The sequence below is a fragment of the Phocoena sinus genome, chromosome 2 (assembly GCF_008692025.1).
Source record: "Phocoena sinus isolate mPhoSin1 chromosome 2, mPhoSin1.pri, whole genome shotgun sequence".
Lineage (NCBI taxonomy): Eukaryota > Metazoa > Chordata > Mammalia > Artiodactyla > Phocoenidae > Phocoena > Phocoena sinus.
The window spans coordinates 172617269-172739873 of record NC_045764.1 but is presented as its reverse complement, the minus strand read 5'-3'; the positions used below and the strand labels follow the sequence as shown (position 1 = coordinate 172739873).

The 122605-nt window shown below is 51.2% G+C and overlaps 1 protein-coding gene across 5 annotated transcripts; it reads left to right on the top strand.

Annotated features, from left to right (window-relative positions):
* Positions 1-4562: 4562 nt before the first annotated feature.
* On the top strand, positions 4563-96680 carry BCL11B (BAF chromatin remodeling complex subunit BCL11B). Of its 5 annotated transcripts, none has more exons than XM_032622906.1 (4): positions 4563-4791; positions 18160-18525; positions 44207-44422; positions 93388-96680. In XM_032622906.1, exons 1-4 carry the CDS (start codon positions 4734-4736, stop codon positions 95460-95462), a joined length of 2715 nt encoding a protein of 904 aa, XP_032478797.1. In that variant the 5' UTR covers positions 4563-4733; the 3' UTR covers positions 95463-96680. The 5 variants fall into 5 exon arrangements, with proteins under 5 accessions (XP_032478797.1, XP_032478796.1, XP_032478799.1 ...); XM_032622905.1 differs by having other exon boundaries at positions 18157-18525; XM_032622908.1 differs by lacking the exon at positions 44207-44422.
* Positions 96681-122605: the final 25925 nt, after the last annotated feature.

Sequence of the window (122605 nt, the reverse complement as noted above, 5' to 3'; positions counted from 1 at the left end):
AAAACCAAACAAACAAATGAAACGACGATTTTCTTTCTGCAGAAATATTGAGTTCCCATTTTTACTGACACTACACATCTCGATTCGTTCCAATTTTCTGTAAAGACATAATATAAAATATAACAGCTCAGAAGGCAAAGATAACATTGCAGAATCTCGAATAGAGCCCCACCTTAGCTAAGCGTTAAGCACTGAGAATTGTTCAAAGAATTTTAAACAAGAAGCTCGGCTGGGGGTCACGTGACTGTTTAATCTGCCCCCATTGCATGGCGTGGTCCACGCAGCACACACTGGGAATCAGAGCCCCACACAAGGTTAATAAAAAGACGCTCTGATTTGATAAATGATTTATGATTTCCGAACTAGTCCTCAATAAAGAAATTTAAAGAAACTGAAAAATATTAAGGATTATCTGCTGGAACGCACTGTGAAGCTAGAAATATTTGTGAGTTCAAAAAGCTTTCTGACCTCTCCTTTTTTTTGAAAGATGGTGCAGAAAATGTGGCATTTCTTTCTGTCTGATTGCAGTCTGCACAAAGCCCCAGCTCTGGGCGGAGCACACAGTAGGTCTACAGCAGGTTCTGAAGAAGAGTCGGAAGTTGTGGTATTACTTTAGGACCACATTTGTGCTTGCACTTTTCCCATTTATATTTTCATATGTTAAGCACCTGCCTCCCCCCCCCCCACACCCCCATTTTGGGGATGGGAGTGACTTTTACTCTAAACAAAGGCTTGATAGGTCAGGGAGTGGTTTTGCGTGTGTGTGTGTGTGTGTGTGTGTGTGTGTGTGTGTGTGTGTGCGTGCAGTAACCTTCTCAGAAGGGTCTTGCTGCCTGCCAGGGGTCCTGAGGACGGGGTAGGGACGGGGCTGTGACCCGAGCTCCGCCACCCCACTTTCGCTCCGCCCGCCTGTTGTCTGGGCATCGAGAGAGTGGGGAAACTGGGGGCCAGCTGCCGTAGCCGGGCGGGGTCGAGGGAGAGGTCAAGGTCGGCGGAGAGGCAGCTATTGATCCTACTTGGAACGCGAGACAGGGAGCAGAGCAAGACTAAAGGGGGAGCTGTGAGACCAGACATTAACAGCTTTCAGCGCTAATGATGCCCGTGCCAGACGGGCAGAGGGAAAAAAAGGAGACTGGAGCTGCAGCTGGGATCGCTCGCTGCATGCGCCCGGCCGCCTCTCCCGAGAGGAGGAGAAGTAGGAGGAGGGGGAGGAGGGCGAAGGGGCCAGCACAGGGCTGGGCAGGGGCAGGGCAGCCTCTCCCTGGCCGCCGCGAGGTGGAGCGCGCCGGCGGGCTGCGGCGTGTCCAGCCCTGCGCCGGCCCGCCCGCGCGTCCCTCTTCCCGCCGTCGGGGCAGCGTGGGGCCAATGAGGAAGTGCTCCCCGGGTCAGTCGCGGCCCGCGCCGCCCCCTGCCCGCTACTTCCTGCTGGAGGTGGGGCGGGGGTGCCCCATCCCTGGACCCAGCCGCCCGAGCGCGCGCGATTAGGCAGCTGCAGCCGGGGCCCCCGGGCACCCTGCACAGTCCGCGGAGGGGCCCCCTTCCTAGGAGGGGGCTGCCCCATTCCCCCAGGCCACAGACCGGGTCCCCCATCCTTGTAATCGGCCCCGGGAGGGTGAGGGTCGCGTGCTGCGATTTCGGGCGCCGGAGCGCCGGCGGCGCGGAGAGGCGGGCCAGCAGCGGCGATTTGAGTCCAGACCTGCCCCCGTGCGCTGTGTGACCTTGGGCAAAGCGCTGTCCCTCTCTGGACTTCACACCACCAGTGCTCAGAGAGCTCTCCCAAATTTAAGAATGTGGGCAAGTTGGGATGGCCGGTTTATGGTTTTCTTAAGAAGTTTATTTAAGGTGCGTGTGGGCATTTTTTTCTTACTTAGGCCACTTTCCTGGAAAGATTTTCGTGGTAGGGCTGCATGGGAGGAGGTGCTTCCAGACTTTGGACCACGTGGAGGTGGGGTGTAGGTGGTGGGTGATGGGCTGCAGCGTGCAGCCCCGGGTGGGTAGCTAGTGCGGACTGGCTCGCCACCCGCGCCCCTTCGCCCCCCACGCCGCCCCCTCCGCCCAGTCCCCACCCACTCGTCCGCCGACCCTGCCGCCCGGTCCGCAGAGCTGCACGCTAGGGCACATTTTATTGTTATTAGTTTTTAGGTGGGGGTGGCTTGGGCTGAGAGGTCTTTCTGTCCTCGCTAATGGGCGCTGCGCTCTGTTAAGTTGTTGGTGCCGTCGCCCGACCCACGACCTTGGGGGCGAACGCCCCCAGCCCCGTATCCTCCCCAGAGGAAAAGGCCCTGAGGGAGGCGGCGCGCCCGGAGGCGTCACGGCCCAGCCTTTCGCTCCGGTGAGGCCGCCAGGGCCCGGCCTGGGGGCGGGGTGGGGTGGGTGCAGCTGGGCTCGCCCGCGAAGCCCAGTCCGGAGCCAGGCCCGGACCCGCCCTCGCCGCCTCCCGGCCCAGACCCGAGATGCCCTGGGAACGGTGAGGGGGCCGGCCGCGTGGCACGCCCAGCCGGGAGGGCAAGTCGCGAAGTAGATGAAGTTGGCTGCGGCCTGGGGAGGGACGAGGAGGTTGGAGTGGGGGTGGAGGTCCACGCGGACTGCGGCCTGGCCTTGTCCCCGGGCCACGGACAGGCGCCCACAACTCCTCTTGTCCTCGCCGGCTGCAGATCAAACGGCTGACAAGGCAGCTGTGTCCTTCCCAGTCTGACGGGCGATTTCCAGTCCTGCCCTGGGCGGAGGAGCCCTGGGGGATGGGGGCGTTACTTCCAGGCTGCTGTAATTGTCAGGGGGTGGGAGGGAACTGGGGGACCTGAGGGGGTCACCCACACGAGTGGGTCCAGAGATCCGGCCACACCTACTTCTGGGTCAGCAGGTACGAGGACCTCTCCCACGTGGAGCAGCCCTGCCCTTCACCCCCACGCTTCCCACAGATCTCGACGTTGGGGCCGGGGTGTCCGTGTACACCCTAAGGAGTTAATGGGATGAGGTGGAGGGAGCGCACAGATTGGGGTGAACATTCCTTCCGGAATGCGACTCAGACAAGGTCTCACGTTTCCCCTCCCCCAAATGTGCTCTTAATTCTCTCCTCTTAGCATCTTTTATTTCGTCCGCTTCGCTCTCGCCGAGTTTGGAATATCAGGATTTATATGGAGACACTTTTTGGAAGTTTAACCCCGACCCCTCGATAAAACAAAAGTGAAAACAACCAAGCTACTTTTCTAGGGACATGAAGCAATTGGCCATCTGCCTCCAGTCCCCGTGTCGACCCCAACCCTCTTTCACAGCCATCCCCACGCCCCCCCCCCCAAGAGCTTTCGGATGAGTGGGTGGGGACTCGGGTTGATTCAACTTACTTCCACGCACAGCGCACTCCGCCCCTCTTCTCTCGGGGTCCAGCTCCCTGGAGGGGAGGAGGGATGGAGGATTTTCTTTTATTTAAAAATATCCTGCCCAGCGTCCTCCCCCCCCCCTCCCCCAGGCGTTTTGCGCTGGCAGTGCAAGGGGAGGAGAGGAGCGCTCTAAAACGCTGCACGTGTGGCCGGCCTGGACTGCGGGTGTGCGCACGGGCGAATGTGTGTGTGAGTGTGTGTGAGTGTGTGAGTGTGTGTGTGTGTGCGCTTTCTTGTTCTCTTACAGGGTACAATGTTAAAAAGCCACCGCTAGTCGCCCCCAGTGCTCCGACTCTCTGGGTCTTTTTGTCTCTAGTGCAGATTAAACGTCACGTCCGCACTTGAACTTGAATTTTATCCCATTGTACAGAGGCAGCCCCAGCCATAGAGAGACCGAGAGCTCCCAGAGAACCCGGACTCCGCCATCTTCACGTTGCAATCTATAGCTCCCAGTCCGCGCCCGCACCGACCCAGGCGCACTGGGCGAGCCGCCCCTCGGCCCAGCTCCCCTCGGGCCCGCGGCGCCAGGGGAGCGCTGGGGAGCGCTCGCGGGGACCCGGCAGCCTCTCCGGCCGGCGCCAGCCTGCCAGGTGAACTGGGAAGGAGCCGCTCCTGGAGTCCCCCCAGAGCCTCGGAAGGGTCAGTCTCCGAGAAAAAAACAGGCAGCCCGCAGAAAACCCAGAAACAACCGAACCGGGGCAGTTTTACATTGCTTTGGGTTTCTGGAGGGGGCGGGGTGAGGGGGTACGAGACAAGTCCCCAAGTTTTCTTTGCTTTTTCTTCTTTTCTTTTTCTTCTATTTTTTATTTGTTTGCATTTTTTTTCCTTTTCCCCCCTCCTGGTAGAAGTGCGCTTTCCACCTACCAGACCCTGAAAGAAAGTGTCAGGAGCCGGTGCAAAATCCGGTTTAAGTTCAAGAAGACATTTGCAAGTCCAGGAGGCCAAGCAGTTTGAAGAAGTGTAAGCAGTTTTTTTCCTTGAAAAGAATATATTTTTGAAGAAACCAGCCAGTCCGCGGCAAGCAAGAGCAGATTTTTTTTTTTTTTGCCTTTCTCCTATTTTAGATCGAGAGGCTTTTCTTTTTCCTTCTCTTTTTCTTTTTTTTTGCAAACAAAACAAAAAACAGCATAGAAGAAAGCGCAAAATAAAGAAGAAGAAGAGGAGGAAGAGAGGGCAAGAGGGGAAGGAAAAAAAAAAAACCAAAACACCAACCCGGGCAGAGGAGGAGGCGCGGCGGCGGCGGCGGCAGCGGCGGCAGCGGCGCGGCGCGGCGGCAGCGGCGGTGGCTCGGACCCCTCCCCCGGCTCCCCCCATCGGTGCAGCTCTCCGGGCGATGCCAGAATAGATGCCGGGGCAATGTCCCGCCGCAAACAGGGCAACCCGCAGCACTTGTCCCAGAGGGAGCTCATCACCCGTAAGTGTCTGCGGCGTGCGCGCGAGGGGCCGGAGGATGGGGCTCCGGGCGCCCGGGGCTGGGAACACCGAGCCAGGCGCAGCCGGGCCGGGCGCCGGGGAGGCCCGCGGGCTCGCAGAGGCAGCAGCGTCGGCCCAGAGCATGGTAGGGGGCGGGGGGCCTTGGGAAAGTTTCTTTGCAGCCCGGAGAGTCCGGGCTCTGCGCACTCAGACGCGCCTCGGGCTCGGGGGCCTGCGGAGCGGGGCTCCGGGCCGGGGAGGGGGCGCGCGGGCTGGAGGAGGTGTGTGTGTGCGCGCGGATCCCGGCTGGACGCTCGCCCCTCCGAGCGGCGTGTGTGGCGGCGGCGGCGCTGGTGGCGGGGTTTGGAGAGGAGGGGGAGGGGGCTGGGGGAGCGGAGGGGGAGGGGAGCCGGGAAGTGGGGAAAAGTTGGCTAGCGCGTGGGTCCGCGCTGACGGCGCGGGCGGAGGAGAGCGGGGTGCGCTCGGGCCTGGGGGAGATGCGGGGCGAGGGGCGGCCGCCGGCTCCGAGTCCCCCAGGCGCTGCACCCGGCCGGGCAGGGCGCCGGCCACGCCGGTCCTAGGATTCCGCAGCCGCCTTTCTCTCCCCTCCTCTTGCTATTTGCAAAAGAATCCAGCTGCGTGGCTGTTTGCCGGGCTCCTGCACCCCAACCCCCATTTCCCCACCTCCGTCTGTCTCCTGGGATGATCTTGTCTTCTTTCCCCCACTCCAAAAGAAGGTGGGGGCATCGGGGGCTGGTGAAAAATCCCCGCCACGGGGGGAAAAAAAGCGTTGTTAGCTAGGAGTGGGATGTGCTTGTACAATAGTGATGGGGGGGAAGAAAAAAAGAAAAAAGGAAAGAGATCTATCAATCTCTCACCCATCTTCCTATCTCGGATCTTTCATCTCCCGTATCTAAATAAACAAGGCAGGTCGCAGTGGAAATCCACCGGCTGAAATCGTGTGGATTTCAAGCAAGTGGCGGGGCGGGCAAAGTCAGGCAGCGGGGCAGAGACGCAGCAGCTTCCAGCGCCCCAGTCGGGTTTATTTAGCAAAGGGAAGAAGCGTGCGGGAGCGGGCCAGGTACGGGGTTTGCAGGGGAGCTCGCCCGGCCGCCTGCACGCTTGCACCCCCGGAAGGTCGGCTCGCAGCGCTCCCCGCCCGCCGCAGCCCGCGGGGCCGCTGCTCCGCGGCGCGCAAACCTTTCCCCGCGGTCCTTTCTCTCGCGGTGCCTGGGTCGCCTTTGCTTTTTTTTTTTTTTTTTTTTAAATTGTTTTGAAACTGCAATAGAAAGAAAACGTCCTCTGGGTGCCATCGAAACAGCGGGCAGGTTGTGTTCCTGCAATCCTTGGAGCACCTCGTCAGGCTGGGGCCGGGCTGCCGGCGCGGAGCTGGAGAGGGCTGCGCGCCCAGCCGCCGCCGAGGACCGGCTGCGGGGCGGCCGAGAGCCGAATATTTATGTTATATTTTTAAAAATTTAAATAAATAAATAAATATATAAAGGGGTTCTCCCCTCCCCTGAAAACCCAGCATAGGCGCCATCTGCTCGGAGCATTTGCTGCTGCCATCTCTCCTTTGTTACAGCAGATACATTAGTAAGAATTTGTGGATTTATTATTATTTTGGGGGGAAGGGAATAGATATTAAAGTGGGCTTGCTTTGGGAGAGGGATACCTTTCTGGAGGGAGGGAAGAGGACTTCTATTTTTCATCATTGTAACATCAAAGGAGACTCGCTGGTTGCATTTAAAACAAAATGTTTTGCAACCATATTTGAACCTGGTTTGATCAAGGTCCTCATCACCAGTTGACATTTCATCCTTTACCAATCCTTTAGCAGTCGCTTATTCTACCCCCCTCCCCCGTTTAGATGGTGGAGTGGCTGTTAGAATGTCTGTACTTGCAGACGCCTAATTTCTCCAGGAGGCAATTTGCCCCACAGAGCCTCTGTATAATTGCAAGGGTTGTTTTTGAGGAGGGGGAAGTTGGGGGGGGGGAGTCCGGGAAGGGGGAGTTGTCTGGGGTGCATTGCCAAGCTGGCAGCAGCGAAGGAGCCAGGAGTGTTTGCAGTTGTGTGTAAAGGGGGAAAGAAGCAGGTAGGTTCGCTTTGCTTTTGCTCTCTCCTCTCTGGTGTTCCTGGGACCTCAGGAGCAAGCCCTGGCCAGGAGGACTGGTGGCAGCTGGGCATGGGGGGCGAGGGGTGCCTAGTGCAACATCCTTCCATCCTTCATTTGTTTCACAGCTGTTTCAGTCTTGCTCAGAGCAGTGCTGGGGAAAGCCGGCTGACACTGGAGCAGTGGCAGGGAAGGAGAGGTGGGGAGGAGACCAGGGGGCAAAGGACATCCCACCTGCCTTCCTGGAGCGCACGGAGCCCAGTGCATATGCGGGGGTTTAAGCAGGGAGAGTGGTCCAGCCAGTTTTCAGACAAGGCTATTTATTATCCAAAAGCAGCTGGCTTTTCTGTCTGTCCTATGTCACCCGGAAGGTGGGAGTGCAGGCAGGGGAAAGGCAAGAATTGGATACAGTTTAGGCTGTAGGGCCTGTGCAAGTGTGCCTTTCCACAATGATGCAGGAGTTGTGGGTCTCGGGTGCTCTGGAGCCCTGGCCAGCAAAATGGGTGCTGCCACAGCCCCTTTCCGGTGTCCACATTTTAGATTTCAAGTGTGAAAGAAACAGCCTAAAACGTGGTGCATCTTCAGTTGGGTGGCAGCCCGCCGGCCTCAGGTTATTTAGAGATGATGCAACTCAGTATAACTGATGGTTTGAGAAACAGAAGAGCACACAAACAGCATCGATCATCTTGCAGGGGGGTTGGCAAGTGGGAGAAGGGCTCCATAATGAGCTGGTTAAATTTACAGACAGGGCCAGTGAGAAGAGGAGTGAGGTAGAAAAGAGAGAGTGGGAGACAGCTGGGGATGAAGACTGAGGCTTCTGGTTTGTTTCAAAATGTTTGACCCAGATGGATGTGGCTTTTAAAACCGGAGGACAGACACAGCTTTCAAGAAAAACAAACACAAAACAACACAGTGACAGTGGTGGACAGGGTAGGATGAGGACCAGTGACCGGCCAGGCAGAGGGAAGGGCCGTGAGCCCACTGTGCCAGGCCGGGTGAGTGGGGAGGCAGATGAACCCCAGGCCGTGCAGGAGCTCTGAGGCTTCCCGAAGGAAATAAGGCCAGGGTAGATTACACAGCCCCAGAGAAGGTGATTTTTTCAACAACTCACCAACAGGTTTCCTTGGAAGGTTAGTAATTTTCCGTATGAATTCACAATTTTGCAGAATAACTAGAGACCCAAGATTTGACACGGAAGTTAGGGTGTGTTAATTCCATGGTTGCCTTTTAGGCTTTGCTGTGGCTGTGTGTTTTGAAGGCCGCTGTGCTTACAATTATCTTAACTCCCCAGGGTAGAGTATATCTCCAGGTGTCCACATATCTTTCAAAACTGGGCCTCTGATAAATTTCATAAGACCTGGGTCCCTCTTCTTTTTTGGTAGTTGGTGGGGGGAGTGAAGCTTGTCTCCCTTCTGCACAGAAGGGAACCCCATATCGTTAGAAGTGTGATATAAGTCAGCTGCTCTGATTCTAAGGGAGAATGGAAATGTGTTCATCCAAGGTGTTATGCCAGGCGGACTTTATTCATTTGTAATTCACACCTGAGAGAAAAAATAGCCATGAGCATATTTTAACAACCCATAATATTTTTAAAGGGTAGTCTTTCCGTCCCTGAAAATTATGCACGGGGGCATATTTCCTTTTTTTTATGAGGGTGGGAGGTGGCTCTCTGTGCTTTGGCCTTGGCGATTTTTGTCTGGCCTTCAAAATATTTCGTAACAGAAAACGAGTCATTTCTCAAGTGCTGGAGTGAATGCAGTTGCTTTGGTGAAGGCGGCCTTAGGAACATGGAGGGAGGCTGAGTCAGATGCTGGGGTGTGATGCTTTGCTGACCACTGTGCAGGGCCAGATGGGTCTTATTGACCCAAGGGGAGGCCAATTTTGGGTGCACCGGACAGTAATTAGCATCTGTCTCAGGTGAGATGGAAGCGCGCAAAGCAATCGATCCGTTTCCCACTGTAGAGGACACCGGTTTCTAGCGCCTTATCAGAATCGAGCTCTTGGCACTGTCTTTGGGCTTAGAACACGGCTTGCACCCGCCTTCTCTTTTTCCTTTTCATCTCCTTTCAACGATCGCTTTACATTCTCTGTTGCTTGTTGTGATAAAATACTTTCCAAAATAAACTTTCAGTTGAATTGGCTTTTAGTTGATGGCAAGGCTGCAACGCCCAGCAGCGTCTGGCGCCTCTTGGCAGCTAGGGGGAGCTCGGTGCCCGTGTCATGCGTGGAGCCGTCGCTGCGAGGGGCCGGGACCCGGCTTCCATCAGCTGCGAAAGCAGTTTACGTTGCTGCAAAATGTCCTAAGTGTGAAGTTGTAATATTGATTTTCCTGCAGAGAGTCGAGCAGGACAAAATGAGAATATAAGTTTGAGAAATCTATTTTCAAGCCATCGGCATTGATTTACAAGCCCTCACTAGGCAGATGGGGGCAATTTTCTTTTTTTTAATTTTTTTTTTTTAAACAGTTACAATTGTTAGCTTTGAATGGGCGTGTTTCCTCCGGTTACTCTGTGGTCTTGACTTTCTGAATTGCGTTAGGTCGTTGAGGCATGCCTGATGGGGTGAGGGGGTCTGGGAAGAGTGAACCTCGTTTTGTCCCTTCCTGTGTTGCATGTCACAGACCTGGGGATCTGCCACTGCTCTCGGGAGTCATGCGTCTAAAACAGCTTGATGAGCGGAGATCTTTTCAGCTCAGATTTTATAACACTTGGATCCTCAATTCCATTTGTTAGGTAATGTTCCCACTGTACTAAGTGAGACAGCACCGTTCCCCAAAGAGATAAAATGCCAACTCAATGTGTAAACCTTTGTCTGGAAGGAGTATGTGCTTGCTAGACCCAGCGTTGCTAATACCTTTCACCCCAAACGGTGCCCTTAATGGATGGCTTTTAACGACACGATTTCTCCCCTAACCGTGTAATTTCGTGCTGGGGAATACGTGTGCTTTTGATCACGGAATTTGTGGATCTATAATGTCTTCTTCTCCAAGTTCAAGAAACCTGCAGAGGGCTTCCCTGGTGGCGCAGTGGTTGAGGGTCCGCCTGCCGATGCAGGGGACGCGGGTTCGTGCCCCGGTCCGGGAAGATCCCACGTGCCGCGGAGCGGTTGGGCCCGTGAGCCATGGCCGCTGAGCCTGCGCGTCCGGAGCCTGTGCTCCGCAACGGGAGAGGCCACAGCACTGAGAGGCCCGCGTACCGCAAAAAAAAAAAAAGAAATCTGCAGACAGCACAGTTAACCCAGAGTCTTCTACTTGAGTTCAATATATGGGCAGAAGAGGTTACGTGGCGACAGGAAAGGAGTGCTTTATTCTAACCTGAAAGAGAAATAAATTAGGTCAGACAAAAGCCTAGCGCTGTCATCAGGCAGAGCAAGAGCCTTCACTCTCCAGTACAGAGGGCCAGCAATTTCTCTGATGATTTCTCTACTTCATTTAATGTTTGAATCGAGCCTGCTGTAAGCATATTGTGGCAGCGAGCTCATTTGACAACTCAGAGATGAGGCGTCACTGTCACCTCGAAGCCTTGGGCTGGGACAGTTGCCTCTGGCCTGCAGAAAACCGTTAAAAAAATTCATTTCAGAAATCCCCAATCCTTTGCCTTGGAACTTGGGGGAGTTTCACAAGCTGTAACTAAACACAGACTACAGATACCACAATGTGTGAAGAAAAATATTTTATGGGGGAGGGTAAAGATGGGGTCCTTGACCTTTGGGGACTATCTCCTCCATCTCCTATGGCTTAAGGAAGGACCTTCTGGCTGTCCAGTTAGGTCTTACCGTTAGCTGAAACTCTCCAGGTACTTTGGACTAAGTTTAATGCTGTTGTCACATCTGGGAAGACAAGGGACAGTAAATGCTCCTTGGGGACCATGCCCACGGTCAAGTTGTTGATGCCGGCCACGCGTCTGCAGGTGGTGTTAGCTGTGGGCCCACTGGGGTATTTTTTTCATGGGGAGAGGGCACATCAGAAGACCAGGGATGAATGTCTGTGTCACCCGGCTGCTCTGAGCATGGCTTTGTCACTTTCCAGCTCTATTTACTCACACGATCGGGCCTGGGGGCCTGTGTGTCCTTTTCCCTACCCCCGGCTCCCAATCCCACACATCTTCCTTCCTTCCCAGAGAGCCAAACCTCAGTGAGATCTACCCGAGCTGTCGTCCCCTCCCCAAGAAAAGCCATTTGTTGACCGCCTCCCTGGAGCAGTAGTTTTCCCCAGGCGTGTATAAAAAGTGCCGAGAGCAGGCTATTTGGAGACACATGAAAAGCAGAGGGACACACTTCGTGTGTCTTCTGCACGAGCCTGCGAGCGGGGTGAGGGGAACAGCATCGTTTTTACTGGCAAAAGTGACACCAGATTGCGCTTTGATTAATGGTGCTACATTCACGGGGACTGTCGTCCGGCATTTTGACATATGCAAGTCTTTTGTGTAGTTGCTGAAATTCAAGAAATTCATTCTTTATTTCTTTTTCGAGGCAGCTCATCTGCTTGGGTGTTGAATCAGACAGACTGAGCTCTGGTACTATAATGAAATCCCAGACCACACAAAATTAGGTAACTTCAAAGTAAAAAAAAAAAAATCCTCTGTTTTACACAACTTTTTTATGACCCCCTTCAATTGAACTGCTGAAATGCAAATACACTTGAGAATGTTCTAACAACTTCTGTGCTAAAACAACACACAAAAATGACTCAAGGAAGTTGAATGCCAATGTTACTGTGATGAACGTGGACCTCAGAAATGGATGCCCTGCTAAGAATTAAAAAAGTGGTGGAGGATCCTGTTTAAATTTCTACCTTGGAAATGAGATGCTGAAAGCAGCTTCCACTCTTGCTAGTTTGCTGTCAGCCTCAGAATCTCCTCCAGTTAAGGGCTTGTAGCTCAGCGTCCTGTATGGATGTTCCTTTTCTTCTGCATAGCACCTTTGAAAAAGCACAGCGTTAAATAAAACAAATCTCTTCGTTGGGACCCGAAGAATGCTTTTATATCGCATCGTTATGAGCTCTGTTGTGTCTCTGAAGATTTAAGGCGTTTGCAATTTTATGGAATCTTCTGAATGTGTTTAGAAGTATTTCTGTACCTTTCCTTTTTTTTTTTTTTTTTTTCTTTAAAGAACTATTTTATTTCTCAAATCATAGGTCACTCCATTCTTTGGTCTCATGGACTTGACTTTTTTCTTAGTAACCTTTTAGTAGTGGACGGGCTGTGTGAATACACCTGAACGCTGCTTTCCTTAATGGGCTCTTTTTCCTGCTTTTGAATGTGTGAGACCCGGCCTCCGGAGCTCAGTTTTGCGGGATGCATTGCGGGAGGGGGGAGAGGTTGGACTGAGTCCGTGGAGCAAGTTAGGGTGTGTTGCAGCGAGCTGATTTTAACACGCTAAAGTATTCTGAAACCAGGCAGGGGGCATGGAGGACAATGTGTGTATGTATATGGGGGTGCCCCTCACACCCTCGGAGCTCCCCACCTGGAGTCTACCGGCTGGGTTCTTCCTGCACCCCAAACCTCTCCTCGGATCAGGAACCCCCGCCTTCCTGAAATGCAGGCCAAGCCTTCCCCATGATGGGCCCAGTCAGCCAGACCCTGGGTCATTTTCGCGGGAAGGGAAATCCACGTTACAGATAAGGCTGTGCCCTGGCATCCTTCTCTCTGCCCAGATGTCAGAAATCTTGAACATTTCACTTTGAGGCGTGTGCTGTGTCTGGCATGGAGCAGATGGGGCCTTGTGGGGTGGTGGCCGGCCCTGGTGCGTGCCCGTCCCTGCAGCGGATTTGAGGGCGCTGGGGAGGTGGCCTTTGAGGGTCTCAAGGAGGCTCGGGGTCTGGGTGACACCTGGAACAGGCTGGAGTCCTCAGCCCTTCTCCCTGGAGGGCAGGTGGTCCGGGAAGAGAGAGCTCATCTCTCTGTGGAACCTGTCTCTCACCAGTCTGGCTGCACCCTCCCTGGGTCGGGTCCTTGCTTGGAGGCGAGAGTTTGGTGGGCAGACGGGGGGTCAGGGACCCGGCTGCGTCCTGACCCTTCGTGGCCCCTTGAGGAACCTCCTCGGAACACGTGCCTGGCTCGCCTGAGGCTCCCCGCTTATCTGCGACTCCTCTGCTGGGCACTGCGCGATTCCCTCTGTGCGGAGAACTTCATAAATGTCTTGTCGAGCCTTTAAGCGTCATCTAGTCATAGATTATTTTCTCCACCAAGAATTGATTCCTTCTCTCTCCCATCCACCCCTCCCCCCGCCACACACGGTTGTTATTTTCTCTTGGAGCCAATAAATTAAACATTGATGGAAGCTCAGAAAGTGTCGTGCTCCGTCGAGTTCGCGTTTTAGTGGCGTTTAGGTGTCGCCTGGGGTCTCGGCCCCTCCCTGAATGTTCGCGGGGAGGAGAGTGAAAAGATCCGTTTGCAGATTACTGGTGAGCACGGGCTGGTTGGCAAAGGCTCCGTCTTCGTAGGAAGCAGGTGTAACGTCTCCAGTCAGAGGCAGGGCTCCGGCAGGCGGATGGATGCTCAACATTTCTTGTAAACACTCGTGCAAATAGGATGGCGGCTGTGACGTTGGTGGCCCAAGATTTTGAGAGCCTGGCACCCCTCCTCCCCACATCCTTCCCTTATCCACCCACGCCCCCATCACTGAATCGATAATTCTATGTAGGTGTCTCCTGGTCTGTGGCTTAGCCATTAAGGACAGCGATTTGGATTTGAATCAGTGCAGGGGTAAGGGGACACGGGCCTGTGCGCTGTGTGTGCAGCAGGGCACACACGCTGTGCTCTGGGGACAGCAGGAGGCCCGCCCCTTGGCTGGAATTCCCCGAAGGGCAGGTGCAGGGGCAGTTGTTAGGGCAGACCCAGGGTGGGCGGGGCCCTTGGAGCCCAGCGTGTGTATAGGGCAGTCACTGACCAGGTAAGGCTCGCTAGGCCTTTGCAGCTGCCGGGGGCCTGTGGGCTGCTTGGCTGGGCCGGTGTTAATGATGTCTTTCCATCTGTCTTCTGCCCACATTCCTTCCCAGCCAAGCATGGGGGAGCGAGTCTTAGGACCAAGTGCTTCCTCGTCCACTTAACAACAACGTCCATAATTATCTGCGAACCCTGATTTCATTGCTTCTGAACGCATTTATCAGCTGGGAGGAGGCCTCGCCTTGTGAATTAAATGTGGTTTTGTTGTAAAGGAAAATTACAACAAATGTGTAAGTGTGTGCGTGTAAATACACGTTTGTCCATGTGCTTTCGGACGTCACATTTCAGGACCCACCCCAATCTGATACCCGACGTTTAAACAGGTCGTCTGCTGCATTCATTCATTTTTCCTTCTAATGAGTCAAACATTTTAGCGATCCCTCTACTTTATTCAGCTCGTACTAGTGAGGGCAGCAGTATTTTCCAGCGCTGCCTGACACTCGGGGAGCTTTGCGTGAAAGCAAAAATCCTCTCAGGGGAAAAGACCTCATCTTCGCCTTCTTTTTTTGAAGAAGTTTGCCGGACAGGGCAGCCTGAGGGACTGGTCTGTAGGGTCTGGGAATTTGAAAGGCTGTTTCGTTTGTATGTGGCTTTTCACTTTCCTGGTGCTTTCTGGTCGCTGGGTGCCTGTCCCAGCAGGGGCCGGGTTCTCTGAGGCTATGTGGGCTCCGTCGAGGTGCCCACAGGTCAGAGGAAGGAAGGTTCTGGGGTGGGGGCCAGGCCCGTCTCACTTTGCCCTCCTCTGAGCTTGGGCAAGTGGTTCTTTCTCCTTTTATTTCTTCTGTGAGGGACAGGGTTCTAAGAAGGGACACACACACAGACACACACACGCACACACATGCACCCCACACGCCCAGCTCGGTATCCGCCTGCCAGCGGAAGTGAAACCACAGCCCTTTGGGGGTGTCTCCGAAGGCCTTGAACATGAGATTCAGCAAGCTGTCTTGGTCCACCTGCTCTGGCCTAGAAATTTGACAGTTTTGGGGTTCGGGGTGACGTCGCTGCCTTCCTGGGAAGTGCCTCCTGCAGAGTCAAAGCCCAGAGCTCCACGTGCCAGGGGCTGGGCAGAGGGAACCCCATTCTTGGAGTTGGGTGAAAACCCCTGTCATCCTAAGGAGTTTTACTTTCAGCACTGCGAGTGGGGAGCGGGGGAAGGGGATGTTTTTGTGTTTCTTTTTCTCCTGCACGCCCTTGGAGGAGGCAGTGAGCTGGACCCGGGGTCTGGAGACCCGAGTTCAGAGCCGTCTGCAGGATGGGACGCCAGCAGCGCCTGGCTGCTCAGGCTGGTTGGCTGGAGGGAGAAATTAGACCTGCAGCCCAGTGAACGGCTTCGGCTATTTTCAAACTCAATTACTGGGACTCACAAGGGCTTGCTGCGTGAGGAAAGTGAAAGGCAGAGGCCGCCAAATAAAGGAAAGAATACCAGATGTTACCCAAAACAGCAAAACAAAAAAAAAAGGAGAAAAAGGAAAAAGTTCTGGTACAGAGTCCTTAGCAAAAGATGGAGGGGCGAGGGAGGGACACTTATGAACAGGTGACCTTTGCTCATTTTTAAATTCGTCTGTGTTTCTTTTAAAAGAGAAAAGAAATTTGAAATTATGTAGCTTAAAACCTCCCAACAGAGAGGAGATATTCATGCTTCTTCCCAAAACTCCCACCAGGAGTACGGATGGATGGACTTGGCTGAAAAAGTTAATGAAAAGCAAAACCAAAACAAGGAAACCAAAGATGAAATTAGACGGCAGAAAACACCTCCCCATCCTCAGAAAGGATGATCAAGTTGGGATTTGGATGGATGAGCTGTTGTCTTTGTTTATTTTTATCAAATGCCCTTATGGAGGCAGCCGGCTGCCAGGCCCGCTCAGGAGGGCCCGGGTACCTCCACAGAACTCACCCCTGTTTCATTTGAATTCTCAATTTCATTTTGTCCTTTTTCTTTTGCATTTTAGCGCATTTCCTTTGTGCCTCTCTCTCTCTCTCTTTTTAACAAAACAATATTTTGACATTCTCCCCCCATTTATTAGAGCTCCTTTTCTAGAAATGGCCTACAATACGTCCTTATATTTCTAAAGAACTGTTTTCACAGCCCTCTCCTTTGGCTCTGAAATTATGTATATGTAATTGGTAATTAAAGGTGCGAGCTTTTCAATATAAACAGTATTGCTCAATGTTAGATCATTAAAGGGGAAAGAGGCACTGAATAATTACCTTTTACATTCTGGCAAACCGTTCACAGGAACCTGGAACCCAGTCCCCCCTAGAACCACTGTTCAGCGTGAGGGTTGTGATTACATTTTAACCATAGCAAAGCGTCTTTTCATAAAATAAATTGGTAAATGAATCATGTAGCATTGTCTTCCAACTCTTTTTAAAATAAACCCCGATTTCTTTTTAAAGTGTAATCAGTGGTTTCTGGGGCTGCCTTTGTGCACACTGTTTCTCATACCTTATAGGTTCTTTTTGTTAGAGGTATTGCAGACGAGAGATTTCGGATTTCCTCATCTGCGGGGTGTTTCTGTGCGGTCACATTTCCAGTGCGTTTCTACGTGTAATTCATCGAGGGTTCTGTCTGCTTTTCTTTAAGCACAGGCGGGATCTCAAATTGTCACTTCCCTTCTCAGCAATACCTGTGCACTGACCCGTGCATGCCTAGTTCATACATGTTACATGTGCCGTCTATCCGGTCTTACACATGGACTCTCACAGGCCCTGGAGAAGCTTGTATTCAGAAAATACAGAGCAGTGATTTATATGTAGGATGGAAGATGCCACAGAATTTTTTCCTTAAATTGTCTGTTCTTTGGCTCTGACCCGTCAATAACTTCACTGCCACGGAATGTGTTTTCCCCCATTCCATTTCTTCCCTCTGTTCTGTGGTTTTCATTATCCTTTCCTAAATACCGTACAACAGAAAATGTACCTGCCTCCTCGGGTTTCAGACCTCTGGCTGCCCTCTTGCTTCTCTGAAGACCCTGCCGCTTGTGCTATCTACATGACGACTGACATTTGCTCTCGAAAAATTCCACCCCGAATTTGCTCAGACCCCGAGGAAGGATGCAACCTCACCGTCCGCTTCCCTTATTTATGACAGTTTCAGCTGCCAGTGTCTCCCAGTTTTCCCTGAGGGGGTTGCTGCTTTTTGAGGCATTTACTAGCTTCAAAATATTTGGGTCCCGTGCCCCCTACAAAAAAGAATGAAAGGAGATATATCGGCTGCTAAAGAAATATGAAAATGTACAGCCCGTTGAAAGTGTGGTTTGTCATCTGCCAAGAAATGCTTTTGTAGTCTGAAGAATTATTTTTTTTTTCTTTTCTTTTTTCTGGGAGTGACAATAAAACCAACAAATAAAAAAGGACAGTGGGGAGTTGGTGAGTGTCGGGAAATCTACAAAGCAATGGAAGGCTGACCGGGAGCAGAGTGTTTGGCAGGAAAGCCGGCTCCCGCTTTCAGCCAGCCAACTCCCAGCGTCTCTTCCCTGCATTTTTTTTTTTTTTCTTTCAATATTTCTTTTTGAACCAACGCTCACTTGTTGCTTTCTGAGCCCGTGGGTTCCTTTCTCTCGTAAGGACTGGCCCTGGGACGCCCGTCTGGGTTTCTGTTTTCTTGTCTGGTGTGCAGCCAGGTCTCAGGTAGAGGAATGCATGCAGGACTCTTATGAATGGGGAGGACGTGAATGAAAGGTGGGAGGGAAGGGAGGGAGCAGCTTGAGCCTAAGCGGGGAGAGACAGCTCTGGCTCCCGGTTCTCAGCCTTGGCCGCCCATCGGAATCACCTGGGAATCTTACAAAAAAAAAAAAAAAAGGAAAAGACAGCTTGATGTTTGGCTCTCAGTGTAGTTGGTCTGGGGTGCAGCCTGGGTGTCGGGGGTTTTCAAAGCTCCCAGGTGATTCTTAGATGTTGCAGAGTTTGAGAGACACCTCTCTAGACGGCCCAGTCTCTGGTGAAACCAAGATGTGTGTGGATGTGCGGGTGGTCATGTGTGTGTGTCCCTATGCTGAGTTGGTGGTGGGGGGAGAGGCGGAATTGGCAGGAAATAAACTAGAAAGCAGTAAGATCAGTACCACTTAAGCAGCAACCTCTGGGAGCTGCAGCGCTGCTCCGGGAGCCTCAGTTTGCCCATCTGTTGCACGCAGGATGGTGAACCCCCTGCCTCCAGGAGTTGTGGGGAGGACGTGGTGACGTCTAGCATCCTGCAGCGGAGGGGCCTGCCTCTTGGTGGGGAAGGGTTGGAATGAGCGATGGGTGCCTGTGATTGCCTAAGCCCATCTTGTCTTCTCTGCCCCCCCCCTCCCTTCTCCTTTCTCTCTCCAGCAGAGCCTGAGCATGTGGAGGCCACCATCCTCGAGGAAGATGAGGGTCTGGAGATAGAGGAGCCCAGCAGCCTGGGGCTGATGGTGGGGGGCCCCGACCCTGACCTGCTCACCTGTGGACAGTGTCAGATGAACTTCCCCCTGGGGGACATCCTGGTTTTTATAGAGCACAAGAAGAAGCAGTGTGGCGGCAGCCTGGGTGGCTGCTATGACAAAGGCCTGGACAAGGGCAGCCCGCCGCCCTCCTCACGCTCTGAGCTCAGGAAAGTGTCCGAGCCGGTGGAGATCGGGATCCAGGTCACCCCCGACGAAGATGACCACCTGCTCTCACCCACGAAAGGCATCTGCCCCAAGCAGGAGAACATTGCAGGTATGGAACGTTGCACTCGTCTGGCCGCTGCCGAAGCCACCTCTCGGGTCCCAGGCCTGCCCTCGCCCCTCGCACTGCTGGGGGGGGGGGGGGAGGCTCGCCCTCTGTCTGAGGGTGCTGGTGCTGGGAGGGCCCGGGGGCTACCAGGATGGGGCCACAGGTGGGCTCGCCCTGGCCGAGGGCCCACCGTCCAGTGACCCTCAGGAGGAGACGGGCCTGGAGCTCGGAGAGGCCCGGTGGGCTGATGATGGTCGCTGTGCTTTTGGCAACAGGCTCCATTGTGGGGCCTGATCCGTAGGCGGCCAGGAGGACAGGATGGACATTCGGAAGGCTAGCTGGCCCTCCCTTTGCAGGCGTTCTTGGCTTAGTCTCTGGCTTTGGAACCAGATAGTCTTGGGTGGAATTCGTTCTTCACAACTTGGACAAGTCAGTTTCCACATCTGTGCAGTGGAGTGAATGAGACCCATCTCGTCGGGGTGGTTGTGAGGCTTTACGAGATGTTGCATGTGGGTGGGGCCTTCATTTCTCCTCTGCTCTCTGGCCTCAGTTTCCCATCTGTCAAAAGAGGCTCCTTCTGATGTTGCCTGATCCTAGGCGTAGGTCTGGGGAGGGGCCTGTGAGAGCTTGCTGGAGCATGTACCCCTTGGGGGAGGTTGGCCGTACCTTCTGCCGTGCCCACTTGGCCGGTCATCCGGACAGCTGGCTTTTAACACCTGTAGGACAGGTGTAGAGGCTTGCGTCCCCTGGCAGGTCGGCTTATGCATCAGGTCCTCTCCGGGTCAAGGTCATGGCGCACCAGAGCCTCTTCCAGGGAGCCTGTGCTCCGTGCAGCCCAGAGTGTTTGCTTCCGGTTCATACTTCTGAGCTCAGGGCCCTGGCTGGCCTGTGTTTCCTAGAAACAGCAGTCTGTCCTGCAGCAAGACGGTATCAGAGTTCGTGCGGGTGAGGGTTTAGACCCTGCCGATAGACTTTGGACTACCTTCAGGGTCAGCCTCAGTTTCTCCACATGTCACCGGGAGGGACAGTCCTGGCAGGCCTGGTGTGTGGGTTAAAGGAGCAGAGGCTCCACAAATGCTTTGCTAGTGGAACTTTTCTCCCGGGGGTCCCTTCTGGTGTGGCGGTACACGAGCAGGTGCTTGGCTGGGAGGTTTGTGTATCCATCTCCACCGTGTCTTGGTCCAAAACAGACTGGATGGACTGAGGCTTTGGGTGGTCCTTGTGGGGTGAGCCTGATGGAAGTGGGGCACTCTGCTCCCACAGGTGAGATGGATGGGCATGGCCAGGAACCCCCCATCACCCAGCAGGCAGTTCGGGCGATGCAGCGAGCCCAGCTGCTCTGCGGCAACCACCTGGCAGCTCTGTGACCTTGGGCCTCCCTTTGCCCATCTGTACAGTGGGATTAATGGACTCTCTCTCCTGTGAAGAGACTGCGGTGGTGTGCAGATCCCTGCAGGCACCGGCTGGGCCCTGGGGAGACCCCGTCTAACCAGACTGGCCTGTGCGGCTGGCCTTCTTGTGGGTGTCCTAGCACGAAGTCTCCCACACTCTTAAGTTGCCAAGGGCCTCGAGGAAAGTGTCTGACATGTTCAGGCCAAAGTCCTGTAAACCCTGGTTTCTCAGAGCACCGTGTAGATCTGAGTGATCCTTCCTTAGGGCCGGAGCCGTGATCCACAAAGGTGTTGGGCCCCTTTTGTCTGTGTTTCTTTTCTTTGTCTGACGCTAGAGGGATAGTTCTCACCAGTGGTATAAACACCTGGCATCAGTGCACACAGAGCTTTCAGGGTGGCTTCTGCCGATGAGACGGTCCCCTATTCATGTTTCAGTGGAAGGGCTTTCTTCCTGCTTTCTCCAGAACCCATCCGAATCCTCATTTCGCATTGCAGGTATTTTCCAATGAGAGGCTGCCAATCATCGTGGGTAGGTTTGTTTATGATTTCATAAAAGGCAAAGTTAATCTTCAGGGCAGCTTTGTCCTCACCCCCCTGTCCCCCCGTCCCCTGCCATCCCCCCCCCCTTTTTGGGTTGTAATACTGCAGTGGCCTACAGCATTTTTATTCTATGTGTGACGAAAGATATTCTTGGCCCTTTCTGTTCAGCAACAGGACGAATGGATTTCTTCATTCTTGAAGAAATATGTAAAATAATCCCTTAGAAGTCTAAAGAGATATGTTTGTTCAAAGCATTTAAAATGTTATTTTAATCGAAAGCACAAGACAGTCTCCATGCTGTGTCAGCTGAAGACGACCATTCCATTTTAACAGCCCATCATGCTCTCTCCTTCCCAGTTTCCCTTTTTGCTTTTTCCCCTCCCTACTTTGGCACCAACTTTTCTTTTCTTTTTTTTTTTAATAAAAAGGAAAGATTAAAGAACAAAACTTCAGTGGCTCAAATGTATAGTCATTTAATATGGTGGGAGCGTTAATTATTTTAGCTTAATTGAATTCTGAGGACTGCAGTAGTTGCATTTTTGTAGACAAGCCCTGTTTATTATTTCTCTGTGTAGATTAACAGTAAAGGAAACACAGATAACTTTCAGCTATTTATTGTAAAATAAATGTGTCAATTCATGTGTAAAGCAAGCTGCTCAGAGATAATTGAGTCTTTATATTTTAAGAGGGGGACTAAGAATTATAGGCGCTTCTCCACCCGGGCTTCCGGAAATCCACACAGCTGCTGCCCCAGCCACTGGCACCGCTGGCCTCGCCCAGGCCTCTCCTGTCCCTGCTTCCCGGCCGTGGCAGGGGCATGCTCCGGCCAGTCCATGCTCCGCTCTTGTCCCCAGAGCTGGCCCCGGTCGGTAGCTGGTCAGGGCGGGGAGGGCTGATCCTTGGGACTCCGCCTCTGGCTTGGCTGTCTGAGGCGAGGTGCCCAGGTGGTCGTGAGGGTCCCGCTTTTCCTGGAGCCCACAGTCTGAGCGTGGTCCAGACAGGCAGGTCCCAACTCTCCTCCTGCCAGGTGCTTCTAGAGGCAGGGCTCCAGAGATGGATGGGCAGGGCTGGCCTGTAAATATGTGGGATCCCTTCCACCGTTAAGGGCATCCCCAGGGTGAGAACTGTGTTGGAATTCCGTAGATCATTACACCAGGGTTGGACCCTTCCTTTGAGATGGTATTCTGGAGACGGGTATAAAAGAAATAGTTACTTCTTCCTTTTTTACTTTTCTTTAATGATAGAGAAGTAGGAGAGTAGAAGGAGGACGTTTCTGAAGCCTTGTCTCCTGGAGGATATTCATTCATTCATTCATTCATTCACCTACTGCCGTCCCCCCGCCCCGGACATCCCCACCTGAAAGAACATCCAGGGGGTGGGAGCATGTGGGAGGATGGCCATCTGGGCCGCTGCTCTGTCCTGCTTGGGGGACATGGCCGGAGTGTGAGCGGCCCTGCCCTTGATGTGTGCGGTCGAGGCCCGGGGTGCTCGAGCTGCATGAGCTGCGGGTGGAGGAGGTCCCTGGAGCTTGTGTCCAAGGTGCATCTGCAGACAGAGGGCTGGCACTGGTCAGAGGTCAGAGGTCAGAGGTGAGGGCTTTGGCTGGAGATCTGACTCAGGGGCAAGCATCGGATACACGTCTGCCTGTATAGGAGTTCTTTACGTTTCTCAAGATCCCTTCATGCTGCATTCTCCCTGCCTCCGTGGAGGGTTCTGATGGAGCTGGGGGGCCCATCCATCAAGGGGAGCAGGAATAGTAAAGCCTGGGAGGGGAGATGAGTGGCCCCCAGGCTTTGCCAAGAGCATGAGTCTCTGAGCTGTTATCTGGGATGGGCATCCTGGGAAGGGGCGAGGAGAAGGGGGTATTGGGGTGTCCAGGTTTGCGGCCTCCGCTGGAGAGCCCAAGTCTGCGCCCCACCCTGCTGCTTGGCGGCCCCTCGCATTGTGAGTTGACCTTCTGAGCTTCAGCTTCCTCATCTGGGAACCTAGCTAACAACACTCGTGGCGTTTAAATGACATGTGCCTGGTGCACGGTGCACATACTGCAAATATGAACACCCTCCCCCTTCCCTTACGGATGCTCTGCTCTCCCCCTGGCTCTGTCATCTCCTGGTGTTAGTACTGTAGGTCTCCCTGGGATCAGGGAGAAATTTCCGTGGGGTTCTGAGGATGCCATCATCAGAAACAACCTCAGGACGACTGTCCCGTCTGGTGCGTCACCCCTCCTTCCTGTCTTCAGTCACATCACTGTCATATGGTAACAGCTCTGAGGGCGGGTCACCCTGGGGGTAGGGTCCGGGGCGGGGGTGGGGGGGGTGTTGAAGGAGCACAGGCTCTGCTACCAGTCGGCCAGGGTGGGATTTACGCGCCCGCCCAGGCAAGTCACTTTACTTTTCTGGGCCTCAGTTTCCTTGTCTGCACTTACTTTTTTGGCTTCATGCTCAGAATTCAATGAGGTGAGGGTGTTAAGCGCCCACCTAGCACAGGGTCTGGCCTTGGATAGACCACTGAGAAGTGGAAGCATCTAGAAATCTTTTAAAAGAGCATGGACCCTGCCTGGTGGCACGAGGTGATTGCTTTTCTAAGTCAGAAGCTTGAAAACTTCCTTTGGATATCTCTCTCAGCCATTCTCTCCAGATTCCTCCTTAGAATTCCTATTTTATAGCCCCCGATCACAGGTATTTTAGTTTTGCATGTTATCACCCCTTCCGTAACCAAAAGAAGCTATCACGGAAGGAGCGAGCTATCAGCTGTCAGAAACACGTTTGCCTTTTGCCGTTTTTTTTTTTTTTTTTTTGCTCCTCCTCCAAAACCCCAAATGTCAGATTTCTGGAGAAATGCAGGAGACAGGCAGTGGGTGACAGGACGTGGCAGGTCCCCCTGGGCTGGAGGTGGCGGGCAGGTCATTGGTGTGACGGCTCCACCCGCTCTGTCTTTATTGGGAACCCGGGAAGGGCCGGGGGTGTGTCTGCGGGTAGGGGGTGGGGTTCACGTAGCAGGCAGGGCACAGACCAGAGCTTTGGTTTGGGGTCCCAGTGACAAAATGCGTTGCAGAAAAGGGCTTCTGCTCAGCTGGAGGATTTACATGCTGCTCTGAGAACGTTTGTTTCAGACTGTAAAAAATAAATAAGTGTGAAAAAAAGAATATTAGCTTGGCCAGTGGGAGAAACTAAATAACTTGCTTGTGCTGGAAACTGGAGATAAACCCCACTTGCAGGTTGTCTTAAAAAACTTGCATTTGATATATTTAGAGTTGTTATTTTCCCTTCAAATTAAGATTAGTTAAATCCATGTGTGCTGTGGCATGGATTATCTTTTTTATTATTAAATCGTGACAGCTAATTACTAGTTCTGTCTGCACCAAGGAGTCATGGAGTGTTCTAGACATGGCCCTGGGCTCCGGCTGGGGTGCTGGGCATTGCAGGGCTGACCTCAGAGCTTGGGCAGGGCCTGTGGGTTGTGGGGAAGAGGGGGCCAACTTGGTCACCCACACCGTGCCGGGTGCTTTTCTTAGGTTATCTCACCTTGAAATTGACGTCAGTCTTGAAACAGATACCATTAACCCCACTCTGAAATATAGATATTTCTAATCCCACTTTGAGCTGGGGCTCAGAGAGGTTAAAGGACTTTCCCGAGGTCACACAGCAAAGTGGAATCAGATTCAGGTCTGCCTGGCTTCCTTGGATAGCACAGGGTGTGGAGGCCTTGAGGGAGAAGAGGTATTCTAACTCTGCCTGGCTGGTGGAGCCACTGGTGGCAGGCACTATCTCTAGACCCCATTCAAGGAGGTCTTTGAAGACTGTCCCGGGTATGACACTTGGAGATACTGCCAGGAGGCCTCAGGCCCCCAGAAACCTTGATGCACAGTCCCAGGCATCTTCATACAGTTGCCCATACTTCCTGGTGAAGGTGGCAGAAAAGCGAGTAATAAAATGTGAATTCAGATGGACCAGGGCTGGAATTTGGGTTTTGCCAGTGACTTGTATGACCTACAGCCAAATGTTCACTTCTCCAAATCTGTTTGCTGTACAATGGAGATAATCTTTCTTACCATTCAGGCTTGTTATAAGGTTTGGTTTAGACAATGTATGCATATAATAGGTCCCTGTAGATTCTTAACTGTTAATAACAGACCTGCCAGTGGGGTGCATGGGGGTTCTGGCCTCCTGGCCTGAGCTGAAAGGATCTCTTTGCTGATTCCCCGTTCTTGCCTATTACGAGACTTGTCTGAGCTTGTGTAACTGGTTGCTGGCGGGGCTGAGTCCAGACCCCGTTTATCTTGAATAGGGACAGGTGACCTTTGGCCACACCAGGCTGCCCAGCCCTGCGGCTTGAGGCAAGCCATTTCCCCTCACGGAGTCCTGGTTTCCTCACCTGTAAACGGGGGGTGAGTGGTCCCTGTCCTGCTGGCCTCCCAGGGAGGCAGGAGATGGCAGGTACCTTGGTAAACTGTCCAAACCATGGCAAAGAGTGTCAGCGGCTACACAACATGACTGTAGCACTGAGTCGTAGTTGGAAGTTGTATTGAATTAAGAAGACATGAAATACCGGTCAGCTAGAGGGTCGTTGTTTTCTCCCCTTTTTAGGTCTTGGACCTTATTATCTGTGATTTATATAGGTGGATCCCTGCTTCCAGCAGTAGGGCAGGAAGGGAGAAGGAACGTAAAGCAAGAGAGTGAGAGAAAAAGGCACTAGGCTCCCAAGCGGAGAACCTAACCAGCATTCAGCCTCAGTTATTATTATTATTATTAGGGTTTTTATTTGACAGTAAATAGTTAGTAGTTGACTTAAGTTTTTTATTAGGCATTTGACAGCTTTCCCCCCCCTAATTTTCGTGCCTGACTAATGCATAACCAGCAGCTGTAGAATCTCTTTGGAGTGGGCTCTACGTCAGTAAGTTATATAAATAAGGCAGCCTGGCTGTCACCCCCTGTGCCCTTGGATTTCTCTTTTCACCGAGGAGACAAAAATACTGAGTTTTTCATATTTGGATTTTTAATTTAACACATCCTTATTAGAACTTACAGCATGCCAGTCACTGAAGGGTTTTGCACATATTAACTGATTTAATCCTCCTAGCAACCTCACTTTACAGAAGAGGAAGCTGAAGCACAGAGCCGTTAAGTCATTTGCCCAAGGTCACACAGCCAGTGAACAGGGGCCCATGGTGTAAACTCCGGCAGTCATGCTCTTTCCTGTGGTGAGGCATGGGCTGCCGGTGGTCATATTTCATCCCACGTTCCCATCCACTGTCTCTGCCTCACCAAGGCGGTAAATCAGATATTACTTTCATTTTGTAGACGAGGAAACTGAGTCCTAGAGACGTTAGGCGCCTTGCACAGCCACCCTGTGAGTCAGTGGCACGGTTGTGTCTAGAAACTAGGCTACTGACTTCCAGCCAGTGACCTTCGCAGGGTGGCATGGGGTCCTCACCGGGTCATCTCCAGGGAGCCCAGGCCGCCCGGGGTTCACGTGGATCTTTGTGGCTGGCAGGGGCCCCTTCTGCTCCCGATTTCCACCCTAAGGGTGAAGCTCCGTGATGGCACCTGGGGTCTAGTGTGGGGTGCAGGAATCAGGACAGTGGACCCCCCAGCCCTGTCTTAGGCATGTCTGTGGATTGTGTGCCTACAGCCGTCTGTGCAAAGAAACTGTCTTGTTAGGAGCTGACCCCCACCCAGGGTAGGGTTAGTAACAGGCAGGTGAGCTTATTGGATGCAGGCCCCAAACCTGTGGCCCGCATGCTGTGTGACCTTGAGCAGACCCTACCCCTCTCTGGTCCTGAACTTCCTTAGCCAAAATATGAGAAGGAGCCCCCAGCGGTTTCTGACAGCTGCCGGAGCCTGGCAGCAGGGTAGGGGGTGGACTCCAACTTTCCACCTAAATTCCCTTCCTTTTTTTTTTTTTTTTTCCTAAAGAAGCCAAAAAGTTTAATTTTATTGAATAAAACAAGTTTATTCGGGCACTTTCCTCATTTGTTACATATTGGGCTTGGAAGTAGGTTTTCTTTGAAGAAATTGGTGGCTGAAAATGAAAACTGTTACACTACAGAATAAACAGGGTCCCCTTCTGCCCCTCGCTGTGGAGATTCTTCTGGGAGGACCTGGTGCACGCACTGTGAGACTGATGGAATTTAGGCTCGGGGTACCTTGAGCGCCCAGGCTCCTTCTGGGCACTGTCCCCAGTGTTGTAGATGTGGCTTGGTATTTGTTTTCTTGTTAAGAGGACCGCCCCGCATTGTATAAACCTCAGGTCCCACAGAATCTGGACCCATCCTGGCCCAGGCACTGCTAGGTGGCAGCCAGTGACCTAAGGGGCAGGAGTGTCAGCTTTGCTGGAATTGAGCCCAGGGAGGAGCTCCAGATGGCAGGGTGGGGTGGTTCAGGACTTGGAGGCCCTAAGCTGGACTCAGGGGTAGGGAGGCCTTTTTGGAGAAGGCAAGGCTTCGTTTGTTTTTTGTTTTTTGTTTTTTTGGCGGTATGCAGGCCTCTCACTGCTGTGGCCTCTCCCGTTGCGGAGCACAGGCTCCGGACGCAAAGGCTCATTGGCCATGGCTCACGGGCCCAGCTGCTCCGTGGCATGTGGGGTCTTCCCGGACCGGGGCACGAACCCGCGTCCCCTGCATCGGCAGGCGGACTCTCAACCACTGCGCCACCAGGGAAGCCCAAGGCTTCGTTTTATTTTGTTTTTAAGTGGGTGTCCTTAGGGCTGTCTTCCTGGTCTGCTGGTTTTGCTCTGCAGGCTCCCCTGCGTGGGGGGCGCTCAGGAAGGAGGAGTCTGTGCTGAGGCTAGGTGGGTGTGTGAGGGGAGGCCTGGGAGGGAGAGGTGGGACCACTTGAATGAGAGACAGGTCTGGGAGAAGGGCTGCCTGCCGCTGCTCAGACAGCATGGAAACTGGGACCCCAGGCTCCTTTGGGTGGCAAAACAGCTACAAAAGGGCCTTTCGTTGGACGTGAGAAGTCAGAATCCCCCCCTCCTGGTGTGGAGAGGAGAAGGCAGTTACTTGGCTGTACCACCAAGGGCAGGGTGCATCCCCCAGCCTGAGACAGCAAGCTGGTTCTCTAAGCCGAGGCAGTATTTGATCAGGGCTGCTGACCCTGGCTGAATACCCTGGGCAGCTTCCACCGCCTTCATGTTCCAAGTGTGGACACAGCCTTAGGTGTAGGCAGATGAGTCCAGGCTCAAAGGTGCCAACAGGTGCGTGGGTCCTCGCCCACCCAAGAAGAACCCTCAGTGCCTGGGCTGTGATGGAGCACGAGGGAGGATGCCTGTCTAACCCAGCAGTGTCCAGAAAACAGGCTTCTTCTCCTGACACCAGGTACCAAGGGGATCCTTGAAAGTAGTGGAGGAAACGCTGGCTTTATTTCAAAGGCTTTTCTGGGCCAGAGCATGGCATCTGGAGAGCATAGCCCCCAGCTGGGTTCTAGGGGTCCTCCCCTGGGGCTGGGGGCCAGCGACTGCCTGTCCTGGGCTCAGTGTGACCACAGTCGTCTAGGGTTCTTCCTCTCCCTTAAGGAGAAACAGGACAGAGCTTTGATGACCCCCTCCCACCCCAGCAACTGGCTAAAACGTTTGAGGTTGGTAGACCCCACAAAACTAAGTTCTCCAAGGGAGCCAGAGTGGATTCTTTCCCCCTCCCACCCCGAGTTCAAAGCCAGCCAATTAAGAAATCTAAACAGTGTGGTCTTCTCCCTGCATCACTGACATCATTGGCTTGTAAAACTTTCCTTGCAAAGGAGGCGAGGTGACTTTATTCGCTGGGAAAAAGAAGTATGTAATTTTCCTGACCTGTCCTGTGCTTCGGAGGGAAGGGGAGAGGAAACAAATGGGGCCTAAGACAGCAAAAAAGGTCCACACTCTGGCGTCGGGGTCGTGCTGCCCGCCCAGAGCACAGCGGTTCCAGACACCGAAAGCAGCACCGATTGCCCGACTCCGAGGGGTTACGAGGCTGCCCTGCGCTTTGGGGCCTGGGTCGTTGGCGCGTTACGGGGGAGGGTGGGAAGATGGACACCTAAATCCTCCCAACTCTGAGACTGAATCCCTTTCTCCTGCTTCCATGAAACCAGCCGGCACCTGCCTCACCACGAACGCAATTTCCCATGTGTCCTGACGGTTACAAAGTGTAAGACTCCTCTGGCCGCCTCTCCGGGGCTCCAGCGACTCCCCCACCCGCAACCTAGTCCCCTCCCCTCCCCCCGACGGTGCCCACCACCTGCAAACCATCCCTTCCCCCTTGGGAGGGGGCGGGGAGGGAGCGCCTCCTGCCACACCGGCGGGGGACTTTAGGCCCCGCCCCCCGGGGCGGCCTCCAAGGTTGGGGTCCATTAGTCTCCCTTCCCTGCCAAGACCGGGCACACAATGGCCTTCCCCACGGCGGGTGGTGCAGAGCTCAGGCAGGGGCGAGGGGGCGGCCGGAACCCTCCCCCCCGCCCCTCCCCCCCCCGACCTCGTACGGGAAATGGGCGGACACTCTGGCAACTTCGTGACCGCTCCGGGGGCCTCCCCTGCGGTCGGTGCCCCTCTCCCGGCCGGTCCTGGTCCCGCCGGGGGTGCAGAGGCTCTGCTCGAGGGCCTATGGGCGCGTCTGGCCCCCGCGGGGCAGCCGGGCTCGCCGACTCTCCAGCGGCCTCTCCGGTCTGCGCCCCGGGCGCGCGGTTGTGCGACCATCAGCCACTCCTTCCTGCCCTCCCGGCCCCCGGCCGCCGCCCACGTAGATTGCGTCTTCCAGGGGCGGGAGTGCCGAGGGGGCTTCGGGTCCATGCATAATTCGGGGGCTTAATGGGCCAGCTGCCCGAGCTGGGCGGCGAGGGGCGGGCGGAGGCGCAGCTGACCCAGCCCGCGTCTGGCCTGGCCGGGAAGGCGCGCTCCTTTCTTCCTCCCGTGACAGCTCCCCTCCCCCTCTCGGCCCGGGTCCGTGGAAGGCGGGTGGCGGGCGAGTCGTAGGGTTAGGCAAGGGGAGGGGGCTTCCTTCGCTCCTCCGTGCAACTTTTCCTCGGGGGCGGAGGCGTGCAGTGAATCGGAGACGCCCCAAGACCCGGCTCGGCTCCCGAAGGAGCCGGGGGAGTTGGAATGCAGGTTTCTTCGGAGCACTTTGCTGCCCTTGAGTCTTTCTTTCCGATATCCTCCCCCCTGGTCCCCGGCTCCGAAGCCGTCCGGCTAGCTGGCCCCTGGCCCCGGGCCAGCCCTCTTCCCTGGCAGCGCCCGGAGATGGATGGAGGCGGAGACCCAAGGTCAAGGGCGGGGAGGCCGCGGGCCCGGGGCCCCTTTGTGCGCGCAGGGCCGCCTTTCCTCCACCCGCCGCCGCCGCCGCCCCCTCCCCAGACCCCCGGCGTGCGCCCGCGCTGGCGACCTTTCCGTGCGTGGGGAATTGCATTTCAGGACTCCTGAAAACTCCTGCCAGTGTACCCCTCTTTCCCTCAGCCGCCGCGCGCAAGGGGCGGGCCTCCTAGGCTGGGGTGGCATTCCTTCCCTGGCGTTGGTCCCGGGTCTTGGGGGCGCCTGGGGATCCCCTCTCCTCCTGCCGCCAGTGCTCTAAGGGTCGTGCCGCCCTCATCAACCCGCCTTGGCCCGGCCCGACAGAGTCCCACAGTTCCCTAGATCCAGGTGAGGCCCGGTTGGAAGGTGCCTCAAAGAGTTCCCTTGTGCCTTTTATGTCCATCCCGGGCCAAAAGCCCTGTCCCAGAGTGGTTTTCTTTGGAGTTTTGTTTTGTTTTTGTGGGAGAGGAGAGGGAGTCTGCTTTCCTGGAGGGAATTCCTGGGGCTGGGATTTTAAAGCACTCAGGAACAAAAGTGTTTTCCCAATTGTGTGGGAATGGAACCCTCCACTAGAATGGGGCACAAAGCCTCCTGGAATTACAGGGAATTAATGTCCGTCCTTCTTCCAGCCTGACCTCTTACAATAACCCCCCCAAAGAGAATTTGAATGCAAATGGTCACCGTCTTAGGAGTCGCTCTTTATTTTTGCTTCCTAAAAATTGGCCTCCAATTGTTTAAAGCACTCCAACAGGCCCTTAATGACCCAGAAAAGCATTGGTTGGACGCCCAATGTATTTACCACAAAGCTCTTAAGAGAATGTTCAAACATTTCCCCAAAGCTGTTGCTCTGGAAATAAAAATGTATGCTGTTTGCCTATAGAAGATTAAAAGTTTACCTTCACCATGACAGCTTTTCTAGCTAGAATTGGAGCCATGTCTCTATTTTCCATTATTTAGAAGTAGGTCTGAACCAAGCAGAATATATTTGCTGTAACAAGAGTCAAGGTAATTAAAAAAAAATGTATATACATATATATTTATGATGTGGGCTGACACAGATCATAACAGAATATTAATATGGCACTTTCTGTGCTCTCAAAGGCTAAAGTGTTTTGTAAACAATGCTTTCATGGCATTTTGAGCAACAGTTGATCTCAAAAAATCTCAGATTTAGCTCACCCGAACTTCCAGCAGCTTTTCTGCTGAAGGCATTTGTCTATTTTTTTTTTTTTTGAAAGGCCTATGGAAAAGGTAACAAATTCAACACTTGGGAACTCAAAGCTGCTGCCAGTCCTGGACAGGAAGGTTTTCATATCTGCCCGAACTTGCTCGTTGATTTCTCGGACGTCCATTTATAACAGTTCTAACAAGATAGAATCTGCCTTTGAATATCTGTAAATACCGGTGGAAGATCACAGTCCGACACTCATAATGGTCCAAGACTGAAGAGGCAGATTCTCATGTTTGATTAATATTTATGTTACCGGATTCCTTTACAGAAAGAAACATGAAACACTAGTTATGGGTGTGTATTCGAGGGGCCTCCTCTTGGGTCTCTGCAGTTCCTTTAGAGGGATGGATGTCCATTGCAGGATTTTTGGAGACCAGGTGTGTGTGTGTGTGCGGGTGTGGTGGTTCGTGTTTGGCCTGCAAGACAGGTAAACGTGTGATTGGCTGATTTAATGGCCATCGCGGGGAGGAGGAGGCCACCTTCTTTCTGTTTTCCTTATTTTGACGGCTCAACAATGATAAAAATTACGAGTCATTTCCCCTGCTAGTTTTTTGGTTAAGGCTTGGGGCAGAGTGGTGGAAGGTTCTCGTTCAGGATCCTCGAAGAGAGCTCGCAGCCCCTCTGGGTCCTCTCCCTCCTCTGGAGGACACACACCTTTCAGTGTTGGAGTGGCAGGTGGGCTGCTTTTGCGGCATGTGGTTTTGAGCCGTGGGGCAGGTCTGCAGGGCACAGGTGACTAGCCTTGCTTTGATCAGGAGCCATGTTCTGGAGATTCGCTTGCGAACGGGGGATTTTGTCGGCGGGATCGCGTGGAAATACCCATGGAATTGGTAGCCAGAGGGATCCCGGGGAGGCCTCCTCCAGAGGTGCAGTTAAGCATCTTCAATGTTACTGCTGTGAGCAATCTGGATTTTCTTAGAGGATTTTCTATGAGCATGGCCTCCCAGGCAGCCCCTGAGTCTGGGTTAGACTTGTGATCAGTATCAGCTGTTACTGTTGTGCTGGGGGCCGTGTTGGAGCATCCTAGGTGTAGGCAAGGACCTGCAAGTCTGAAATGGGTTTGTTCCTAAAAAGCGCAGGGCAAACCAGTTCATCTCTTCCTTTCTTCATCTGTAAAATGGGGCTATCCAATTGTTTATGCGCCTGCCGCCATCCAGATATGAAAACAAATCATTCTGGAGGAGTGAAGTAATTGCTGATTGCAAAGACATCATAAAAGTGTAAACTGTTCTTGTTTATTAGTCCATGGGGGCAGGGTGACTAATTTGCAAAGGAAAGGAATCAAATAGCTGCTTGTCTAGGCTTGTCATTTTCAATGGGAGGGGGAAGAATTGGGAGATTTAGGAGGGGTGTGAGGGGCAGGACTTGAATTTCCAATTTAGGAACCTAATGCCAATAGGAAACACCTCTCCCCGTCCCCATTCATTTTAGGGAGCTGCCCCCTCTCCCTCAGCTCCTTGTTATTGTTGGGGACTGTCATGTGATTCAGAATCCTAACACAGAGTTTGTTGTCTTTGGCCTGAATACACCAGAAAAGGTATCTTTCCTGACATTTGGTGTCTGGCCCCAAGAGAAGAGTGGAGCAAAGGGAGTGTAGATTTGTGTTGGGGAAGAGTGCATACAGCAGGCAGCCTTTAAGTGCACAGTCTTGCTGAATGCAGGTGAGGAAGGAACTCAGTGCAGACTGGTGAGGAAATCCTCGGTTTGCTATACCACCACGTCACAAAGCTAACAAAAATTGGCATTTATGCCCACTGAGCACACAGCTGGCTGCACTGAAATGGTACCTTCACAGGGGAAATGGGAGGCCCCAAGTGTCCTGTTGGGGCTTCGTCTTACATTTTTGTTGCCGTCTTTCTTTTGAAGAGGCTTGGATTCTTTTTCCAGCAAATGCTGAATGACTTGAATTCGACTTTTAATAGGAATCACTTTTGGCAAAGGCCCCAAACCTCTGGCTTAGTTTTGCTAGTTGGAAAATACGGATGCTTTCTTTACGTATGTGGTCGGTTCACCCCAGGAGGGCTGAGACCCCAGGCTTGAGGGTTGGGGTCGGGGTGGGGGAGTGTGGCACTCCGCCTTCTCCACGGGGGATGCGATGGAGCCCTAGTTCCCTGGCATGGGCGTGGGAGCTGGAGGGGGCTGGAGGAGGCACGGCAGATCCCGTAGCCTGTGTTGGTGCAGGCTTGGAGCCAGAAGCTGTCTGGTGCTCCTTAATTGAATACAGAGCTCGGTCAATTCCACGTGGGCATGCAAGGGTGGGCAGGGAAGGCAGTGAGATTTCTCCCTGGACTTGGAAGCTCGGAACCCCCCAACCCGGAGGGCCTCCTTGCTGTTCCCTGTACCCAGCCCAAGTGGTTTGCAAAAGAGGAAGGCAACTGTGGGGGGCTGGGGACAGGATCTCGCAGCTCCCATGTAAATATTGTTTGTATGAACTGGGTTTTCCATCTTTTGTTAGTGGCAGCTCGTTAATTAACCAGCAGATTACTGCTGCCTTCTTTTGACACATGCATGTATTTTGGGGCTAAAGATTCTTGTTCTCCTAAAACTCTGAACGGAGCCGTTCAGGAAGTCCTCGTCCAGGGCCGCCCCCCACTCCACGGTCCCCTGCTGTCCCCCCAGCTACCCGCAACCTCCGATTCTGTCTCATCCTCCCCACCCTTCCTTCAACCCGAGCCGTCTCGTAGCTGTGTGGAGGACAGACGTTAAACACAGCTAAATAAATCATGTTTACGCTTGGCGCTCTTGGTAGTGAAAAATCTGTTGGCTGTTTTTACTTCCTTATTTCTCAGCATTTGCTTCCTACCTGTTTTTGAGCACATGCCCAGAAATAGTAGTTTTGTCAAATGAGGGGATAATGCCAGCCAGCCTCTCTTGCTGCCAAGGAAGCTGCTGGATTTTGCAAAACAGAGTGACGTTTTTTAAGTGACACTAATTTTTTTTTTCTCCCCAAAGAAATTAGGATGTATTGTAGAATAAGGGTATTAAAATGCACTTAGGGAAGGGGAAAAAAAAACCCCACTCAGTCACCTGTGCAGCACAGGGACCTGTGGCGAGCAGGCTTAGAAATCGTCTCACTTTTGTTTGCTCGGCCCGGAGAGCTGAGTCGGGTTCATTTCTGCCCCAGGACTTAATTTTCTCTGCCATTTTGGACGATGTGGTACAAAGATTTTTTTTTTTTTTTTTTCTGTTTTCGGGTTGGTGTTGTGTCTGTTTAGTTTCGGAGGCCTCCTGAGCAAGTGCTTTGCTGTAATCATCCTCTGAGATGATAGCTCAATTCTTGTCCAGGTTCGGGGTTTGGAGCTTGTTGGAATTCTAGCTACACTATCGTTGTTTATATATAAGAACAGCTAGGGAGGCCTCCCTTCCTTTGGGTTTTTATCCATAATGTTGTTTGGGGGGTATCTGAAAAGTCATTTTCACGATGTGATGCTGTTTGCTGGGCAGAGAATTACAGCCGAATATAGACTAGAGATTAAAAACAATTTTTTTTTAATAGTTTCAAATTCAAAACAATGGCACATAAATGTTGGGTGCTGCTTCCAGGAGTCTAGGCGGGTCTTATCAGGGAATCTTTGCAGTGCATTCAGTCTGAGGTCCAGGACATCAGCTCTGTTTCAGAGAGAGCCAGGGGAAAAGAAAATTACAACAAAATCAAAGTCAGCGTGCTCTGATTTCCCCCAATTTCTAATGGGAATACTCCGCCATAGAAATGATATTTCCATTGAGGACTGTACTGTCGGTTTCTTTAATTACATTAAATGGCGGTGTAAACCTCAGCTGAACGTAAACCCCTGTTACAGCGACACCGGGAACGCGGCTAGATTGAGTCGCAAGGAGCAATGTTATTGGTGTGAATGGGCTAACTATCTTTATTAAATTAATCTGGTGAAGTGTTAATTTTTACGAATTTTGTTGTAAACACACTGTACGTCACTGTTGGTGTGTTAGGAAAGGAAAATGATTTCACGTCGAAAAAGAAGAAGGTGGCTGTCAGACGGCTCCCTGAGAAGAAACATTTGTGATTTTCGCCATCAAATGCTACCTGCCGCTGAAAGGAAGGCTCACAATATGTATATGAAATGCCATCTACATACAGAAAACTCAGTTAAAGGAAGTATTTTGTTGAAAGTAATTATAGGCCTGTTCAGTGTGTTTTAGTCAGTGACATTTCAGACTTGGCTTAGAAACATAAAGAGGCCATAGAAAGATTTTGTTCTTACGTGATGCAAAGCATTGAACCTCAGTGTTTTATATGTCCATTAGCAAAAGGGGAAAAGAAATGAAGGGTGAAAAAGAAGATTCAATCAACAACAAAATGCAGGGGAGAGCTGGGTTTTTTTATTACAATAGTAGAGATCAATTGCACGTAACTCTAATAAATGCAACTAAAACCAAAAAATGCATTTACACTGTAGCAGGGTTTACTTTTGTTTTAATACAATTGGATTTTTTTCTTCTTTTTCTTTCTCTTCCTCCCTCCCTGTCTCCCTTTATTATTTTTTGAAACATCCTTGTAATCGGGTTAAATTTCTAGTCCATGTAAAGCAAGGACCTCCACTGGCCCTTGTGGTTGCATGTTCCCTTATTGCCCAGGTAGAATTTTATGGTCTAAAAAAAAAAAAAAAAAGGCAGAGCTGAAAAAAAGGTTGGTGACACCTACAACCTACATTCCTCAAATCCACAACTCCATCAACACCTGGAATCGTAATCCCTTTTCCTGCCCGCTCCTCTCAGACTGAGTCATCAGGGTAACCTCCTTGCTGGGCACCTTGCTGGGCATTCCAGTGGCGTGATGTTCTTTTCATTGGCTGTGCTGCCTTATTTTCGTTCTTAATTCTCTGGGATTCTCATAGTTCAGACTTTGTCCTGTGGTTCCATTGTGCGCTCTGCACATGGCAAAGCCAGTGTTGGAGTTGGTGGGACCTGCAAACCACAACAACTTATGAACTCACCAGTTTGTAAACAAATGTGGGATTCAGTGTTCCCAGGCATCCCTCCGATACCAGGCCCAGTGGATGCTGATGCGAAACAAAAATACGCCCTTAGTTTAAAACTCACTGTAGGCGCCAAATCTGAAGAATCACCTCCTGGCTTATTTCCCTTCATGTGACACGTGACTTCTGTCTTGACTGTGGATTTCCCGCTCCCTCCTACCCCCAGGCTGAAATGAATGGGGACATGTCTAAGGCCTGCCTGGCCAAGCTGGTCATTGGAGCTTGGCCATCTGGGAAAGGGCTGCAGGGTCCTGACCCCAAGTCCCAAAGTCTTCCTGCTTGAAATCCAAACGATTTAACCAGCTTCTGACTTCCACGTATAGACTGAGCTTCTTGCCCAGGGGTGTTTCATGCAGATACGTGCTTATACCGCTTGTGGCTCCTGATACAGCCCAAGAGAAGATTCCTTGAGGATCTTGCAGACATTGTGTTTTAGGGCAGAAACTACTGAAGATTGAAGCCTCTACCCAGCTTCTGATCAGAAGGCCCAAATCAGGGGGAAAGGGGAAATTCCTCTGCTAGGTATTGGTCGGCTGTTTTTGCTGGTGAGATTCACAGAATCTGTCAGCTCTGGTTTGTCCTTGGCCTCTATAGATTGCGTGGAATGCATGCAGACATTTTAACATGCCCACATTGCTGATGTATGCGTGCCTGTGTGTGTGTGTGTGTGTGTGTGTGTGTGTATGCATATATGTACAATCTCTCTATAATAGATGTGCATGCAAACATTTTTCTAGCTAGTGAGACACATGGTTTCACCTTCTGTTGTCCCCAGGCCTGCCCATTCCAGGATCGTGGGCTCCAATTTGGCCGACCCTTCCTGCTGAGGTCATCCCAGAGGACTCATACCTGTTTATCTGTGTGTGTCTCGAAGCCACGGTGCCTAGGCCTTACCTCCCGGCTGGAGAACAAGTGATTGTGTTTACTGGCATCCCAGCAGTTCAGAGAGCTCCAGGGATTTCCCCGAAAGACAGCAGAAGGAGAGTTGAAGCTGTGCACTTTCTCCTGCAGGTGCCCACTAGGGGTTGGCATGGTCAGCCCGAGTACTTGCCCAGCTGCCTCCATCTTACCCCGAAATGGTTCCCAGAATATGGTTCAGCCACACCCTGCCTCCCCAGCAGTGCCTGAGATTTCCTCTGATCCCTTACTGGACCTTTTGGAAGGGCCAGGGAAGGTTTTGGAATTTGTGATGTAGCCTCACCGATCCTTGGCTCAGGGCGCAGGAAAGGGGATCTGCTGCCCTGGCGTATTTCAGCTGCTTGCATCTTGAGGAAATTGTGGTTGGTAGTCATTGGAACAGGTGCTTTTGGACCTGGCCAGGGGGTGTGCGTGTATGCCTGCTTCTAACTGCAAGATGCAGCTGCTGGGGAGGGTGTTCCCTTTTCGAGCTCCGGTGGAAGGAGGAAAGCGGGTGTGGTGGTGTTTTTGGGGGGCAAGGTTGTTCCTGGGCCTCGCCTCTCCCTTTTCTGGGATGCATTAAATGTGCCGCGTACTGCAGAGCAAAAATAGTTGAAGTGGTGATTCACCGTGACAGATCTCAGGAGCACAGGAGGTGGGAGGCGCACCAGGGGGAGGTGGCCAGGCTTGGGGTGTCGGGAGGGCTGTGCTTCTGGCCTCCTCTCGGTGGCCAAGCCTTCTGGAGAATGTGGGTGCAGGAAGATGCCCTGGTGTTAACCCAGGGCTCTGGGCGGTCTCTGGATGTTCACTGGGGGAGTGGCAGTGGACCTGGCCTTAGGCCCAGAGATGTTCTTGCAGGCTCCTCCTTCCTGCTGCCCGGCACTGGGTACCCACGGTGTTCCTAAGCCCGGCCAGGCCCAGGCTGCAGGGAGGGAAGCCTAGCAGCCCCTTCCACCTGCATCGGAACCTCCACTCTCCCAGGCAGGCGAGAGGGCTGCTGTTGGCAGCATGCAGCCTCAGTAAAGGCCGGACGTGGATTGGAGCTATGTGTTTTGTCTCTCCTGTAATGACCGTAAAGGAAGGCTTGAAACACAGCTGTGCAAACCCCGTGAGACCTCATTTCTCCTCTTCCTTGCTTCCCTTCTAAAGGACCTTACACATGCACCCCCACGCCCAAACCTATGAGCTGTCTTGTACCTGCCAGCACCCACCCTGGTGGGTGCTCAGACTTGCCTGACTAAATGTGAATCTGGTAGTGGGAAGTGGGACTTGGGGAGCCGCAGCTCCCCATAGAGGATTTTTAGGTCCCCCAAACGCTCTGGCGCAGTGACCAGCCATGCCCCACACGCACTCACCCTCGGGGCCTGCCCTGGGGACCTGACCTTGGGCTTGTGGGTTCTCACGGTGACTTACTGCGTTCACTTAAAGCCTTGGATTCCCTTTCTGCTTTGTCTTATTTTATATATCTATATCTATATCTATATCTATATCTATATCTATATCTATATCTATATATAGAATGAAATGAAAAACAACTTCTAGTCTCCGCTGGTCCCCAGAGCTTGGTTATGAAAAACTAAGAAAAAAACATGAACTAATACCTGTGGAGCGAAGGACTTTAGTTTTTGAGTACCCCTCCCCCAGGACGCTTGTAGCTCAGAAACTGAGTAACAAAGAAGCCTCCTTAGAATCTTTCTTCCCTATTCCCACTGTCTCAACCACTCCCTACTCTCTACCCACCCCTCCCCAGTCCCCGCAAAAGAGGGAGAGAGAGAAAGAGACAGATGATGGAAAGGCCTGGGTTTATTGGGTAAGTATCCACTGCCTGTCTCTAAGGTAGCGCTCTGCTTCTTTCAAATAGGAAATCGCCAAAATGGATGTCATCGGCTGCTAATTAGATGTATTTTAACCGCAGGGTCGTTTTACTAGCTAATACTGTTATTATGTGCTTCACCGTGAACCCGTGGTGGAGCTGTTAAAATAGGAGCCCTAGCAGACAGCTCATGGAGGCTGCTGGATTGATGGAGCCCTTTCCCTCGATGGCCCTGCAGAGGCCCAGGCCGGACCCCGTGCTAGAGTCTGAGTCTGCTCACCTTCTCAAGATGTACCTGTTATTCCCTATGACTACTTTCCTTAGGTGTTTTGACCAGGGTCTGAGTCCAGAGGAGGCCCTGAGCTCTCCAGGTTGGAGACCCCAAGAATCACACCCCCTCCACCTCTAGATGTCATGGTCTCCTGCCTTTGAGCCTCTGGACCAGCCTCGAAGCAACAAATGACCACTTGCCGCGGACATGCCAACCCCAGGCCATATCCCCACTACGCAGTGCCCCCGACAGGCAGGCCAGAACCTCCGTCACTGGGTTTTCAAGTCTAAGGTGGCTTCCCTCCATCTTCTCTCTCTAGCAAACCAGAAAGAGTCCCAGTTTCCCATTGGGGTGCGGGGAGGTGGGCTAGGATGAGAATTCTTCAGTGTGAGCAGAGCGTTTGACTTCACGCGATTTCTCTCTCTTTCTCCCTCCCTGCTACCCCCTCCTGCTTAATACGTAATATTTTTATCATCCTTAAGACAAAGTAGCTGGCAAAATATTTAAGCGATCGAAAGAAATGTTTTTATTTGCCCGCGTGCGAATTGGGTTATCTGCCTATCTTGTTTATGAAATTTGGGGCTGCCTTTCCTGCAGTCTGTTCGCCTCTCAAATCTTTCCCGGCTCCCATTTCCATATTTCTGCGTGCACGTTCTTTGTTAATCACTTGGCAAGTGCTTATTTGAATATTAAAAATTTCTTTAATCATCAAAGGCAGGAACACAGTCTCATGAATATTCATATTTTCCCCCTCCTCAGACTGGAGTCTAGTTCATTACCCTGCAGTAAAAGCCAAACAGCCATCAATCGCCCTCATTACAGGCTCTGGCGTTTTGATTGGCTGCCTGCTGCCCAGAGCTTTTTTTTTAATTTTTTTACTTTTTCCTCTTCTCCTCTGAGCTGTCTTGTACCTGCCAGCAGCACTCCCCCGCAAAAAAAGAAAAAAAAAAAAAAAAAACCAACAATGCAAGAATAAATTTCTCTGGTTGAAAAACAACTCTGCAGACTTGTCAAACAGACCTCGTGGTTTGCTGCCACCGAAGTGGCCACCAGCCCTACCTGCCCCCCAACCTGCAAAAAAAAAAAAAAAAAAAAATCGAAAAACCAAACCAAACCACCAGGGAAAAAAAAAGGTGGGGGGGTGGGGAGAGAAATTAAATAAATAAATAAAAAGGAAGAAACTTGAGCCTCAGAGATGAATATTTGTCAAGAGAGTTGACGTAAGTCTCATTTGCATAATGACTTTGTACTTCTGCATTAATAAAATTTGCATATGAAGCCATGTTAATTACTCCTGATCATGCTTTTTGCATTCATGCATAGTAATTTTCTCCGACTTGTGAGAATTAATGTCTTGGCATGGGGGGAGGGGGCGCAGGGACTGTCAGGTTTCCTTGCCAGTGGCCCTCACTCACATGCACTCGCTCCCTGTCTGTCTCCCTCCTTGATCTATGACTCATTTTTGCACCATCAGTAGGAGTTCTTGGCTTATAAAATGTATCCATTGAAAGGCATCAGTAGGGAGAAAAATATACATCTCCTACACAGTGTATTCTAGAACTCCTCTTGCTAGCTAGGAATCTGTAACCCTCCCATGTGGGAGGGGACACCGAGGATGCAGCGTTGGGAAAGGCTCGCCTTCCCCTCGAAACCAGGCTGGGGCTTTTCCAGGGAGTTTTTTGTGTCTGCATCAGTCGGTGTGGGCGTGTTTGCTGGGTAGTGCGCATGTGTGCAGAGTGAGGCAGGACCATCTGCAGGGCCCCTCTAGAAGGGAGATGGGTGGTTACAGACTCCCGCAGAATGGAGGCATTCAAAAATCACCCGGATTTGGAGCTTAGGAAATATTTTAGGGGTCTTAATTTTGGTCATTTTGTACCTTTCTGTATGGATTGCATAGAGCTAGAGTCTCAGCCCTCTGAGCCTTGTGGTGTTGGACACCCAGCCTCAGTTTCCTTGTCTGTGAGAGGAGGGTCCTAATAGCTATCTGACGGGAAGGCTGCTGGGCTTCAATGAGATGACATATGTAGCCATTGTTTATTTCTTTTTCCTTTAGCCAAAGTGAACTTCCATGATAAGGAATCGAGCCAGCCGGGATTTTATCTTTAAGCCACCTGGATCCCACGTAAGGCTGAGGTGGCGTCTTGGCGTCCCTCTGCCACATACCTCGGTACACGTGTGTCTGTTCCAGTTCCAGAGGGGAGCCGGCCTAGATCTCAAAAGAAAGTGCCTTTTTAAAGGAGTGCCTTTCAGGGCTTTGTGGGGACGGGTGGTGGTGGCCTTTGCTGCCATGCTGTGGGGAGGACCCATAGGGAGTTAGAGAAAGTTCCGGAATGGAAAATAAATGAAGGATAGTGACGATTATTGGGTGTTTACTAGAAGCCTGGCTCTGGCCAGGCGTGTCCTGACCTTCCTTTAAAGGCGAGGCTCTGAGACAGTGACTCAAACCGGGTCATGCGGCCAGGAGATGGCAGAGGAGGAGACGGACGTGGGCCTCTCTCCGAGGCAGTGCAGCCTCTGTGCTCTGGGCTTCCCCCGCCTGTGCTTAGGTGCACAGTCTCATCACAGATTCCCTGGCAGCCACCCCCAGGGCTGGGAGGTGGCCTGGGACAGGTGCTGCAGCCAGAGACAGTCTTCACGTCTCTGGCGGCCACTTCTCTGCTTTCCGTCTCAGTCTCAGTCTCCGTGGATGTGCTCTTCCGGACACTTCCTGTCCTCGTACAATAGGCGGCTCCTGGCGTCACCTTGGGCTTTTGCAGCTTCAGGAGAGTGTTTTTGGAGTTCCACCTTTGGGCAGGATTCCGGTTTAAGCTGCTCCGGCTGGCATGAGGGGACCTCCCCCAGGGCAGAGGTTCCCTCTGAGAGCACCCTGAGGGTCCTCCGTGGGCAGCTTACGATTGGAAGCCCCTGACCCTTGCTTCCCTCTCCCCTGCGTCCACTGAGCCAGTCCCTGGAGCAGGTGGGCTTCATGGAGGCCAGAAGTCTAATGAGGCCACTCAGAAGCCCCTCCAGGGGGCGGCCCAGCCCCCCAGCCCTACCTGAGTTGGAGGATGACGTTTTGCCTTTACAGACTCTGGCCCTAACTCAGCCCGACCTTTCCAGAAGGAGAGGGGTGCGGCCAGACACGCCCTTTGGTCCTTCCTCCCAAGCATGGACACACAAGTTCTGCACCCTTCCTACCTGGGACAGCAGTTAACCTGGGCATCCTGCTGGTTTTCTCAGCCATGGTAAATGGTGGTGGCTGTGCTGTGGCCTCACCCAGAACCTGGGGGCCCGGAGTTGTTTTTTGTAACCTCCAGCGGCCCGACTCAGCCCAAGGACCCTCAGGCTCCCTCCCACCCTTCCTCTCAAGATTCTGGGGTTCCCTGGTTACTCCACCCCAGCTGCAGCCCCAGGCGGAGGCAGGGCACATCCAGGCTTTGGAGACACACTGGATTCGAGTCCAGACCTCCCCGAGCCTCAGGTTCCCCCCTGTGGAATGGGGGGTGGTCTTCCCTGCCGAGTGAGGTGTTTGAGGTGAAGTGAGCCCAGCTCCTTGTGGTAGGGACCCAGCACAAAGCTGCTGTCACAGTTACGATGACCCGGAGCTTTCCATGGTGTGAAGTGGGGCTGGCGTGGTTGACAAGGACGGACATGCTGTGTCCACTGCTGGGGAGTTTCAGGCAAGGACCAGCCAGGGCAGGCTTCCGGGAGGAGGTGGCTGACATTGGTCTCAGGTGCTGACCTTTCTTGAGGGCCTGCACCAAATCTGGGACTCGGCCTTGCGCTCAGTGTCTGTGGCTGGAACAGCTCATGAGGTCTTGGCCACACCTTCCAGGGCTGTGTCATGGGCACAGAAATGGCCTGGGCCCTGAGCCTAGCCTAGCACAAGGTCTTCATTGGCCCAGAGGGGCCAGGTGCTGGTGGTGGTGTTAGTGTTGGCCTCTTGGCAGGACATGTGCAAGTGGTCCTCAAATGCTCTAATGCCCCCGGTCCTGCATAATACCTGCTTTGGAGAGACAGGGGGCACAGAGAAAGAGCCCTGCTTCTGGAGCCAGGCAGCCAGCCGGGGTTTTGGTGGGGCTGTCTGCTGCTGTCTGCAGTTTTCTGCAGTCACGTCGTCAGTTTCCTGGTCTGTGCAGTGGGTCTGCTGAGCCCTGCCCCCAAGGGCATGCCGGGAAGCTCACTCACGATCAAGATTGATAGGCTGCTGGCTCACGGTGGGCTTGCAGGGCCCTGTGGCTCTTCCGGACGGGGTACTCCCTCATGGGGGCCGTAGAGTGGGCAGATCCCCGTCCCTGTAGACCTGTGCGGGGCACTGACAGCCTGGGGGTGCAGGGTGGCATCCCTGGCAGGGCCGGCCCGGGGCCCAGCTGCCCGTCATCTTCTTGATGTTTTCCTTTTGTCTGATGCCTCTCCGCTCAATTATTTACCCAGGGAATTTGGGCTTCTTCACTTGTGGTTTTGGCAAGGGCTTCACACAAATGTTTTGCCCTGGTGGTCTCTTAGCCATTTAAGATAAACGGCCAAATCAAACGCAGGCCTTGCCGGGGAGCCCGGGCGAGCTGTAGGGCTGGTGGAGACAGGCAGGTCCCTGGCCCTGCGCTGTGGCTGTCAGACCCGGGGAGGTGTGAAGAGGGGTGCTGGGCGGTGCCGGGGCTTTCTCGGGGAGGAGGTTCAGAGCCGTCCCACAGGCCCTGGGGCTTGGGTGCTGCGTGTAGGTGTTGGTTGCTGAGGACTGTGGGCCGGAGGGGGCACCGGCTGGCGGTCCTCTGGGCTGGAGGCTCATCCAGTGCCCAGGCGCTGGGAGGTGGCCTGGAGGTGTCCGAGGCCTACACCAGCAGCCCGTCCTGATGGAGCGAACAGCGGTGGCCTGGAACTTACTGGGTCTTCCAGAGGGGGGTGGCCCAGATTTGGGGAAACAGATCCCCAAATGGAGTCTGCTCCAGAACACTCCAGAAGTCCCTACCTGGGGAGACCTTCCTGGGATCAGGGGCCCCCAACAGCTCCTATCTGCCCCAGCCCCGGCATTAGGCCTCCCTGGGATGGAAGTCTGGTCCCAAGACAGCCCAACCTGGCAGCTGAGGACGTAGGAGCCCCTCAGGCCCCACCCGCTTCCCTGCCCCCTGCCCCCACCCGAGTCCCAGCTGCATCCCCCTTCTCCACCCCCGCCAAGCCCCCCACAGGGGCTGGCACCCTGAGCCTCCCACCCTGGAAGGGCAGCCTGCAGCCCTCTGCCCCGGGCCCCGTTCCACACCCTGAAGCCCTTGCCCAGTCCAGGGTCCGACTGACCAGCCTTTTCTATTGTTTTCTCTCCAGGGCCGTGCAGGCCTGCCCAGCTGCCAGCGATGGCCCCCATAGCTGCTTCCTCCTCCCACCCTCACACATCTGTGATTACTTCACCTCTTCGTGCCCTGGGCGCTCTACCGCCCTGCTTCCCCCTGCCGTGCTGCAGCGCGCGCCCTGTCTCGGGTGACGGGACTCAGGGTGAGGGTCAGACGGAGGCTCCCTTTGGATGCCAGTGTCAGTTGTCAGGTAACCGACGGCCGCGGTGGGGGTGGGCTCCCGGGGATGGCGGGTGTGCCCTGGGCAGGGCTGGCGGCTGCCTCTCCCAGGTGGGCTGGGGCAAGGTGGGGACCCAGGGGAGACGTGCAACTTGTACCCCAGAAGGCACTTTTGGGGAGGTGCCGGGGAAATGGCGAAGGATGTCAGCAGAGCTGTACCCGGGTGCCCTGGTCCCCATTGGTCAGGAGATACCCCCGTGCCTCCACCCATTCTGAGGTCTCACTCCCAGAACGCCTTCCCCCAGCCTCCAAATTTCATCTCTTTGGGCTGTTTAGCTAAAGTTTAATTGGATAACGCTTAACATCTGAGGTTTTCTTCTGCCCTCGCCACTGCCGCCCCCCCTCCCCAACCCCAACCCCTCAGCTCACCCCCAGCTCATGGCTAGGAGAAGATTCTTTGGTTGTCTGTGTACATCCCTGGAGCCGTCCAAAATGCTGAGTTTCTCTTTGCGAGAATGTGTTGCCCATTAACTTTTAGAAAAAAGTTTTCTCTGAAGGAGCCTGTTAGCTTCGGCTCTGGGAGGGAGTGAAACATTGTGGGGTGTGTCGGGGGTGGGGGTAGGGGTAGGGGGCGGGGCTGAGCGCCCAGCTCCGGTTCGGCGTGGCTGCCCATTATACAGATGGGCAGACAACGCAGTGTGGCGACCCGACCTGCTCTCTGTTACATCCCTTCTCCCTCCCCAAGCAAAACCCAAACTCCTGCTCTGGCCTGGGGTCCCTGGAATTTGCAGGCAGGAACCTCTCATTCCAGCCTCTCCTGACCAGTATCTTTGCGGAGCCTGATGCAAAAAGCACTGAGGCCACGGGAGCCGGGATGCCGACACAGACACCGGTGGTGGCGAATGTCCTGCAGGGGCCGGGAAAGGAGAAGGGTGGGTGCCGAGCTGGGGCGGATTCTTTGTGTCCCTGCTTTCTCACCGGGTATGTTGCAGGCTTCCTCTTGACTCGAGTGGTAAAAGGAAAACTGTTTATTGGGCAGGTTTTGCTTTTAATTGAAGCTGTCCCAAGGGATGGTCCCTGTTAGAGCCACAGCTCTGCAGAGGGCCACAGGTGGCCCAGCTCCAGGGTCAAGAGCTCCCCGGGCCTTCCTGCTGGTGGGGTGGCCTGCAGCCTTCAGCACCCCTTGCTGTGACAGATCGTGACATCATAGGTACTGGGCTTGTGTCTTGGACGCACAAAGCAAAGACTGAATCACCTGGGAAGGAGTCCGCACAGCTTACAAAGAAGCCGGCTCCCTGCCCCGGGCTGCCTGGGTGCCCACGGTGATTGGGGCTCCGGTCCCAGCTCCGCAGGTCTGTGCTGTGATCCCTGCTTGCTGAGTGTGGGATGCCTACTCCGTCTGGGTGGCTGCCCTGCTCTAATGGCTTCCTGTAATCAGTGCTGCAGCCCTGCAACCACTCGGGGGGCCGTACTGTCAAAGATCAGCCTGAGCGTTCATGACTGGACTTGGTTAAGTTCTGTGGTGCGGGAACACGCTCTCCCTGGCAGTGGAGTGCCTGGGGCTTTGCTTAACTTTCCACTTTGCTTAACTTCTGGCTCTGCTTAGAAGCTGTGGTGCCGAGCAGGAGCTGTTACACCCCTGTTTTACAGATGGGGAAACAGAGGCTTGGGGAGGGTGAGGGGCCGGGCCCAGGTTGCAGAACTGGGATTTGTGGTCAGGGTGCCTCCCGAAAAGGCCACCCCCCTTCCCGCTGAGCCCCATGCCTCTGCCTACATCCTGGGGATGTTCTCACCCAGTCACTCTCTCAGCCACAGTGCCACCCGCTTCCTTGTAGGGACAGTGAATTGAGGGCCGACTGTGTGCTGCTTTGTGCTAGGCATTTTGTGTGAGTTCTTGAATTTAATGCTCACAGCCACCTTAGGAGGTGGGTTTACTGTCCCCACTTTACAGACGAGAAAATGAGGCTCACCTTCATTTGTTCACTCACTCATTCATTCATTCATTTTTTTTTTGGCCACACTGCGCGTCTTGTGGGATCTTAGTTTCCCGACCAGGGATCGAACCTTGGCCCCCAGCACTGGACGTGTGGAGTCCTAACACTGGACCGCCGGGGAACCCCCCCGTTCATTCGTTCTTGTGCAGACCACAGGGCGGTCCATCATGGCAGGTCCCAGCCCTCCTGTAGCTTGCAGTCTGCTGGGCCGGGTGGTGGAGTGGGAATGGGGACCTGTAGGGAGGGGGTGGAAGGGCAGAGGTGGGGTTTGAGCCTGGGTCACTCATCCCGCACCTGCTTCACCTTTGGCGTTGGCTCACCTGGCTTAGAGCCTTCTTCGATTTTAGAATTTGATGCCGTGAGGGCTCAGGGCCCGTGAACAGCCCCTATGCTTACTGGCAGTGCTGGGGAGGGGAGTGAGGTGGGGCTGTGTCTGTTCCTGGGGTCCCCGGGACCTCTCCTCCTGACCTGCTAAGGGGCCGACCCTCAGCTTCCGACGCTCTACCCTGATCGCCGGCACTGATCTTTCATCGATGGGTCTGCGGTAATTAGCCTGCTCCAGGTTGTGCCATCGTCTCTTCAGATCAGTTTCAGTACCTGAAAATATACTATTCCAGTGGTTTTGGTCCCTTTGTGGCCTCTGTCCCTGGCACTGGGCTGTTTGCTAAAGTGTTTTTAGTGCCTGTTTAATTAGTAGTTTGAATGGAGCCATTAAATTCCCAGTAACCCGTTAGGAAGAAGCGGTCCTCTGTAAAGATGGAAAGGGGCCGCCGTCCTTACTTTGTTCTGTCCCTTTTCAGATCAGGATACACTGAACCTATCTCTTCAAATTAATATGGAAAACCCTGATGTAACTGTGTTTCACACAGGTTAATTGCATGCCTGTGAATGCATTTGAGGTTATTTATAGAAGGATGTGATATTATGGGGGAGAAAACCACACAGGTATGTGTGTTTGTGTACCTTTCGGGCTGGCGGCATCCCAAACAGCCCCGCCTCCCAGGACCCCAACCCCAGATCTCCTTCTGATGGTCACAGTGGGAAGGAGGGGTCCCCTTTGCTTTTTTTTTTTTTTTTTTTTTGCGGTACGCGGGCCTCTCACTGCTGTGGCCTCTCCCGTGGCAGAGCACAGGCTCTGGACGCGCAGGCTCAGCGGCCGTGGCTCACGGGCCCAGCCGCTCCGCGGCATGTGGGATCTTCCCAGACCGGGTCACGAACCCGCGTCCCCTGCATCGGCAGGCGGACTCTCAACCACTGCGCCATCAGGGGAGCCCCTTTTGCTTTTTGACTCTGTTGAGTTGCGGTGTTCCTGGAAACTGAAATTTCTACCCTGAGAAATTCCACGTAGGAACTTCTCCAAGGTGCCCGGGGAATCAAAGGTCTAAGGCTGTGGTCTTGGCCTTTACTCCACCTGGCCAGTGACCTTGAGTAAGTCATTTCCCCTCTCTGGGCCTCAGTTTCCCCTTGTGTAAATATATATATGTATACACACACACACATACACACGTGTGTGCGGTACATATGTAGCATTTAAAAACGAGGCTCCTTGGGCTTCCCTGGTGGCCCAGTGGTTGAGAGTCCGCCTGCCGATGCGGGGGACATGGGTTCGTGCCCCGGTCCGGGAGGATCCCACATGCCGCGGAGCGGCTGGGCCCGTGAGCCATGGCCGCTGAGCCTGCGCGTCCGGAGCCTGTGCTCTGCAACGGGGGAGGCCACAGCAGTGAGAGGCCCGCGTACCGCAAAACAAAACAAAACAAAACAAAACAAACAAAAAAACGAGGCTCCTCATATTGAGAACATATTGATCAGTGTCTATTACTGAGATGCTAGGGATGCCTGGGTATGGGACTTGGCGGGGGTTCCCAAGGCAGGGGTGGGGTGTTCAGAGAACCACTGGGCTTTGGACCCCTGAACCCTTCCCTATTCTGAGGTTTCTACCATTGGGAGGCAGTCATCAGAGTACCAGACTGCAGGGTGAAGGCTGCTCAGTCCTGTATGGCTCTGTGACCTTGGACAAGTCATTTCCACCCTCTGCCTCAGTTTCCCCACCTGTAAAATGGGGGTCACTGAAGACTCGTTCTGAGGACTGGCTGAGGTCATACATGCCAGGTGCTGAGAACAATGCCTCTTGCTGAGTGAGCCCTCCAGACATTCTGACTCATGCGTGAGCAGGATGGATTTCACATCATTATATCATTACCTGCTCGGCTCTGTTTGGAATCAAGCTGGATCCCTAGTTTCCATTCTTAAAGGCATTTAGCCTCTTGGCTGGCTCAGATCATGTACCAGCATTGGGAAGTGGAAAAGGAACTGAGAAACTTCATTGCATATTTAAAAGCCACAAATGGTCATCAGCCATAATGATTAATACATGCGCTTGGTGAAGTTCAAGGTCTTCAGCAAGAACGCACAGGATCCCGGCTCGGGGAAGTGAAGTGTTTGGATTTAATAGAAGGAGTCAGTTGCAGTCATTAGTATATGCTGAAATCACAGGGCAATCTTGTAAAGTTAAATTCAATTTACTTTTCTACTGAAATTGTGCTTGCTGTGTTATTTAACTAGTCTGGGGTGTCTTGGCGTGGGTTAAAGGGACAATAAAGATAAAAGAATACCTGTAAGTAAATAGTAGGGTTTCACAGTAGAATCTGTCGTTTTCTCCTCTTTCAGTTATATCCCAGTGTTCATTTTGCGTTGTTCTTTATAACCGAATCCTTCCAATGGGATGCCGTAGCTTAGACCACCCTAGCTGTGGAAGCTTGATGCAATTAATACAGTCTGTCTGGAAAGTGGTCTTATTTCTGGAAGTTTTATGTTAATGATATGGTCTGTGCTTTGCACATTTCATACCAGAACAAGAAGCAAGCCGTAGTTTCATTTCGGTCTGGGTTTGATTGACACGGGAGGATCGGTGGGCAGCCGCAGGGCGATGTGGCCCAAGATGGCAACGCTCTCCAGGCCCCTGCTGGTGCATATGCCTCCAGTCTGGGGCAGGGGGTGCAGAGGCGTTCCGGTGGGGCGTGGGGGCCTCCATGGAGACCTTGGAGGGAGGGGTGAGTATGGGGTGAAGAAGAGAAGTGAGTGTGGGTGAGTGTGGGTGGACAGAAGCACTCTTTCGGGGAAGGTTCCAGACACTCCCTTGCCTTTCTCCTGATTCTGCAAAGTCCCATTCCTTGTGGGGTCTTTCTGGGCTCACCAGGTCCCAGGGGCCATGGTGGTTGGATCGCTGTGGAGGAAGGGCTTTCAGGGGAGTTATTAAAAATTTAAAGAGTCGTCTGTACGCCCTGCGCCGGTGTCTGCATCGTGCAAGGGGCTGTTGGTCCAGCTTATCAGTGGTTCCTGGAGTCTGCTCTGGTGTCTGCTGGCTTCTTGGGATCACGCTGCTGCAGAGGCTGCCCTTGACCACCTGCCTTTAGAACCCAGGCACCTCCTTCAGTAATTGGAGGAAGTGCCGGGAGAGGCCATGGAGAGCTGCAAGGCTCCCGGGACGGAGGGTGGCAGGGCTTGGGTGGACTCCAGAAAAGTCCCCTGTCCGCCAGAGCTGCAGACTCACATCTCCTCCAGCACCACCGGGCGCCAGACGGGGAGTGGGGGCCAGAAGGAGTGCGATGCTGCCTAGTGGGGGGCAGGGGCACCTACCCGCGTGACTGTCCTTAGATAAAAGGGGGGGTCCCAGCAACATCCCGGAGTGGAGACTGGTGCAGCCTCACCGGATTTCGTTTCCCTCTCCAAGCCGGCCCTTCAGACGTTCTGAAGGCAGAGCTAAATCAAAGAGTTCTGTTCAAATCCGCACAAGATGTTGCTGTTTTTCTGCTCTGACAGGAGAGGCCTTTGGAAGTGCAGTTTCTTTCTTTCTTTCTTTTTTTATTATAGCTGTCTTAAAAAGGAGTTTGGCTGTTTAGCACAGCTGGTGCTCATTACATTATGCACTGGCAGTAAAGTAGCATGTGTAGTTAATTTTTAATGCAGCGCTGGGTGCAGCGCTTTAAAGCGGTTAGTGGATGTGAAGAAGCAGCATCGGCCACCGACATCAGAGATCTCAGAGCAAGGCGGCCACGTTCTGCAGCTTGAAAGGGAATCCGAAAGGGGCAGAGGAGGCCGTGCGCCCTCTGCTTGGATGGAATGGTCCAGAAATGGGTCCGCCTCTGGTGACCTGAAGGCTTGAGTTAATTTTAAACGATCTAGGATCAGGGGTCCCGAGAGATCATCTCACCCAACCCCTTCATTGTCTAGATGGGGACACCGAGACAGAGAGTGGGGAAGAGACCACAAGATGTGTGGGGCAGAGCCGGCTTGGACCGAGTCCCCCGGGCTCTGCCCACTAGGCTATACTGCCTCTCTTGAGTTCATATTGAAAACTGGAGAAGGAAATTCATCGTCTAGCTGAAGCCATGTGAAACGTGCAGTTAGATTTGGCAACGGAGAGAAATTTTGCTTTGGGGAGCCCTGTACCTAGCCTCTCGGGCCCCCAGTTTTGCCATCTGCAGTGGGGACCTGCCTCTGTGCGTCCCAGGTTTGAGACATTCTGTGGTTGTGCTTTAATCGCTGGCAGCTCCATCTCTTCTTGGGCATCTCTTCTGTGGCATGGATTTATGCTTGAACTTAAATGCCATAGTGGACACATGTTGGCGGAAGAGCTGCAGGCATTGTGGGAAGCTCCAGAGATGGGACCGTGCTCAGTCCTTGTTCTCAAGGTGCATGGGTGTCAATATGTGACCCTGGGCCAGCTGCTTTCTTTCTCCAAGCCTCAGTTTCCCCGTGTGGGAAATGGGGACACTAGAAGTATCCACTCTTGATCCCTGCCTTGGAGGGTCCCCTGATGGGCTTCCACTCTGGGGTGGCCACTGCTGATCACCAGCACGTGGGGAAGCAGAGGCAAAGGGAAGTGTGGGGGGCAGGAAGGAGAAGGCTGGGCTGTCGAAAAGCCTTGGGTAACCCCGTACCTCGATGATGACTTGGTTGCCATCTGTTTGAAAGTCCTGCCTGGGAGGTTTTCTTAGCATGAATGAAAGAGGAGGACGGCCCACCGCCATCACTGCTCCTAAGACTTGCCGCTGTGTCTAAAGGGCCTGCTAGTTCCCAGTACTGTCCTGGGCACTTTGCATACCTCACTCAGTCACCTGTCGTCATAACACCTGTAAGGAAAGGCAGCTCCATCCTTTTGCTCATGAGGATACTGGAGCTCAGAGAGGCCAAGCAATGCCCCGGGGGTCACACAGCACACAAACAGCAGAACTGAGATCGGAACTCAGGTCTGGCCAGCTGTGAAGTCGTGTTCTCGGCTCTCCCTTCTGGCTTCACGTTGGGCTGCTTGGTGGCTCAGACGTGGGCAACAGAAAAGCAGCTCACCCGTGAGAGGCAAGACCACATTCGGACACGATCCTGGGAGAGTCCCCTGCGTCTTCCTTCCTTCACCGATCATGCTGGTGCCTGATCTGGGCTGGACTCCAGGGATCCAGGAATGAGCTCCCTGGGGTCTCTGCCCTAGAGGAGCTCACGGCAGTGGGGGAGCACAGAGTGCGAGGTACACGCTCCGTGATGCCTTTCTCTGCTTAAAGGAGGATAAACAACTGGGCTTGTGGGAGCTGGGAGGGCCCCCGAGGACCACTGGGATTTTCCTGATGGAGAAGGTGAGGCTGGCGAAGGGGACAGGCTTCTTCCAAGGCGTGGGTCAGTGACAGATGTGGGTGTGGGTACCTGCCAGGAGGGGTCCTGCTGACCCAGTGAGCCTTCTGTAGCCCCGGCTGGCCCCTTAGGGGTCTGAGTTGTTAGTGACTTGCAGGGACACAGAGTGTTTCTGGACCCTCAGACCACCAGAGGGAAGTTGTGACACTGATGAAGAGGCCTGGAGCATGGGAAAAGCTTTTCTCATCAAATCAACCTCAGATTCCTTCACACACCAGGTTGACTTATATCCCTATTTTGGTCTTCCCAGCGCTTGGGCTGGCCGAGCCCTCTAGGTGCTGGTGGATGACAAAGACCCAGGAAAGGTGTGTTCATGTTTGTGAGAGCAAGCCGAAGAAATACAGGCCATGCTGTTCCCATCTCATTTTCACACACAGTTCCCTAGAAGCAATTTCTCCTCCTTCAGGAGAAACCAACTTTTCATCGTCCTTACAGCTGGAGGTGTTCTTTGTTGCTTTTTTGGTGGGAGGAACAAGATGTACTTGACTTTTCAAACCCCAGGGCCGGTCAGGGAGAGGGGCTGCGTACTGTGCATGTTTCACACCCAAATAGTCTAAACCATGAAATACAGTTTATCCAAACGTAATCAAGGCTGGCCAATGTAATCCAAAAAGCGACGGGAAGACACCCTTGGCGGGCAGGGGCCCGCTGTGTGGGGTTTAGCAGCTCGGAGCTGCCCGGCGTTATACCTGCGGGGAATTATAGCCTGCCCCTCACTCCCACCCCCTCCTTGGGTGTTAGTTAATAATAACCGAGAGCCTGGGGTGTGGGTGGGGTGTGGGTGTGACCACGGTGTGTGGTCAGGGTGGGTGATGCATCCACCGTGATTTCCTCTCCCATCAGCGTCCTTACACTCAGCAGGGGGCCACCGGGTCACGGCCTGGTCATCATTTTTGTGTCCCCACTGTGCCTCAGGCTCTCTGCAGGGGCCTTCCCACACGTGGAAGCTTCTCCCTTAGGAAGGCAGCCTATTCTGTAGCTCACAGGTGACGAGACTGTGACCAGAGAGGTGATGCCACTTGCCCGAAGTTGCACAGCTGGCAGACGGCAGAGGTGGGATTTGAACCCGGGTCTCCTTTGGGTCTGGGAACCACAGCCCGCTCCTTTTCTTGCTTTCTGGCTCCCAGACCGCCCCACCTGCTGGCCTTGTACCTGGCAGGTGTGAGGGAGAGGAGCAGGTTATGAATCACAGAGCAGCTCGGGGTGATAAGAATGCCTGTGTTTTATGATTTCAGCGGAAGGGATCAGAGGTCTCGGGACTTCTCCAGGGAGGTTAATGCAAAAACGGAGTCACCACCTGCAGAGACAGGGGCAGTTGGAGTCTTTCCATAAGTCCAGACATTTTTAATGGTTGCCTTTGTTCGTAAGAGGTGAGGAGCGGCTGGCGGGACCAGGCCCCCGGGTGCCTGAGTCGCCCTTGGAGCTGTATGTGAGCAGCGCTGACGCAGGCACCCTCGTCTTGAATTTCCTTGTGCTTTATTAACCAGCGCCTTGTTTTATTCTTGCTTTACTAGTAAAGGGAACCACTGCTTGAGGGCCCACTGTGTGCACGGGCTGCATACGATCATCTGCACCGATTCTTTCTCGTTTTTTTCGTTTTTTTTTTTTTTTGCGGTACGCGGGCCTCTCACTGCTGTGGCCTCTCCCGTTGCGGAGCACAGGCTCCAGACGCGCAGGCTCAGCGGCCATGGCTCACGGGCCCAGCCGCTCCGCGGCACATGGGATCTTCCCGGTCCGGGGCACGAACTCTCGCTCCCTGCATCGGCAGGCGGACTCTCAACCACTGTGCCACCAGGGAAGCCCTCTCGCAACGGTTTGAGCCTATGTGTGATGGAATTTTTTTTTTTTTTATCTTGGTAAACTATGCAAAACATGAAATGTACCATTTTAACCCTTTTTAGTCAAGTCGCATTAAGTACAGTCACATTGTCCTGCTACCATCACCACCATCCATCACCAGCACTTTTTTGTCATCCCAAATGGAAGCTCTGTCCCCATTAAACACTCACCTCCCCCCCCCCCCCCCCCCGCCCAACTCCACCCCACAACCATCATTCCACTTCCTGTCTCTATGAGTCTGACCACTCTGGGGCTCTCCTATGAGTGGAATCACGGTCTTTTTGGTGTCTGGCTGGTGTCACTCAGTATTAGGTCCTCAAGGTTACAGCGTGTGTCAGAATCACCTTCCTTTTTCTTTCTTCCTTTCATTAAATATAATTGTTATTTCTTGTTGGAGTAGAGTTGATTTACAATGTTGTGTTAGTTTCAGGTATACAGCTAAGTGATGCAGTTATACATATACATATATTCATTCTTTTTCAGGTTCTTTTCCCATAGAGGTTACACCTTCCTTTTGAAGGCTGAGTAATATTCGTTGTGTGGCTGGACCAGAGTTGGTGCATTCGTCCTGTGATGGGCACTGGTTATTTCCACCTTCTGGCTACTGTGTATAGTGCTGTTGGGAGTGTGGGTGTATGCGTAATGGTGGGAGACCCTGCCTTCAGTTATTTGGGTGAATACCCAGGGTGGAATTGCTGGACCATATGGTAATCTGAGTCTCAGGGATGTGGACACCAGCTGGCCCAGGTTGTGTGGTTAATAGGCCTGAGTGTCCAGCATGGAACCGGCCCCCACTGGACTCAGGCTTGGTGCTTGTGGCCCTGGTCATGGACCAGTGTCTTCAGTTCCTTTCAGGGTCTCTAACATCAGTCTCTCTTGTAAATGCTTCCCCACCGTGGCCCCGTCTCCCAGATGCTGGTTTTTGCCTGTCAGCTAAACATTTCACTAGCTTGAGAGTTGAGGGGAAGAAAATTTTGCAAATGGACAGTTTTCACTTTCCTTCCTGCTGTGTCCTCAGGGTGTTGATTTGGGTTCAGTTCAGCAGAAAGTGTATTTAGAGTGGGGACACCTGGGGGCAAGGTTAAGGCTGGCTGATGTCCCGGGGCCTGTGCTGCCCCTCTCTGAGCCTCTCCTATCTGCCTCTGCTTGGGGGTCATCATGCCAACCTTGCTGAGATGTCAGCAGGGCTGTGCTCCCTCTGAAGGGGAGAATCTGCCCCTGGCCTCTTCCAGCTTCTGGTGGCTCTGGGCATTCCTTGGCTTGTGGCCGCATCCTTCCCGTCTCTGCCTCCATGGTCACGTGGCCTCCTCCTTGGGGGTCTGTTTTCTCTCCTGGATAATTAAAAGGACAACTGTCATTGGATTTAGAGCCCACCCGGGTAATCTAGGGCGACATCTCAGATTCTGAACTTAATTATGTCTGCAATGACCCTTTTTCCAAATAAGGTCATATTCACAGATTCTAAGGATTTGGTTATGGGTGTTTCATTTCGGGGGGCCGCCATTCAACCCACGACATACCCCTTCCTGGATTGTGAGCCCCTCCAGGCCAGGAACCCCAGTTCGGTGCCCTCTGTGAACTCCTGAGGTCTGGGACAGACTCAGGTGCATGCGGGGAGTCCCCCAGATGCGTGGTGGGTTGAACTTGGAGCTGGTCTCCGAAGGAATGGCCACATGTTCCTTTCCCCAGGAATTCGGTGATTCTCAGACGCTGTCACCTCTGGGCAGCACTCAGACCTGCATGGTTTACGGAAGGTTGTGTGCCCTCCCTCCCAATCCCCCGTGCCAAGTCAGAACACAGTTATTAACAGAGAGGCGGGTGGCTTAAAAAAAAAAAAAAAGTCTGCAGTGATTATTATGAGAAAAAATTAGTAGAGTTGAATAGAAGCTAAAAATAGCCGGACACATACTTGCCTATAATCTACTTTTTTTTAAGAAAATATAATTAGTTTTGTAAACCGGCTCTGAGAAGCCAGGGGTATTTTTAGTCTGCATTTTCTAAGACGTCGAGCATCTTTTCAGGAAGATGCACATGTATGATGTCACCAAGTCAGGATGCAGTAGCCTGTGGAACAGGGGGGTGGGGTGGGTCAGAGGGTCAGGAACCCCCATTTGGCCACGCATATCTTTGCTGGGAGGGTAGTCCCTGAGCGGCCTGACTGTGGCCACACCTGGTCCACTGGGAGGATTGAAGCTGGTTTAACTCCGGGACCAGGAGGGTCAGGGCTTCCCTCTGGGCGAGGCTGTGATGAGCTGGGTCTGAGTGGACCTGCAAGAAATAACCAAGACTTGAGGGAAAACATTCCATGGCTTTTTCATTTGGAGCAAAACATCGCCTCATGTAATATTCTCCCTGGTTTTTCCCATTGCCTCTGCCAGGTCCTTGGGCCTGGCACAGACCCCGTAATAGGAGGCCCTGTGTGTTAATATCTGAGTGTATATTTGTGTGTGTGAATGTGTGTATTTGTGCATGCATGTGTATGTATACGCATGTGCATGTATTTTGTATGTATATGTGAGTGCATGTGTTTATGTCTGTACATGCATACGTGTGTGTGTATATGTGAGTGTGTGTATGCATGCGTGTGTGTGTGTGCGCGGTGTGTGTGTGTGTGGTGGTGTGGAAGCACTGTCAGCACAGAACAGGGCCCTCCCCGACCTGCACCTCCGCCCAGTGCCGGGTGTTTATGGTGGACGCACTTCTGATTATTTTTCTCCCCTGAACTTTGCAGTTCTTCCTGGATTGCGGTGTACGCGATCATGTTTCAGCGCTAAGGTCCGCTGAAGCCTTTGAGGGCAAGTCTCTCTCTGGGGATGAACTGGCCTTCTCAGTACCTTCTGGGGGAGACTGCGGCCCCTGCCCCACCCCAATCTCAGAGGGAGCCCGCAGTTCCCAGTCCGGAAAATCTGGCCAGTCCCGTGGGTGCCCTGCCCAGGAGAGTGTGGCAGGGGGCTGCCAGCTTTGCCTTAGGACGGCTGAGTTCAAGTCCCGACTCTGACAGGGGTGCTTTGCTAAATGCTTACCATGGGCTGCATCCTCAGCATCCCTCACCCCAGTTCTGTGAGGAAGGCACTGTTACCCCATTTTACACATTTGGAAACTGAGGCAAGTCTGACTTCAGAGCCCTTAACCAGTTTGTTAGACTTTAGAACTGTCCCTGTTATACTATACCACCTTCAGCCACAGCTGGTATATGAAAGGTGGTGCATAGTAGCAGGTATTACTATACTATTTTTATTGTTGCTATAATTATTATCAAAATCCTTACCATTGCTGTTTCCCTGGGTGGGGGTATTCCAGCATCCACGTGGCTTTCCCCCTGTGGCCGAGTCCCGCCCCCTGATGCTTCTGGTTTCCGGGGCTGAGGGGGGACCGTTTTCACCTTCCCAGTGCGATGGGCATTCCTACCTTGCATCCCTCGGGCCCTCCCTCACCTTCCCCTCCCTTTTGGGTTTGTGTGTATTTGAGGTCTGACAGTCTTTCTCCTCTAATTGAGATAATGAACACAGTATTTCCAGAACGGCTGCACTAAAAGTCAAGTGCAAAATGATGGTTTTCATTTCTCCTTCTCTCTTTCTCTCTCTCCTAATATGCATCTCTTTAAGGAGGGATTGGCTGAAAGCAAACAGCTAATAACCTATGGATTTATGGAGCCAGTGTGAGCCGGCTTAATAAGCTTTTATACCTGGAACCAGCGTTCTGTCCCTTTAAGTTGAAACTCCAACTTGCTTGGTATTTTACAGTGCCTGGTTTCATTTATGCTGGAGCCAGACTTACTATGTGAGAGCCGTCCGCATGCTGGAATTAGTCTTAAGCTTGCTTCTGTGGCGTTGCCAAATTCCATGTTTGTGTTTTATTTAGAATTCTTTTCACGGCCAGCCGATTCTGTTCCGGCACACACAGGCGCTGTCGCGCCCCACAGAGAAAATAAGCAAGCTTGCGTTTTCTTTGGCAGAGGCCATGGCCACAATAGACTGTGGTCTCCGAAACATTTTTTAAAAGCTATTTTAACCCATAACAGATGCATAAAGTCGGCACAGGCATGCCAGTTTTCTTAGTTTTAATTAAAAAATAATTACTGTCTAATGGGATGTAACTGACACATTTGGATGAATGGTGGGCGACATTATCTGCGACTTATAAATGAGCGCCTCTCCCTTGGCCGGAGCAGAGGTGGGGAAGAGTTGGGGAGGGGATCTGGATATCTGTTCTCCATTGCAGGGTTGGGGTAGGGGTGGCACCGTCGGGTCCTGCGGAAGCCTTGATGAATGGTGCGCAGCACAGAGAAGGGACTCCTGCTGCGGCCGGTCAGGTAACAGAGCTGCCGGGATGCGGTGATGAGCACCTGAGGATTGGTGGTGTCTTGGAGCATCCTCTGTCCGGGCGTGCTTGATGGGAAATTCTCACCTGTGGGGCTCTTCCGTGGTGTGACGGTGGTACTCGGGTGCTGCGGCCTCAAGCCGGCCCCCATGATCCCTACTCCCCTTCAGGAACCGTCCATCAGCTAGGTGCTATGGGCGCTAGGGACCTGCCGGGGGCAATGTAAATAAGAAAATACGGCTGGGAAGGTCGAGAGGCAGAAAAGCAGAGGCTTGCCAGGTACTGCTGGTGGCAAGAAATCTGCACCCCAGATGCTCATCGTGGGTTCAGTTTTTAGGTAAAACTCAACACTTGTTGGAATCCGGAGTGGGGTGGGGTGTCTGGAGGGTCCCTGGGAGGCAGGGTCTCTGTGGGGCTCAGGGCAGGGACACGGACGTGGGCGCACGGGTGGTGCGAGGAGGGCGGGGTCTGGGAAGGGATGGGTGTTTCTGGAGCTTCTGTGATGTCTCATCACGGAGGTAGGGAATCTTGCCTCCACTAATTAGGCCGCTGGTGGGTGGTGACAGGTTGTCCTGACCTCTGAGCCCTGGTTCCATCGGCCCCTGCTGGGCGTGAGGGCCAGGCTCAGGCAGGGGCAGGAGTCAGTGTCCTGGGGCGCAACCTCCTGGGAGCCACCGCTGCTGGGCGGAGGATCCCAGAGGGTCGGGATGTGGAGACCGTCCCTCTTCAGGAGGCTCACATCCTGCCCACACAGCGTACCATGCCGGGGGCTGCTGTGCAGTGTTGCCAGGTGCCTCTGGGTAGGCCCGGCCTGAGCAGTGCCTTCGAGACGGGAAGGGCCACCACGCCAAGTTAGGACCTGCCTGGTTGACCTCAGACCCCACCCTCTCCCCTGAGACCTCGTGCTCTGTCCCAGCGTGTGGAGGCTCCACCCGGTGGATGACAGTGGATTCTGGGAGACGGGACAGGCTGGGGGACCTTTATTTTTACTTTCGGGGTGGCGGTACTTCTCGTCGGTGGAGCAAAACGAGTGTTTCTTAGACGATGTTTCCCGGAGCCCAAATTCCTCAGAAGTGAAAATTAAGTTCCTCTATTAAAACATGAGTCATACCAGGCCAGATGAGAGTCGTTTCGGCGTTCCTCGAATTTTTGGAAGGGAAACATCGCCTTCATGTTAATCCTTTCGATTATACCTTACTGCAGAATAATCCACCGAGCGTTTCGCAGCGCAGCCCTCTGCCATCTGATCACAGTTGGGGCTTTGCACGCGGCAGGTGAGAGAGAGCAACCCGGGGCCTTTATCTCCCTCTGTGTCGGCACACTTAGGTTGGCACAGCCACGCTGCTTAGCGCTTCGGGGCTTCCTTCCTTCCTGGGCTCGTCGCACTCCCTCTGCGAGGTCTTGGGGATCTAATTGCTGTGAATGATTAATGTCCAGTTGAAAGGGTTCCATATCTGTCTGCTCATGTGAATTGGAAGCAGATGGGCGTGGGGTACGGTGAGCTCTCCGCTCCGTGCCCGGCCCTGGCACAGAATCCCAGGGTCCCCTCTGCTGGTGGGTGTCCTGCTCAGGTGAGGGTGCAGAAGACAGACTAGGTTTTGTTCCCTCAAAGAAACTGGTCTTGAGAATTCCCCGGTGGTCCAGTGGTTAGGACTCGGGGCTTTCACTGCCCGGCCCCAAGTCCAATCCCTGGTTATGCAACTAAGATCCTGCAAGCTGTGCAACACGGAAAAAAAGAAAGGAAGGGAGGGAGGGAGGGAGGGAGGGAGGGAGGGGCGAGGGAGGAAGGAAGGAAGGAAGGAAGAAGAAGAAAAACTGGTCTCTAGATTTGGGATATCTTTCCCAGGAGCCCCCGATGCCCAAGTCCTAAACCAAGGCAGGGAGGTGTCACTGGAGGGGAGGGGCCAGACCCAGAGACTTCTTCTCTGAAGGCCGTGCATCCTGCTTTGGGGGAAAGCAACCAAGGCAGGCGTGGAGGTTGAAGAGTGCAGTGAGGCTGGGGTCAGCCCCTGGGGCTGTTGTCTCCTGTGCCTCCCACCCTCTCATCCTCTCACCACGGGCCTGGGCAACAGGTAAGCTGACCTTCGGCCCCAGATGCAGCTTGCAGGGGGGCAGGGAGGGAGGGAGTGTCGTCTGGGAAGTCTCTGCTGGGCCAGGGGAAACAGCAGCTTTGCATATTGAAGAAATACGAGACTTGAGTCCTGTAAGATGTAGCCGTCAGGCCAACCTGGAGTTGCGTCTCTCTGGCTTTGGGTGCGTCACTTGATGTTTGGAAATCTAGCCTTTTTTGGGGGGTCCATTTTGCTTTTGCTTCTCTTTATTCCACAAGATGCTCCAGCCCGCCCACCGCTCAGGTGAATCCTCAGGTAGGAGGACAGGGCTTAGGGACACATCTGAGAAAGACAGAGACGGAAGGCGTGTGGGGAGGACGGACCCGTGAAGTCAGCAGTCAGGATAGGGGAAGGCTCTGGGTTTGGGATGGGATACAGAGTTTGGTTTCTTGAGTTTGGCACCATCACATCTTTTGGGGGATGCGTGTGGGGCAGTAGGAGTGGGTAGGGGTTCAAGTTCATTTACCTTTATTAAGTTGAAGTTTTCTCTTTTTATGAGTAAGAAGAAAAAGCCCGTGTAGACCATGAGAAGCGCAGCCTGGAAAAGCAGTTTGTTTACCCATTAAATTTCCCATGAAATAAACAAAGGTTTAGATCGGAGGAACCCATGATGGAGGACTCTGAAGGGTGGGTAAACATTTCAAGTGAACCTCTGGGCGAGAGATGGGCCAGCATGTCAGAGCCTTGGACCCTACAGCAGCAGGTTCATTTATGTTAAGGAGGTCACCCTGGGGAGTAAGGGCAATGGACTCGAGTATCCAGAAGGAGGCATGTGTGTGTGCATACACGCATGTACATGTATATGTATGTGTGTCCCCATGTGTGCACGCCTACGTGTGTATGCGTGTGTGTGTTTGCGTGCATGGACGCATGTGCATGTGTGTGCATGAACGGTGCTTCCGCCCTCCATCCTGAAGACGAGGCTCCACGGTCAGCTGCTCTGTTGCTTTGTGAAGGGCCAGGGAGCAGTGAAACACGCACAGGACCAAGAGGGAGTGAGACCCAAATGATGCCCTAGTGTGTGAATGCAGGCTTTCCTGGGGACCCCGGCTCTTACTCTCCGGGCGCATATTGGTCACCGTGCTGGTGCTTTCAGGGGCAGAGATGGGCGGGCAGAGAACCCTGCCGGGGAGTTGCCAGGCCTGGGCTTGCCCTGGCTCTGCCCCTTCCTGACTGGGTGACCGTGGCCTTTCGCCTCCGTCTTGGAGCCTGGGTTTCCTCACTTACTAGGAGGAGATGATGGTGTTACCTAGTTTCCAGTGTGTGCACGGGGCCTGGCACGTGGAAGGCCCCAGCAAGGGCTCCTTTGCTGACTATCCTATCATGATCATTGTGATTGTCGGTAGAGAGGAAGGTGTCTTCTCCATGATGACCCATGCTGGGGACAGCTGAGCAGAGGGGGTGATGATGAGGGCTGGGCCTCTGCCTCAGGGTCCTCTCGTGTCCTATGTGTGGAGGCCCCAGGCTTTGGAGTACCCAGGTGTCCCCTGCTAGACCAGTGTGAGCTGCTCTTTGGGGCTCGCCTGGCCCTCCTTGTCCCCTGTGGGAAGCCGTGCCCTGTCCCGGCTTTCCGATTTTGCTGCCTGTGTCTCCTCTTTGAATGGCCCTCCGCACCTCGCCACGAACCCAGACCTCAGGATGGCGGTTTCCTGGTCCTTGGGCACGAGCTGCTTGGGTGCCTTTGGGAGCCTGTTCCAGACCCAGAGCAGAGGGGCCAGAACCAGGGAGGTGGCTAGCTGAGCGGAGAGATCTATTCTCAGTTATCTCTCCCTGGAGAAAACCTTCTCAGTAAACACCTCTGTAGAAAACCCATGGCGTTGTGTTTATTGTTGCTGGTAAAATTCAGAGGTTTATGGAAATTCTAGGCAACTCTTCTTCCTCCTTTCCCTGGTCTTGGCCATCCTTTCGGACCAGCTGTCCCAGCTTTCCGATTTTCTACAATCCGTGTTCTGCCTGTGTTCGTTTGTTTCTTCCCGAAGAAGTGGCGTGCTGTTGTCCAGAGATGTGTTGGGGTCAGGTGTGTGTAGCACGTGTGCCTCCGTTGCCCCTCCTGTACCTATGGCAGCCATTACTAGTCCATCACGGTACCTCTGTCCTTTGGGCCTGGGCGCCTTAAGTGGCTAAGCGAGGCTGCCACTACTAACTGATCACACCAGCCCAGAAGTTGAAATTTCATTTCCATCCTGGCATGGCTTTGCTGTGAGGGAATTGATAGGAGAGGAGACGCCACCTTGCACTGTGTCCTCAGCCCTTGAGGGGAATGTCTGCGTCTTGTGGGTCTTTCCAAGTCATTGGACAATTGGGGGGAGGTAGTTGGGAGGCCTCGGCTTAAGTGTAGCCGTTGTAAAAATGATGCTGTCTCGCTGAGGGCTGGTGTGTGCCGGAGCCAGTCTGACCCTCTGGAGCAGACCGCGTTGCCCGGTGTTGCGGTGAGGATGCAGAGAAGGAAAGGCCTGACGTGAGGTCACAGACTTAGAGGCAGAGAGGATGGTTGACCCGGCCAGTTCAACCCCAGGCCTCTCACCTCTCACCTGAGCTACGGGTGCCTCACCCTCCCAGATCTTGCCTCTGGCCTGGCTGCCTGGAGTGGTGGGCGCTGGCCCACCCGAGGCTGAGGTTTGCCCGCCCGGCCCCCGGGCACCCGTGTTCTCTGGTACCTGGTTGAGATCACTGTGAGCCCTAGAGGGCGGGTGCGGAACTGTGGCCGCCGGTTCTCTTCTCTGCTTGTCCCAGCTGCCGCGGGCTGGGGAGGCCCTTGCGCTGACCTGGTCCTGGCTCGGGACTCGGCTTGTTCCGTCACATGGTCTCTGTGGTCTCTAGGGGTTTGCACCCCAGAGACGAGCCTGCTCTTCGGTCACCTGAGAATTCCCGGCTGATGTCAGCTGAGGCTGTATGTTTTGATCAACAAAAAGAGTTTTGGGGTCCAGTAGGAATGTGAGCTGAGAGAGACTGGGGACCCATGGGCCCCGTCTTTCCAATCCTTTACCTCCTGAATCCTCATCACAGTGGCCACTCCCATCTTACAGATGCGGAGACTGAGGCTTGTAAAGGTCAAGCTCTTCTATAGAACCGCACGGCTACGAAGCAGCAGAGGGAAGCTCATCCCAGGTCTCCGAGGCCACAGCCTTTCTTTTCCTCCCTCTAGATGTGGTTTGAATTTGCCTCCCTCCTGTGCAGCCGTCTCTGTGCTCTGCTCCCCCCGGGACGTGCTCCCTGCCGGGAGCCTTCCCTCCCTCCTCTTGGGTGCCCTGGCCTGGCTGCAGTGTAGGTGCCTGCCTGCATGTCTCCCTCTCTAGACTGAGGCAGGGACCTTGTCTAGTGACTTCTGTATCTCTGGTGTGAGCATCCTGCCTGGCTCACTGAAGGGGCCTGCTGATGTCTGGGGGATGGGTGGGTGGACAGCCAGAGTGGTCCTTCCAGCAAATAGAGCTTCACGCTACCCCATTGCGCCCTGGGTCGGGAATGCTTCAAGCGAGTCTGGCTGAATTCTGGGCAGAGGCTCTGTCCCAAGCCTCCCTGGACAGGATGGAGGCGGCTGGGCGTGTCACCACCCAAGGGAGGGTTGTTAGCCGGAATCCTGAAGTCGAGCCAGAGGGAGCCCGAAAGCCCCTTTCCTCTCGTTAAACGCAGCCCCGTGCTTGGTTTTGCTTGGGTTAGCCTCCCGCCAGCGGCGCGAAGGAACTTCCGCACTTGGGGAGACGTCGAGAAAGCCAGGTGTAAATATGAGAGCCTGCCTGCCAGCAGCCAGCGGCGGCGACTGTCTAATAAACTCCAGGTAAACAGCGTGGTGATTAGCGGCGCGGCGGCCCTGGAGACGCTGGCCTCTGCGGGGGCAGGTCCCTGACCGCACCTGGGAGCCAGGGCTCAGTGAAGTCCCAGGGCCTGTGGCTGGCACCCCGGTGACACCTGGGCTTTTCCGAAGGGGGGGAAGGGGTGGCAGGCAGGCCTAGCTGAGCTCAAGTTCAAACTGTGCTGCTGGGGAGGACGAGGGATTGGATCCTGAGCTCTTGCTTTTAAATGTCAGGACCCTTGGGGATGCCCAGGGGAAAGTAAGCTCCTCGTTGCAGCCTTCACGGCCTCCGGGACCTCTGGCCTCACCCTCCAGTGCTGTCCCTGGGCTCCACCACCCAGCCAGGCTGTGCATCACCGCTTCAATTGATAAACTACTCGCGTCTTCCTAAGGCTGCTGCTGCAACGTTGGTGTGAGTACAGGAAACATCTGTAGCTGGCTCAGGGTCACCCAGCCCACACACCTGGTTTCCGGGTGGAGCCGTGGGGCACTGCTTGGCCCGAACCCCGTTGGTGGTGGTTGGCAGGTGGGTGAGCTCGGCCTCCAGGGCTCCTTGCTGGGCCCTGGGCACCTCTGCCCTTTGGCCTGGCTGCGCTCTGCCCAGCAAGCCCCTCAGGCACTCTGGGTAGCCTGTTGACTCCCAAAGAGCCAGCTCTCGTCCGCTTCTCCAGGACTAGCTCCCCTGGGTGGCACTTAGTACACATCTCTGGACTGAGTCCATCACCTTCTTGTGTGGAATGGGGGGCTCCCAGGGCACGAACTGTGCTTTGAGCTTTGTGTTTCTGTCTCTGAGTCTTAGCATGTAAGTGGGCCTTACTGTCCAGGAGGGTCTGAGTGGATGAGTGTCTTGCCCATCAGAAGCAGGTAGGGCACTGGAAGTGACCAGAGCGAGTGCCTGAAGCTCACCTAGCTTCACGCAGGAATTCCTGGTCCAGAGGACTCAGCTGGAGGGAGTTGAGATTGGAAGGGAAGGAATGGGGGGTCCCTTGCCTGGGTGAATTCGAGAGCGGGGTCTGCAAAGACTTATCATGATGCAGAGGGACCCCTGAGCTGGAGTGCCATCCTGTCCTCATGCTCTTTTTCTCTTTATGATTTATACCGTAGCCGCATCGATAATAAAGGGGTATAAAGTCTCTTACTTTAAGTAAACCAGTAACAGAAGCATTAAAGCAATGATGAAACAATGGGAGTCATACATTCAAGCGATTGGAAAGGTTATCCCAGTAAACCACACAGCAGAGGAGCACAGAATTTAGCTGTGAGCTTCCTGGCAGCCTTGGCAAAAAGGGAAACATGGTGAGTTCTGATTTGCTTATGGAACAAAGCATGATGGTTCAAGACAGAGAGATTTTTGCATCAACTTCAAGTCTGGGAGACTTCATCTCAGGGTTTTTTAGATAAGACAGGGCTTTATCTAAGATAAAGGTCCAGGTAGTAACTATGTTATGCTCTGTGGGCCCCAACCATCTCTGTTGCAACTACTCAACTCTGCCATTACAGGGCAAGAGCATCCACGGACAGTGTGTACTGAATGGGTGTGGCTGTTTCAATAAAACTTTATTTACAAAAACAGGTAGCCAGGCCGAGGCTTGTAGTTTGAGGATCCCTGAGATAAGGAATAGTGACTGTCACACTGCAGATCACCATGGCACTTAGCACACAGAAACGGAGACAGGTTCTCATACTGACCCTGGTGGAAGTTGAGACAGAACATAAAGTGGAGGGTCTGGTCCTTTTATTCCTCATCCCCAGACCTCATTCGGCATCTTTGTCCCTAGAGAGAGAGAATTGGGTCGAGGAGGCCACCGGCTCCAGCCCCGGGCAGATGCACCTTGCTGGCTTAGATGTTCCCTTCCCGAAGCCCTGGCCTCAGGTGTTCAGGCAGCCCTGGCCTTGCGGGTTCCCTTCCTGTGAGACCTCACTGTAAAGGGCGGCCCCTTACGGGGTGACCTTGACCTTCCTTCAGCAACTTGTTCTGCAGAGGAAAGGTGTTTGAAGGAAGGCCTTGGGGCTGGCTTTATGGCTTCACAGTGGTTAAGAGGTAGCTGGGCTGGTATTTTCTTTTGATTGTTGGAGGCGCTGTATGGGAATAGAAGACTGTGCATTCCATGACCCCGTTACTCTCAGTTTGTTTACTTATTCCTGACCTCATTCCCCAAAGGCTGGGAGGGGGACGAGGACTGCTAAGATATACTTATGTTTGAGCTGCTTTTCCTCCTCTGGAAAGTGGAGGTTTGTTAAGCTCCCAGGGTGGGACCCGGCACACAGGAGGTGCGGGGAATTGACTTTCCCCTTTCCTTAGATGCCAGTGTAGCCGACACCTCGCAGTGTGGCTGCTTTTAACTAACTATTGTCAGAAGTGGGCAGTGCAGCCTTTGGGAGAATCCTTGAATTTCCCCAAACTGTAAAAAACCTGCATGGGACACCCAGAGTAGATGGGAGTTCTCCATGGGCCCAACGGGCCCTGGATTCTGAGTTAGGGATGTCCCCGGACGCTCATTTTTAGGGTCTGAAGAACCACTGGCCACACCACCCTGCAGTAATGGCCGAGGATAAAGCAGCCTCAGAGTTACCAGCCCCAGAATTCTCTCTCGTCTTCCCAGGACAGCCTTACCCTTCCTTCAAGGAACGGTTTTAATTCCCCCTTCCCACTGCTGTGAAAAATCATGTTTCATTAAGTAACGGTCATTTCAGCCTCCCTTTAAAAGTAATTTAATGGAGGTGCATCTTCCGAACACCTGCCCACAGGTCTGGGACCTGGCCCACCTGTCCCGTCCCAGGTACCTTTGATAAGAGGTGTTGTCACACCAGGTGGGCTTAAATTAGGAACCAAGCCAAGCAACTGTGTTCACGTTGCCCACGTGACCTTATTGTGAATGAGTTCATGAGTTTCTTTCGGTTTTTAGCGTTTTTAACATTTTTGAACAAGGAATGCCCTTCGTGACCACCTTCAGGGACCCAAGGGTGGACCTTAAGATGTTGGCGCTCGGTTTAGTCTGAAACGTTCCTTTCCCAACTTTGGCTGAAGCTCCCCCTCTGCCTGGGTGCAGGGAAAGAGGGAAGTCACCTTTCAGGGAGAAGGTTCCGGACTTTTGTCGGACGCATGTCAATGCCCAGCTCCTGGCTGCCCAGCGGTGGCCCCATCACTGAGGGCGTGCTGTGTGAGCAGCCGAGGGGCCACGGCGGGCAACTGGCAGGACATCTGTGGAGCAAGTCCTGGGGGCAGGGGTCGCCATGGACCCCTACCTGTGCGCTGTTGGGGTGAAATGCCAGGGCGGGGGAGCAAAGTTCTGGGTCCCCCACCTGCCCCCCTGCACTGTAGGGCGAGATGCCCTCAGTCACGGCAGACAAGAGGAGCTCAGGGCGGGCACTCGGTACAGGCTAGCTGGGGCTTCATAGGAGCCTCAGCCTCTGCCTTCACCCCAGACCCCCGGGAAATTGCAGGTCTCCAAAGTTCACCAGGCGCCACCACGCAGCTGGGGCATTGGTCTTCACTGCAGCAACTGGCCTGGATGGGGACTGCACACCCCATCATCATGCCCAATGCGGCCTTTTCCGTTTCCAAGGTCAGCTCTGACTGTGCCCACACTCTGGGGGCCAGGAAGAGCTTGGAAGTCTGGGGCAGGGGCAGTGGCCCAAACCATGAGGAAGAAGCCTTTCCATCTGCAGCGGCCTGGGAGGACAGGACCACATGGTACCCCGGATGCGATGCCTTTCTGCGATGCCTGTTGGCTCGAAGGTAGGGGTGAGAGGGGCTGGGGTAGGGGTGCTGCAAAAGGATTTATCCGGCCCCAAGAGGCAGAGGTAGTTGCTTGCTGCTGTGCTGTAATGATGCATTCAGGTGTGTGTGTTGGGGGGGGGGGTCCCTTTGTAACTGCCTGCCCCCCCACCCCAGCTCAGAGCCTGGGGATGCCTGAACCGTTTCCGCCTGTGACGGTGGGATTTGCAGATGCAGACATGAGACGAGCGTGGACCCTCTGGTGGGTCCCTGCTCATGTGGCCATCGAGGCCTGTTCTGCCTGCTGGGGCAGCCGGGACGAGAACGGGGCTGGTGGGCGGTGCAGCAGCCGCTGCCTTCCTGCTCGGTGGCTGGGAACCTCCTTCCCATGTCTGAGCCTCAGTTTCTTCCGCCGGGAAATGGGGAGTTCATTGAGATGACATGTGGAAGGGCCCAGCCTGGTGCCTGGGCGTGCTGGAGGCTTGGAAAAGGCAGCTGCCGTTTGTCCTGTCCAAGTGGGCTGTGGTATTGGACGGCCGAGGGCAGGGACCAGGGAGCCCCACACGATTCTCCGTGGACATAGCTTTTCAGTGGCCACCCCTGCCCCAGAGCTCTCGGGCTCTGCGGCCCTGGATTCTTGGTGGAGGGTGGGGAGTTGTCTGGCCTGACTCCCTCCCCAGCCAGAGACCCAGGTCCAGAGTGGGGAAGGGTCTTGTTCAGGCCACTCACTGTTCTAGGCACTGGGATCCAGGGACAAGGGAGGCAGCCCCTGGAGGACACCAGGTAAATGGCCAGGGAACAGTGCGACGCATCCAGGGACCATCATGGGAGTCCAGGACTTTCCCCAGGCTGCACGGAGGATGGGAGGCCACTGTAGGCAATGGGAGTGACAGCGCACAGGGTGTGAGGGAACAGACACTTCTGGGCCCTACGAGTAGCCAGCTTGACATTGGGGGCCTGGGACAAAGTGCACAGGGGGTGGAGCAGGCCGCAGGCCGCAGATCAAGAGGTACCCAGGTGCCAGGTTTGGGGGTCTGCTGTTTCTCCAGGGGGCAGCCCTCTAATGGGAGACCGAGGGCTCCCAGCTGTGTGACCTTGGATAAGTCACTTCGCCTCTCTGAATCTTAGCTTGTCATCTGTAAACTGGAGGAAGCACCCCAGTGGAATAATGATGACGACGATGGTGATGTCTCATCAGATTGTTGCAAGGTTCAACTAGGGATCCAGATGTGCACATGCCTAGTACTTGGGAGGGCTGGTGTCACCATTTGTGTCCTCCCCCGCTCCAAAAAAACCCCCCAGTATTTGATGTGTTAATTGTGTGTGACAGCTTTTCAACTACTGATCCATTTTAAGCAGTGGATGGTCAATTTGTTTTTCAGGCATTCTTTAAAATGAGTCTTGGTTTGGCTTCCAGGGGTAGAAATCCCTGGCTAAAGTTGCATTTTCCTCTGTAGAAATATTTGCATGGGCCACTGGCCACTTCTCCTGGGAAACTGGATGCTCTGTGGTGTTAATCCGGTCCTCAGGAGAATGCTGGGGGCCTGGAAAGTTGGGGCCATGTCTGTCCACTCTCTGACCTGCCTCAACGCCCAGGCGTCTCCTCACCACACCGGGCCTGGCTGTCCCCATGTCAGCAAAGCGTGGTGTAGGAGGAGAAAGGCCCGAGGGCCTCCCCGAGGCCCCTGTCTGTGGACAGGGAGGCCTGGCTCCCTCTGGCCAGCCCGTGGACAGCTGGGAGGCTGTTGCCTACTCAGTCTGGATCAGCAGATATTGACGGAGGGCCGGCTGCTCTGTGCCAGGCCCGGGAGAGGGCCCAACAGGTGACCCGCATGCTAGCCCTGCCCTCGGGGAGCTCCCTGTCGGGACCCCTGCTTCTGATGCCATTCTGAGTTGACTTGGAAGTGGCCGTGGCAGCCTCTTGCCCTGTGCCGGGGGCACGTGTCCCTAGTGGCTGTGGCCCAGGCCTGGAACAGGCGTTTGCCCTGGCCATGGTCCTGGCTGGAGTGATGGGCCTCACGGTGTGAACACAGATGCCCCACACCCCAGCGTCACGGGCAAGGTGGCTTCCCTGGGCCCTGGGCAGAGAACCCTCCACCTTTGCGGGGGCAAAGTGCCCAGGCCTCCAGAGGAGGTCTGTCGTGGTTGGAGGGCTTCCAGATGTGGGTTCCTGAGCCACGGGCGGGGAGTAGACCCCTGGCGCTGATAGTCGATGTGCCCAGGGTCTCAGCCGCCGCCCACATACACGGGCTCTGGCCGCGCGACCAGCCTTTCGGTGCTTGGCACGCGTTCAGCTGTGGGCTTTCGGAACAGGGATGACAAAGCTCCAAATGGGATTTCAGCCGGGCTCCTACCTCCCCGCCCACCCGGGTGGAATCGGCCCTCCCTTCAAGTCTGACCAGGCCTGGGCTCGGGGGCCAGGGAAGTGGGTGGACTCTCTTCTCCATGATGTGGACCCCTGCAGCCTCCCAGATTTCTAAACACTCATGGGTGGGCCTAGAGGGGTTTTATCGCTCACCCGTGCTGTGTGTCAATAAGATTGTTAAAAAAAAACAAAACAAAACAAACCACAGCCAGACAAGAGTCCCTGTCCGTGGTGGAATTTGGTGCCTTTAGAAGCAGAGGGATGGAGAAGTAAGGGGGAGCTCTTTCACAAGAAATAGACTCTCATATCTTGGGATTTGGGAAAACAGAACTGGTGAGGGTTTTTTTTTTTTTTTCCTTCCCAGGCATTCCGTATTATTAAGACACTCTGTCTTATAAGGGATGTTGGATAATTAATCCTGTGGTGAGACAAAGCAACAAACGTTCAAATATATTTAAATGATGAGCAGGCTCTTTACTGTGGACCTGTAAAATCATTGTGGGCCAGTGGCATGAAGGAGGGGGGATTTGGATTTATTGAAATGTACTTTTCCCCTTCAGAGTGGGGGATGGGGCTTTCTTTTGTGTACGCACACACATACACACACGTACACAACGCACACACGCACGCACAGTGCATTTAGCCAGAACCCTGCTAAGTCTTTTCCCTTTTTAGTCGAAAAGAATCAATTATGCCTTGTGGTCTCTTTCCAAAAACCACTTTTGATGGTGTGATTTTGTTTCAGTCGAGAGCGCTCCAATCAGCCCCTCAGAAACAAGCAGGGGGAAAAAAAGCCCTCTCACCAAACTTCTGGGCGTCTGCGCAGATTCTTAGCAATTGAGAATATTGACAGCAGTCAGAATTCCGTGGCTGTTGAAACTTTGCCTCTAATTGAACTGGGAAAGGTAAACCCAGATTCAGGGCTCTGCACGCTGTAATTGCAATAATTTAATTTAGCTACTTAACCTGTAATTCAGTGGTATTTATTAAGGAGCATGGGAGAAAATGAGGCCATTAGGAGCCAGAGATGAATACATTGAAATGAAAATGAACACTTCTAACTGCCAGTTGACCTTCGGTTTGTAGCAGTTTTTATTAGGCTGGTCACGGTAATTACCAGGACGTGAATCGGGGAGGAAAGTGAATAATTCCGTAATGAACATTTTTATTCATTGTCTCACATTTTCAGGAAGCGGACAAGTTATCTCGCTGAAGTATTGGCCTACACACCCTTTCTGTTTGTTTTTTAAAAAATGATTGTTTGTGGACAATAGCATCATTCCATGTGGACGGAGGTGGCGTCCAGGGCGTCCAGAGAGGCACGCTGGTGGGTCATCGGTGCTGGGTGCACTTCTAAGGTGCACGGGGGAGACAGCTGTACCGTACAGTAGGTATTGTCAGCCTGGCAGGGACCAGGAGAGTGAATGCCTGCCAGCCCCTCTGGGGAATGTTTTTCCAAAATTATCGATCGGGTGGAAAGCTTTCTTGACTTGAGAATACGTAGGTATTCTTGTGTCCTTTTAGGGTGAGTTGTAAAGCAGTTCAGTATTTAGAGGGCTGGAGACATAGCTGGGAACATGTAGAGAGATCCCTCATGCCCTTGGGTCCAGGAATTCTACTTCTGGGTCACCATCCTGAAGATTAACTAGGTATATGCCTGAAAACATGGGCACGTGCCTGCAGTGTCCTTGTCACAGTGGAAAGTTTTGGAAGCAAGTCGATTCCAGTAGGAGGAGAATGGCTACATGAACGGTGGCCCAGCCGTATGATGGGAAACATCACATAGCAATGAAAAATAAGGATTTTACAGCGTTTCTCCCAACGTGGGAAAATGCTCCCAATGTAATATCAAGAGAGAAAAGCACAAACCAAAACTGTATACAGTAATAGCTCAACCAGTAGATGTCTGTTTGTACAAGTCCACTGAAAAGGGACTGGAAGGGAGCACATGTCTGTTTGTACAAGTCCACTGAAAAGGGACTGGAAGGGAGCACTGAAATGTTAATGGAAGTTACTTTGGTGGTCTCTATTTTCCTTCTGTATCCTGGTCTGTATCTGTAAAATTTTCTACAAGAAGAAAGTGTTCCTTTAAAAATCAGAAGACGCGATAACATTGATTTAAAGTTGTGGTGACTTTAGCTGATTGGAAAGAGAAGTTTTTAGCCGGACACCCTGCCTCGGGCTCTGCCAAACTTGTGGTTTCATTAGCTCCTCCCACTTCCCAGAAAAGCATTCAGCCCTTAGATGTAACAGGGGGATAAGAGCTGAAAACACTTGTGTCAGCCCAGTGGTGATGGATAGCTTCCCATCACGGAAGGCTTGGATCCCTGTGCGTTTGGGAGGCCTCTTCTTTTTATTGGCTTTATTTCCGTTCCCTTCTTGTGGCCCCAAATTGGGAGTCAGAGGCCCTCCTCCTCTGGGTCTGGGGCTGCACGGTCCAGAAGTGGGGGCATATGGTGAGGACATCTGTTGAGTTGATGGGCCCCAGTCTCTGCATCTTCTTCGCTCCAGCGTCTGCCCGGTCTCTGGCAGTGGTCATTTCCATTCTGATAGAGATGTTAGAAAGAATCATATCTGTTCATGCAGCTAGGAAGAGGGAGTGTGCGGTTTGTGTGTGTATCTTAGCGTTGTCAGAAGAACCTTATTAGATACTTGGATGATATCCACCCCCCCAAACAGGGTCTTTATTTCCTCCCTGAGTGCCCCTTACCCTCTGATACCCACAGGAACCTCCTGGAGGCTTGCCTTCCGGAAAAGAAATTATTCTCTTTCCAATTTTCAATTTTCCAACTTCACTCCTTTTCTTTATTAAGTGCACTATGTTTACTGGAGAGAAAGAAAGAAAATGACAGCTCTGCCCTGAATTCAGAGTGCCTGGACCCTGCTTTGCATACCAACTTCAGCCGGCTGGCAGGAAGGGGCCAGGGGATTCTTTAGACCCGGGACGGCGCCTGGCAGGCTCTGGGCCCTCTGCAGATGTGCCCGTCTGCCCGTGGTCCTCTTCTCACTTATCTGCTCGATGCCACCAACCGTAATCCTACACAGTGCCCCAAGATGAGATGACTGCTGGCAAAGGCTCTGTCATGAACCCTGGGAAGGGCACAGGTGAGGGAGGCAGGAGGCCACACAGTTGCCCCCCTGGTTGTGCATCTTGGGTCTCCGACCAGGCTGAGAATAAAGTTCACGAGATTATGTATACAAATCCTCCCGACCAAGTTCCTAGCAAGTTCCTAGCTCGTGGTACATGTTCCTGCTACCCCCTGTAGCCCTGAGCCTCGACGTTACCATGGTCAGCATGATACCCACCTAACTGGTGTGGACCAGTATCACCTTGGATGTGAGGACACCTGGCTTATGGCAAACGCCCAGTGAAAGGGCTCTCGAGGTGTCTAATACAGCTTGAAAGCATTTTGACTTGTCAGAGCGGACGGGTACGCGTGCTCCCTGCACACAGAGCTTCCATTTTGTTGGTTGAGAACCCCAACATCCTTTTTCCGTTGCCTCCCCCCCACCATGGATACAGGGCATTCTCTTTGTAGGCACATACTTGCCCAAAGTGCAGCTGACCCGGTTGAACCTCTGAGGCTCCCTGGAATCTTGGGAGCATTTGTTAAGACAGCTACAGGTGGCAGATAGGCAAGGAGGATGGCCGCCGCAGAGCGAGAGCTTTTCTGGAAAGACTGTGGCCCTGGGACCTTCCGTTACAGGTCCGTCCGTAGCCATGGTTGTCACTGGGGGAGACGTGGAGACATGGAAACTTGTCTCCCTGAAAAGCTGGCCGCTGGCCTAGCTTGGGAGGGGGAAGGAGGATGCCAGAGCACTTGTTTTCATGGTGGGGGGATAGCTCGTGCACCTGCCCCCCTCCCCCAATTTTTTTAAGGTCCGGAAGAGGGTGTCACGGCGCTGCATCCCCGGGAGCCACCCTCAGCAGAACGCAGCCGTCTGCGCTCCAGTGGAGGAACTCTGGAACCTTTCCTCCGCCTGGTTGCCTGGTTACAAGATCATCTGTCACCAGTTCCCTGAGGAGGGGGCTTGGCTGGGGAGACACGAGAGGGGGAGCTGGGAGATAGTGTCTGCTGTTGGGAGTGCAATGAGTACCTCGATCATATCTAATTCCCATTTATATTACGCCGGACAGCCCCACTGCCCAGCTGCCCTCTTGAAGCCTCGGACCGCTGGGGTTTTTTGATGCATGAATGAAGACTGGGAAGTGGGCCAGGACTTGGCTCATGGGCTTCTCCATCATTTATTAGCTTCTAGTTTTAATTGTTTCCCGACTTCTTTCCAGATATTTATCTAGGAAGAATTGTCAGTTCTTGCTGCGCCGTGCAGATGTGCGGGGCAGGCGCCGGCTGCAGAATCTTAATGGCTTTTCTGGACGCAGGCAGGATTCAGTCCAGCAGGTGTTGGTAGAGCACCTACTATGTGTCAGGACGGTGCCAAGTGATGAAGGGACTCCGGGATGGATGGAGAGAGGCTCCCACTCTGGAGGGATCTGCTGTCCCTTGGGAGCGGAGTCGGGGCGCTTTACTGGGAAATGTATTTACATTTAGTTTGAGCGCCGCTGTGGCTGCTGGCCGCTGGATGGGTTTGAGCTGTGTGACCTCAGGCAGATTGCTTTATGTCTCTGAGCCTTGGAGTCTCCATCTGAACCCGAGGCAATGACCCTAGTAGGAGTTATCAAACAAATGCTGAGATATGCAGGCTGTTGTATTTGGGGTCCCAGGGAAGGGTCCCGGGTCCCAGGGAAGGGTCCTGGGTCTCAGGGGTTGTGGGGTGGGCTGACGACAGGGTGCTGGGTGGTGAAGTGTAGGCCGTGGGCCTGCTGTCCGCCTTCTGCATTCTGGTCTCATCTGTGAAATGGGGGTGCTGGGGGAGACCCCACGAAGGAGGTGTGGGGAATATCGGGGGAGCCATTGGTGGCTTCTCTTTCTTTTCTTCAGAAGAAGCCGTGGGTCAGGGCGGACCAGCCTGTTGGTGCCTGGGGTGGGTTTGTCGAGGGGACTCAGAAGCACAGGTTAGGAGCCAGAGCTTGGCTCACCGAACACACGTGTGACTTGGGAAGTCTTTTTTCCACTGGGCAGCCTCAGTTTCCCCATCCGGTACGTGGGGAGGGCTGGATGACCTTGCTGTTGCCTGCCTTAACTTTACACTTTGGGTGGCCTTAGACAGACGTGAGTAAATCCTCAGCCACAGGCTTCTCGTCCATGGACTGCAGTGAAAGCATGTAACTTGTGGGATGAAACGAGGTCCTGCTGACCTGGTGCCCGTGGGTGCCCAGTGCCCCTCAGAGTCTGTCGGCTCCCGGGGGCTGCCGTCCCCGAGGGCAGTCGGCCCCCTGGTTGAGAAGACTGGCCCGTGGTCTCTGCTCCCTCACTTCCTACAGGAGCTCGGGCCAGTCACCTAAACCCTTTGAATCTCACTTTTCTTCCTGTAAGACACAGAAATTTGCTTCCTCTCGGGGCCATTTCACAGATGAGGAATGTCACACTGGAGACGGATCCAGAGGAGTGGAGAAGCTTGCCCAGGGTCACCCAGCTAACACCCACCGAGTCAGGAATAGAGCCGTGCCTCACGCATGGTTCAAGGAGCAGGGGCGGCGCTGGATGGCGTCCTGAGTGGCCCAGAGGGATGCCTCCACGGTGGGATGTTTGTCCAGAAGCCCCAGCTTCTTGGCCGGCCAGGTGGAAGTGTGGGCCGTTCACTGACTGCTCCCTCAGCGGCTGGGAACAGTCTGGGGCTGGGAGCGTTTGCTCTGTGCTCGGGTTCAAAGGATGGATGACAGGTGACTGGCGTGGTGGCCCTGCCACCAGCCCTGAGCTTTCCGATGTTGCTTCTTCTCCATCATTTTGGGAGATGGTTCGTGTGCGGGGACACACACGTTCCTCACAGGGTTCCCAGGGAAATGGGAACTCCTTGAATTTCGAGTTTGCTGTGGCACCATATTGGTGGGTAGAAACCATCAACGTCGGGCCCGTAGAATGACTGGATTTCGTCGGGGTGGCTGCAGGAAAAGCTGGGAGAAAAGTTCCTTCGATTACTCAGATTGCTTCTTGAACATGAAGTTAAAAGTCCATTTTCGATTTGGGGGTTTTTAAGAGAGATCCCTTTTGAAATTTGGCCAGAATGATCTGAAACAAAATGATCCTGGACTTGGTTAAAAAGTGGTGACGTCAAACTCTTTTCATGGTCTGGACTAGAGCTTCTGTTAATGGTGGAGTTTGTAAATATGTGTGTTTGGCTTTTGCTTTTTCACTCTGTTTCACTTATTATGTTAGAGTTGGGTTTAATCATTTATTTTAATTTTTAGAAGAGAAGCGTTTTTACAGAAAAGGGTGGTGAGAGGACTGGGGGGAGGTCAGCCCTCTGCAGCCGGGATCTGAGTTCTCCAGCGTGTTGTACCAAGTTGATGGTTATTTTTCCCCCCGAAAATAATGTCCTTTTTTATTTGTTTTTAACATTCTGCCCTTGGCATCTGTTCCAGGCATTGTGGAGGAACGTAGACTGTGTTCTGACAATGGGTTAAAGCAAGCACTTACTGAAAAGCATTCTCTACTTAATTACATTTCCTTCTTCTGGAAGCTATTTTAATTTTTTTTTATAATCACATGTTAATTGTGTATTAGCGGGGCCTTTCTGATGAGTTGAAAACAGAGTGAAACCTTTGTAAACAACACAGAGAGAAAGAAAAGGGAATGTGTGAAGCAAGACAGTGGTGATGAGCCAGTTCCAAGAGGCCGAAATAACTACATTTCTTGACGCCAGGGAGGGGAGGAAGTGGTACCTGGAAGTCCTTTTTCTGAGTGACAGGTCCCCTGATGGGGAGGGCGGGACGGCAGCTGCTGATCAGTGATGGTGAAGGGCGGGCTCATGGGTGCCACCCGCTCATTCGTTCACTCACTCACTCATTCGTTCACTCATTCATATTCTTACCCATGAATAGCTTCCTCTGTTGGGTGCCAGCCAGATGTAAGATTCTTTACGTGCGTGCTCCGAGATCCTCAAGACAGGTATTAACCTCATGCGTGCAGAAGGAAACTGTAGCTCAGAGTTGAGTTCACGCATTCACGTTCAGCCAAAGCTACCAAGCAGGAGATTCAGATCTGTCAGGCCCAAGGGACTCAACCTCGGTGAGGTTCTGAAGTGGCCGTGTCCCTTCCCATCCAGACTTCAGATGGTCCAGAGATAATCTGGCACCTGTGTGGGCAGTGGGAGGGAAGGAGGAGCCATCAGGGCTGGGTGTGTGTGAGTGTGAGTGTGTGTGTGTGCGTGTGCGTGTGTGTGTGTGTGTGTGTGTGTGTGTGTGTGTGTGGTGGGGGTGAGGTGAAAGGTCGCCAGAACTCGCTGGCATTGTTTTCTTTTCCGCCTTTTAACAGCTTTATTGAAAGCACCAGCCCCAGTTTACAATCCCTCTTGTGGCGAGAGGGGCCCCCCGAAAGCCCGTCTCTGTTCCGCATGTAAAGGGCTGGGCTTGCGGGGCTTTGCAGTTCCCAGGCTGTTATTAGGGAAGCGTGGCCCGGGCGGTTCAGATGAAAGTGCTACTGTGTGCGCGCCAGGTTCACCGTGCGCGATCCAAGGAAACGCTGCCAAGACAGCGTTGTGAACAGGCGCCAAGCAAAACACACGCATTCCGTCCCGTGGAGCCAGCTCACTTCTGCAAATAGAGGAAAAATTGACTTTCTGATTGGGAGTGTTTCTACAACTCAGAAGAATCACTCCAGTGATTGTTCTAAAAATATTCCGGAGGCAGCACGTTCTCCAAGGCCTCGGGATTCTGAGCGGTCCTTAATTGTACTTTTTATGTAATCTCTCCGGATCGTGTTTTTTTTTTTTTTTTTTTTTAATGGACTCAAGCTTGCGTGGTCATCCTCTCTGCTCCTCCTCCCCCACCCCCAACGCGTCAGGATTGCTGCCTTGTTAAAGAGTGGTGCGCGCAGCAGAACCTGTATTTTTGTCTCTGACTTCAGGAAGTGTATTTGGGTTTTCATCTCCTGCAGCCGCTGTTGCAAGGCTCACGTCTGAGCAGCTGAATCTAGGGCAGCCCCTGACGTCCTGGCGTTGGTGGCCGAGCCCAGTTCTGGAGGGAGGCGTCCGTCAGGCGGACGGTTTTTCGGTGGCAGGCTGGGGGGAGGGGGTGCTGCTCCCTCTGCCTGTTGAGGCTGGCATTCCCCTTTACGAGGCACAGAGCTCCCTAGGAGCCCCGGGTATTTGCAGCTTCAGGCCGTGCTGGAATTCATATGATTTCTATAATGACGAAATTGACTGGGATTCCACAAGTCCGCTTACTGCCAAAAGTCAGTGATGTGGGCCCCTCCTTCTCTTCTCTGGTCTCAGAGTTTCTCTCCACCCTCTTTCTCCCCTCTTTCTCCTCCCCTTCCCACTCTCTGCCTTACCCGCGATTCCCACTTTCCCCTTGCAGTCAGCTTTGCCAGGTGCAGCTTCAGTGCTGCTGGGGAAGCCGGGGCACGTCTAGCTTCGGATTGGCAGCCCCAGAGCTGCTGACCTTTGTAGGATGTTGGGCAGCATCCCTGCCTCTACCAACTAGATGCCAGTAACACCGCTACCCTCCTAATCGTGGCCATCAAAAATATCTCCAGACATTGCCAGAATCCCCGAGGGGGGCGAAATAGTCCTCAGTTGAGAACCACTGTTCTAGCTCTTTTTTCCAAACTGGCACTCGCTACAGCCAGGAAAAGGACTGGGGAATATTAGTATCTATTTTCAGGTTCACGAATCACCAAAAATAATAGGGTGGAATCAAAGGCCTTAGAAATGGAGAAAGAATTCCCACTGTTGAATTCCCCCCCCCTGCCCCCCCGCGAAGTGTATTTTAAGAAGTCCTGTCCTGGTTTGAGGGGCGACGACGGTGGGTGGTGGATGCTGGGTGGTGAGCCGTTTGTCGCGGTGATACCTGCAGGATTTGGAACAGCCAGAGTCTGTACCTTCAAATAATCAAGCAGTTTTCCTCTAAAAAAAAATCTCCCAGACTGAGCTTATGAGACAAATCTGCTAGAATTAGGTAACTGAAAGTCTTATTGGTAAGTGGACAATTCTGAGGAATTGGTAGTGTTTCTGGCAACGTACGCTAGGACTTCCTCAGTTTTGTTGCCTCTCTTTCCTTCCTCTCTCCCCGCCTGCCTCCTTGCTTCCCTTAGAGGTTGTTTCCCCCATGTTAGGAGTGGGACCGGGCCTGCTCACGGGCAGCAGCGGCCTCATTCGGATGGCATATGCTGTACCCATGTACGGGAATCCTGTTCTGTGGCCTTAAATGTTGACTGGTTAGTGGGGCATCCAATAGGGTCAGGTGCCAGGTGCCAGGTTTCATTTCACCCATCGGCAGCCTATCTGTGAGAAATCTAGAATTGGGTGGTCAGCGGGTTTCGTGCTGGGCTTCTCTGGAACGCCATGTGGCCAAGTACGCACGTGACAGCGTTAGAGTGATTTCCTGGGCTCAGACAAAACCCATGCTTCCGCCGGCTTCTTCCCGCCAGCTGGCCGTCTGAGCCAGCCTTGAGGTGCTCCGGCCATTTGGAATTCGCGGGACTCCACCTCCCCTGGGGCCTGAGCTCCTCAGCTTCACATTCTCCAGTGCGAACCCGACAGATCATCCTGGGGGCCTCCTGGCTCCAGATGTACAGTCGGTTTGCGCTGCAGCTCCTCTGCCCCTCCCACCCCGCCTCCTCTGTCGCCAGCCAGCCTCCGCTTGCCCCTGCACATTTCCTCCCGCCCTTGGCGTTGCTGCTGCCTTCCTCTGCCCTTGTGGGGTGGGGGCGTGGGGCAGTGCTGTGACAACCGCGCGCAGGAGGCGCGTCTGGTCCAACCCAGTGCCTTGGTTGGGTCTAACCAGTGGGCCACCCAGCCACATTGCTGGGGTTATTGGTGTTTGGAGAGAGGCTGAGTGGTGAGCCCTCACCCGTGTGTGTGTGTGTGTGTGTGTGTGTGTGTGTGTGTGTGTGTGTGTGTGTATACACACCCCTGCATGTGTGTGTGAACCTGTGTGCAGCCGGTGTGGGGACTGCTAGGTTTCTCTTTCCCATAACCTCCCGTGGCATTTGGTGCATCTCCGAACGCCCTGATTTTCTGATCATGCTGGGCAGCTCCGCCGTGCGGAGGGGCATCTGAGAACTTTGACACCGTGAGCCGTGGCTGGCGAGGATGACCATCTCCCCACCGCCCGCGGGCTGCAGGAAGCTGGCATCATGGCAGAGGCAAAGCACCGCAGAAGTGCCGCAGGTTTTTCATATGGAAATGTGAAATAATGGGGTGATTAAATAGAGCTGTATATTAAAGTACATCTGACATTAGAATTACCATAATGTGCTGTAGCCTTAGGCTGAGTACTTTATTTGCCATCTGCGTCGGCCCAAAATCCCCCGGGGAAGCGCTAAAATATTCTGAATAAACTCAGCTCGAGTTCTTATTGAGAGTAAAATACCATTTGTGGCCCGTCGTATTGATTCGTCTTAATTGTGGTGCAGAAAAGAACATTCACTCGCTGGTGACTTTTGTGCTCGGTGACAGGCTGTCTGGAGTTACTGTAACATTGCAGTTGGTTAACCTGGATGGGGCCAGGCGGGCACCTCGGCTCCAGCCGGGACGCCAAGGTGCCAGCCCGGGCGCGCGGCACAGCTGGTGCTTCCTGCCAGCCCCCCTGCTCGCCTCCAGGGAGGGTGCTGGGGAGCAGGGAGCCCACACGGGGGCCGAGGCCCCTCCCTACGCCTGGCCTCGGCTCTCCGGGTCCGGAAAGGTGGCCTGCTGGAGGAGGCTGTCCTGGAGGGGCATGACTTCAGTCTCAGCTCTTGGCTGCAGGGAGGTACTAGACATATTTAAGAAAACAAAACTAAAAAAAAGAAAAGACAAAAGAAAAGAATCCACCCACCCAGGCAAAGTCAAGCTTGGGCGGTTACCGGTTCGTGGCGGTGGGGTCTGGTAACAGTCCCTGCAGCCCTTTTGTGGGGGTGGGGGGGGCATGTGGCGTGGAAGTGCTCGTGCGTTAAAGATAAATGACTCAGCGGTGGGAAGCACTTGGTGATCCAGACAGTGCCCCCCCGGCCCCGTTCATAAGGTCCAGTTTTTATCCTATAATCGCCTATCATTATACACAACTTAAATACTCAGATATTCTCCACAAACCTTGGGCTAGCATGTTTTTATCGCTAATTCCGAACAAGGGAATAACCTTTCACTTCAGAGACAAATGAGACAAATTTACAGGTGCGCATCTGCTGTTTCCTTGTGTTTTACCAATCCCAGTGGACCCGCACACTTTTGCTCTAACGCACGCCGCTCAGAACAGTCTATGTAACATATTACTGCTTGTTTGTGGTGTGTGGCTATGGGTCCCCTCTGCGTTAGCTAACCCGTATAACTCGGCATCGAGGCTCTCCATAACGTCAGTTACCTCCTCCGAGCTAAACGTACACTCCATTAAAACGAGGTTTACTGCCCCTGCAATACTTCTTGGGGTGGAACGTGGAGACTTCTGTGGACTTAAGGAAAGAAAGGAGGGTGGCCTGCCTCATGAAGGAAGTAATGAATTACAGAGAAGGGAGACTTCCTGTGTCAGCCGGAATGTGTGTGTGAGATGTGCTTGGCGTGTGTACACATGGGCACAACTGTGTACACACCGGCACTCAAGCACCCAAGCAGCTCACTGCGTGATGGGTTTTGCCTGTTTATTTCTTAATTCACTCTTTATTTTATTAAGTGATAAGGATGGTTTGCTCTATGCCTCCTCTTCACGTTCTCTGCTAAATTCCCATCCCCAGAATTCTAGAATCCTTTCAGAAAACCCTATATTGGTGGGGAGAGGGTTGGGGAAGTACATTCATCTCTCAGTCCACCAACACCCACTGGAAAAGTGTAGGTCCTTTTCAGAGAAGTCTACAGAAAGCAGATTTCAAGGGAGTCTGACGATGCATTCATCTGTCTTGGGGAAGACATTATCTCCAACGCATGTGAGAGCCTGGTGTAAAGCGGGGGGGGGGACTGTATAAAGATGATCTTGAGGAGTGCGCTGTAGTTTCTCAAGAATGCTGTAAGTGAGTTGCCACGTATAAAATCGCTCTGTGTGTCTTGCCTCCGGCTCTTCCATCTGACTAGCAAACACCACGGCTCTCACCCTGCCCCGAGATGCCCCCTCCACAGTTAGAGGTGTTGCTTTGTTTCAGGGCTGGGTGGCTGTTTCCTGAGCCGGAACTGCACACCTGGTGTGACCACAGAATCGAGCAGTTGAAGTCAAGACTGTTTGGGGGAAATCTTGGGTGTATGGGGCCTGCAGCCGTAGTTAAGTTTTCATACTTCCCTGTTTCCCCAAGAGTCTGGACCACCCCATTCCTGAAGGCGGGCTTCTCAGCCGTGGGTGTTCAGATAAGAGGCTTTTGCTGGAATAATAGAACTTCTGCTGGAGACGGTGATTTAGAAGCCGCCTCGCTTCCTAAGCTCGTGGTCCTCGTAGATTGGACTTGAAGTTCCCTCTTTGTGTTTTCCACCCCCCCAGTGTCATTTCTTTATACATTATGGTTTCTTAGTTTGGGAAGGGCAGGTCTGGCCTGCAACCAAACTCTCCGAGGGGTTTACCTCCATCCTTTCGTTGTACTGAGATTTTGTTGTACTGAACAGTTCGTGATTCAAATAGACCTTGAGTGTGGGCTTGAAAATCTTCATTTAAAAAAAAAAAATCAAAGTTTTCATTGTGATGGAATTTGCAGCAATGGACTTTGGTCTCTCTCCAGCTCCGTTTCTTTGTGTGTTTTCAGAGCCTCCTCAGGTGGATCCCCCATCGCCTCTTCAGTTCCACATCCAGGTCCTCGCCTCCACGAATCTTAAGATCCCACCTCCATGCTTTCGTGCCTGTAGTTTCCTCCGCTGGGCACACACTTTCTGCCCTTTCTCTGCACAATGGACTCATTGAGCTCCAGGGTCTCCTCCCGCGAGAAGCCTCCCCCGATCCTCCCAGGCCATCAGTCTCTCCTCCTCTGGGCCCTCCACCGTGTGGCACACCCTTTCTTAGTGAACTAGTGGCCTGAGCCCTTACTGCATGTTTGTGGAGTCAAGAGCCTCTTGTCCTGGACCGCAGGCTCTGCGTGGGCATCCCTCCTGAGCTCAGTGCGGGCCTGGCAGACGACACACGCTGCCTGCACGTGTAGAGTCAAGGGAGGAAGGGAGGAAGGAGCAAACGAACAGACGTGTGGACAAGAGCCTCTCAGCTTTTGCTCCAGTGGTTCGGTTTCCGGGTGCAGATGTAGTGCTGTGCAGACATTGGGTGTTGTCCTGAGGGGCTTCCTGGCTTTTTAGGAGGAGAATGCGAACACCGAGAGTGGGGCATCTTTTTCACGTTTACGATTTAGCCCTGGGTTTGGAGGGTGAGTGTGGGTGAGTGAGGACAGCCCTGCACGGGAAACCCTGCAGAGCGAGCAGGGGATGCATCGGATGGAAACACTTGCACAGTTCTCCACAGGTCCTCGCCTTTCTCATCGCCTCTCCCATCTCCCCGCCCCTGCCTGCTTCTGCAGCCAACAGAGCTGCTTTCTCTTTGGTGCACCCCGAGGGTGCTCACACAGGGCTCTCCACCCCGAGTGCCTTCCCTGCTGGATCTGGGCCGGTGCCACTTTCCCTGTGTCTGGCTTGAACTCACCTCCACGCGGTGTTTCCTGCCTGCCTCTTCCCTGGATGCTCTGAGGTCACTCGGCAGATCCTGCTCTGCCTCAGAGTCCTTTGTGTCCACGGCTTAGCCCACCCCTGCTCCCCCCGACCCCCACCTGTGGCTGATCCCTGCAAGTAAGTAGGTCCTGTTGTGGGTCCTAGTGCCTAGCACGTGGTGACCGGATGGACGAGTGAATGAATGAATGGGAAAGGGATGTCCCTAGAACATTTTGGACAAGATTAGGTTTCCTTGGCCTTAGTAACTTCCCAGGATGCTGCTTTTGCTCTGCCGGGGTTCTTGTGCCCCTGGCTGTCTAGGGGGGTGCTGGGGCCTCAGTTTGAGGCTGTGGTAAAGCCTGAAGGCCCAGTCCTCCAGCCCGAGGTAACTCGGGCATCGGAAGCACAAAGCTGACCTCTGCCGCATGGATGCTCTCAGGGTGAGTGGACCGCAGCGGGGTGAGGTTTCTTACTCGTGGGGCCTCTCGATTCTCAGCCAAGTTCCACGTGGCATTTCCTGCACAGAGCCTCCAGCTCGCGGCACCGGCCAGCTCGCTGGTGTGCGCGGAGGCAGGGGGAATGGTGTGCTGTGACTGGTCCAGGGCCGGTTACGGCGGAGTTTGCAAGCCCGGTGAAGGGGCAGCCAGGTGTGTGTCAGACACGACCCAGACCCTGGGCTCAGACCCAGCTGTGAATCTGGGCTCTGCGACCCACAGGCTGTCTGACCCGGGGCCCCTCACTTAGCTGTGATCTTTTATATAAGATCTGGATTAGAGCCCGCTTTCCAGAGTGGCTGTGAGCGCCCACAAGTCCACTCTGGCCCATGCAGTGGTGTGTGAGTCAAGCCCACCAGAGTCCAGGGCAGGTGATGCCAGGTGTGAGATGCACAGGCAAGGAGAGGACCAGGAGGGTGGGGGTCCGGCGCGTGAGTGGGCAGTGAGTCCGGCCGGATCCTGTAGGCTGAGAGCATGGTGCTTCCTCCGGGCAGCAGCGGCTGTCAGGGCTGTGATTTGGGAGGATCGCTGGCCCGCTCGCCCACTCTGCCAGGGCGGCTTAGAGGTGGATGGGGGCGGTGGCGGAGCGTCTGGGTTCTTTGGAGTCACCTGGATCCCAGCACCCTCTGGTGGTTGGAACACAGCCAGCGGAGAGGCGTGGGCATGCTGGGTGGGGTCCTGCCCAGCGAGCCGGGGAAGTGGGGTCGTGTTGAGTGCTGAGCTGGACCCTGCTCCAGAGGCGGCCTCGCCTGGAGGGCAGACTGTGCAGCCCGGGAAGGTTCAGCCAGACCTGGGCAGACGCCCTTGTTCTGCCCGTGATGACTTTAGCCACGCTGACCACCGGGGGAGCAAACAGACGGAACACAGCTAACACAGGTGCCGGCAATCCTGAAGCGCGTGTGCGTTCGTCACCCTGCTGGTGGCCGGAGTTGCGGCACTAGCGAGATCAGCTCAGCCCCGGTCCTCAGGGAGCTTGGAATCCAGACCAGATGATGAATTTTAAATAAATGACCCAAGGCCGGTCATGTGGCCTCCGGCAACTTGCTTGCGGTCTCTGAGCCTCCTTTATTGCTCCTGAGTGGTCACGGGCAGAGTTATCATGAGACTACGTGGGGTGATGCGGGTTCTAAACCCCAAAGGCAGCCAAGCCCTCGCGTGCTTTTCTCTCCCTGCACCTTGAGCTTGGTCCTAGCAGCACTCTTACTTTTCATGAAATAACTGAGAGGGTTATTAGGTGCTCTCGTTTCCCCCTGGAATTCGAGAGCTGCATCCCTCGATACCAGCAGAATACCTAGTGGATAAAGGGTGCCCAGCTCCTACGTGTTTCAATGAACGAATGAAAGGCGAGTGTAGGCATTGCTCTCGGCAGGACACACCCTGCTACCTAGTCTACTCGGCTCTATCTATCTTGGTCCCCCCACTTAGTGGGCTTATGCGAGCTGGGATCCAGGGATGGCAAAGAGGCAGACGCACGCTCTGTGGTGGTAATGGCTGTCTGGAGCTCTGGGTTAAAGAGGATTCTGAGGCCTGGTGGGGGAGTGTGGGGATGGATTGGCAATGTCCGCCACGGGCATTGGCGGAGGGGCATTAGCTGTGTCAGACTTCATCACCAGGGAGACCATTTAGTAGTAGCCGTGGTGCTACTACTGTCAGCACCAGAACCAACACCCGACAAAGGACATCTATTACTTTCCCATGAGATAATTGGCCCGATTTCACCAAGTTGTTGCGATTCTAGCCGAGAACAACACGTCTCCACATTTCACTAGCACGTGGCTGGAACCAAAGGTAAGATCCCGAGGCACACACCACTGCCCTGTCTTCTACCCTGGGGTCCCTTGTCTTGGGAGGGGCCCAGGTCCGCACCCTTTCCTCTTTTGACTAAGCTTTTATCTAGAGCACAGCTGGCTGTGCGGCTCTGGGCTGATCACCTTATCTCTTCCAGTCTTCAGTTTCCTCATCTGTGAAATGGTGCTGACGACAGTTCTTGACCTTGGGAGTTGTGAGGACAATTCTCCTTGGCTGCAGGCAGCTCATGTAAGGGTTTAATAATGGTTTCTTGTTACTGCTGTTATTATTCCCTTAGCTCCACCTTCTCTCTTGGAGAGGCTGAGGTTTTGTTTGATAGGATGCTTTCAGAACAAGCAGGGGTGCTTATAGATTTCATAGGTGACTATGCTCAGAAATGATATGAACACGAAACTTACAGAGTTCCCCAAGGAAACCAAATGACATTTCCTTTCTGGGATCATGAAAGGGAAGACAGTCTTTAAACTAATAAGGGGTCTACACATCTAGAGATAATAGTGACAATAGTTATTAACATTTTGGCACTGAGGAGATGGCATTGCTAGTGGGCATAGATTCTGGAGGAGGATTGGGTGGTTGGCCAATGAATCCAGCCCTCTCCTTGGGCACCGGGTACCCTAAAATCCAGGGAGGGGAAGGGGCCTGCCCCAGGGAGACCCTGGATCTAACAGCCTGCCCCAGAACCTGGCTGCCGGTGTCTCATGACCCCTTCACCAGGTCCTGAGTGGCACGTTGCCCTGTAGGCTCACCTGCTCTCTTAAACATCTCCACTCCAGGGACAAGGCCCGTGGTGGACCCGACTGGGCTCCATCAAAGGCTAATCGATGCCCTCCCCTGGGAGGACACACACAGTGTGACGGGAGGACCTTTTCATTGTGAAACAGGCCCTGACAAGTGTCAAGAGAACGACCTCAGGTGGTGCTGGGGGGTGCAGCTGGGATGGAGCCAGGGCTCTGGAAGCCTGAGCAGGGACATGGCCCTCCCCTTGCTGGCCGGGGGACTCTGCCTCTCTGAGCTGTAGCACCATCACGTGCCAGCAGGGAGGTGGTCCTTGCCTGGCCTCCCTCAGCGGTCGTCTGAGTGACGATGAAATGCGCTAATGGCTGTGAAAATGCCAAACCAACTGTCAAGTGCTTTGCAAACTGTAGAGGGCCACGTGAAGCCAAGACCCAGTTCTTTCTTCAGGGTCCAAGTGTCAGGACTCTCATTTTTGCCTCCAGCTTTGGGAGGAGAAAGGCCCTGCTGGTGTTCACTCCAGGCCCTGCTTGAGCTGGGAGGTGGTGTCTGCTTGTGGCTTTAGAGCAGCCGTGAACCACTAAATCCCCTGCAGGCAGGAATACCCTTCTACTGGGTATCACTCGGCTTTAGGAGAGCCCTCTTAAATTATTGCTCTCAATTATGGCCTTTTTATTGAATAATAACTCAATTAAAGGTGCGCTTTTTATTGAACATCCCTGATACCTTTATTGGTATTATTAGAGTAACCAGCATACTAAGGAAGAACAATTATTTAAATGCTCATTAAAAAAATAAAAAAACAACTCCTACTAGCAGAGGTGGGGAGGCGGTAGCACTTCATTGCAGGAGCCCAATTGCGTGTTGGTTCCCAAGAGTCACAATAAAAAATGATGTTTCCTCAACGTTTGCAAGTTTCTACTTCCCTGGAACCTCTAATGCATTAGGCAGGCTGCATTAAAATTCCTCCAGGGGAGAGGGTGTGGAGAAAAGGGAACCCTCTTGCACTGCTGGTGGGAATGTGAATTGGTACAGCCACTATGGAGAACAGTATGGCGGTTCCTTAAAAAACTAAAAACAGAACTACCATACGACCCAGCAGTCCCACTACTGGGCATATACCCTGAGAAAACCATAATTCAAAAAGAGTCATGTACCACGATGTTCATTGCAGCTCTGTTTACAATAGCCAGGACATGGAAGCAACCTAAGTGTCCATCAACAGGTGAATGGATAAAGAAGGTGTGGCACATATATACAATGGAATATTACTCAGCCATAAAAAGAAACGAAACCGAGTTATTTGCAGTGAGGTGGATGGACCTAGAGTCTGTCACACAGAGTGAAGTAAGTCAGAAAGAGAAAAACAAATACTGTATGCTAACAACATATATATGGAATCTAAGAAAAAAAAAGTTTCTGAAGAACCTAGGGGCAGGAGAGGAATGAAGATGCAGATGTAGAGAACGGACTTGAGGACATGGGGAGGGGGAAGGGTAAGCTGGGACAAAGTGAGAGAGTGGCGTGGACATATATACACTACCATATGTAAAACAGATAGCTAGTGGGAAGCAGCCGCATAGCACAGGGAGATCAGCTCGGTGCTTTGTGACCACCTAGAGGGGTGGGATAGGGAGGGTGGGAGGGAGGGAGACGCAAGAGGGAGGAGATATGGGGATATATGTATATGTATAGCTGATTCACTTTGTTATACAGCAGAAACTAACACAGCATTGTAAAGCAATTATACTCCAATAAAGATGTTAAAAAATAAAAAAGAAAAGAAAATTCCTCCAGGGTTTTATTACTGCCAGAGTTAGACTGAAAGGCATCCCTGAAGCATCCACTGCCAGGTACAAGATGGATAATAAAAAACAAAACACCCAAAGCCCAACCATAACATGTGCGTAGTGATGTGTGAATTTTGTAGGGTGTGTCCACATGCGCGATCTCGTTTGCTCCCCCGGCCCTCTTTGGAAGCAGACATGTTATTCCCACTCTACTGATGAGGAAACAGAGGCTCAGAGAGGTTAAGTAACTTGATCAACATCACTCTGCTGGGAATGTCAAGGCGGAGGTATGAACTCACGCTGCTGTCCAGGGTTCTCTTCAACGGAGATCACAGGGAGGGTTTTGAATTTGAGAAAAATACAGGGCCTCCCTTGAAAGCCAGGAGAGCAAAAGAAGACCCAGTGTGGGTTTCTGTCAATGGATACCAAAAATGTCTGAGGAAGGAAGAAGGAAGGAAGCAAGCAAACAAGACACGGGCCCTGGGTTCTGAGTCGCCAAGCCTGATGCAGTGATCCAAACGCAGCTGACGTTTCTAGGCCTGTAGGCCAGGTTTGGCGTCGCTGGGTAAGTCGCTTCAAAATAACCTAGGCGTCGGGCTTCCCTGGTGGCGCAGTGGTTGGGAGTCCGCCTGCCGATGCAGGGGACACGGGTTCGTGCCCCGGTCCGGGAAGATCCCACGTGCCGCGGAGCGGCTGGGCCCGTGAGCCATGGCCGCTGAGCCTGCGCGTCCGGAGCCTGTGCTCCGCAACGGGAGAGGCCACAGCACTGAGAGGCCCGCGTACCGCAAAAAAATAAAATAAAATAAAAATAAAAATAACCTAGGCGTCGACCTCTCAGTTGGAACGTCGGCAGCCACAGTGGCAGCGTGTCGGGACATGGACCCTGTCTGGGCCACCAGCAAAGTTGGCACGTGGTAGAGCTTCCAGCTCACCTCTGGGCAGGTGGCCCTGAGCTCCAGGAGCGGGGACAGCCCTGAGTCCGAAGCAGCCCTCTCACCGAGGGTCTTCCGCTGCATTTAAAAATGAGCCATTGGTGACTCTGTGTGTTGGGGCTTTAAAATATTTAGTGAGTTTTTGAACAGAAAAATGTTACAAGCGGCTCTTCAAAGGCTTCCTGACATTGTTCAGTTCTCAAAAGTGAGCAGCCCCAGTGCTCAAGGCTACTTCTAGGTAAGAGATAACCATGAAGTGGTAATATGGAAATGAACATTTTATTTAAAAAAGAAAGTTACGAAGGAGAGTGGAAAGTGCCTTGTCTAGGGAGGGCCTTTGAGGGCTGGGAGATTTTAAAAACATCGGAAGCTGTCAGATCCTGGGAAGACCAGCACCTGCAGTGAATCTTGCCATGGTGTGGAGAGAAGTGTGGGAGCCAGATGGGTTCAGGGGTGTGGGAAAAGGGCTTACCCTGGCTTGACGAGGGACCCTGGAATCCTATTCAAGGGATACACACAGAGCTTTTCTCCCCCTGATGGTGAATTCCGGACAGTTAACTTCCTCCCGGTTGCTTCAAGTTAGAGTTTTAGCAGTGTCTTTTGCTCTTTTTTTTTTTTTTAATACAGAAAGTGGAAACATTTGAACTCTGAGAACATGTAGCTACATGCTTCTCAGCAGCTGCCGTTTGAGTTAAAAAATATATATTTTTTAATTGGCCATTTCATTCCTGGCCTACCTAAGAGTTTTGCATCGTCTTCTGATACCCAGATTCCTCACGGGCAGTAGAACTTTCTAGAAAATGTGTGACCATCAGAAGAAACAGGAAGTGCTCTGGAGAGACCCAAGGAAATGAAGATGATGAAAAAAGAGATTGGGGGAAGGGTGGCAGCCCGTCATCTTAAAAACACGAGGAACCAGAGCAGCTGTGTGCAGTAGCTTGGTTAAAGAGAGTGGCTGGAACGGAGGTGAAGGGTACAGACTGCGCTTTAATTGGAAGATCTATGACCTTGCGGGAAGTGGTGCTTCATTTGTGTTATTAGCTCCTGTGTCAGAAAGGGACTTTTCCTTTATCTTCTTATTTACTACTTGTTTATTCTGCCTAGCTCCAGAAAAGGATTTGCGGAGGACTCTAAATATCATGGCTTCTGGCCAGCTTTCCCGTGAGGCTGTCTGAGGTGAAGAGTTCTGTTCCCCACACGCGTTAACTAATAAGCCAGGACAGGAGATGGTGCCTCCAAGAAGCTGGTGCTCTCTGCCATAGCGGGGTTGCACGCAGGACGGGAAGGCTGGGGTGTCCGTGTGGCCTTACCGCTCCCACAGCAAGGACCACGGCCGCCCAGGGCCTTGGGAAGGAAAGACCCTGTTTCCAGGTGGGGAAATTCTCCCCAGGGGCTCCAGCGTGGGGAACTGAATTACACAGACATACTGGGAGGAGGAAGTTACGCAGACACCCCGGAGAAAGAAAATTGCCTCAGAAGTTCTCCTGGAGCTGTGTTTAAAAGTGAGGTGAAACTGACCTTCGGAATTCTTTTTTCCTTTTTGTCCTCCCTGCCCCCCACACCCCTCTTGGTCTCCTCACTACCAAACACACAGACACATGTCCGTGCAGTGATGCCCATAGACCACCAGACCTGGAAGGCAGGTCTTGGTTTCCAGTGGTGGGTGATCTGGCCCAGTTGCTTCTGTGTCTGGGAGAATCTCCACCCTGCCCCCCTGCCCCCTGGACAGCCCGCACACGCTGCATGGCTCAGGGAGGTCCAGGCCCCTTGGACCTTGGACCTTGGGAGAGGTCAAGTTTAACCTGTATGGAACTCGGGACGTTTGGTCCCAGAGCCACTTGGATTTTACTGCTAAGGGTGAAGCCCCCAAGAAACATAATTTGTGGCTGGAAAACCAAAAAAATACATCTCTATACGGGACTTCAGAAGTCCTTAATCTTCCAGGGAGTGGCTGAGATGGGGATTGTCTGCTCCAGCCCGCCCCGTGTACTCCCCCCTCCCCTTCCTGATACGGGGGTATGGAAATTAACATGCACGTTTGGCTCCACCAGGGAGCTTGCGGGCTACCGTGCTTTATCAGCGTTAAAATCTTCCAGGTACAAGAAAGTTTGAAAAAACAAAAGGGTATTTCAAGATCTCAGCTGTGATGTCCTGTTCCCTTTTCCTTTCCCGGCCAGTGAGCAAATCTGATGTTGGAAAGCAGGACCTGCCCACACCTGTCCTGTTCACGTGAAGCATGAGGAGAAGAGGTTCAGGCTGGAGAAGCAGCCGGTTTCACCCGCAGGTTCAGGACGCTGGCCACAAAAGAGGTTCTGGTTGGAAGGTCCAGGTCCATTTTGTGATGACCCTAATGATGGACAAAGACAGGGACGTTTTGGCTCCATGCCACCAGCGTCCACTAAGACTGGCTCCCGATGTCACCAGAGCCAGTTTGTAACAAATCCACACTTGCCACCATTAATCCTGACCGTCCTGTCAGATGTGACATTCTTTCACTCAGTGTTTCTGGCAAAGGACCTCACCCCTCCCCCTCCCCAGGGGTCTCTGGAGGCCAGATTCCACACTGTGGTTAGGTGTGTGTGTGTGTGTGTGTGTGGCCAGGAGAGCAATGGTGGGGGGCAGCTGTCACCCAGTAGTGATGTTCATGACATGCCGAGTCCTTCTGTTCCTACACATCCGTGTTTAAATCTGACAGCGCTTTCTGCATGGACCCTGGTGTGTGAAACCCTGGGATTTCCTGTAGTTAAAATCCCGAATGATGCAGAGGTCTCAGCCGTTTCTCTTAAAAACTTCGGGCGGGCTTCCCTGGTGGCCCAATGGTTGAGAGTCCGCCTGCCGATGCAGGGGACGTGGGTTCGTGCCCCAGTCCGGGAGGATCCCACAGGCCGCGGAGCGGCTGGGCCCGTGAGCCACGGCCGCTGCGCCTGCGCGTCCGGAGCCTGTGCTCCGCAACGGGAGAGGCCACGACAGCGAGAGGCCCGTGTACCGCAAAAAAAAAAAAAAAAAAAAAATGTTCGCAAGGTGATTTGGTTTCATTTGTGCTTCTTAGAACTTTCTTGGATCAAAGATTGTCTAGTCAGTGACTGGGGTGGGGAGGGGACAGTTTTGCCCCCCAGGGAGGTTTGGCAATGCCTGGAGAGGTTTTGGGTCCTCACGATTGAGAGGGGAGGGAGTGCTACTGGCTTCTAGTGGGTAGAGGCCAGGGATGCTGCTGAACACCCTACAAAGCACAGGGCGGCCCCCGGCCCCCAGGCGGAGAATCATCAGGGTCTACATGTCAGTAGTGCCTTGCTTGACGATCCCTGGTCTAGACCGTGGCCAGTGTGACGATAGTAGCCCTGAACGGCTGAAATCTGCCCTGCTATCTTTTATGCAGTCCAGCCTTCCCATACTTCCTATTACTGGAATCAGGCATTCTCACAAACACATCTCCTTTGGCTTCTGAGGTGATGGGCTTAAGGACACCGTATTTTAGGGCCACAGAGGGATGTCTACCGAATTGCAGTCACTTGCTGAGGACACATGCCTGGTCCGGGACTTTGCCAGGGCCGGCAGCCCACAGAGCAGGCTTCTTCAGCCCCTCTGCCGGGGACCTGCCAGGGGGTCGCAGGCCTGGGCCTGCTCAGAAGCCGTCCCACTGCTGCCGCCCTCCAGGGCCGCGGGTCCCGGGACACACTCGGCTCCGGCTCGCCTCCAGGTCAGTGGCCCCGTGGTGCGCGAGCCCCGTCCTCCGCTTCTCACGCTCTCTCTGCCTTTCCGTCCGTGTGTCTCCCCAGGTAAAGATGAGCCTTCCAGCTACATTTGCACAACATGCAAGCAGCCCTTCAACAGCGCGTGGTTCCTGCTGCAGCACGCGCAGAACACGCACGGCTTCCGCATCTACCTGGAGCCCGGGCCGGCCAGCAGCTCGCTCACGCCGCGGCTCACCATCCCGCCGCCGCTCGGGCCCGAGGCCGTGGCCCAGTCCCCGCTCATGAATTTCCTGGGCGACAGCAACCCCTTCAACCTGCTGCGCATGACGGGCCCCATCCTGCGGGACCACCCGGGCTTCGGCGAGGGCCGCCTGCCCGGCACGCCGCCGCTCTTCAGCCCGCCGCCGCGCCACCACCTGGACCCGCACCGCCTCAGCGCCGAGGAGATGGGGCTCGTCGCCCAGCACCCCAGTGCCTTCGACCGAGTCATGCGCCTGAACCCCATGGCCATCGACTCGCCCGCCATGGACTTCTCGCGGCGGCTCCGCGAGCTGGCGGGCAACAGCTCCACGCCGCCGCCCGTGTCCCCGGGCCGCGGCAACCCTATGCACCGGCTCCTGAACCCCTTCCAGCCCAGCCCCAAGTCCCCGTTCCTGAGCACTCCACCGCTGCCGCCCATGCCCCCCGGCGGCACGCCGCCGCCCCAGCCGCCGGCCAAGAGCAAGGCGTGCGAGTTCTGCGGCAAGACCTTCAAGTTCCAGAGCAATCTCATCGTGCACCGGCGCAGCCACACGGGCGAGAAGCCCTACAAGTGCCAGCTGTGCGACCACGCGTGCTCGCAGGCGAGCAAGCTCAAGCGCCACATGAAGACGCACATGCACAAGGCCGGCTCGCTGGCCGGCCGCTCCGATGACGGGCTCTCGGCCGCCAGCTCCCCGGAGCCCGGCACCAGCGAGCTGGCCGGCGAGGGCCTCAAGGCGGCCGACGGCGACTTCCGCCACCACGAGAGCGACCCGTCGCTGGGCCACGAGCCTGAGGAGGAAGACGAGGAGGAGGAGGACGAGGAGGAGGAGCTGCTGCTGGAGAACGAGAGCCGGCCCGAGTCGAGCTTCAGCATGGACTCGGAGCTGAGCCGCAACCGGGAGAACGGCGGCGGCGGTGGCGGCGGCGGCGGCGGCGGCGTGGCCGGGGTGCCGGGCGCGGGCGGCGGCGTGGGCGGCGCGGCCAAGGCGCTGGCCGACGAGAAGGCGCTGGTGCTGGGCAAGGTCATGGAGAACGTGGGCCTGGGCGCGCTGCCTCCCTACGGCGAGCTGCTGGCCGACAAGCAGAAGCGCGGCGCCTTCCTGAAGCGCTCGGCGGGCGGCGGGGACCCGGGCGACGACGACGACGCGGGCGGCTGCGGCGACGCGGGCCCGGGTGGCGCGGTCAACGGGCGCGGCGGCGGCTTTGCGCCGGGCGCCGAGCCCTTCCCGGGCCTCTTCCCGCGCAAGCCGGCGCCTCTGCCCAGCCCCGGGCTCAACAGCGCGGCCAAGCGCATCAAGGTGGAGAAGGACCTGGAGCTGCCGCCCGCCGCGCTCATCCCGTCCGAGAACGTGTACTCGCAGTGGCTCGTGGGCTACGCGGCGTCGCGGCACTTCATGAAGGACCCCTTCCTGGGCTTCACGGACGCGCGCCAGTCGCCCTTCGCCACGTCGTCCGAGCACTCGTCCGAGAACGGCAGCCTGCGCTTCTCCACGCCGCCCGGGGACCTGCTGGACGGCGGGCTGTCGGGTCGCAGCGGCACGGCCAGCGGGGGCAGCACGCCGCACCTGGGCGGCCCGGGCCCCGGGAGGCCGAGCTCCAAGGAGGGCCGGCGCAGCGACACGTGCGAGTACTGCGGCAAGGTGTTCAAGAACTGCAGCAACCTGACGGTGCACCGGCGGAGCCACACCGGCGAGCGGCCTTACAAGTGCGAGCTGTGCAACTACGCGTGCGCGCAGAGCAGCAAGCTCACGCGCCACATGAAGACGCACGGGCAGATCGGCAAGGAGGTGTACCGCTGCGACATCTGCCAGATGCCCTTCAGCGTCTACAGCACCCTGGAGAAACACATGAAAAAGTGGCACGGCGAGCACTTGCTGACTAACGACGTCAAAATCGAGCAGGCCGAGAGGAGCTAAGCGCGCGCGGCCCCCGCGCACCTGTACAGTAGCCCCGTCGCCAAGCGAGAGAATGCTGACCTGACACTTGCCTCCGTGTCGCCGCCGCCGCTCGGCACCCCCTGCGAGCCCCCGGGGCCCCAGGGGAGGCGGCCCTCCAACCTAACCTGTGTCTGCGAAGTCCTATGGAAACCCGAGGGTTGATTAAGGCAGTAAAAATTGTGGAGCCTTTTAACTGTGCAATAATTTCTGTATTTATTGGGTTTTGTAATTTTTTTGGCATGTACAGGTACTTTTTATTATTATTCTTTCTGTTGAAATTCCTTTAAGAGATTTTGTTGGGTATCCATCCCTTCTTCAGTTTTTTGTTTCTTTTTTTTTGTTTTTTGTTTTTGTTTGTTTTTAAAAAACTCAGTAGTAGCCTGAGCGATGACTCCCGAGCTATGTAGAGGGGAAGCATATATTTTAAATTATAATTTGGGGGGGGGGAGGGCGCTGCTTTTTTGAAATCTAAGCTAAGCATGTGTAATTTCTTGTGAAGAAGCCAACACTTAAATGACTTTTAAAGTTGTTTACTTTTTTATTCCTTTTTTTTTTTTTTTTGTCCTGAAATAAAAAGTGGCATGCGTTTTTGTTTTTGTTTTGGGGGAGGGGGTGGATGAACAGCGGATAACAATCTTTAAAGTTGTAGCACTTTGTTTCAGAATCGGAAAGGAGATGTAGCACTGATGATGTCCCGAGTAACAGAGGCCTTTTCTGTGTTGATTTCAACTTTGCAATACATAAGGAAACCTTTGCGTGGTGGTGGTGGGGAGAGGCCCTCAGAAAACTCAGCACTGCCAGAGAAACAGGAGTTTTTGAGGGCTGCCCCTGGGAAATGGCCCAAGAGCATTCTAAAATTGTGCATTCCCAGCAGATCCCGTACTTTTCTTGGAATGTCGGTGGGCCCTGGGATGCCATCTCTGCTATTTGCCGTAGATTAGACTAAATAAAATGGGCTGAGGGTACTTTTGGGGGTAGATGGTGGTGGCCTGCAGTGACACAGAAAGGAGAGAAACCAGTGGTGTTCTTTCAGGCTTCTTCTGGCTTGACAGCTTCTCTCTCTCTATCACCCCCACCACAGAAATCCTAAGTCATACATCGCTGCCAGTGACAACTGATCGTTTCCCAAGCAGACAAGTGTACTGATGGTGAATTGAGGGAAGTTACTATTCTCTCACGTAATGCACACTGATGACATTGTACGGATGGGGGGGGGTGGGGGGCCAGTGGGGGGAGGATCTTGCCAATTTCAGTTCCCTTTTACTGGAGAACGGGAAGAGTTCCATCCAAAGATGCCCAGCGCTACTTCCCAGGTTTTTTTTTTTTTTTTTTCTATCCCATTAGGTTGGAAGGTACTAAACATTGGACTGTTAAGATTAGACATTTGAATTCTGTTGACCCGCACTTTAAAGCTTTTGTTTGCATTTAAATTAAATGGCTTCTAAACAAGAAATTGCAGTGTCATCTTCGTTTTGGCCCAGAGGTGGGTTCAACTGTAAGGGATGGCTGAGATTGAGTGTCAGTATTGCTAAGCGTGGCATTCACAATACTGGCACTATAAAGAACAAAATAAAATAATTTATTGGACAGTTTTTCTACTGCCATTCAATTTGATGTGAGTGCCTTGAAAACTGATCTTCCTATTTGAGTCTCTTGAGACAAATGCAAAACTTTTTTTTTTTTTTTTTTGAAATGAAAAGACTTTTTTAAAAAAAAAGTAAAACGAGAAAAGTACATTTCTTTAGAAACAAACAAAGCCACATTTACTTTAAATAAATTTTCAAAAATCCTGGTTGAAGACATGAAAATGCCATAAGACCCAATCAAATGAAGAAATAAACCCAGCACAACCTTGGATATCCATTAGCTGGATTATCCCCGGCCCCTTTTGTCTGTGGGACAACGCTGCTTAGATGTGGAGTGGAGGTGATTTACTGCTGAATTAAAACTCAAGTGACACAAGGTACAAGTTGATATCGTTGAATGAAAAACAGAACAAAAACAATTCAGGAACAACGGCTAATTTTTTTCTAACGTTAAATTTAGTGCACTCTGTCTTAAAAATACGTTTACAGTATTGGATACATACAAGGGTAAAAAAAAAATTGTGTGTATGTGTGTTGGAGCGATCGTTTTTTTCAGAGTTTGCTTAATAGGTTATAAAAAGATGCCGCAGTGGCTGCGTGTATATTGTTTTCTTTTGGTGACGGGGTTTTAGTATATATTATATATATGAAAATTTCTTGATTACTGTAAAAGTGGACCAGTATTTGTAATAATCGAGAATGCCTGGGCATTTGACAAAACAAGAAAAAAAAAAAAAAACCCTTTTCTTTTCCTTGAAAATGTTGCAGTAAAATTTAAATGGTGGGGTCTATAATAATTTGTTCTTGTCACAGTAACTGTAAAGTCGGAGTTTTAGTACATTTTTTTCTGCCTTGGGTGTTGAATTTTTATTTCAAAAAAAAATGTATAGAAACTTGTATTTGGGGATTAAAAGGGGATTGCTACACCATGTAGAAAAAGTATGTAGAAAAAAAAGTGCTTAATTGTTAATGCTTTGCAGAAAAAAAAAAATCCACATTTCTGATCTGTACTTATTTTTCTCCTCCCACCTCTCTCTGGAATGGATATATTGGTTGGTTCATATGATGTAGGCACTTGCTGTATTTTTACTGGAGCTTGTAATTTTTTAACTGTAAGCTTGTCCTTTTAAAAGGATTTAATGTACCTTTTTGTTAGTGAATTTGGAAATAAAAAGAAAAAAAAAAACAAAAACAAGCAGGCTGCCATAATATATTTTTTTAATTTGGCAGGATAAAATATTGCAAAAAAAAAATTTGTATGTTAAGTCCTATTGTACAGGAGAAAAAAGGGTTGTTTGACAACCTTTGAGGAAAAGAAACAAAAGGAAGTAGCTAAATGCTTTGGTTCACAAATCATTTTAGTTGTATATATTTTTGTCGGAATTGGCCTCTACAAAGGACTGTTCGAATAGGGCTTCACTCTGAATGCCCTGAACCTTGCATCAAGGCTCCCTGGTGTGGCCACAGCAAACCAGATGGGAAATTCTTTATTCGTGTTGAGTGGAAAAATCAGTGTTTGTCAAGGTATAGGTACCATTTCACAGAGCCCTCCCTTTCTTTAAGAGGCATCTGTAAAAGATGTCAGATGTAGAGGAGAGCCCAGAGCATCTTCCTCCTCTGCCGTCACCCTGCCCTTCAGAGCAGAGAGAAACGCAAGCTGAGCTTTCTTTAGTCCTTGAGAAAGCATTAAACAAACAAGCAAACAAAAATTGTAATAAAGGGACCTGGTGTATCAGCTAGGCGCAGGTGACGTGATCTGTGGCTGGGGCCAGCGCAAATCGGATTTCAGGAAGGAGTCCCCATCACAACCAGGACCTTTTATCCCTTGGAGAGTGTTGGCCTGTTGTCTTTCTTACCTGCGTTGCTGCTTTTCTCTCCGAAACCTACATTCCGTCAAGTTTCCGAATGCCTAGGGCCTGGGACGAATTCGGTGCCTTTCCGTAGCTTTCTCTTTCCTTCCTCTGTGTTTCCTTTCCATCCTTACGCCTCTGTCAGTCCTTTATTTGTTCTTTTCATTTTTATTCGATTTATTTCTCCCTCTCTGTCCACCCACTCCTTTTTTTTTTTGTAAAGCCAAGTAGCTTTAAGATAATAAAATGGTGTTTTTTTGGATGAGGGAATAATAACGTTTTTTTAAAAATACCTATATCAGGAAGCCATTTTTTATTTCAGGAACTCTAAGAAACCATTTCAGGTTACGAAAGTATAACCAAGCATCCTGTCGGGCAATTCTTTACCAAATGCAGAAATCTTTCTTCTGGGCGCTTTTCTGTTTAGTACGCTCTTTGCTCCTTGCCATTTACCTTTGCAAAGTAGAAAGAAAGGGAGAGGAAGTGGAAGATGAAGCAGAGATGTCCGTTTCCTACCTGCTTGATCCGAAGACCCAGGGGCCCGTCCTTTCCTCCGGATGCCCTGGGAAGGTCCTTTAGAGCCTCCAAGGCGATCCTCCTATAGTTAACAAAAGCTAGCCAGCTCTCACCAGCTTCCGCAAGGTCACCACGATTCCAGGACTAAGCCATCCTAAAGCACAAAGATTTTGTCTCTGTCGACTGCAGAGAAATGAGCATTTTGCTTCTCCTTCATGTTTAAAAAGCCAACACTGAAGCAGATGACCCAGTGAGAGAGGCCCCGAGCCTGGGGGACCCAGCTGACCCTGCCGGTTTCCACACTGGCCCAACTTGGTTCCAAGTTGCCCCAAATTGGAACCTGCCACTTGCCATTTGAGGGTCTTTCACGGGGGGGAGGAGGAAGCTGAATTCCTCTAAGCAAAAATGTGAAAAGTAGGGAAATCAGCCTTTCGTCCCTGTCCTAAGTGACAGTCAAAGATTTTGTGGAACACAGGCAAACCCATGATTTTGGTGCTCTTTGTATCAGCTCTGTGAAGCAAAGTTACATTGAGTTAAGTTGTTTGCATTTGTACTGGCAAGGCGAAATATTTTTATTACCTTTTCTATTACTTATTGTATGAGATTTTGTTGTTTACTTGGAGGTTCTGTCTTTTACTACAAGTTTGGAACTATTTATTATTGCTTGGAATTTGTGCTCTGTTTAAGAAACAGGCACTTTTTTTTTTTATTATGGATAAAATGTTGAGATGACAGGAGGTCATTTCAATATGGCTTAGTAAAATATTTATTGTTCCTTTTATTCTCTGTACAAGATTTTGGGCCTCTTTTTTCCCTTAATGTCACAATGTTCAGTTCAGCATGTGTCTGCCATTTCATTTGTACGCTTGTTCAAAACCAAGTTTGTTCTGGTTTCAAGTTATAAAAATAAATTGGACATTTAACTTGATCTCCAAACCTTGTCCTTTTCTGTGTCTTTCAAGGGTAGGGGATGGACAGCTTATTTCCAAGAGTGACTTAAAGGTCTTTCTCCATTTTCCTCCTGACTCAGCCCCTCACTGCTGTATTTGGGCGGACAGGAAATAATGCCATGAGAGACCAACGGTGCTCCTTGTTTACCCCTGTCGGGCACCGTGATGTGGAATAGTGGTTCTCCATCCTGCCTGCACATTGGAATCACGTGGGAATTTTTCAAAATCCCACTGCCAAGGCCTCACCCCAGACCAATTTCTATCAGAATCTGGAGGTGAGATCCAGGCATCAGTATTTTTGAAAATGACCCAGGTGACTCTTATACAGCCAAGTTTGAGAACAAGTCGTTTAGAACTAAAAGCCCTTGTCTGGGAATGACAAGGCTCAGGTCTAGTATAATTCAGCTAACATTTCCTGAATTCCCAGGGAGAGCCACTGGGTGAGGCACCGAGGGGTCAGAAATGAGTGGGACAGAGACCCTGCTGCTCTGGGTCCTTGGTCTGGTCTGGTCCCCTGGGGTTCCCATCATGAAGGGAGGCTGTTGGACTAGAGAGCACCTCCACCCATCCATGAGTTTTAATAGAATCACATAGGAGGACCACCTTCCCTCCCCCTGTGCGAGAGGTTGATAGATTTGAGGATGCCTTCTTTAGGGATAATCTCAGATCTGGAGGAGGAGGCAATGTCTTTCAGAAGGAAGTAGCCTTTAGCTTGGCTTTTCCCCCTGCTGGGCCCAGAGCAACTGACAAGATGGAAGAGGAAGACGGCAGCTTTCCTTTGGGTTTCACCCACTTAGGAAACTGTTGCTTTCCTCCAGTGAGTGAGGGTCAGAGCCCACCCCTGTGTGAAAAGGGATCAAAGACCCACTGGGTTCTCGACCACTTTTCCTTTTTTTCTGCCGCACTCTGCGGCATGTGGGATCCTAGTTCCTCAACGAGGGCTCGAACCCACGCCCCCTGCAGCCGAAATGCAGAGTCTTAACCACCTACCAGGGACGTCCCCCTCGACCACTCTTCTTATGTTTCCTGCTCTTCAAGACACAAAGAACATTCCAGTCAAGTCACTTTTCTGCAAACTCACTGGGCACCATCCACAAACCAGGTACCAAGGTAGGCAACCTGGGAATCTTCACAAGGAGACTTTGCAAAAAATGAAAACACTGAGCCATGCTTGCAAAGATGCTGTGTGGGTTCTGGCCAGATGATAGGAAGAATGAGGGAGATGTGTTCCTCTGTGTGCTGTCTTCAAAAAGTCACCATGCTCCCAAGGCCATATCTAACCACCGGATGAATAGAGGTAGGATTTAAAGTCCAGCACTAAAAACGGAGTGGGTAGCCATTCAGGGCAGGTGGCCTGCCCTGCTTTCTAGGGGTGTAGAGAATAAGAATTCCCCGATAAGAATTCTCTTATTTTCCGTAGGTCCTGCCTATCCCCCACTGACTTGTGATTTTTCCCGCCCAGAAAACGGTGCAAATAGCAGAACTGAAACGGTCAGTTGCTTTCTGATAGGGATACGCGGAGATGTGGTCATTTGGGGAAGAACCTCCATCTTAGGGTTGAGGAACAGACATCTAAACTGAGTAAAAAAAAAATATGCTTGGGATGTTGTGTGAATGCCTGACATTCACACTCATGGCCTGTCCCTTCCCTCAGCCCAATTTGGAGATCACCAGCAGGGCAAAGGAAAAGCTCCATTCAATTCTCATTGTCCCATCCGTAGCTCTGTGGCCTCAGGCCAGTCCTTTCCCTTTTCCGGGCCTCAGTTTTCCCACCTGTAAAATGGAGAGTTAAGGTGATCTGGAAGGAACCATTCTGCCTTCAGTTGCCGTATGTGTACACAGAGTAACAAAATTTGATGGGAAAGTTAAGGTCAGGAATGTGCCCTATTCAGATGACAAAACACAGGGTGAGAATGGGTTCTCAAGAACAGAAAATCCCATGTTTTTGCTGGTTTTACCTCGGGGTCTTCCGCCACCTTGCAAGTCACAGGGTCTCCCCATTTTCTAAGCAGTCCCGAGCATGTTGGGGACCTCAGAGTAGGCTGCTAAACAGCTCACTCTTCAACTGTAAGTTCAGCAATTAAAGCTAGAAAACATCTTCTTCTGCTTTGGAGTTAAAACTAGATGAATAGAACCTTTAAAAAAATGTTAATGTGATGAAATATATAATGAAATGCATGTAACTTTCAAGCCAGGGAGGATCAAATTCTGACTTTCTTGTGTGCAGGTGAAATCTTAGTCACTAATTGTCTGCTCTGTCTAGCCTTCCAAACAATTTTATAGCATTCTGGTTAAAGATCATCTAGGATGCACTGAAGAAGTCAAAGCAGGTTGAGCTCAAAAGTCTACTTAATTCCCAAAGCAAAGACGGAGCTGGAGGTCAGACCTGAGCACACAGGGAGGTCTAGGGCCTGGTCTTTGCTCTCGAGGGACTCCTTGTTTAATGAAAGAAATGCATTATGAAACAAGGCTGCAGGATGGGGCAATGTGGGCAGTGAGAGCAGCCCAGAAGAGGGAGCAACTAATCCGCTGGGGGGAGGGCAGACTAGGGAAATTGTGCTGCTCCTTGAAGGATGAGTAAGGATTCACTGGGAAGTTGAGGACAGGTGAGGGAGAAATGGCATGTCTTGCAGAGGGTATGGCACAGGAAAATGCATGGATGTTGGGAAAGCACAGTGAAGCCCATGGAGAAGCAAAATCTTATCGTTGGCTGGGACCCTTAGAAGTCATCTATTACAAGCCCATCTAATATAGGAATCTCCCAAACCCTAAAGTATAGCACATCCATCCATCCATCCACCCATCTGTCCGTCCATCCATCCATCCACACTTCCATCCTTCTATCTATATATCCATTTATTTATCCATCCATTCATCCATTCCACCCATCAACCATTCATCCATCCACCTACCCATTTATCCATTCATCCTTCCATTCCATTCCATCCATCCATCCATCCATCCATCCTTCCATTTATCCATCCAGCCAACCACCCACAAGTTATTCACTTAATAAACATTTATCAAAGACATATGCTGTGTCATATACTCTGCTGGGAAGTTACAGATCAATAAGACTCACCCCTGCCTTCCAGGGGTTTACCTCTCAGTTGGCAGGATGGGACATCCATCCATCTATTCAGTTATTTATTTCCTTAATGACCCTGTAGTTCCTACTGAGTGCCCCATGCTCCTAGACCCTGGACATGTAGTCCACAGCATGGATGAGTCCCAGTTAGCTGGGGAGGCAGTGAGTGAACAGACAAGAAGGGTTCTGTCTTTTGGATGGGAGCTCAGGGTCCAACATGAGGCTGGGGGAGACATTCATGTCTTCATTACAGATTAGAAACACAGTCCTTGCCCCATTGTGTCCTGCTGCAGTCCAAACTGTCTCCCTTTACTGTGATCTCTTTCTCACAGGCCATGATGAAAATATACTTGTGTTTCTGTGACATTTTATAATCAAAGATGTAAAAAATAAGAAATGTCTAGTTTGGGACACATCCAGGATATGAACGCAGTGGGTGGTCTCCCTTCCAGTCTAAAGCCCATGATGTGATAACAATGCTGGCATGTCGCTCACGGGACAGGCCATAAGAAACTTTTTTGGCACAAAATGCATTGCAGGCTGAAGTTTCCAAAGGGTAGGCAGGTCTTCCAGCAAAGCCAGGAACTACTGAGGATCAGGGATGGTGTCTCCTTCCTCCTTCTTTCTTCATAGCCCTTCTTCCTCCTTCCATTGACAAGATTGTACAAAGCATCTACTCCATGGCCCACGGTACAGTGCGGAAACAGATCCAAGGAATTGGTAAGTGAAAGAAAGAAATTAAGAGGTAGACTGCAGGTGACACTCCCAGCCGTTCAACCGCTTTTGGCACTCAGCCTTTTGGCCTGTGTTTGGTGGTGTAATTGAGGATTCAGTTTTGTTACCTCTATCGTGTTTCAACCACGTTCCCCTTTTTCCTCCTGAAAGCTCTGGGGTAGCACACATCAAGGGCTTAGTGGTATTGTGATTATTTGATTTGGTCATGCTATTCTCCGCAACTGTGCTAAGTATACTCGTCAGCGATTCCTAGAGAGAGGAAGAGTTATATGCTTACAGATGGTCACTCTGACATTTCATTAAATTCTTTTTCAATGATTCCGCAAAGCTCTGAGGAGGCCAGTAGGAAACATAATAAAATGTAAGTAAGCAGCAAAACATCAAGACCAGAGAGAAGAAAAGATAGAGCAAGGCGTCCGCACCTGTGTACAAGTATATCATAGAGAAGCAGGCTATACGGTGCTACACTGAAATCATAAATCTGAGTCTAAGCTCCTCACTAGCCAGAGGGAAAGAAGAAACATAGACACACTGCTTGTTATCCATGAAGAGAACTTCCAGCCAATGACATGCATGAGAGCCAAACGTTGGAAGCAGCCTCCGTGTTCAATAAAAAAGAAGTCAATGATGGAAAAAGACTTTGTTCAAATGGAATATTTATATCCATTTAAAATGAGGGGGTTGACTTTGGTAATAGTAGAAAAACTGTACGTGAGACAATGCTAACTTTAAAAGAATTTCAATTGGAATATAGTTGATCTACAATGTTGTGTTAGTGTCAGGCGTACAGCAAACTGAATCAGTTATACGTATACATATATCTACCCTTTATTAAGATTCTTTTCCCATATAGGCCATTACAGAGTATTGAGTAGAGTTCCCTGCGCTATACGGTAGGTTCTTATTAGCTATCTATTTTATATATAGTAGTTTGCATATGTCAATCCCCAATCTCCCAATTTATCCCTTCCCTTCCCCCCCAGTAACCATAAGTTTGTTTTCTACATCTGTAACTCTATTTCTGTTTTGTATAAGTTCATTTGTACGCTTTTTTTTAGATTCCACATATAAGCAATATCATAAGATATTTGTCTTTCTCTGTCTGACTTACTTCACTCAGTATGACAATCTCTAGGTCCATCCATGTTGCTGCAAATGACATTATTTCATTCTTTTTTATGGCTGAGTAATATTCCATTGTATTTATGTACCACATCTTCTTTATCCATTCCTCTGTCGATGGACGCTTAGGTTGCTTTCATGTCCTGGCTATTGTACATAGTGCTGCAATGAACATTGGGGTGCATGTATCTTTTCGAATTATGGTTTTCTCTGGATATATGCCCAGGAGTGAGATTGCTGGATCATATGGTAGTTCTATGTTTAGTTTTTTAACGAGCGTCCATACTGTTTTCCATAGTGGCTGTACCAATTTACGTTCCCACCAACAGTGTAGGAGGGTTCCCTTTTCTCCACACTCTCTCCAGCATTTATTGTTCATAGATTTTTTGGATAATGGCCATTCTGACCAGTGTGAGGTGGTATCTCACTGCAGTTTTGATTTGTATTTCTCTAATAATTAGTGATGATGAGCACCTTTTCGTGTGTTTTTGGCCATCTGTACGTCTTCTTTGGAGAAATGTCTGTTCACATCTTCTGCCCTACCTAATGTTAACTCTTAAAAGAATAGAAAATATTCATATGCTATGATTCCAAATTATCTAGCTAAACGTGTGTGCGGCTATGGAAGTATATCAGATGTGGATGCTTCAGGGAGAGCCTCATTTCTCCTACCTTTTCCAGAGTTTCAGGAGGTTACTGCTATTGCCTTTGCAAATGAAAATATTCAAGTGAATAATGTGTGTCAGAGAGGCTCTAATAAATGTCTCTCCAGTATTTGCTCTCTCTTGGAGCCATTTGCTCTAGCAGATGATTTTCTAAGACATGTGAAGGCTCCGTACAGAATTACCATTGGGCAATTTGGAAATGCCTATACATCCCTAAACCTAGCATGGATCACAACACAAGCAAACTTGCCTTTTTTTTTTTTAATTAATCTCTGACATAATGTCTCTTCTAGAAAATCATCCTCAAGAAACTATAATTCTGTCACAGATTTAACTAAAAAGATGTTCACTGTGCTGGAAATCTAGAAAATGCCCCAAAACACGGGATGAGATAAGTAAGTGATAGAACATCCATGCAATGGAATATTTTTCAGGTATCAAAAATAATGCTATTGGATCGACTTAAATGGCACTGCAAAGGTGTTCGTGATGGAATGTTAGGTTTTAAAATAAACACATTACAGGATCTGTTATATACTTGTGATTTTATGAAGACACATATGAGTCAAAACAAGTGCCAGGAGGAAATGCGTGGGAAGGATACTGGTGGCTGATTCTGGATTACATTTTAGTGGGACTCTTCTGGCTGCATGTGGAGGGTGGACTGTCATGGATAGGAGGTAAAGCAGGTGATGGAGGACAGAAGATAGTAGTATTTTGTTATGGCAGCGTGAGCTGATCGAGACACTATGTCATAGAGTTATGGTGAGGATTCAATTAATAACTCTTTGTAAACGTGCCTCCATATCCAGTGAGCCAACCACTTGGAAACCTCTGAGCACCTGTAACTGGGCTTATGACTGTCCCCTTTCTTAAAGAGAACCAGAGCTTAGACTCTCACCAGAGTCTGACCACTTGTATCCTTCAAGATGTCCAGTTCTCTCTGAATTTCACGATCTACCTCATTTCCAGGTACAACATCACAAAACTGCACTAGCAATTAACTTTTCTCTATGGCTACACCTAAAATGGGGTTCATTATAATGTGATACTTTCATCTGCCATGGATGGTCATTTCTAGGGCTGGCTACAAAAACAATTATTGTCACTTAACAATTCTCTCAACCATGGCCAATGCAAACAAACAAAAAGTTTGTTAAAGACACATTCTGTTATGTTTTTTGACATCCTTCGAACACAGTAGTTTGATCTCTTGCTCAGCTCTTTGCATCATTCTGAGTTCTCTCTGGTTTGTTTCCTCCAAGGACTCTCATGGATCTGGATTCCATGGTGGTTTGTGATTTCGGATTGTGAATTCATCTTTGTGGGTTCCCCCTCTGGGTGAGTCTGATGACTTCTGCTATAAAAACATCCTTCAGGACACATTACTGGCTGCTTCTGTGGGACCCCAGCAACTTCAGCTGGTCTAGAAAGGGAGTGTAAACCTGGATCCCACACATGCTTGGCCCCAGCACTTTTTTCCACCTAAGGCCCAGAGAGGCCACACACTTCTTGACTACATTCCAGTGGGTATAGTGTTTCTTGTCCTGTTTTTGCCAACAGAGCAGCTCTTCAGAATCCAGGCTTTATATAGAAGGATCCAGTCTACGTGCCCAGCATCATAGGGACTGATGCCAGAACTCCAGTCCCTAGTTCCAGGTTCTGTTTGTGGGTCTGCAACCCATGAGCTGTGGAGTCAGTTCTCACCACTCTGGCTTTGATTCCTTTTTCTTTCCAGGATTCCCTTTTTTTTTTTTTTTTTTAATTAGGTACATGCAACTTAATTTTTTTTAAAACTTATAGTTGACTTCCAATGTTGTGCTAGTTTCTGGTGTACAGCATAGTGATTCAGTTATACATATATATATATTCTTTTTCATATTTTTTTCCATTATGGTTTATTACAGGAAGGATTCCCTTTCTTTTGGGTTTAGACACACACACACACACACACACACACACACACACACACACATAGGCACATGCTATATATAACTATGTACCATATAACTATATACTATTTAGCTCTATTGCTACAGTTGTATATATAACTATATAGTTATATACTGTATTTACAATCATATATATATATAACTATAAGAGTATACAGAGTTAGATATACAAGTTTTATATACAACTATACTTGTATAGCTATATAACTGTGTAATTACACAACTATATTGTTATATACACACACGTTTTTATATATGTAGTTATATATGTGTACACACACATATATAACTGAGTGTATATCAAGTGTATAACAAGTGTATAACAAGTGTATAACTGAGTGTATAACAAGTATTTGTGATATTTTATCCATCTGGAACTCTTATCCCTGATTTCTAGGACTTAGCATTGAGAAATAAACATCTCTTTTGATAAGTCCATATAGCTCATCTTGTATTTGAATCATGTAACTTGTTGCATTTCCCTTTTGGCCACAACTGCCAGGAAGCTCCGTGTAAATTTAGTGCTCAACCACAGCGTCCACATAGTTCGAGATTTAAAAAAAATATTCCTCCTTCGATTGCTGTAGTGATGTCGACAAAAATATTCCTTCTTCTATGTTATTTTTGAGTTTCTATTTTGACAGCTTTATTGTATATGTGATCTTATTGTAACCTCCTCAATACTTTTTAGAAGATGGTGAGATAGAGAATTATAAATAAGTAGATAACTCCCTTCACCCCATGGAGCCTTCCCAAGACATTATGCTGAAGCTACTCTTCTTTCCCCCAGACTCCCAAACATGCCTGTCTATGATTGGTCATGATTGCCTTGTGATGGCCCTGGTATTGCCAACTTGCACTGTTTTCAAAATCTCCTGTACTGTTCTTTTGTCTTCTTATGAACTTAGAAACTTTTGTGCAGTGGAAAGAATATGGAATTTAGAATTGGATGCATTTGAGACTGATCAGGAATCTCGGCTCTGCTTCTTACCAGCGAAATACCTGGGGTCTGTAGTCTCTTAGCCTCAGTTTCCTTATCTGTAATATGGGGACAAGATCTCTTCACTGCAGAGCTGTGAGGCTCAAATAGCAAAAGGTAGCAAGGCCCCTGGTACAAGCAAGGTGCCCAACAAAATTCCATTGCTTTCCCTTACCTTTTCTGGTTGTGGTCCCATGTTCCCAGCAAGCCCTGGACCTCACCCCTCACCACTCCAGCCTCTTTGCCCCCTGCCTCCCACCCGTGACCCCCTGCAGTCTGCAGATGACCTGCAGCCTCCTGATCGCCATTGGGATTGGACTCAGGAAGGCTGGCACCTCCCACCATGTGTGTGTCTGGGGGAGCCTTGCCGGGCACTGTCATGGAAACACCCACCTGCCCAGCCCTGAGTGCCAGGCAGCTGGGCAGGGGGTGGCTGGCATGTGGGGTGGGCTCTGCTCCGGAGGTGGGGCGCTGATCCGGCCTTGCCGGCCCCTGCTCGCAGGAGGGGCCAGAGACCTGGCAGATGGGAGCCATCACGTTGCACCATCTCCTCTGTCTTCTAGTCTGTCTTATGCTCCCACCCCTCCCTCTCCCTCCACTTTCTCGTTCTGTCTGTCTGTCTGTCATCACTGAGTCTCACTCGCCTCCGTCTCTCCTTCTCTTCTTTCATCTCTGATCCTTTCCTCCCTCCCCTGCACTGCACACCCAGTGCACCCACCCTGGTGAGCATCTTCTGGGCAAAGATGCTGTGTGGCACCCACCCAGGTCATCCTGAGGGCTCTAGGGACCAGTGACCCTGTCCAGAGGCTGCTGCCTCTTGGAGAAAGTCCCACAGGCTCCCTGAAGATGTGGAGCCCCCAAAACCTGATTAGTCCGCTGGCTCTCACACTTTAACTAGTAGAAGCGTCATCCATGGAGGTTGTATTTAAAATACAGATTTCCAGCTCATGCTGTTTGGAGACTCTGAGTCTGCAGGTCTGGGTCCTGGAATATGCATTTCTTAATTGGAGTAGAGTTGATTTACAATGTTGTGTTGGTTTCAGGTGTACAGCAAAGTGATTCAGTTATACATATACATATATTCATTCTTTTTCAGATTCTTTTCCCATATAGGTTATTATAGAATACTGAGTAGTGTTCCCTGTATGCAGTAGGTCCTTTTTGGTTATCTATCTTATATAGTAGTGCGTGTATGTTAATTCCAAGCTCGTGTTTTATCTCTTCCCACCACGTTTCCCCTTTGGTAACCATAAGTTTCTTTTCTAAGTCTGTAAGTCTGTTTCTGTTTTGTAAATAAGTTCATTTGTGTCATATTTTAAAAATTAGATTCCACATATAAGTGATGTCATATGGTATTTGTCTTTCTCTGTCTGACTTCCTTCACTTAGTATGATAATCTCTAGGTCCATCCATGTTGCTGCAAATGGCGTTATTTCATTCTTTTTTTGTGGCTGAGTAATATGGAGTATGCATTTTAAACATAAATCCTGAGAGATTCTGATGCTGGGTTTTTGGGGAGGTTCACATGCGAGAAGCCCCATGTGGGTTAAATGAGTGCTAGTCTCCAGAGCTGGTGCGGTCCATTTCAGGCCGATGAGAAGCGAGGGAGAGTTGGCCTTGCCCCCGTCAGCTGGCGCCTCCTGGTTCCACATTTTTTTCTGAGGCCTCACCCTGGATGGGTCCCGTCACTTCTCAGCCTGCTTCCTTCTGTGCAAACAGGGGTGGATGTACGGTCCTCACAGCACGGTTGGAAGACTGATGAGGTGATGCATGAGGAATGCTCTGAAGGACTTATGCTCCTAGACATATATCAGAAAATGATGGATGTATTAAATAAACAACCAACTGAACGATGGCAACCCCAAGTCCACCTCACCTGCCACAGCCCATCCCTCAGAGGAAGCCTCCTGCCCCTGTGAACACTGCAAGCTCTTCCCAGACATCTGGCCTTTCTCCACGCTGTCCCCGCCTTCAGGAATACGTGTCCCCTCCCATCCATGTCCTATGGGATGTATGATTCGAGATCCTCTCCTGCCCCATCTCCTGGACCTCCTGTACCCCAGACCATGTGCTGCTTTCTCACCTATGGGCACATAGGCCCTGGCACGCTCCCCTGTAGCTTTTAGCATCCCGGGTCCTGGAGGGCTATGAGTTGAGGAAGGAGGAAGTGTCCCGTTGTGCTCAGTGGGGGGAACACCCACCTGTGTGTGTGGGGGTACAGAACCCTGGGGAATCAGCTACCCTCCCCTCAGAGGCACTGTCAAAGCAGCATGGCAAGGAGGATTTCAGAGCCAGGAACAGGACCATCAGGTACCTGGTGCCTCTTTTGCCAAGGGGCCTGCATGTCTGAGCTCCCTTAGATTATAGAACTCTTTGGGGTTCATCTCCAATGTAGCCACTGCCTTCCATCTGGGTCCCGACAAGAACATCCCTCATGGATCCCTTGGTTTTAACCTTGGAGGGGCTCTGAAGCCGGATGTCTTGGGTTGTAATCCCATTCAGCCTCTTTCCATAGGTATGACCACCCGACACCTCAGTTTCCTCACCTGTAGCATGTGGGTAATAATGCTACACACCTCCTTCAGCTGTTGGGATGATTGAATGCGATACGGCATGCAAAGTGCTCAGCACGGTGTGCTGAGCCAACACCCAATAGGCGCCAGTGAGTCAGCCAGGATCATTCACACTTCTGCTGGCACAGCCTCAAAATCCCAATGACGCAATGTGATGAAGGTTGATTTCTTGTTAATGTCACAGTCCCATAAAGTGAACGATGGGCAGCTTCCTATGGAGAGATTCAGGGATTCCAGCCCCTTCTGTCTTGTTTTGCTGCCATCTTCTAGAACTGTGCTGTCCAATATGGTAGCTACCAGAAACTATTTAAATTCAAGTGAATTTTAACAATCAATAAAATTAAAAATTCAGGTCCTCAGTTGCACCGGCCACCTTTCAAGGGCTCAGTAGCCACATGTGGTTAGTGGTCATCATATTGGGCAGTACAGACATAGGACATTTCCACCGTTACAGAAAGTTCTGTTGGGTGGGGCTGATCGGAGTCTCCTCGGGGGTCTCTGCTGGATCCTCTGTGCTGAGCCATCAGTACTGGGAAATATGGAGAGTCACACGCAGGTGTCCTACTGGGTCAGGACAGGGAGTGGTGAGTATCACTTCTGTCCCCATCCCCTTGGCCAGAAAGCAATGACATGGCCCCAACTTAACTTTAGGGGGGGCTGCGGAGGCTTCAGCATGGCGTTCTAATCCTTCACAGCTGGGTTCAGCGTACCTTCCCCGTTTCATCTCCTTCTATTCCATTTCCTATCGCCACCTCACGTGGTCCCGAGGAGTGAGGGTACAGGTTTCTAGGGGCTCTCTCAGAAGAGGGAGGAACCCCCTTTCCTAGAATTCCCCAGCCAACTCTCCCTCACTTCTCATTGGCCTGAAATGGACCGCACGGCTATTTCTGAACCAATTCCTTGGCCAGAAGAAAGCCATGTGCCAACTGGCTTAATCCTGGTTTCTAAACCAATCAGGGTGGCCAGGGGCCTAGGATTGGGATGCTGGGGGCACATTTCTACCCTACCCTAGATCTGTAGCTGCTGCCCAGTGCAAGAAGGGTGGAAGGGATGCTGGGGAGAGACCATAAAGCCCTCCAGTTTGCCCTGCTCAGTGCTGGGTGCTCTGCTGGGCACTGGAGGGGCCCATCTGACTTGGGCGTGGTCTCTGCCGCCAGGGAGTTCAGAGATGTGTAGGTAATGAGGTTGGAGAACCCGGCACAGATGAGGGTCAGAGCTGGGGTCCTCGGGAAGCTTAGAATTGCACAGAATCTCTAAGCACGTCTTCTGGGGCCTCAGGAACCTTGCTGGTTAATGTTTAGATGCTCTGATTTTTGTGATTTTTAGACAATTGGCCATCTCAGATCCTCCCAAGGAGTGATCGTGAGTCAGCCTGGCTGACGCTCATTCCTCTTTGCTTTTGGGTTCTGAGCTCCCCGAGTCCTTCCTCCTCTGCTTCGCCCAGACTAGCAGCCTCATCCTCTACCCTCCCTCAGCTAGGTATTAGCATCTCAGGTAGTTTTTCATATTTTTTCCCCCTAATGAATGCAGAGTGCTTTATTTATTTATTTATTTTGTCAGAAGGCGCCCAAGCATTTAGCAGTTACCAATGATCAACAGTACATTTTGCAAACAAGTCATAAATTTTAACAGCAATTTGTCTACGAATTGTGACCTTTTGATGATGTATTTGATTTTTCCCGAGTTGAACTTCTTTGTCATCCAAGTTTGATTCATATTTTAATTTTTTTAAAAGCAAATGGTCTGCATAACACATTGCCACATTGCGCTGATTGCAAATGCTATTTGGGTTGCAGTCAATATTTTTAATTTATGCCATGCAAGATACACCAGGAGCCCCTGGCCCACTTCACCAACAGCTGCAAATCCACACATCTCTGTCCCTGACATTTTATACTCTGTAGTTTTCTTAACGTTATATGGATTTTTTTAAAAAAGGAAGGATAATTTATGTCAGTGCCTTTTAATGAGGCACCTTTGAGCAGAGATAAAACACTTCCTCACTTCTCCAGATTCCACCCTTTTGGCCTGGGTGTTGCCGATCATTTTCCTATGGAAAATGTTGTTGGCTCTTTGAATCCCCCAACTGGTGCATTACTTTGTGTTAATTACCTCAGGACGAGAGTGGCTCAGAAGCAATCATCTTTGTTTGTTAACACACCCTCGATGTGCCACCACTCCCCATAAATAAAACATAACTGAGATTACAATGTCATGTTCGCCGGGACTCCAGACCCCGGTAACTGCTCTAGCAGAATGCATAAGGCATCCTCCGGCTTCCACTGCGATGCCATGTGACCAGGATTGCTTTTCATTTCTCAGTCATCTCATGCCCACCAGGCCCTGGCCGTGTCTGCAATTCTGGGATGTTCTTATACTGGGATGGTTGGCAGGGAGCTGACTTTGTTTCTTCTCTATCTTAAAAGAGTTAAGTACGCAAGGGTATTTTTAGCAGCTTGGAAGGGGCCGGAGGGGACTAGCAGAATGCAAAGCTGGGGTCGGAATTTTGCATTCAAGGATGGTGGGAATATCTGAAGCGACCCACAGAGAGTCATGCATTTATTTATTCATGTCAGTGCTTTGTTCAACACACACACAAATAAGAAAAAAGATAAAGAGATGGCTGATAAGAGCAATGTTTAATAATCAGAACAGTATGAATAATACGATTAGGGCAAATTCTGCTTTAAATAAAAGAAGTGAGAATGAAAACACGCAAAACAATTTGAAAGTTTGGCTCCGAGCTTCCTGGCTGTCAAAGAGAAAAGGGATACAATGAGTATATTCATCAGTGTGAACCCATTGTACTGCTTCAGGGGAAGCAGAGTGTTTCCTGGTACTTTAATCTGAAAGCAGTTTCTCTCATGAATCCTTGCATGGAGTTGTGGTTCTCAGTGTGTGGTCCACCGCACACACGCACACTGGTGGGAAGAAGGGACTCCTGGAAAGTCACAAACTAATTAGAAATGTACATTCCAAGTCCAGTTCATAGTTGTGAATGATGCACAAGCCCATTTATTTTTGTTGTTATGCATGGCTGATGTTTACTTAGCAATAACTCATTGAGTTATTCAAAGTTAACAAATATAGTTCTCATAAATTAAATTTAGTGCATTACCGGAGTTTACTAAGAACTTTATTTTAGCATTCCATCAAGGAACCTGACTTCCTGACATTGATGCAAAATTACAGTAGATCAAATGCATAGGTAAAGAGTTGAAATTTCCCTAGTTTTGGGTAGGGACACTTTGTTATTAGTGAATTATCAGTGTGGTCTTGAATTCAAGTGGTTTTCAATGGTTTCTAGTCTCACATTGGTAAATATACTGGTGGAAGAGCTTCTAGGTTTTCATTTTGTTAATCTTTTTTTTCTTGGTAATTACTTTGGAAAATGGGAATGGGCAGGGTAATGAACTTCATCATTTGCTCCAACTAAGTGGGCCTCAGACAAAAAAGTTGAGCATCACTTATAAAACGGACCATGATAACCCTCAAGAGGGTATAATAATCCTAACTGCATATGTATATAATAATAGAATTTTATGTTCAGAAAACCTGAAAAAATTAGAGAAATAGACAAATCTACAATTACAGTTGGAGATTTCATACTCCTTTCTTGATACTTGATAGAACAAATAGAATAGAAAATGAAAAAGGATGTAGAAGACATTACTACCAACCAACACTGTCACCTCAACCTAATTGACATTTATAGAACACTTCAACAACAAAAGCAAAGTACACATTTTTTTAAAGAACGTAAGAACATTCACTAAGACAGATAATATCCTGGGCTATAAAAACAAGTCTTAATAAATTTTAGTGGTAAGAAATCATACTAATGTTCTCTGATCACAGTAGGATTAAACTGGAAGTCAATAACAAAAAGAGATCTGGAAAATTCCCAAAATATTTGGAAAGTAAATATCACGCTTAATGATTCATGCATCAAAGAAGAAATCACAAGAAAATTTAAAAAATATTTTGAACTGAATAAAAATGTAAACAAAACATAAAAATTTGTGAGACACAGCTAAAGTAGTACTTAAAGAGAAATTTACAGCGCTAAATATTTATATAAGAAAATAAGTTATCAAATCAGTGACAATCTTCCACTTTAAGAAACTAGAAAAAATAGAGCAAACTGAACCTCAAATAATCAGAAAAAAGGAATAAAGATAAGAGCAGAAAGCACTGAAATAGAAAAACAATAGAGAAAATCAATAAAAACAAAATCTAGTTCTTTGTGAGATCAATAAAATGGATAAGTCTCTAGCTAGACTGATCAGGAAAAAGAGAGACAAAACAAATTATCCATATCAAGAATGAGAGAGTAGGCACCACTACATGTCCTACAGATATTAAAATAATAATAAGAGAATACTATGAACACCTTAATGCCAATATATTCCACAACTTATATGAAATGGACAAGTTCTCTAAAATACACTAGCTACAAAAACTCAGTCAAGAATAAATAGACAACCTGAATAGCTCTATATCTAGCAAATAAATTGAATTTGTAGTTTAAATCTTTCCCATGAAAATAAACCAACAAAAATCCCTCCAGGCTCAGCTGGCTTCACTGGTGAATTCTATCTACCATTTAAGAAGGAAATAATGTTAATTGCATACCAATTCTTGCTGTAAATAGAAGAAGAGGGGATAATACAATTTATTTTATGAGGCTAGCATTACCCTGATACCCAAACCATATAAAGATATTACAAGAAAGAAGACTACAGACTAATATCCTTCTTGGATATAAATATTTAAAATTTTAGCCAATTGAATCCAGTAATATATAAAATGACAATACATCATGACCAAGTGGGTTTTATGCCAGGAAATAAAATATCAATTAATGTAATTCACCATGTTAGCAGACTAGAAAGTAAATCATAATGATCATCTCAATGTATGCAGAAAATGTATCTGACAAAATTCAGTACCTAGTAATGATTAAAAACTCTTAGCAAAGTAGTTACAGAAAGAAACTTTCTAAGTTAGCTTATAGCTAACATCCTATTTAATGGTGAAAAACTGAATGCTTTTCCCTAAGATCATGAACAAGGCAATGATGTCTGCATTTACCATTTCTGTTCATCATTATATGTGAGATTCTAGACAATGCCATAAGGTAAGAAAAAGAAATAAAAGCCTTATGAACTAGAAAGGAAGGAGTAAAGCTGTTTCTTCCCAGATGACACTATCTTCCACATAGAAAATCCCAAAGAATCTACAAAAAAGCTACTAGAACAGATAAGTGAATTTGATAAGGTTGCAGAATACAAGGTCAATATGCAAAAGTCAATGGTATTTCTATAAATACCAATGAATAATTGTCATATAAAATTTAAAAAGCAATACAAGCATAACTTGTTTTATTGTGCTTCATTTTACTGCACTTCACAGATATTGCATTTTTCACAAATTGAAGGTTTGTGGCAATCCTGTACTGAGCAAGTCAATAGACACCATTTTTCCCATGGCATTTGCTCACTTCCAGTCTCTGTGTCACATTCTGGTACTTCTCACAATATTTCAAACTTTTTCATTATTATTAAATTTGTTATGGTAATTTGTGATCAGTGATCTTTAATCTTACTACTAATACTTATTGATGGTTCAGATGAGGGTTAGCAATTTTTTTAGCAATAAACTATTTTTTAAAGTATGTACTTTTTTTTAGAGATAATGCTATTACACACTTACTACAGTATAGCGTAAACACAACTTTTATATACATTGGGAAACCAAAAAATTCACGTGACTCACCTTATTGCAATATTTGCTTTATTGTGGCAGTCTGAGGCCAAACCTGCAATATCTCTGAGGTATTCCTGTACAATTTACAATCATATAAAAAAAGATATTTCAAGGAATAAATTTAACAAAAAAGGCATGTGTGTGCACTGAACACTACAAAACCCTGCTTAGAGAAATTAAAGAAATGAAGAGATATACTATGTTCATAGATGGCAAGACTCAATATTAATTCTCCCTATATTTATCTATGTATTCAGAACAATACTAATTGAAATTCCATCAGGATTTCTAAAGTAGAAATTGACAAACTGATTCTAAAATTTATGTAGAAATATTAAGGATTCAGAATAACCTAAATAATTTAAAAAACTGGAGCACCCACATTACTTGATTTCAAAACTTACTGTAAAGTTATAATAATCAAGACTGTTGGTATTACCATAAAGGTGGCTTTATAGATCAATGGGATAGAATATAGAGTCCAGAAATAGAACCATACATACATATTGGTTTTTTTTTTTTTTTTTTTTTTTTTGGTGGTACGCGGGCCTCTCACTGTTGTGGCCTCTCCCGTTGCGGAGCACAGGCTCCGGACGCGCAGGCTCAGCAGCCATAGCTCACGGGCCCAGCCGCTCCGTGGCATGTGGGATCTTCCCGGACCGGGGCACGAACCCGCGTCCCCTGCATTGGCAGGCGGACTGTCAACCACTGCGCCACCAGGGAAGCCCCATATTGGTTTTTGACTATTGTCCCAAGGTAATATCCATATACTAAAAAAATGAACCTCAACCCTTACTTCCCACCTTAAAATTAACATAAAATGTATCACAGCCTTAAATGTAAGAGCTAAAATTATAAAACTTAAAAACAAAACAAACAAGAGGGCTTCCCTGGTGGCACAGTGATTGAGAGTCCACCTGCTGATGCAGGGGACACGGGTTCGTGTCCTGGTCCGGGAAGATCCCAGCCGCAGAGCAGCTGGGCCCGTGAGCCATGGCCGCTGAGCCTGCGCATCTGGAGCCTGTGCTCCACAATGGGAGAGGCCCCAACAGTGAGAGGCCCGCGTACTTCAAAAAACAATAAACAAGAGAAAATCTCCATGACCTTGTATTAATTAGGTAAAGATTTAAAAAATAAAACACAAAGCAGGTGAGCTAAAAAACAAACAAATCAGTGGATTTCAAATTTAAAACATTTGCTCTTCAAAAGACCCCATTAAGGAAATGAAAAGGCAAGACACAAATTGGGAAATAATAGTTGCAAAACAGCTATCTAATAAAGAACTAGTATCCAGAATATAAAAAGAACTTTCACAATTCAATAATAAAAAGACAATAAGATAAAAACAACAGGCAAGTATTTGAACAGACACTATTCCAAAGAAGACACATGAATGTCAAACAAACACATGAAAACGTGCACAACATCATCCGTCAATGGCTAAAATTAAAAAAGGCAGAGACAGAGACTAACAAAAGCCAACAAGAATGAAGAGCAACTGGAACGCTCATATATTGCTAATGGGGATGCGAAATAATACACAGCTTTGGGAAAGAGCTTGGCAGTTTCTTAGAAGTCAGGTACACCCTTACTGTACGACCCACAATTGTATTTCTAGATATTTACCTAAGGGAAATAAAAACATGGGTTCACATGAAGGCTTTGCCTAACTTTATTTATAATAGCCAAAAACCCTGGGTAAACTTTGATGTTCATCAGTGTTTGGATAAACAGTGGAATGGTAGTCAGCAATAAAATGTATTGAATTATTCATATGTGCAAGAACATGGATGAATCTCAAATGCATTATGTTAAATGAGAGAAACCAAATGAAAGAAGCCAAAGATTCTATATGAATGCTTTTCATTTATGTAAAATTCTAGAAAAGGCAAAGCTTCAGTGATAGACAGCAGACCAGTGAGTAGGAGGGGCCACTGGGTGGGAGGAGGGGAATGACTTCCAAAGGGCACAAGGGAATTTTCAGGGTGATGGAAATGTCCTATATCACGAATATAGTGGTGGTTACATGACTGTGTACATTTGCAGAAACTTACCAAATTGTACACTTATGATTGGTGAATGCTATTGTATGTAAGTTATATTTCACTAAAGCTAATTTAAAAGAAAAAAATAATGCCTAAACTTCAGATGTGCCCAGGAGAGCAGGAAAGGTGGAGAATTGGTGAACAGCATGCCACCTCGCAATATTTCAGACAATTTAAAGTACCTCGAGGAGTTAATATAACAAAAGTTTTGATCAAGTTGATTGAATCTGAGGACTTGGAATCAGGTGAGAGATTTTGTTGCTCCAACACCTCCTCTCACGACCATGCAGACCTGACTAATCTATCATTGCTCTTTTCCCCATGAACCCAATTGTAACATCAAATCCTTCCCAGTTTACTCCTGGCACTCACCAACTTTTTATTGGGTTTAGCCTGGGAGATGGGATCATCTCTAGGTGACATCTACATCAGCTAATACACAGAATCCTGACACTTGGGGTAGATGGGACCTTGGACATCACCTTCTCCAGTAGGTCACAAATATATTCTGGAGGGAGCACCCACATCTGGATGTCACAGGGCTCTTTGTGATACACTAGGAACTATAGATTCTCCTAATTCCTGAAATGTGAACCAGAAACACTTTCACTAACAAGATATATGACTCTGGCATGTGATATAAGCAAATGTCTATGTCACAGAATTACTAATTCATAAATATTTTTGTGAAATTACTTTGGAGTAGGATGAAAATACACACTTTCAGCCCAGGTCACCATTTTAATGTGGGGGGTGTCCTGAGTGAGCTCAGCCAGTGTCTGATATCAGGGTGATGTTGGGATTACACCCTCCTTTCCGGCCCTGCAGTCATGACAGAGGAATGCACAAAGTGTCCCCCACCACTGACTATTTCCTATGCCCCAGTTTCTATTTTTTAGAATAATTATCATTGTTTTCTTATAAAATGATGGATGTTCATTATTTTGAAGATTTAAGCAATATATAAAAGTACAAAGGTAAAAGGAAAACAATCTCATACACGACAAATCTTGTCACTCGCCCCACCCCCCAATAAGCATCACTAACCTTAAGTGGCCATCATTCAAGATCCTCCGTATACATAAATCCGGGAGAAGCAAGAGTGGTCCTTAGTCATGTCACTTCACAGCGAGAGAGAGATGTTCAGAAAAGATGTTTCTAGGATTAAAAGAAAAATGCTTGTTGTTTTAGACCAGTCACTTCACCTTTGTACGCCTCTGTCTCCTCCTCTCTAAAAGGGACTGATGACACTTGTATCACAGAATTGTTTATGAGGATCCAATGAGATGACACAGCCAAAGTGCCTGGCCTGATGTGGGCACTCTACAAATTCCAGACTTGCATCCTTTTCTTCTCCATGGTTAAGTAGATGAATCGAGACTGTGGGCGATGTAGGTCTGGGTCCGGGTGGGGAGCAGTTGACATGCTCAGAAGGGGTGACTGGAGAGTTTGAGAGGACATTTACAAAGTTGTGGGCAGAACTAAACGAAACCAACAAGGGCTGGTGAGTGCCTCCTGGCCTGGCACCAGTGGTGAGCTGCCCCTGCCAGGCCTGAGAGGGCAAAGGGCCATGGACCCGGAGAGAGGGGCAGATAGACAGAGGCTGTGGCCTTTGGCAGATGAATGTGTCAAAGTCAGGGCCTTTGTACACACGGTACCCCCTGCTCGAAATGCCCTTCCCGGTTTCCCCCAGGCTAGCCCTACTTAACGCCGTCCCGTCCTGCTCTGTAGTCTCCGACAGCTTGGTTCACAGCCATTCTCCACCCGTTCCCAGGAGCCAGTGTCAAATTCATAGCACAATTCTTTTTAAAGCACAAAACAAGTTTATTATTATTTTTTTAAAGAAATCGGATATGGAACCCAAACAGCTAAAACAGATAAAAAGTGTGACTTAGTAGTAGTTGCTTGCTGTACATGACTGTACGTCTGGTATTTACCAGCCATAAGGTATTTACCAGCCATAATTGTGGTGTGAGTGGGAATGAGAGGGCTCTGGACACCATGCCACATGGCCTCCTTCTAAGGCTTGAGGTTGGAATTGGCTTTTCTTGCTTTCAGCTTGATAGATGCAGGAGGAGGACCTGGCTAATGATTGGTGATTGGAGTGAGGCTGTTGGAGGAGTTAATGATTCTGGCAGGATGAGTGGGAGTTTGTCAAGAGAAGGTGGGGGATGGGCAGCATGGATAAAGACGCAGAGACGTCAAGGACGTGGTACCTTTGGAGCACGGCCCGGTGCTTGTGTGGGGCTGGAGTGTAGGTGTATGTGGAACAAGGTGGCTGATGAGGGAGCCCTCGGGTCATGGAAGACCCTGAGTGCTTCTCCTGGGAGACGGGGTTCAAGCTCTGGTTAGGGAGCCATTGACAGGCTCTTGGAGGCACAAGGAACTAGGGTCTGGTGTCCCTGTATTGCCATGAGAACAGGATTTCCTTGGGAATCTCAGTGTGTGCTCCTTTGATGGCACCCCCGAGAGCCTCTTTGCCATGTGGGTGACCCCAGGTGGGGGTTAATTAAACCGCATCAGGCTGCCTGGTGGTGTGATGTTTGGAAATATGGGGAGCATTTTACAGACACGGTCCTGAGGCTCTGAGTCTGTGAGCTACTGAGCTGTCTTGAAAGACCCTAGGAAAGGCAGAACCTGGAGGTGCCGACGGAGGACCGGGACCTCTGAGCTGAGTTAATTACTGACTTGTAATGTGGTGGGAAATAGGGCCCTGAGGTCCAATTCCACCCTCGGTAACATTTGGACATTTTATGGAAGATGCCGTAGTTTATGACAATGCACAAAACAGGTAATTGTTTAGCAAAATGTGCCTGTCAGAGCTCAGTGACCTCTGTGAATCATATTCTGTTCTTGGTGTCTCCTTATGGTAATGAAATTCACTTCTGTTCTTTCCCTTGAACTCTTCTTGTTCTCCCAGAATAACTGGCAAAAGGAATGGCTGGGGAGGTTTTGATTTTTGTGTGCTGTGTGCTGCGAAAATGTTTAATCGGGTTTTCAGAGAAATTTCCAAAGTTTGGGATAAATAAAATGAGGATAGTGAGATCTTTGAAAGTTCTCCTGGGTTTGGTCAGAATATCTCCACAACTGTGAGGTCCTTGAGGGCAAGGGATGTTCAGAGATGCTGAGGAGTGCCAGGGCGGGGGTCCAGAGGGGTGGCTCTGATTCCAGTCTTGCCATGTGTGCTACATCACTATTCAAGTATTTATATCTTGTACCTAGAGGTGTGCAACAAACAGTACAAGAGGAGAGAATTAGTAAGGGAGGAAACCAGGGCAGGAGGATAAGACAA

Excerpts from the sequence above, each read along its gene's own strand:
- BCL11B (XM_032622905.1), top strand. The coding sequence starts at position 4,734 with ATGTCCCGCCGCAAACAGGGCAACCCGCAGCACTTGTCCCAGAGGGAG. Across the intron at positions 18,526-44,206 it reads CAAGCAGGAGAACATTGCAG|GGCCGTGCAGGCCTGCCCAG; the intron begins GTATGGAACGTT and ends TTTTCTCTCCAG. Across the intron at positions 44,423-93,387 it reads ATGCCAGTGTCAGTTGTCAG|GTAAAGATGAGCCTTCCAGC; the intron begins GTAACCGACGGC and ends GTGTCTCCCCAG.